General features: G+C 43.3%; 4 protein-coding genes across 6 annotated transcripts; 1 reads left to right on the forward strand and 3 right to left on the reverse strand.

The window, feature by feature from the left end:
* Window positions 1-12,682: 12,682 nt before the first annotated feature.
* On the reverse strand, window positions 12,683-38,422 carry mthfr (methylenetetrahydrofolate reductase (NAD(P)H)). Of its 3 annotated transcripts, none has more exons than XM_041206609.1 (13): window positions 38,387-38,422; window positions 37,485-37,566; window positions 28,317-28,537; window positions 26,731-26,969; window positions 24,859-24,969; window positions 24,579-24,772; window positions 24,123-24,373; window positions 23,657-23,791; window positions 22,142-22,322; window positions 16,953-17,135; window positions 16,668-16,769; window positions 13,592-13,711; window positions 12,683-13,144 (listed from the first exon to the last, which is right to left on the reverse strand). In XM_041206609.1, exons 3-13 carry the CDS (start codon window positions 28,535-28,537, stop codon window positions 12,914-12,916), a joined length of 1,968 nt encoding a protein of 655 aa, XP_041062543.1. In that variant the 5' UTR covers window positions 37,485-37,566; window positions 38,387-38,422; the 3' UTR covers window positions 12,683-12,913. The 3 variants fall into 3 exon arrangements, with proteins under 3 accessions (XP_041062543.1, XP_041062544.1, XP_041062545.1); XM_041206610.1 differs by lacking the exon at window positions 38,387-38,422 and adding an exon at window positions 38,316-38,382; XM_041206611.1 differs by lacking the exon at window positions 16,668-16,769.
* Window positions 38,423-38,533: 111 nt separating this feature from the next.
* On the forward strand, window positions 38,534-88,814 carry clcn6 (chloride channel 6). The gene is made up of 23 exons (XM_041206841.1): window positions 38,534-38,608; window positions 41,008-41,067; window positions 42,586-42,651; window positions 47,920-47,985; window positions 49,859-49,925; window positions 52,610-52,716; window positions 53,070-53,196; window positions 54,404-54,471; window positions 55,261-55,319; window positions 57,324-57,456; window positions 57,745-57,858; window positions 59,078-59,244; window positions 59,844-59,958; window positions 60,395-60,521; window positions 65,077-65,230; window positions 69,180-69,339; window positions 69,715-69,821; window positions 70,395-70,581; window positions 74,264-74,421; window positions 79,017-79,173; window positions 81,826-81,933; window positions 84,255-84,380; window positions 86,110-88,814. Exons 1-23 carry the CDS (start codon window positions 38,540-38,542, stop codon window positions 86,188-86,190), a joined length of 2,583 nt encoding a protein of 860 aa, XP_041062775.1. The 5' UTR covers window positions 38,534-38,539; the 3' UTR covers window positions 86,191-88,814.
* Window positions 88,815-92,230: 3,416 nt separating this feature from the next.
* Window positions 92,231-95,578, reverse strand: nppal (natriuretic peptide A-like). Its single transcript, XM_041206641.1, has 3 exons — window positions 95,369-95,578; window positions 94,477-94,811; window positions 92,231-92,619 (listed from the first exon to the last, which is right to left on the reverse strand). Exons 1-2 carry the CDS (start codon window positions 95,456-95,458, stop codon window positions 94,491-94,493), a joined length of 411 nt encoding a protein of 136 aa, XP_041062575.1. The 5' UTR covers window positions 95,459-95,578; the 3' UTR covers window positions 92,231-92,619; window positions 94,477-94,490.
* Window positions 95,579-101,193: 5,615 nt separating this feature from the next.
* On the reverse strand, window positions 101,194-104,484 carry LOC121288205 (C-type natriuretic peptide prohormone-like). The gene is made up of 3 exons (XM_041206640.1): window positions 104,256-104,484; window positions 102,641-102,975; window positions 101,194-101,943 (listed from the first exon to the last, which is right to left on the reverse strand). The coding sequence occupies exons 1-2, from the start codon at window positions 104,343-104,345 to the stop codon at window positions 102,655-102,657; spliced, it is 411 nt and encodes a 136-aa protein (XP_041062574.1). The 5' UTR covers window positions 104,346-104,484; the 3' UTR covers window positions 101,194-101,943; window positions 102,641-102,654.
* Between the last annotated feature and the right edge of the window lie 39,695 nt (window positions 104,485-144,179).

The following is a 144,179-nucleotide window of genomic DNA, read 5'->3' on the forward strand; positions in this document are numbered from 1 at the left end:
ATGCTGGGTTTCTTTCCTTATTAAGTCCAGAGTAATTACCAGCTACTTGTTACATTTTTGCTCCTTCAGTTTGGAATATAGATGATTTTGGTTAGTGACCATATCCCCCTGTGTTGGTGCCTCCTTTTCTGATGGAACAACTGGCGTGGCAGAAGGACTCTGGAGTTGCTGTTCATGTTCCCGGTTGTGGTGTGTATGCCTCTCCTGGATCACATGCTATCATCAGTGGTGACAATAAAGGAAAAGGCTGTTCCTTTGTCTCGGATGAGATACACCAAGACACCATTATCATCAAATGCAGAGTTAGTGTTTTGTTTTCCACTGTTATTCATTTGAAAGTTCTACACCATAAATAAGATTACCAATGTTGTAATAAAAATTGGCTCAGTTGTGATTTAAGCAGGGAACAATTTGGTCTCTGAAGTTGTTGAGTTTTATGTTTATACAATATAAAACTGATACTCTCATAATCACTCTAGCCACTTGCTGCACAATTGAACTGATGTGTCTGCTTTCCCCCCCAGGTTTTCACTGCCTGGTACAGCTTGATTGTTGTAAAACAGGACGATCTACGATTACCGAAAGGGGATGAGTGAGTATCGAGCTTCGCCAGTATGGGCATGAGGCTTCTGACTGTCTTTCCTTGTGGAGGTGAACAGAAGGCTGAAAATAAGAATTATTGAAACCCTGCAAGCTGTTCCAGGTGTGGACAAGAACCTTGTGTGTCCAGTGTCAAACTGTCCTTGTTCCTCTTCTGGTAGGTTTCTGATCCCAGATGGGCAGTTTGATGGCTAAGCCTTTCCTTACAGACAGGATAAAGGGAGCCTGACATCTGACTTTGTAATCTCCCAGTGCCTAGACTATAAGCAGCATTGCAAAGACCTGAGGTGGGGACACAGCTCTGTGGTCCTGCTCAGGAAGTGGCTCATGGCATTTGGGGCCCTAACAAAGAGAAAATATGTGGAATCAATTTTAAATCCTAAAATTAACTGCTTGTGTTTTCTCTCCAGTCACTCTTGTTGATGTTTCTATGTGGTCCTGATCTGTCAGAATCAATCTTTGAGTTTAATGTTTCTTTGAAACTAGTTGTAGTTTGTGTGTTTTTTTCAAGTTAATTTATTTTTTTGTGTATACTTATAAACTCTGTAATTTGGAATATTTTAGAATTTGTTTTCTTTATTTCCTGTATTTAATTCTGACTGTGGCTGAAGAATATTTTATTCAGAACTGTTTGGCCTTTTGAGATTTGTTTTCCAATATATTTGATCAGAGATAGCAATGAGTTTCTATAGTTGCCAATTTTTATTGGAATCACGAGACCCAATCCCTCATGCTACAGGCCTATGTGTGTGTGCTGTAGTAAAACCGTGGACAAATATAGTTGGATATTAAATAGACTGACTGTGTCTGTCATCTGTCTGGGTGCTAATTCAGGAATAAGTTTAAACCAATGCTTTATTTGGATTTGAAGTTTCCAGCTGGTGTCTCCAAATTTCTTTACACATGACTGTATTGCTTAGGGGAAAATGCAGCTGAATGAGGAGTAATTAAAGCTGCTTTCTAACTAAAGGGAAAGGAATCCCTCTTTTCTGGATCATCTGTGATTTGTGGATTTTAAGCTTCAATGGAAGGAAGTGCACTAACCATGGGCAATGCCCAATTTCCTTTTTTTGAGGAGGGAGGCTGGTTAAGGAAAATTTAAAATACATCCGCTTGTCTGAGTGCACATGTCTTTGCACGCATTTTTGTCTTATGAACAACAGTAAAGCATTGAGCCTGTCCAGCATCCATTTAGAACATGGACAATCTATACCTTCTTGATACCCTGGCCTAACAAAATTCTGTTGATGTAACACGATGGCCTTTAAAATGATGGTTGAAGTAAATCCAAACGTTGATTGCTGTCAAGGCGAGGACCTGATTTACAACATTTACAAGATGCTATGGGTTTTGGGTTTCAATGAAACCTTTTTCATTCTGAATGATTTTAAAGTGATAGAATTGAACAGACACCATCATTTCTGGAATTTGGTCCCACTAAAACCCTTTAACAGTCTTTTTTTTAAACATTTGATCATGGGGTGGGGATGTGGGATCATTGGCTAAGCTAGCATTTATTGCCCATTCCTAATTGCCCTTGAGAAGGTGGTGGTGAGCTGCCTTTTTGAACCACTGCAATTCATGTGATGTAGGTACACCCACAGTGCTGTTACGGAGGGAGTTCCAGGATTTTGACCCAATGACAGTGAAGGAATGACAATATATTTCCAAGTCTACAGTAAGTGGAAGAACAGGAGATAGGATCTTGTTCAACAAGAAACAGACCAGTAGGGATGGTCACGCCGAAGGTTCAGGGATAAATTGCTTGCTCAGAACAAACGTTAAACAAAATAAACCCAGCAAAGCTTATAACACTGGAAAACACAAACTGAGAGAAACAAAGGAAGAAAAAGAACAACGGGTAAGTCAACTTCTGAAAAAGAAACAGGTTAAAGTTTTGATGAAAACCTTAGTTTTGAAATGTCAGCTTTTCCTCTTTGGTACAGAATGATGTGTATTTTCTAACAATTTGTATTGAAATTTTTGAGCTTTTGTCAAACACAGGTTGTGCTGATAAAAGAGAGATTTCTGTTGAATTTAGAATAGGCTATAATGCTGAAGGACAGGTTTGGTTACAGCTGGTGTTGCTGGAATTCATTCCTGAGGCCAGAATGGCATAACAGCCATTCAAAACATCTATTCATTTCGTAAACTCTGTGAACCAGTGAGTGAGTGCACTGAGTTCAAAGTGCGATTCCTGTTCCTTACCCATCAATCAACGTCTATAAAAACAAATTGCTAGTGCAGCGATATCCCAAAGAGCTGAACACTAAGGAGAACAAAATAGGATGATGAAAAGGAGCAGGAAAGTGAAAGAAGCAGGGGTGATGGCTGTATCACAGAGGGAGACACCTCAAGTAACAGGTAATGCACATTTAGAATGTTGCAGCCATAGCTAAAACTAGTGAATAGTGTCTCACTGCTCTAAACAACAGAGGTAATCGTTCCAGCATAATGCTCAACCTATGCACTATCACACATCAGTGTCAGCTGTGGCTCAGTTGATAGCACTCTCACCTCTGAGTCACAAAGTTTTGGGTTCAAGTGCTACACCAGGCTTGAATATGAAAATCAAGGCTGGCACTCCAGTGCAGTACCGAGGGAACGCTGCACTGTTGGAGGTGCCACATTTCATATGAGATGTTGTAAACCGAGGCCCCATCTGCTTGCTCGGGTGGAAGTAAAGATCCCTTGGCTCCTGACTAGTATCTAGCCCTCAGTCAACATCACAAAAGCAGCTTATCTGGTATTATCACAAGGCTATTTGTGAGAACTTGCTGTGACATATTGGCTGCTGCACTTCCTACATTGATGGTTGTCCTTCAAGTTTGAAGGAGACGATGAATATGGAGATGGTTATGTAGTCCCAGTCTGGATGCACAGAGTCGGAAGTGGTTGGTGCATTGGAACTCATGTGTTGTGACATGGATAGATGGTGCTCCATGACATTGTTCATGGGCAGCAATAAGACCTTGATCTCAATCCTTTTCAGAAGTGACAGAAGCTCTGAGCATCAGGGCTCTCTAGCGAGTTCCATTTTGCGCTGATTCTTCCAGCTGGTTAGGCTTGATTCCGCAGCACTTCAGATTTCCCCAAAGCATGTAGCACTTGTGCGGCCAACTTTATTTCTTTTGCCAGGCACTAGCTCTCCGTACAGCAGTTGTCTGGGAATGCAATATCCCGCCATTCTAATTACATGCCTACCCAGCGCAGTTGGGCTCTCAGGAGCATTGCCTCAATACTTGTTGTCTGGGCTGGGTCTAAGATTTTGAGATTGTGATCTGTCCGGTCTTGCCAACACATGCTGACGATGGAGTGAAGAGTACGCATGTGAAATTGTTCCAACTGCCTTATGTGTTTGCGGTATAAAGTCCAGGACTCAGCCAGAGGAAGGAAGTAATGACAAGAGCGTTGTACATCTTGGGCCAGAATTTTTCTCTCATCGTGTGGGCTCAGCGGGAGCAGTCAGGAAGCCGCCTGCCGCAATTGGCTCCGCTCCGCGATTTCACGCAGGCAAGCCAATTAAGGCCCACTCTGTGTGGATTGTGAGCGGCAGCACTCAGCCCTACCTGTGTGGGTGGGGGGAGGAGGGAGAGTGGGCCTGGTGCGCAGTTCGCGCATGCACACGAAAGAGCACTTCAATCTCCCTGGGGCAGGGAGCTGCCTCAGGGAGATTGTCTTTTTTTTTTAAAAACGCTTCAATGAAAATTTAATAAAACGTCCCCTCATGTGACTGTGTCACATGAGATGGAACATATTTTTAATTTCAAAATAAAGTTTTTATTTAATGTATATTAACTTTAGAAAACCTCATCCCGCTCGTGGATGAGGTTTCCTAAAAAATGTAAAGGTCTCTTGGCCTTTTCATCTGCCCGCCAACCATTAGGTTGGATGGGCAGCGTAAATTTCAAGTTAATTACTTTGTTAATGGTCTTGATAGGCCTTTCGATTATTGGCAGGTGCACAGCCAACTCCGGCGCATGCCCACCGAATTAAATAACGTCAGGATGCACACCCGATGTAATTGCGTGTCATATTACGCTCGGGCATGTCGGGCACGTGCCCGCACGCCAAAAGTAAAATTCTGGCCTTGATCTTTGTGGACAGTCTAATGCTGTGATAGTTTACTTCTCTGGTGCGAAGCCTTCTGAGCACCTGGATCACCTTGCTGATCCTAGCTGAAATCTAATTATCAAGCGAACCATCATTGGAGATACTGGTTTCAAGATATTACGAAGATACAAACACATGAATTAGGAGGAGGAGTAGGTTACTCGGCCCCTTGAGCCTGCTCCACCATTCAATAAGATCAGAGCTGATCTGAATGTAACTCAGCCCCAGATTCCTGCCCTCCCCCGATATCCTTTCACCTCCCTATTAACCAAGAACCTATCTAGCTCTACCTTAAAAATATTTAAAGATTCTGCTTCCACTGCCTTTTGATGAAGAGAGTTCCAAAGACTCTCAACCCTCAGAGACAAAATTTCTCCTCACCTCTGTCTTAAATGAGCAACCCCTTATTTTTAAACAGTGAACCCTAGCTCTAGATTCTCCCACAAGAGGAAACATCCTCTCCACATCCGCCCTGTCAAGACCCTTCTCAGGAGGTTTCAATCAAGTTGCCTCTTACTCTTCTAAATTCCAGTGGATATAAGCCTAACCTGTCCAAGCCTTTTCTCATAAGACAACCTGCCCATTCCTGGTGTTAGTCTAGTAAACCTTCTCTGAACTTTTTCTTATGCATTCACTCTTTCTTTAAATAAGACGACCAGTACTGTACACAATACTCCAGATGTGGTCTCACCAATGCCCTGTACAACTGAAGCATAACCTCCCCACTTTTGTATTTAATTCCCCCCACAATAAATGATAACATTCTGTTAACTTCCCTGATTACCTGCTGTACCTGCATACCAACCTTTTGTGATTCACGCACTAGGACACCCAGATCCCTCTGAATCTCCAATTCTGCAATCTCTCACCATTTAGATAATAAGCTGCTTTTTTTATTCTTCCTGCCAAAATGAACAATTTCACATTGCCCACATTTTACTCCATTTTCCAGACCTTTGCCCACTCACTTAACCTATGTCATCTTGTAGCCTCCTTACATCCTCTTCACAATTTATTTTCCTTTCTATCTTTGTGTTGTCAGCAAATTTAGCAACCATATACCTTCAGTCCCTTCATCCAAGTCATTTATATAAATTGTAAAAAATTGAGGCCCCAGCACTGATCCATGTGGCACATCACTCGTCACATCCTGCCAACCAGAAAAAGACCCATTTATGCCAACTCTCTGCTTCCTGTTAGCTAGCCAATCTTCTATCCGTGCCAATATGTTACCCCCTACACCATGAGCTTTTATTTTCTGCAATAACGTTTGATTTGGCACGTTATCAAATGCCTCTGGAAATCTAAGTATAGTACATCCACCGGTTCCCCTTTATCCTCAGCACATGTGACTCCTTCAAAGAACTCCAATAAATTGGTTAAGCATGATTTCCCTTTTACAAAATCATGTTGACTCTGCCTGATTGCCTTGAATTATTCTAAGTGCTCTGCTACAACATCTTTAATAATAGCTTCTAACATTTTCCCTATGACAGATGTTAGGCTAACTGGCCTATAGTTTCCTGCTTTCTGTCTCTCTCCATTTTTGAATAAAGGAGCTATATTTGCTATTATCCAATCTAATGGAACCCTCCCCGAATCTAGGGAATTTTGGAAAATTAAAACCAGTGTATCAAACATCTCACTAGCCACTTCTTTCGAGCCCTTAGGGTGAAGTCCATCCAGACCTGGGGACTTGTCAGCCCACACCCCAAAAATTTTCTCAATACCACTTCCCTGATATTTGAAGTTATCAACATTTTTCAGCTTTGTATCATTGGTGGGGATGTCTGGTTGAACAATGCTGCAATTTGGCAAGAGCTGATATAGAACCTCAGTCTTTCCAGGATCTGCAAATCTCTCGTTTTGTGAGCCATTAAGGCACAATCATTGGTGAAAAGGACTTCCTGGATGAGTTTCTCAGGAGCTTTGATTTTTGCACTGAGATGTCAAAGATCAAAGAATGAACCATCAAGATGGTTTTGGAGATACGCTCCCTCTTTGAAATCCTTGACATAGCTAAGGACACAGGTAAAGAACAGATTAAAGAAGACTGTTGCTAGAATGCAGTCCTGCTTCACTCCATTTGAGATGTCAAAGGGAGCTGATGATTTGCCATTTAAAAGGACCTGGCCTACCATTCTGTCATGGAACGGCTTTGTGACCTTAATAAAGGTTTTTGGGAAACCATGCCATTCCAGGATTGTCCAGAGGGCCTCCCTGTTGACTGTGTCAAAGGCCTTTGGCAAGGTCAACAAAAATGAAAAAGGGCCACGTCTTGAACAAGGCAATTTGCTTGGATTTGTCTCACAGTGAACATCATATCCACTGTGCTGCGGCCTGGTCGAAAACCACACTGTGCCTCAGGTAGATTAGTTTCCGCCACGATGATAATTCTGTTCAGGATGATGCAAGCAAAGATCTTTCCTGCTATGGATAGAAGTGAGATACCTCTGTAGTTGCTACACACTGCTTTGCTGCCTTTGGTTTTGGAGAGCAACAATCGTGGCATCACAAAAGTCATTTGGCATCTTTTCTTCATTCCAAATGCATAAGAGGATATCCTAGAAGACCTCTATCATGTCAGGGCCTGCCACTTTGAAATTTCTGCTGGATTCCATCTTTTTCTGAATCCTTGCTTGAATTCATCTGCTTAATGGCTTTCTTGATCTCATCAACAGAACGAGGCAAGTCAAGCTCATCAAGGACTGGTCACTGAGGGATCTGCTGAGGACTGGGGTTGATGATTGATGGCCTGTTAGGCATGCTGCTGAAGTATTCTGCCCATCTGTCTCTTATTTCTGCCTGATGTTTGATCAAGGACAACCCATCGGCCTGGATCAATGATGTGGAGTCTGTCTTGGAAGGCCCATATACAGATTTGATAGAACTGAAGAACATTTTTGAGTTGTGGGAGTCTGCATATTGTTGTAGTTCTTCAGTTTTCCTTTCCCATCATCTGTCTTGCATCACATGTAGCTGTTTCTGAACTTTGCTCTCCAGGTGTTGAAACTTGTCTCTTTTGGAGGTAGAGGTTGGATCGTTCTGCCACTCCATATATGCTCTATTTTTGGCCTGCAGGATTTGAAAGATGTTTTTGTCATCTTCATCAAAGCAATCCTGATGCACTCCCTTCTTTGGGCTGAGAACAGTGTTCACAGTTTCAGGGACAGTGTCTTTAAATTTGCTCCACTTCTTGATGCAGTCTCCAACTAGGGATATGCTAGCTTTGAGTTTTTGATCAAGTGTGCTCTGAAACTGGTCACAGCAAGTGATGTTGCTCAGTTTAGCCACATCGAAAGGAGCTCTGATGACTTTTGGTCACTTGCACCGATTTGGAACAATTTGCAAGTTGAGAATTGCTCTTATTAGTCTGTGATCTGTTCCAACATTCTGCACCTTGCACTGTCCAGGTAATTCACATATCCTGGAGATCCTTCTGCCATACAATGATGCAGTCAATCGTGTGGCACTATTTTCACCTTGGATGCATCCAAGTAATCTTGTACTTAGCTTATCTGAATGTTGTGTTGGTATTGCAAAGATTGCACTCAGCACATTTGTTCAGGAATAACAGGCTATCGCTGTTAAGTTTTCCAACTCCATGATTACCCAGAGCTCCTTTCCAGTTATTGTTGACTTTCCCACATGGGCATTGAAGTCTCCCAGCACCATAAACTCATCATAGGCAATAAGGACTTAACAAGTTGATCCAGATCCTCATAGAACTGTTCTTTGATGTCCTAAGGGCTGTTGAGAGTTGGTGCGTAGGCACTGATGACGCTCACGTGGCATGTTCATTTGAGTGGCATACTGGCTGCTGCACCTCCTACATTGCAACATGGACAACACTCCAAAATTGGTTGTAAAGCGTTTTGAGACATTTGGTGCTCATGAAAAGCAATATACAAATGTAAGTCGGTCTTTTTCACTCAGTGCGAAATTAGATCGAATGCATGCAATGTATCAAGAACTGAGTATATTACACTTGGAGTAACAGCTTTACATTCAGGACACCAGATCTCAGAGCTGGTTGTGTGTTATACAGGACCTGGTTTCAGTGGTGGCCCATTTGTGGTTTTAGACATCCAGATTGGTGGGTTGGCGAAGGTATCTGGTCAACAGGGACCGCGATATCGTTGCATTTGTCATCAGCCAAACTGCGACAATATATCATGTCCAAAGACAAATTAGACCAAAGCAGAAACAATTTTATAGGTTTAAGGACACTGATCAGCATCAAACTCAGCTGAAGCTGTTGGCACCCAGTGTACATTTGAGAAGAGTATTGTGGCTAGGTGTGGCATGGCAGAAGTCACAGCCTTTAAGGATGAAGAGCCAATGAAAGATTTCTCTGAGCAGATTCAGGTATCACACAACAGGCTATCAACCAAGGAGAGTCCTGTGGGATTGGTGGCAGATTCTAAGAATGAAAAGGAACTGGCCGCATTACTTTAAAAAAAAATATTGGTGGTAGTGGTTCAGGGTGGGGGACCAGTCATTAGTCGTCACCCAGGGATTTGTACTGGGGCTTTTGATCTTCATCACCTTTCTCAAATATGTGTGAAGACATTGGAGAATTATCTACAAGATGTGACTGATGCACAATTGCAAGTGTAGTGAAATAAATAGATTGCAGGTAGACCTCAATGGGGTTGAGAGGGAGGAAGAGGGTGGAAATAGGTTTGTATCTTTGAGGTGTCTTTAGTAAGTGGAGGCTGAAGCATTTGGATTGAGGATCACTGAGCATGTGTACATTATGTTGGACCTTGAGGTTATTGTCTGTTGGTTATTGAAAAGCCATGAGCATTCTATCAGGACACCAGGATACATTGTCAGGACAATTAAGGATTAAAACAAGAAACAGTTTCCTGCCTTGGCCAGGGCACATCCATAATAGTGTGCCAATTTGGTGCTCTCTCATAATGAGTGACCTACAGGCCCTGGCAAAGGAGCTGAGGAGGCCACTAGATCGATACAAGGATAGATAGAGCTGACGGTGAAGTATTTTAAACAAACTTTGAGAAGATTTGATATGAACCTTTAAAATAACAAAAAAAAAATACTTAGTCCAAATGGATAGACTATTTGAACTCAATAGGCAGGGGACAACTAAGGGCCAAAAATACAAGTTATTTAAGCACAGAACTAGGTCAGATCTGAGATGGTCAATCTGTGGAGCAAGTTGCCTTCACATGACATGGTCTTTTGCAGCATGCATTCAGATGACAGACGGATGAGTTGAAAATGGCCTTTCTATATTTATGTGGACACTGTATCACCATCACTGATCTTCTGGAATTTGATCAGAGAAGCAGTGGAGCTTTTCCTAAATTTGCCATACTTTTTTTTTGTCTCTTCAAGGAGATTGTGAGAGTGACAGACATTGAACTAACCAGGATAGGACAGACTTGATAAATGAAGTTAATGTCTCCTTTTTTGTAGATTCATGATAACAGAATTGAGTGTTACTGTGAGCCAGTGCAAAATGAAAACACAGAAATGCCTTCAAGGCTGCCCTAGAATGAGTTGTACTGTGAAACTGAATGCTTGTAAAATGGCTGGTACCTTGTTTCAGCAGATAGGTAACAAAAGTCTAAATAAGGTGGCACAGGGAGGGTGGGGAATGTCTGCATAGTGTTGCGGTGTGTTATAAATCATCCAAAGTCCAAATTGTTGTGGCAACATGCACTTAAATGAATGTTGTAGAGTGGAACTTTTGAATAGTGATGGTAGAAATTCCAACTTTCTTTCCATTGCATGGCTGACCAGGAATCTTTCCCATTCTTACCATCTGCATTTGATGTGTGTTAGAAGGAATTGCAGGTTGATATTCAACCTGTTTGGCTGGAGTGGGACTGGAACTCGGAGCTTCTGGCTTTGAGGTGGGGATGTTACCCAATGCGCCACAAGACCCCATCTGGATGAAGCAGCTTAATAGATTGGTTGAATCAGTATGTCTTTTTCAGTTGACAATTTTTTTGTATGCTCAAACAGGAGCTTGACTCACTAAGACATGATGAGGTGAAGTATGAATATTGTACTAACTGTCTAACACATTGCAGGGAAGTTTTAGAAATATCAACTGAAAATAATTCTCAAATGCTCTGGATGCTGACCTTTCACACACTAATCCTCCCCATTCCAATATTTGCACCTCCTCCACTCCATGTCTGTTCAACAGCAGTGTGGATATTTAAAACTTGAGCTTGTCAACGATGCAAGAAAAATGTACAAGGTGCAGAAAACAATCCATGTGGCAGCATGACCCCTGCCCCTTCTTCTCTGTAAACCCTCCATCTAAAGTTAGTCACTAAATGTTATAAAACCAGTTAAGCCCATGTAGGATTGCCAGCTTTCTGCTTGAAATCAAACCCCTGCTTTTGCTTGAAACATGTAGAAACCTGCTCAGAAACAACCTGCTAATTCCTGGTGCTAAGGCTCCCTTCTAATAAAACCTCAGGATATTACTTAGTACAGTTCCGAGCATGATAAAGAACTTACATTTGTATAGATCTTTTACAACTTCAGGACTTCCCAAAGCACTTTACAGCCAATTATTTACTTTTGAAGTGTACTCACTGTTGCAAACATGACAGTAAATTTGTGCATAGCAGGATCCCACAAACAGCAGTGAGATGTGAGCAGCTAAATCTACAGGGGAACATTTTACAATTTTCTTTGTCTTGCAGTTCCTGCATGGATCATGTGTGTAATGTCTGCAGATTTGAATCTGCAAATTCATACTTCAGGAGGAGAGAGCCACCACTGAGCCAAGCTGACGTGTTGCAGGTGCCTTGAAAGTTCAATCACTCTACAGCCAGAAAACAAGCTGGTTTCACATCCAGCCACTTGTAGCACAGCTTCTTCTGATCCACAGCATAGGATCCAAGCAGCCAGGCTCTAATTTCCCAAGCCTGCCCTGGAGCTTCTCACATTGTTCCTTTTGTCATAGCACATTGGGGAAGAAAAAAATCCACATAGGGGAACATTTTACACCATTCCACTACTTTACAGTCATATTTATGCAGACCCTGGACAGATCTCATACTGTCACTATAAATCTTTAGAATTTCTCAGCTCCCAGCTATATGTGTATTTGCAGCAATACTAATCAATAACTAAGTTTGGGCAGATCAATCTTAGCAGCAGTTAGCACTAAGGCCAATTCCTAAACTTAACCCTAAAAGTGCTATTTAAACAAAAGGATGCATAAAAATTGAACATCATCATTGCAAAAAAAACCAAAATATATTATTAGTTCTACCATATGTCAAGGTGAGAAATTTGAAAACGGGAACAAATGAGAATTATTCAAGTGAATTACAACTGGAGCCAGCTGTTCTCCTGCATTATTAGCAAATCGTAAACTGTATAAAAATTTATTCCACTTAGACTTTGAAGTTCTTCTTCCTCTTCTCACCTTCTGCCCGTCCTCTGACCTCATCACTGAACTCCACAGTACCCAGAAGTAGTGAGACATCAGCATCAAATCATGTTCGTCTTGTGTCATGAATGTAGAGGACCCAGTATTGGCAAGTATCATCCTATTACCTATTGAGGTCCCTTGTCATTGTTCTTTCCCGATCCCTTTTGCTCTTGGAGTGACATTACTTCTTATGAAGAGAATTTCTGGCAACCACAAACAGTCTGCCTAGTGCAGTAGATCCCACTTAGGTACTGGGGGGGGAGGGGGAGGGGTGGGGGGTTGGGGTACATAAACACATACCATCCCTGCTCTGGATTAGTCCAGTGTCTACTGGATGGCTTATCTCTGCATATTGGGCAAAGACAAGTGAGTTTCAGATGTGCCTCCTTTTCTCTGCCTGGTCCTACCTTTGTCTCCACATGAGTAATGGCCAGTTGACATGTAATGAGATCCTGCACTCTGCCCCATAGAATCATGGGGATACACAGGAATATTAAACAGGTAATCTCCACATTAACAAACTCAACCTGAATCATGATCTTAGTCAGCATAGTGCTTGCACTCAGAGCTGTGAAAATATGCAAGTTCACTGTACATTAAAGTAAATACAGAGCCAAACTTTACAGTAAAAATCCATTCCACTCTTGTAAAAAAAGATTCTGGCTAGTACATGGGAGGTTGGGGTGAGGTGTTCCTCCTACACAAAGTCTGTCTTTAAACAAGCAGATTACGACCTTGTTGACATTGTATTATGCAGGACAACTAGCAATCTCACGGTTTCACAGGCAGGTCACATGCTGGAGACCCACAAGTCTTTTCAGATGCTTTTAACTTGAAGAGGTCATCCATAACTTGCCAGAGACAGTTTTCAAATGGAAAGTCATTGTCCACAAGATTGACCAGGTAATAGTGGTCGTGGATGTTCTGAATTATCTGCCACGAGGGAGATCCTGTTGGGTACAATTTGGCCCATTGCTCAGTCCACAGGGCAAAGGCTTCATCCTGAGAACAAAGTACAGCGTTACTGAGGCTACAGACTGCCATCTACCCCCATCACTCCACCCAAAACACACATTGTTTCCCTCCGACCTACACACATGCTTTCCCTCTCTTTACAGAAAGAAATGTATTTTTCCCTTTGACAAAGCAGTGTACACACTGGGGGATTAGCGCAAGTGTTGGTAAGAAATTATGTTGTTGATTTTTCAAATGGAAGGGGCCTAACACCATGTCTTTGAATGGTTAACCTTCAAAATAGCAACAGAAACCCCAAAGCAATACACTGGGGATTGGCACACATACAAGTCGGAGAACTGAAGATTGATGTGTTCAGACCCATGGAGGGGAAAGGATATGGAACAGTTACAAAATACATCCACTATCATTTCTTTACAAAGCAACCTAGAAGTTTATAATGTTTTATTCTACACAAGGTTTGATTGCATTTACCTTCCAGTACATAAAGCTGATGGGATCCACCACTGTGGGCTGAATTATCTCACGTCCAGGGAAGATCCCCCATGTAACTGCAATTGGCTGCAGGTCAAATGCATTATTTATATTCTCACCCTGCAACATTAATATAGGTTCAAAGTTATCTTATGAATCAGTGCTGAAAATAGCTGCAATTTCTCACTTAAGCCATATTAGCATGGATACAAGGGCAATACAAGACCTGACAACAAAATAAAAACAAAGTGCTGGAAAAACTCAGCAGGTCTGGCAGCATCTGTGGAGAAAGAAACAGAGTTAATGTCGAGTCCAATATGACTCTTTCAAAACCGAAGAGAGGTAGAAATGTGATGGGTTTTCTGATGTTGAAAAAGGAGGGTCAGGTGCAATGAAAGGAAAGGTTTTAAGAGGGCAGGGGAAATGAAATACCAAATATGTCATGAAACAAAAGGCAAAGGGAATGGTAATATTGAAGTAAACAAACAAAATAGATCTAGAATACGTGATAATAGTCGAATAAAGGTCTGCTCAGTCTGAAAGCAAAAACAAGACACTGACTGGCAAACAAAATTCAAAATGGAGAGCAGAGTTCGTGGTTTGAAGTTGTTGAACTCAATGTTGAGTCCAGAGGGGCTGGATGGCTGATTTGTGATACAAAGTGACGCCAACAGTGGGGTTTAATTCCTGTACTGGTTGAGGTCATCCTTCTGAAACTCATCCCTCACCTGAGGTGTGGTGACCCTCAAGTTAAACTTACCACCAGTCATCTCTCTCTGATGAGAGAGCAGCCTATGGTCCTCTGGAAACCTTCATTTCATTTTCACAAAGTGCCTAATTGGAAGAGGAGCTTGTGTTGGGTTCCACTGGAACATTATAGCAGGCCGAGGACAGAAATGTGAGCATGAGAGCAAGAAGGTGGATTGAAATGGCAAGCGACAGGAAGGTCAGGATTGTACTTGATGACTGAGTGGAGGTGTTCTGCAAAGCAGTCACTCAGTCTGCTTTTGGTCTCCCCAGTGTAGAGGAGATTACATTGTGAGTAGCGAATACAGTAGACTAAATTGAAAGTGGTACAAATAAATTGCTGCTTCACCTGGAAGGAGTGTTTGGAGCATTGGACAGTGAGGAGAGAGAAGGTAAAGGGGAAGGTGTCACACCTGTAGTTGCATGGGAAGGATTGAGGTGTTGGGGGTGATAGAGAAGTGGACCAGGGTGCCATGGAGTGAACATTCCCTATGGAATGCTGACAGGATGGGGTAAGGGGAAGATGTGTTTGGTGTGGCATCATACTGGAGGTGGCAGAAATGGAAGAGGATAAACCTTTGAATATAGGGGCTGGTGGGGTGGAAAGTGAGGATGAGGGGAACACTATCATGGTTCTGGGAGGGAGGGGAAGGGGTGAGGGCAAAAGTGTGGAAATGGATTGGACACAGGTGAGGGCCTTATCAAGCACAATGGGGGGGGAGTGGGATTCCTCAGTTGAGGAAAAAGGAAGACATGTCAGAAGCCCTGATGTGAAGGTAGCATCATGAGAACAGATGCGAAGGAGACGGAGAAACTTGGAGAATGGAATGGAGTCTTATAAGAAGCACGGTGTAAGGAAGTACAGTTGAGGTAGCTGTGGGAGTCTGGGCTTGTAATGAATTATTAGTAGACAATCTATCCCCAGTATTTGAGACAGAAATGTCAAGGAAAGGAAGGGAAATGTCAGAGATGGACCAAGTGAAGGCGAGAGAAGGGTGGAAATTGGAAGCAAAACTGATAATTTTTTCCAGTTCCAGATGAGAGCAGGAAACAGCACTGATAGTCATCAAGGCACTGGTAAAAAAAGAGTTGTGGGAGTGGACCCTGAGTAGTATTGGGACAAGGAATATTCCATATATCCTTCAAAAAGGCAGGCATAACTAGGTCCCATGTGGGTGCCCATTGCCACACTTTTTATTTGCAGGAAGTGGGACAAGTTAAAGGAGAAATTGTTCAATGAGAGATGGTGGTGGTGGTGAATGGGGACTGTTCAGGGCTCGATTCAATAAAGAAACAAGGAGCCTTCAGATTGTCCTGGTGGGGGATGAAGGTGTAGAGGGTTGGATGTCCATTGTGAAGAGGAGGCAGTTAGAGCCAGGGAATGGAAATTGTTGAAATGACAATGTCAGAAGAATTGTGAATGTAGGTGGGAAGAGATTGGACAAGGGGAGAAAAAAATAGAGTCGAGATAGGAAGAAATACGTTCAGTGGGCAGGAACAGGCTGAAATAACGGGTCTACCAGGATAGTCCTGTTTATGGATTTTTGGAAGGAGGTAGAAGTGGGTTGTTCGGGTTAGGAGACTATAAGGCGGGAAGATGTGGGGGGGGAAGATCTCTAGAGGAGATGAGGTCAGTGACAGGGCTGTAAACAATGACTTGATATTCGGTGGTGGGGTTATGATCCAGAGGGCGGTAGGAAGAAGCATCTTTTTGCTTTCCAATTGTAGGAAGGCAGTGCATCACAAGGATGGATGGATGTGTTGGCCAACGAATGACTGGAGTTTGGGGCAAGGCATGTGATGAAACCTCCAGGAATACATTTAATCACAGTTGGCAACCTTATGATCAGACCCTGTGACACAGCCATCATTTAGGCTCCACTGCTGATCAACACAGAGGAAATCATTTCAAATAAGCAGTTATGCATGACTAAGGAAATGGGCTATTGGAGTGAAAAAGTCCAATCAGCAAACATTGCAGATGCTCCATAGTGTAATGAGGATAGTAAATGTTAGCACACAGATCTTAAATCCAGACCTGAGGTTAGGATGGATATGTGTTGGCTTCGAAGCTCTTATAAATATTTAATTGAGTATGACCAGCCTCTCCCAGGCACAGAGCTAGAAAATTCCTGCTTATTCTCCTGACGAAGGTATTAGTGAATCCCTAGCCACCTGCAAATAAATGAGAAATGAAAGAACAGACAATAGACAGACCAAGAGGAATTCTTGAGCTTACTCCTAGCACTTTTGTTCAAGTGCCAGTGAAACTCAGTTACCTCCTTTATTGCAGGACTTGCGGCTCCACCCATGACTGATTGGTCCTTACCTTCACATTTACGATCTGGTAGTTCACTCGTGTTTTGTATTTCTTCAGAACTTTAAGTAGAGTAGATATATTTTCAGAGGAGGTAAAAAACTCAAGGTAGGCCTGTAAAAGGAAGGGGAGGATTCAGGCACAGTTCAGACTTCAACTGGTCAGAACTGTTTTTTTCCTTCAGGGAAGACATATATTCTCTCAGGGCCTATCCTCATTTGCTCTGGATTCAGAACTGGAGATTTCTAAACCCCTAATAGCATCTCTTTAATCTCCCTGTATCCTGGTTACTCTTACCTTCTGAAACACAAAGCCTCCCTCTGGCCCCCAGCCCACAATGGGGTCAGTTGATGGCCTAGCATTGATGTTGGGCTGGGAGTTTATAGTGAGAATTCCCATCCGATTCACCTTCTCCAGTTCCTCTTTCATCAGGGACGTTTCTGGTGCCAGAGGTTCATCATTCCAAGGCAGACAGGACACCTAAGAATACACAAACCAGAAGTTACTGATGAGAATCCCTTACCCATTTAAAAATGTGGCTGTTGTTCTTCAAACACTTGAGCTCTGGACACCAAGCCAGAAGGCTGCCAGGCCCAAAGTGATTTACTTCAGTTGAGAAAATTGTGCCAGCTCACAATTCACTAGCTGCCACCAGGATGCCTGCTCAATCTCCAGGGAGAGAGAGCAACATTGACTCATGAGCAAGCCTTTACTTTGAAATTCTTCAGGACACAGGTGAAAAACTGTCATTTATCCAGATGTTTGAAAGAAGTCTCAATTAAATATTTTTGGATGCTCAGGTCCTATAAGACCCGATCATCTAACATGTTGTTACAATTCAAAAGGATTATTGTCACTGTTGTGGATGCTGCTGGAGCCCTCGCTGGGAAAACATGCAATTGTTAATACCAAGTTGACAGGTTGTGCTAGTTAAATTGTGCAGCTGTCTGAAATACTGATCAACTTACAATGAGATGAAAGTGGCATAGAAACCCCAAGGCTTGGACTTACTGACTTTGACAATTCCATGGGCAGAGTTTTTTGCTGAACAGGTGGGCGCACACCCAACCCATTCAAATGTAAGATAGCACATGATGAGGTCGGGCGACCGTCCTGACATCATCGCGCTCTCACACAATATTTTGGTCAGTGGGCGTGCGCGGGAGTCAGAGCTGTGCCCGCCATCAATTATGAGGCCAGTTAAGGCCATTAAAAAGGCAATTAAGGTAGATTTTACATTGCCCATGCAATTTCACGCTCATCACACAGGCAAAATGGGCAGGCAGCCAACAGTTTGCTAAACCTCATCCAAGGGCAGGATACAAAGGGTCAGCAGCATTAACAGTATGAGTCATGAGGAGCTTTGGAGATAGTTTGCTTCTGGTTGCTTATTAGTACTTGGCAGCTTCATCTCTGTTTGAAGCTTCATTGTTAGCATTTCCAGGCTTCATTTCAGGACTTGGTGTCCCCAAAGCCCCTGGAGGATTCAGACCTTGTGGACCCTTCCAGGTATCAGACAGCCTTCCGTTACCCTGGTAATGGGGATTGTGGTCTCTGCTGGTGGCACCTCCTCTGAGGAGGAAGAGAGGGACAGAAGGGAGATGGTCCCAGGTGTCCCAGTGCAGCTTCCTGGGGAGGGACCTGTGGGAGGAGAGGTGCAGGTACAAGGGGCACAAGGCCAGTAGGTTGTCCAAGGTGGAAGGGGCACAAAAGGCGCCACTATCCTGCTGCCATGGTTTACAGGCGGCGATGCAGCTACCTCAATATGTCTGAGGTGCAATGTTGAAGGAGGCTCTGCCTCTTAAGGGAGACCGTGACCTCCGTTTGTGAGATGATTAGGCCTGAGATTAACTCCGACTGTAGACACCCCCTGGCAGGTCACAGTGGCTTTCAGCTTCTATGCCTCCGGCTCTTTCCAGGGATCAGTGGGGGATCTGTGTGGAATCTCCCAAATAGCTGTCCACAGTTGCGTGAAGCTAGTGACAGAAGCTCTGTTCAGGCTGGTACTGACCTTAATTCTTTACTGTATGGATGAGGCCAGCCAGGCTGAGCGAGCCAGAGGCTTTGCAATGATTGCTGGGTTCCCCCGCATCCAGGGTGCCATTGACTGCACATACGTGGCCATCAAGGTGCCAGCGGGTCAGCTGGGTGCCTTTGTCAACAGGAAGGGATTCCACTCCATGAATGTGCAGATAGTGAGTAATCATTGGATGCATATTTTGCAAGTCTGTGCAAAGTACCCTGGCAGCTCCCTTGACGCTTACACCCTGACACACTCCCAGGTGATGAGGCTCTTCAGTGCTCCAGCCCAGCTGGATGAATGGCTGGCTGACAAGGGCTATCCGTTGAAAAAGTGGCTTATGATGCCTCTCTGCCACCCAACAGAGGCAAAGCAGCATTACAATAGGAGTCATGCCTCCACAAGGGCAGTGTAGAGAGGACCATAGGTCTTCTCAAGGTGCGCTTCCGATGCCTGGACTGTTCAGGGGGTGCAGTACAATACCCCCAGAATGGGTATCACTGATAGTGGTTGCATGCTGTGCTCTCCACTGGAAGAAGAGGATCTTGACGCAGCTGTACAGGCCAAAGATGGTGAATCCAGTAGTGAGTCAGAAGAGGAGCAGGGTGAGGAGAATGCTGAGGACATGGAGGCAGACCTTGGTAACCTCCCTGGAGGCAGACCTTGGTAACCTCCCTGGAGGCAGGGATGCCTTGATCCAATGTTCCTTCAGCTAGGCTACAAAGACCTGCTTCCACCTTATGCCAGGGCTGCCACCTTCATCCTGGATGTCTGAAATGACCCTTTCATTTGCATCCAAAGTCCATTCACTGCCTGTGCAATAAAGTATCCAGCCACTCACCTCCAGCATTACATACAGGCATGCCCTGCACCAGAAAGAAAAAAGGTGAAACATACTCAGGCTATCAGAACCCAAGCAAATTTAATGCTTGTGTCATATTGAATGCATAATGACATTATCATTGAGGTCCACGCCAGCAGACATATAAGCCAAACATAAATAAATAGAAAATCACCCATGAACTGTCTCTCTTGTGCTCATGGTGTCTTTAACTTATGCTTCCGAATGCTACATCTCGGTGCCCCCCTCACTGGCACCTACACTGGAGACAGACTACTGACTCTGCAGTCTTGTTGGCCTTGATGACCTAGGCGGTTGTCCTCTGGCCATTGGAACCTATACTGGCCCAGCCTGGGAGGGAGCGGCCAGGACCACAGCATCTCCCCAGTCATTGCAGCCTCATCAGATGCGACGGTCACTGATGGAGGGGTGGAGGAGCTGCTGCCATCATCCGGAGCGCCCTGAGGGGAGTTCACAGAGAAGACATGAAGCTCGTGCGCCAACATGAGGTTGCTCTGGAACTCCCTGCTCACCACTGATGGACAGGCACCTAGCTGGGATACCGGGTTGCCTCATCCATCTCCCACACTGGCACTGACCACCTGAGGTCATTACCTGTGTGAGGGCTTGCCGATCCGAGTGCAACCCTGGGTACCCCTGATTCTGTTCCTGGAGCTGCCTCTCCATGAGAGTCACCAGTCTCCTAATGGAAGCAGTGTAGTGCTCATGCTCTGCATGGACTCCTCCACAACTGAGACCATGGCACACAGATTCTCATGGATCTCTGCCAGATCCTCCCGCACATCCCACTGGACATCCAGCATCAGCCACCAAAGGCTCATCATCTGCCTTCGACCCTGCGTTGTCCTGGTCCCCAGCAGTCCTCTGACTGTCAGTGCCCTGGGAACTTTCTGCCTCCATCTGCACCTGAAGCGAGTGTGACGTGTTCTCACCAATGTGCACTGACTTTCTTGCTGCTGATCTAATGCCCACAGAGCTGGTGGTATCTGTGCTGATGCTTGGTTCAGAAAGCAGGTGTGACGCAGGTCCAAATGAAGTCTGGCGGTCCTCCCGCATCAGGGGTGGCCCTTCAGGGTCCAGAGAGTGTGTGTGTGCTGGCAAATCTAAGGCAGAACAAGGACACGTCATTAGTTATCATCACACTCACTGTGCATGCAAGCACCCTGGTAAGACAATGGAGATCTGCTTCATGGTGCCATCGTCTTTCAATGATCAATGGGGACTCCAGGTTTGAGGCCCCCATCAATGAAGAGACTATACATTGTGTAACCAATCTGAAACTCACCTCTGTGCACTGTGGTCTTTCCTTTGTCTGGCATCCCAGCCTCTCCACGCTTGGGGTTGCACGTGAAGCATGCTGGCTCTCCAGCTCAGGGACGTCCTGCTCGAACCCGGGGAGGTTGGGCAGGCCTCCACCTGTGTGTGACCTCTCTGATTGGTTATGGCCAGCTTTCTCCTGAAAAGACAGAGGAGCATTGATTAGTCCACTCTTTGGCTGCAGCGCCGTTACAGCCTGGCCAACCCCAGCTGAGGAACACCTCACAGGCCACATCAGAGCCATGGCCCTCGAGCCACAAGGCACTCAGTCCAAGCAGCCAGAGTTCACCCCCTTGGCCAGCTCCGGTGTCATTGACAGTTGGCACTCAGACTCTAACACCCCTGAGCTCCATGGGGGCACAGCCACACCTTAACACTCCTGCATACTGACCCATGCCAACATGGTACTCTCCCCTCCTGAGCGCAGCAGGTCACTGAACCTCTTCTGGCATTGCACCAATGTGCGCCACACCACATCTTGGCTGCTAACCATGCTGCAACCTCCTCCCATGCCCTTTTTGTGAGGTGTGGTGGCCTCCTCCTCCCATCTCTGGGGACAAGGGTATCCTCCTGGCAGCCATATCCTCCAGGAGGACCACAAAGCACTCATCCAAAAAGTAGAGGGCCAAATGCCCACCCAACCTGCCCTCCTGCCTGGTGTCTCCAGCCGCATTCGACTCCATCACTCGAGTTTACTAACGCAGAACAGATGTTCTTCCCTGGCAGCCTTCCAGAGGCTGCCTGCACCATTTTTAAACCGGCCACCAGGTCGCCATTGGACCCGGCAGCTAACAGGACCCTGCTCCCGTTCGGCCTTTCCCAACCAGTGGGGAGCTGTGTTCAGTGTTGGGCGGGCCTTAATTGGCCCGCCAGCGTGAAATCACTGTTGGGGGATGATTGCAGGTGGTGGCCCATTGCTTGGCAAGACCTGGGCCCACCGAACTCAAAATTCTGCCCCATATATACATACACACATGCACAAATGCTTATCGGACATCAATGTCAAGAGTGCATAAATATTGAAATATCCTGACAATAATAGCAATGTCACTCGTTTAAACGTTTGAAGATTTGAAGCCTCGTTCTCCTGTACTGTGTAACTTAATCTGATAGCAGTTTATGTAAACAATTGGGAAAGTCAAAATTGAGCAAATTACATTTTTAATTTGGAACAGTTTAAGTTTCGATTAGCTGTTACATGATTGGAAACTTAACTCTTATGAATTAATTACAATAAATATTACAGTATCCTCTTAGGGTTTTACTTGATCACTACAGTTCTATTACCCTTTTCCCATTGCTGTTGGATTGCCCAGTGATATACGCTGTGAAGACATCAAAGATGCTTTTCTCATCTACCAGCTCCTCCCCCCACATCTTCAGTAGCTCCTCCTTAGGATAGTTATTCTTCAGATAGAAGAGGTAGTAATCATTCAGCTCACCAAATGCAGGAGATGATGAGTTCCCCCTAAAACAACAAAATATAAAATCATACTGAATCTAGACACTGATCAACTAGGGCAAAGCCACCAATGAAGTTCAACTTAGCATCATCTGCAGATATCCAGTGTACAATTCATAAACAAAAATACCTGGAAAAATTCAGCAGGTCTGGCAGTATCTGCGGATAGGAGCACAGTTAACGTTTCGAGTCCGAATGACCCTTCAAAAGAACTAAGTAAAAATTTAGTTTAAGGGGGGAGTGGGACAAGAAGAGCTGGATAGAGGGCCAGTGATAGGTGGAGATAACCAAAAGATGTCACAGACAGAAGGACAAAGAGGTGTTGAAGGTGGTGATATTATCTAAAGGAATGTGCTAATTAAGGGTAGAAAGCAGGACAAGCAAGTTACAGATAGCCCTAGTGGGGGTGAGATGGGGGGAAGGGATCGAAATAGGCTAAAAGGTAGAGATAAAACAATGGATGGAAATACACTTAAAATAATGGAAGTAGGTGGGAAAAGAAAAATCTATATAAATTGGAAAAAAACAAAAAGGAGGGGGAAAATCGGAAAGTGGGTGGGGATGGAGGAGAGAGTTCATGATCTAAAAATTGTTGAACTCAATATTCAGTCTGGAAGGCTGTTAAGTGTCTAGTCGGAAGATGAGGTGCTGTTCCTCCAGTTTGCGTTGAGCTTCACTGGAACAATGCAGCAAGCCAAGGACGGACATGTGGGCATGAGAGCAGGGTGGAGTGTTGAAATGGTAAGCGACAGGGTGGTCTGGGTAATACTTGCAGACAGACCGAAGGTGTTCTGCAAAGCGGTCACCCAGTCTGCATTTGGTCTCTCCATTGTAGAGGAAACCGCATTGGGAGCAACGCATGCAGTCCACTATACAACTGTTTGCAAGCTTTAGGGGTGCAGAAAGCTAAATGAACTCTCTCATGTTACTTTTGAGTCTATTTCGTGAAATGTTACCAATGTACAAGAGAGAAAGTAAATCCACAGTTTAGCCAGTTGAAAGTTGGAATATTCCATGTTCATCCATCAAAATTATGCTGAACAGTTTGTAACCATCAGCATTTCAACCTGATGTCACACAACTCAAACATTTGCCCCAGACATAACCTAAGCTTGGAAGGACTGACTTGAGAATTGTACTTCTGGATATTTTCCGACAATGGAGGTGGATAGAGTTTGAAAATTTCACATACATTACACTAACGAAACTCAGCTGAAGTCACTAATATCAGGACAAACATTTACAATTGTAAACTTAGTTGTGTGATGAACTGCTCTTGTACTGCATTGTTACACAATTATTCATTGTCTAAACACCAGTGATGATGTAAAAAATTGTACCATCTTCCATTGGGAAATTCATCCCAACCCTGGGTTCTGTAGATGTAACTCTTCTGTCTCGAAGCCCAGAATATTGGACGGACATCCTCAACCTTTCGTTTTGGATTGGCGCTGATGGTCCATGGCAAGGCACGTCTGGGGGAGGGTAGTGAAAGAGAAGGTTAAGTGGGTTAAGTACACCTGATGTCGTGACAGCTTCCTAAAAGAATAGTACAAAGCTAGGATATATTCAAACAGTTGATGCCTAGACTCTAAATCACAGTTAAAGTATCCTCACTGTACCATCTTTTCTGAGATTAAGTAATATCATATCCTACACCAATATAGTGATGCAAGCTAATCAATAAACAAGTGAAAGGACAGGTACATCAATAACGAAACGAGCCAAATTTAGGTTTATGTTAATCCTGGTTTAGTGAATTGTAGTGATCATATCTACATGCTTATATTATCTGTTCAAACCTACCTAGGATCCTCGGTCCACAATCGTAGTCGTTTCAGAATCTCCACAGTTGCTACCTCTCGGTTCAATGTGTAGAAGTGAAGCCCTGGCACCAACCCAGATTCCAACAAAACCTTGCACATGTCAGTGGCCAAGTCAATACCATAATTTCTAATGGCAGCATCATCATCTTTGATTGGCTCAATTATGTCTTTGATTTCCTGTGGCACTTGTAGCTTGGAGAGTTTGACCAGCTGTCGCAATGAGTGATACCCCTGCCACAGGATAAAGGAAGTTGAGAATTAGATTAATAACCTGAACTGTATCTGTTTACACAGTGAGGACAAAAATACTCTTCTCCTATAGGAAACTAAGTGAAATTATTGCTCTGATAAATGACCTACACCACAAGTTGTGTCACCAGAGTGTAAGATTCTCACCTGGAATCAGGGATGCCTGCAGGCCTCTATTCACACGTACCTGAATGGGGAAGATTCCTGGCAGAATGGGACAAGTAATTCCGATTGCACGACAGTCCTTGAAAAATTTAAGGAAGGTTTCAGGTTTGAAGAAGAGTTGGGTGATGATAAAGTCTGCACCAGCATCTACCTTAGCCTTCAGGCGTCTGAGGTCCTCTTCATAACTGTTGCACTCTGGGTGCCCTGTTGGGTAACCTGCAAGGAAGTAAAATTTAAATCAGCCTGATTTACAGTGAAGCGAACAGAACACTAAGAAACTGGATTTGCAGAACTGAGCTTACCAGCAACACAGATGTCAAAGTAATCATTAAACTCCGAGCGAATATGTTTAACCAAATCACTGGCATAATTGAATCCACCTTCTTCAGTCTTCCACTCATCACCCATGGGATCTGCAGAATAACAGCCTCTGTTAAAGGTTCATATATCCATCCAAATCATTGGACAGTACCTTCCATCATCTCATTCCTGTGTCCCTGTCCTCAACCTATCTGGTGGAAAAGTTTAGAATAGATTTTGGTGGCACATATGTGGGCTGATGGGTTGAGAATGGTTTATACAATATATACTAATGTAAAAAGTTGAGTTTCTAAGACTAAATTTTTAGCCCAAAGTAGGGGGTCTACTTTTACACAAGTAATAGTTTTCAGGGGTTGTCATCCAACTTCTCCCATTGTCTTACTGTCGCAGAGTTGCCAGATGGGAGACTGTTTCCAGCGATCCTGCCCCAAGAAGTAGCGCAAAAGGAGCTAATGAGTATTTTTACTATTTAATTTTTTCTCTGTTTGCACATTTATTCTTAGACATCTGCCAAAGCTGTGCAGAGAGCTGCCTCCAATCTTGGCGTTCTTCTCCAATATCTTGAATTCCCTGGCTGCTGCACAATTATTTGTCTGCTCTGTAATCTCAATGACTAAATTTGAACAGGGCTGTGTACCTGCCGCTCCTTCTTGATTCCATGCTGCCATGTTAGAGGGTGGGATCGGCGAGAATGCAGCATGCACTAGTGAGGTAGTAATCTTGACATCATTTGTATTGACATGAGGAGCTGAACAGCTGCCTTCGATGGTGTGCTATTCTATGATTCTATCAAGGAATAGGTTTGCACTAGGGCAAGTTTGACTTCAGTGGCATATGGGTGGTAAGTACAAAAAGTTTGAAATTTTTGGCTAAAAGTCAGGGGTCAACTTATATACGATAAATATGAAAAATTAATTTTTTGGCCAAACAGAGGTCACCTTTTACCCAAAGTCGACCATTACTCAAGAATATACAGTAGTTTTTTCCTTATCTCTGCACCCAGTCTTTTACTGTAATGTTATTACGTACAGAAAGGTTTCAATACTTCAGTTCAGTGAAGAGCGGATGGAGGAAAAGCTATGCATTTGACCCCTCCTCTCCCATCTTATTTTAAATAGCTAATTAGACATACCAGGACCTTCTTGAAAATCTGATAGACCAGCGATGAACCACTCTAGCCCAGAAACCTGTTATATTTGTGTTTATATTCCTTACTTATTGATTTGTCCTGTTTGAATGTTGTAGTCAGGGAGCTTTGAAAAGGATCGTTCTTGGTATTGTGGGATCATTGGTGCATATGTCCTGAATCAGAACACAGAGCAGTAGAACACTATCTGTGATATATAGATTAATTGGTTAATTGAATAATTTTCACGTTGGCCTGAGTTGGGTGCTTGGGTGCTGGTTTTGATGGGCGGTTTTGATCCCAGTTGCAATCGGAGTAAGTTTACCAGAGTCATTAACATGCTGAGCATAAAACGTGGGGTAACTGGTGATTGCCCACGTGTTGGGAGCCCATGGCCATTGAACCCCAGTAAACCCAATAGAAAAACAACTATAGGTTTAAACTTTGTGTCTCTTGTAGCTCCAGGGGTGTCACTGATAAAAATAAAACATTTGGCTAAGCCTGGATAGAACAAGAGGACTTGCTGGATGGCCCTTTATATTCAGATGTACCCAAGTTCCATTTCTTCTTCATCTTCCCAGGGTAAACAGATGTTACAGCTGAGATAGGTAGAAGTGGAGTAAATTCTGTCTCTCACACACGCACATGCACCCACCAACCATGGAGTACAGGAAGAGAAAAATGTAAAGAGAAGAGGTTAGAAGAAGGACACTGATTAACATCTCACCACCACGGAGGGCAAGTAGGTTCTTTAGCCCGAGATTCCGAGCCTTGTGCAGGTGCTGTGTGATCTGCTCCTTGGTCTGGTTACAACAGGTTATATGCAGCAACGTCTCCAGGCCACAGTAATTTACTGCTATGCTGGCTACGGTCATGGAGGAAGTCTCTTTATCGGAGCCTGGGTCCCCAGCAGGATGCCAGGTCACATCAATGAACAGCGGCCCACCAACAGCCATATGGTCAAACCTAATTAAACAAATGTCACAGTCAGCAACTTGCAACAAAACATATCTTACTGTACAAACAATCCCAAGTGTGGTTTCTCCAATGGTTCAGCATGTTTAACCAGTGAGCCATACAAATCATAAAACGTGGTTATTACTGATCTGCATTGGAGCTAGGGCAGAAGTGTGGCAGTTGGCTTCAGTACCCAGGATAGGGAGGAAGAAAAATCACACCTAACCCTACTCCAGCAGCTCAAAACGAGCATCAGTTTCAGCTGTGATGTTCCCACAATTTGTGTCTGAAGTTTGTAGTTTGATAAAAGACAGAAGAATATGTAACCGAACACGAGCCATCATTTTCAGGAAAGGCCATGTCCTGTTGAATTGGATCCAGCTTGGGTCAGGACCTTAAGTGGAGGGACTCTTGGAGAAAAAGAAACTCAACAAGTGACTTTAAGTATTAAATCAGCCACAATGACACAGCATGAGACAGGGTTGAATATTCAGCAAGAACCATGTGGCCATCTTGTGTTTGGTGCATTTATGGGAAGAAGCAGAAATCAATATCAAACTAGCCTGGTGCCCTGAAATTTTGGTTGATTCTGTCCACATTTATTCTAGGACACTGGCTTTCTCACCAAAACATTCCACTGTACATTTCCAACCTTACAGTGTTCCCTTGTGTTGTGCATCTCTCATTGCCTGAGGAGCTTATCCCTCAGTTTCCACTATTCCACTCCAGCTAGTTTCTTGTGGACAGATTTGTCCCTCAGATTTCCCCAAGAAGATGGAATTTGCATTGGGAGGAGTCACAGTAACCAACTGGTGATGGACTAACACCAGCCGCTCAGTTATGGCAGCCGCCCTACCACCTGCCCCCTACTCCCCCACCCCACCCCAGTACACCTGTTCCAGCATCACTACCCTGTACCGACTCCAGCACACAGCACTGGTCCCAACACTAACAGTCCCATCATTTCACGAGTGATGCAATCATCTCAATGCTTTGACAATATGTTGATAAAATAGTCCAATAAGATATGTAGTTCTGTAAATCTCACACGCCTGTTACAACAAACAAAAGCAGGCAGATCTGAATTGCAAAGTAGGGGGTCATGTTTACTTCCTAGGCTAGGATTATACTGATCAACCAACACCTAATGACACCACAATGTTAGATCCAGTTTCGTGGAATATTTAATTCATAAATGTTTCTCCTCATTCCCTCGCCCACTTTAAGATGCTTGTCAGTTCCTCTCCACTTCACAGCAATCCTACTGACCCAGTCAATAGAACCCAACAACTTCATCCTTCTGCTTGGCTTCAGTGCATCTGGCCATTCACTGTTGCTCAGTATTACCAACCTTACCTGGAGATCAGATTAACAGCACCGCTAGCAGTTCGTGGAGGGAAGAACTCCAAGGAGAACCATTTGTCTCCCGATTCAATACGTCGGCGCATCTTTTCCTGGAGTCGGTCGGCGTCGGGGCCGGGAGTTGAACTGCGTGAACTCCCCCGGGAACCATCACTAGAACTATCGTCGGATTTGGACACCCGCCCCTTGCCACTTTGCTCTTCGTTCACCATCATCTGAAAGCAGAAAGTCCAACCTTTGAATGAATTGGAACTAGCTAGTGATTCCACCCAACATACTACATTAGGACTGGCGCCTAAGCCCAAAGCAAGTTTTATAATGCAGAGGTGACCATATTTTCAAATGAGAAAAGTTTGGAAGATCTCTCCTTTCGCTTCCAACCCTCTCCATAGTTTTATTTTGGCTGTGAGTCTGTAATGAATTAGTTCAGGAGCAGGGCGAATTTACATCTGCCATCTCCCCATTTACATAATTCGCAAATCGGACTGACGCCAAGATTCAGCAAGGCAGAATTTAAAAGCCAGAAGCTCCCAATGCCTGTGTGAAGTGGCTTTGGTTATGCTGATCAGTTGAGAGGATAGACTACCTTCAACAATTTGCCTGGTTTCAAGATCTGTAGCCTAGGGAATGAACCTTCTGGTCACTTGCCATTCCATCATCTTGTTATCATGCTCATATTTTTGTCCTTAGCTTGCTTACAATATTCTAGTGAAGCCCAAGGCAAGCCGGAGGAACAGCATTTCATCTTTACAGCTTCTGGACTCCACATTGTGTTCAACAACTTCAGACCACGAACTCGGTCCTCCATTTTGGTTTTTTTGCCAAGTGCCCGTCTATTATCTTGTTTTTGCTTCAAGATTGAGCTAATCTTCATTCTACTATTAACACCTCCTCTGGAACTATGTCTTGTCTCTTTACTACAACCATTACCACTTCCTTTGCCTTTCATTTCAATTAAATTTTTGGTATTTAAACTCCTCATCTGTAACCCATCCCTGACCTTCCCTTTGGTTGCACCTGACCTACCCAGCACCCCCTCCCTTTTCAAATAGCATAAAACCTATCACATTTCTAGCTTTCTTCAGTTTTGAAGTCATAATGGTCATGAAATATTCACCATCTTTCACTTTCCACAGATGCTGCCAGACCTGCTGAGTTTTTTTTTTCCAGCACATTGTTTCTATTTCAGATCTCCAGCATCTGCAGTGTTTTGCTTTTACCTTCCTAATGGATTCTTGCTAGTCCTCTTACTGCTGAATGCTGGACATGTACCACTGCTAAAGTGCGTCAGGGACATTCAGATCATCAATCAGCTCTCTCTCATAAATAGAACTTATTTTTACACATAGGCCTCACTGGGTCCTCAGAGTACTTGACAACCAGTCTATTTGAAAGGCTATTTGGGTAGCATGTCGCACAAAAAAAAAATCAACCAGCCCAATTTTTCTGGTGGTGTGCGTTGAGGGAAGAACATTGGACGTATCCTGAATGCACAATCCAGAGGTGGTGGGGTTGCTACCCAGGGCAAGATGTAAAACTAAATTCAATAAATTTGGTAATGTGTGTTTGACAATAAGATTAATAAAGAAACAGTTGGTTCAGCATCAACCCTGAGTAGCTGTTCATCCTCAGTGATCTTGATTCTCCATCTCAACTCCTTTATTTTCTCCCCACTGAATTTACTGTTGTCCATAAATCTCTTCCTCAGTTTAAATTAACTGACCCTTGCTCAAGACCATGTCAGACCTTGTTATCTCACGTGGCTAACTTTGTTCCCATCCCTGTAACCTCCTCCAGCTCTACAAGCCAAACTCTTGGTTCTGCTGAAACTAGCTTCTTGTGCACCCATTGTCCCATCACCACATCATTGGGAGGCTATATCTTCAGCTGCCAAGGCAGCTGTTCAACAATAACATCCCAAAAACCATCCACATCCCTTACTATTAAAACTCAGATAGTCTACCATGTACACTGAAGTTAAGACTTCACTGATGAGCTTTTGTTTGTAGAGATACACAATCATACTGTGAACCACCCACAGGCCAGCCTTCTTTCAGCCCGCTGTATTTCATATATAAAACACAGGTGAGTCTCCAATTATTACGCTCCACACGAATACAATTAACACCCAATTAAACACTCTCTTCCTTTAAGACCTCCTGAAAAGCACTCCTCTTTGAACAGGCTTTTAGTCACCCCACCTGTTATCTTTCTTTGACCTGTGTTTTTCAATGACACGTATGTATCATTTCTTTACTAGAACAACTTGCATTTCTATAGCACCTTTAATGCAATGTGCTTTAGGGAAAAGAACCAGCCAACCTGGCCTACATGTTACTTCAAACCCACACTACAAAGCTGGCTCTTAAACCAGTATGTTGGAAGGACGATAAATGTGATGCAGCATCTACCAGAGAGATCAAATATCACCGTAAAAGAGACCATCGAGGATACACAAACATTCTGCTTCAGATCATTAAGGTCCAGCTGAACCACTGCAGGAGGTTTTGGTTTAAGGTCTCGCACAAAAATACTCCACTAGGGCGCCGGCCTAAATTTTGTGCTTTATTTCGGAGAGGCTTTACTGTATTTCCCAAGAGGCAGAAGTATTAGAAATTAAGCTAAAATGACAGAAGTTAGTCTTGATTTAAAGAGGATCGAAGTGTTCCGCAACAATGTTTCTGCTACCAGTACTGGTCCAGAAATATGCTCTCAAATGGATTGATACTTCTGCCCCTGTTGAATTGCTACTCATACAAATGGCTGGTGAATAGGAGCTTCTGGGAGAACTCAAACATTAACTATTATACACCTGAATCCCGGATAGGGACAGACTCCGCACATTTGGTTAAAGGGCGTTTACACAAATCTTCTAGTCTGATACAGAATCAGAATCCTTTCAAAATATAAGACCAACTACTGAAAACAAGATGTTTCTCCCTCGGCTCCATTCTTGTGCCATCAGGGATTCAGTACCGCGGATACGGTCCTTTACATGGGACTGTCCTGGTAACAAAGTCTGGCAGCTATGTCCTTTTTGACTCATAGCCAAACATTTAAACCACCCATCGTAACATGAACCATCTGGGCCAGCAGCCAAGGATGAAGCTTTCATTTTACACTGAGTAATTCATTCCACGGAACACTTCATCTGTTGGTTGTTTGGGAAAAAGAGAAAGTTACAGTTCAAATAGTATCTGGAATGTGCTCAATTACTGGTACATTTGACACAAGGATATCGGAGAGTGACGCGTTTATTCAACTAAAAGTTGCAAAAAAAAAACTGGCGAAAGTAACTTTTGTTACTAGTAGTATTACCAGAGAAGCGAAAATCCTGGAGGTGCGGATTAGCGCGGATAAACTGACATATCTTCGCCAGCTGTGATATTACAATGTAGATATTTACACATTATTATACGAGTTTAAACCTAACTCCGTCCTGAAAGTGTTTGTGATATGGGCGTGGCTTACGGAAAGCATGTTTGAAATGTTTGGGTTTTTAATTATTGCAATTTCCGGGTTCCGATCGCCATTGCTGCATCCATAGAATATCAATATTATCTGTCACGTTTAACACCCCGATCTGAGTTTGTGGCTGAACAACGCGACCCACGGTCAAACGGCGCATTTAAACCTCTAATATTGCAGACACAAAATTCAGCGACATCACCAAGTAGTTCTACTATTTATGACAACACACCGCCCAACCCCTGTTCGACTCCGGACTGTGACCCCCATCTGAAACTTTATGTGGCTAAGAAACACAACTCCACGGCAGAGTCATAGCGTAGAACAAGGACAAGCCGATTTAAAGGATCCAGTCCCATCATTCATTAAATCTTCAATATTCTTAGCTGTAGAAACGAATGTTCATAAGTTTGACCAGCTGTCGGGGCAGAGCGCCAAAAGCACAACTGATTTACAGAGTTTGGATACTTTACCTGGAATGAAGGAGCTTGAGGTTCAATTCACTTCGGAGCAGCAACCTCATACATAAAATAAACCGGTATCCAATCACACTCAGACCCACCAGTAAGGATCATGCGAGAAATGACCCAGAATCGTTCAGCGCAGGAGGAGGTCATTCGGTTTATCCTGCCTGTGTCAGCTCTTTAAAAAAGCTATCCAATTAGTTCCACTTCCTTGCCCTTTCCCCATTCCCCTTTTGGAAGTTATTATTGAATCATATTTCACTATTCTTTCAAGCAGTGCATTCTTTTTCATAATTGCCTGTGCATATTTCATGTCACCTCTAGTTCTTTTTTCAATTACTGTAGATCTGTATCCTTTGATGAGCGACTATTCTGTTGGAAACAGTTTCTCCTTACTCCATCACGACTCTTAATGAATTTGAAGATTGTCACCTCCTATGCTCTAAGGAAAACAAACCTAATTTCTCTCGTTTTTTTTCCATGGAACTGAAGTTCTGCTTCCCTGGTAACATTGTAGTACCTCCTCTGCACCCTCTCCAAGCCCTTTCTGAAATGTGGTTCCCAGGATTGGTCACAAATGCTCCAACTGGGGCCCAAGCAGTGTTTTATTCAGGTTGAACATAACTTCTTTGCTTTTGTACACCAGGCCTTTATTTATATGGCCATATACATTTTTAAAAACAGCTTTTTCAACTTGTCCTGGCACCTTCAAAGACTTGTAAGTGTACACCCATGTCACACCCAGTGTCACTGTTCCTACACCTCCTTTAAAATTATACTGTTTAAGTTTCTATAGTCTCCCTTCATTCCTCCTAAAATATATTACTTCACACTTCTCTACTTTATTTCACCAGCCTATGTCCTCCTGAAGTCTGTTATTATCCTCTTTACATACTTTGCGATTTCCTGTTTGCTGATGACTGGGCACTAGCTCCCAGTTCAGAGCTGTACATGCATTGTTCTCCAATGCACAAGACTGCTTTGGCCTTATGATCAGCACAAATAAAACTGAAGTAATGTACCAGCCTGCTCCAGGAAAGCCCTATCTCAAGCCCAAGGTTTCAGTCCATGATCAAAACCTGTCAGCAATGGACAATTTTTTTAAAAATTCATTCATGGGATGTGGGCTTCACTGGCTGGGCCAGCATTTATTGCCCTCCCTAGCTGCCCTTGAGAAAATAGTGGTGAGCTGCCTTTTTGAACTGCTGCAGTCCATGTGGTGTAGGTACACGCACAGTGCGGTTAGAAAGGGAGTTCCAGGATTCTGACCCAGCGACAGTAAAGGAACAGCAATATATTTCCAAGTCCGGATGGTGAGTGACTTGGAGGGTCTTCCAGGTGGTGGCGTTCCCATCTATCTGCTGCCTTTGTCCTTCTAGATGGTAGTGGTCGTGGGTTTGGAAGGCACTGTCTAAGGAGGCTTGATGAATTTCTGCAGTGCATCTTGTAGATGATACACACTGCTGCTACTGTGAGTCAGTGGTGGAGGGAGTGAATGTTTGTGGATGTGGTGCCAATCAAGTGGGCTGCTTTGTCCTGGATGGTGTCAAGCTTCTGGAGTGTTGCAGGAGGCACACTCATCCGGGCGAGTGGGGAGTATTCCATCACACTCCTGACTTGTGCCTTGTAGATGGTGGACAGGCTTTGGGGAGTCAGGAGGCGAGTTACTCATCACAGGATTCCTAGCCTCTGACCTGCTCTCATAGCCACAGTACTTTTATGGCTAGTTCAGTTCAGTTTCTGGTCAATGGTAACCACCAGGATGTTGACAGTGGGAGATTCAGTGATGGTAATGCCATTGAACGTCAAGGGGTAATGGCTAGGTTGTCTCTTATTGGAGATCATCATTGCCTGACACTTGTGTGGCGCAAATGATACTTGACACTTGGATATTGTCAGGTCTTGCTGCATTTGGACATGGACTGCTTCAGAATCTGAGGAGTAGCGAATGGTGCAACCATTAGCGAACATTCCCACTTCTGACCTTATGACGTAAGGACGGTTATTGATGAAGTAGCTGAAGATGGTTGGGCCGAGGACACTACCCTGAGGAGCTCCTACAGTGATGTTCAAGAGCTGAGTTGACTGACCTCCAACAACCACAACCATCTTCCTTTGTGCTAGATATGACTCCAACCAGTGGAGAGTTTTTCCCTTGATTCCCATTGACTCCAGTTTTGCTAGGGCTCCTTAATGCCACACTTGGTCAAATGTGGCCTTGATGTCAAGGGCAGTCACTCTCACCTGACCTCGGGAGTTTAGCTCTTTTGTCCATGTTTGAACCAAGGCTGTAATGAGGTCAGGAGCGGAGTAGCCCTGGCGGAACCCAAACTGGGTGTCAGTGAGCAGGTTATTACTAAACAAGTGCCGCTTGATAATCCTGTTGATGACCCTTTCCATTATTTTATTGATGATCAAGAGTAGACTGATGGGGAGGTAGTTGGCTGGGTTGGATTTGTCTTGCCTTTTGTGTACAAGACACACCTGGCCAAATTTCCACATAACTGGATAGATGCCAGTGTTGTAGCTGTACTGGAACAGCTTGGCTAGGGGAGTGGCAAGTTCTGGAGCACAAGTCTTCAGTACTATTGCTGGAATATTGTCTGGGCCCATAAGTATCCAGTGCCTTCTGCCATTTCTTGATATCAGGTGGAGTGAATTGAATTGGCTGAAGACTGGCATCTGTGATGCTGGGGACCTCCAGAGGAAGCCGAGATGGATCATCCACTCAGCACTTCTGGCTGAAGATTGTAGCAAATGCTTCAGCCTTATCATTTGCACTGGTGTGCTGGGCTCCTCCATCATTGAGGATGGGGATATTTGTGGAGCGTCCTCCTCCAGTGAGTTGTTTATTTGTCCACCACCATTCATGACTGGATGTGGCAATACTGCAAAGCTTAGATCTGATCCGTTGGTTGTGGGATTGCTTAGCTCTGTCTATCACTTGCTGCTTATGCTGTTTGGCACACAAGTAGTCCTGTGTTATAGCTTCACCTCATGACACCTCATTTTAAGGTATGCCTGGTGCTGCTCCTGGCATGCCCTCCTGCACTTCATTGAACCAAGATTGATCCACTGGCTTGATGGTAATGGTAGAGTGGGGATATGCCAGGCCATGGGGTTACATATTATGTTTGAGCACAATTCTGCTGCTGCTGATGGCCTACAGCGCCTCATGCATGCCCAGTCTTGAGTTGCTAGATCTGTTCGAAATCCATCCCATCTAGCACAGTGGTAGTGCCACACAACATGATGGAAGGTGTCCTCAATGTGAAGGAGGGACTTCATCTCTACAACGACTGAGTGGAGGTCACTCCTACCAATACCGTCGTCATGGACAGATGCATCTGTGGCAGACATTGGAGAGGATGAGGTCAAGCATGCTTTTCCCTCTTGTTGGTTCCTTCACAATCTGCTACAGACCCAGTCTAGCAGCTGTGTCTTTTAGGACTTGACCAGCTTGGTCAGTCCCCCCGCCCAGAGTACATTCTGTGCCGTTGCCACCCTCAGTGCTTGCTCCAAGTGGTGTTCAACGTGGAGGAGCACTGATTCATCAGTTGAGGGAGGGCAGTACGTGGTAATCAGCAGGAGCTTTCCTTGTCCATGTTTGATCTGATGCCATGAGACTTCATGGGGTCCAGATTCAATGTTGAGGACTCCCAGGGCAACTCCCTCCCAACTGTATACCACTGTGCTGCAATCTCTGCTGGGTCTGTCTTGCCAGTGGGACAGGACATACCCAGGGATGGTGATGGTGGCGTCTGGCACATTATCTGTAAGATATGATTCTGTGAGGATGTCTATGTCAGGCTGTTGCTTGACCAGTCTGTGAGACGGCTCTCCCAATTTTGGCATTAGCCCCCAGATATTAGTAAAGACGACTTTGCAGGGTTGACAGGACTGTAATTGCTGCTGTCATTTCCAGTGCCTAGGTCGATGCCAGGTGGTCCATCCGGTTTCATTCCTTTCATTCCTGAGAGAAGTTCACTTATGATAAAAGCAAAATACTGCAGATGCTGGAAATCTGAAACAAAAACAAAGTGCTGGAAAAACTCAGCAGGTCTAACAACATCTGTGGAGAGAAGAAAAAACAGAATTAACGTTTTGAGCCCTTATGACTCTTCTTCAGAGTTAAAGAGAAGTAAAAATGCAATGAAATTTATCACTGGCCTTCGCCTGCTCCACCCCCCTTAAATAGTAAAAAATTCATTACATTTTTATTTCTCTTTAGCTCTGAACAATAGTCATAAGGACTCAAAATGTTAACTCTTTATTCTCTCCACAGATGATGTTAGAACTGCTGAGTTTTTCCAGCATTTTCTTTTTTTGTTTCATAAGTTCACTTACCTTACCCATGCAACACTTGGACGGTGTATCAGCATCATGCATCGTGCTCAACCACTTTTGCTTGAGCTGCCTTTGGAATCTTCTGAAGATTCTGGCAGTAAAAAATACCAGACACTAAGGTGCTTACCTGAGTTGGCATGCCAAGTATTCACAACATATGGAGGCAGTTGTAATTGAGTTGGGCTGGTCATGTAGCCAGAATGCCTGACACACTCTTACTAAAGTAGATCTTCTATGGAGAGTTTGAATGTCCGGGGGTGCACTCTCACGATGGTCAAAGGAAGCACTACAAGGATACTCTAAAGGCTTCACTTCGGAGTTTTGATATCAAATTCGAGTCCTGGGAGAAGCTCACTCAGGATCACTGCAACTGGCATGACTAAATAAAAAACTCCATCAAAAGCAAGCGTATATCAGAACCAGAGAAGAGATTGAAAGGAGAGGAAACCCCGAACCAGCAACGCGCCCAAAACGCAATCGTCTGCGATATCTTGTCCTATTTGCAGCAGAACTTTTGCCGACACAGATGGGCCTCAGAAGTCACCTACATACCCACCGGACCCTGCCAAACACCCCAGATGATAAAACAAAAACAGAATTACCTGGAAAAACTCAGCAGGTCTGGCAGCATCGGCGGAGAAGAAAAGAGTTGACGTTTCGAGTCCTCATGACCCTTCGACAGAACAGAACAGTTAAAAATAAAAAAACTGCGGATGCTGGAAATCCAAAACAAAAACAGAATTACCTGGAAAAACTCAGCAGGTCTGGCTGCATCGGCGGAGAAGAACAAAGTTGACGTTTCGAGTCCTCATGACCCTTCAACAGAACTGAGTAAAAATAGGAGAGGGATGAAATGTGGAGAGAAAGCTTTACTTGAACCTACCTGTGGAATAGATAACTTGGAAACACTTGAAGCCCACGGCGAGTACTGTCCGAACTCCGATGTCCGCGACTGACACTGCTGTCTGAAATAGAATCACCGCCTCCTTTAAAACAGGAATAAGAGAGTCCCACCCTTACCTTCACCCAAATTATTTAATAGGCGAGCACCAGGCGCATCACTTTCCCCGCACAGACCCAACTTCGCAAAATATTAACGAAGCAGATACCCTCCAGGACTCAATGAATGACAGCTGCCAGCAGACCCCGGTCCCCCAATCCCCTATGGGGCGGACCCTCAATCCCCCAGTCCCCCAGCGGGCGGACCGCGGACCCTCAATCCCCCAGCGCGCGGACCCCGGTCCCCCAATCCCCCAGCGCGCGGACCCCGGTCCTCCAATCCCCCAGCGGGCGGACCCCGGTCCCCCAATCCCCCAGCGGGCGGACCGCGGACCCTCAATCCCCCAATCCTTCAGCGGGCGGACCCCGGACCCCAGTCCCCCCAGCGGGCGGACCCTGATCCCCCATCCCCCAGCGGGCGGACCCCGGACCCCAGTCCCCCAGCGGGCGGACCCCGGACCCCAGTCCCCCAGCGGGCGGACCCCGGACCCCAGTCCCCCCAGCGGGCGGACCCTGATCCCCCATCCCCCAGCGGGCGGACCCCGGACCCCAGTCCCCCAGCGGGCGGACCCCGGACCCCAATCCCCCAGCGGGCGGACCGCGAACCCCGGTCCCCCAGTCCCCCAGCGGGCGGACCCCGGAACCCGATCCCCCAGCGGGCGCACCGCGGACCCCCAATCCCCCAGCGGGCGGACCCCGATCCCAGTCACTTTACATCAAAACTTCCAGAAGCCGCCCGAACAACAGAAGAGGAGTCTCTAGGAACTGCGCGGCCCCGCGACGTACCCGCTCTCTTTAATTCACCGGCGCGCTCTCAGCAACAGGCGGGTGCTCGTGCGTCGGGTTCGAGCCCGCGGCACTGAGCCCCGCCCCTTCTGGTGATTGGCAGCCCCGGAGCACGTGACGCAGCCGTGGGGCTGCGGGTCACGTGCGGTGGCGATGGCGAGCGGGCGGCTGCGGTGCTGCTGCTGCTGCGGGGAGAGAGAGGGCCGGAGCCCGGAGGAGCTGGTGAGCGGGGGAAGGGGTGCAGACAGGGCAATCTCACTGCTAGCTTTACTGGGTTCACCACAGACTTCGGGCTCAGTTCAGCCTCTCTTCCCCGCTCAGTGAACGGCTCCCGGAACATTTCCTGGTTGCCTCAGCCCACTCACCCCGCCCCGGGACACCCATGCCTGCTCCCCCTCCGTGTCTCTCACCTTTGCTGCCTCCAACTCTCAATTGATCTTCCAACTCTCGTCCCATTATTTATTTATTTATTTCCCTTGCACCTGTTTCTTCTCCACCCAGCACCTACCATTGTCTTGATTGTGGCTCTTCGTCTGTGGGGAGCATCATTGGCATTGTCCTTACTGCAACACTCAACCCCCCAACAACCCCCATAAATAGACACATGCTTTTTTCAGTAGGGGTAACTAAGACTGAAACTTGGCTGATTTTTTTCCCCGCTGAAGTTCAGGGTACTGACCTACTATACTTTTGCCCCTCTTTATACCTATGCAGGGTAAGGTTAGTTAATTGAGTGGAGACTTTGAATTGTCCTGCTTGGTATGGCTTTGTGCCATCCTAAACCATACATTTATTTACTGAATCCTCTACATAGGTCGGTCATCTTTTCGGAAGGCATTCAGTAAGATGCCACACAAGATTAGAGCTTCTGAGCTGAAATGTTAGCATGGAATTGAGGATTAATCCCAATCAGGAAATGAAGAGTAAGACTGAATCTCTTTTTCAGGGTGGCAGGATGTAACCAATGAAGTATTGTAAAGGCCAGTGCCTGGATCTCAGCTATTTACAGCCTGTATCAGTGACTTGGTTGAGGAGACCAAATGTAATTACCCATGTTTGCTAATGATGCAAAACTAGGTAGAAAAGTAAGCTGCGAGGAAGGCCGTAAAGGAATATAGTCTGTTAAGTGATCAGGCAAGACGGTGACAGGTGGAGTATGATGTAAAGTGTGAAGTTGTTCACTTTGGTAGGAAGAATGGAAAAGCAGGACAGTTTTTTAAAAGGCAGAGGCTTTCATTGTGCAATGAAGGCTCACTAGATTGATTCCTGGAAGGAGAAAACTGACCTATAAGGAGAGATTTGAGTAGGATGGGCCTATATTCTCTGATGTTTAGAAGAACGAGAGGTGATCACATTGAAACATATACCTAATATTTTGAGTTTGACAGGGTACAATACTGGGAGGCTGTTTCCCCTGGCTGGAGAGTCTAGAACTAGGTCCATCATCTCCAGATAAGGGATTAGAAATTTTAGACTGAGATGAAGAGAAATTCCTTCACTCAGAGGATTGTGAATCTTTTGAATTCTCTATCCTAGAGAGCTTGAATGCTCAATTGATGAGTATATTCCAAACTGATCAAAGGATTTTTAGCCACTAAAGGATTCAAAGGATATGGGGATAGGGTAGGTAAGTGGAGTTGATGTAGAAGTTCAAATCTGATCTTACTGAATAGTGAAGCAAGCTCAAGGGGTTCTTATTTCTTATGTTCTCATTTGTGTTTCTTCCCATGCTTTTTCCTAAGGCACAAATGAAACTCTGAGTGAGACCACATCCAATGTGATGCCCATCATTAACTGTGGTAACTCCTCGGGAGCCTGAGGGAAGAGATCAATGGGGAATGCACCCAACTTTCCTGAGTTCGATAACAAGGAATGTTCATGGGCTCAGTGATGGGATGGTGATTGTTGCAGGAAGTTGACAGATCAGTATTGTAATATTTCTAAATGTTAGGGCGGAAGGGGAAGGTTTTGAAAGTTACGACTGATCAGAAAGATGGGGTTGTATCAGAAGGTTACAGCCCTTGGCCAGGAGGTGGTTTAAGGGTTACGGCAGATTGATCATGAGATTGCAGTTTGTGCCCTGATTGATGACATATAGTGAAAATTTCCTGTGTGTTTATATTCTTGACTGACTATAATTTGGCCACTGACCATGATGCTGTAATGATTCTGAATGAAGTGCAGAGAAAAAGGCCAGTTAGTATTAGAGTGTCATTTCGAGGGGTGAGTTGTGAACCATTCAGCTCCTTGTGCCTGTTCAGTTAGATTGTGGCTGATCTGCACTTTAACTCCATTTTATCCACCTTTTCCCCATATCCTTTGATACCCTTAACTAAAATCTTTCAAACTCCAGCTAGAAAATTCCAGTTGACTCCCAGCATTATATGGATGATGGGTTTCATGGGGTTAGTGCAATGGTGGGGAGGGGAAGTGCATTCTATTATGAGTCAGTTGCTCAACTTCTCTAAAAGCCCTTATTCCTGTAATTGCTGTCATCAGTATTTATCAATTTATGTCAGGCCTTTTGAGAAGAGAAAGCAAAGCTAATACTTGTGGTTATTAGGCTTTTGATTGGTATCTAACTGAGCTGGAATTAATGCAAAATTCTGTGTTTGTTACAGACTATTCTGGGAGAGACACATGAGGAAGAGGATGAAATTTTGCCACGGAAAGATTATGAGGTACGTAAGTGAACAGGGGAAGTGTGCACATTCAACCTTTATTTGTCCCTGTACGCTGCACACTGACATTTAATAATCTGGGAGGGAGGGAACTGGGCTGCAGGGAGATCACTTATTTTCTTCTGTTCCTCATTTTTGAGTTTCCCAGCCCACACCCTCACCAACTGGAAGCTCGGGCAGTCTGATGGCTTCCACGTTTTGTGCAATGCAATTCTGCTCGAGAGATTTTTGAGTTACCATTAGGCCACACTAGTATTTGTTCAAAGACTAAGTGATTTAATGGTTTAATAAAGCTCAAATCAGCTAGCAACTTCCTCTTTGTTCAACAGCTGTTCTTTCAAACTCTCGCTGGCCCTATCTTATACCCAAGGGATATGCTCTGGAACACGCTGCCTCGAATAGATTAGTTGCTCTTTGTTAAATCTGCTGGTGTACAATATATCAAGCTTAATTTGGAAAAACTCCTTAAACCTGTGCGTTTACGTTTATAATAATTTTATTTGTTCATGGGATGTGAACATCTCTGGCAAGGCCAGCATTTGTTGCAAACTCCTAATTGCCCTGGATATTGATGAAAGTGCTGTGTGTGACTAATATTACTGCAGATTTTGAAGACAGGCTTTCTTGTGGCTGGAAGTTGCTTTAAGGGCCACACAGGTACCACATTACAGCAATAGTAAATCAAAATAAATTGTATTTTTATAACGTGCAGCAATGTAACTCAGAAATAGAGAATTCTGAACTCGGAGAATTTGAGAGAGAGAGTTATAGTCTGGAATCTATAAAGGGGTTTGGGTGTTTATATATTGAATGGTGGATACACAGGCTGGAACCTAATCAAGGGATTTTGGTGGTTTATGTAGGTGATGCATAATTTGGGGGTACGGTAGCTATGGGTCATGTTACTGGACTAGTAATCCAGAGGCTTGGACTAATAACCCAGAGACATGAATTCAAATCTCACCATGACAGCTGGAAAATTTAAATTGAATTAAATAAACCTGGAATAAAAATTGAGCATCAATAATGGTGACCATAAAACTACTGGATTGTCATAAAATCCACCTGGTTCACTGATCTCCTTAAGGGAAGGAAATCTGTCGTCCTTTCCTGGTCTGGCCTAAATGTGACTTCAGACCTATAGCAATGTGAGCAACTGCTCCTAATGAATACATTCAACAGTTTTGTGGTTCACCCAACAAGCAATTTATAAATAATCTTGAATCCCAAGATTAAATCAAAATTTTTAAGTGAATTGTTGCTTTTTATATTATGTGTAATTTTGGTAATATTGTATTCCGGTATTTTGATTCAGATTTGTGTCAGTCCTGGTGCTAGCAGTGGTTTGCTATCTGTTTTTTAATTACTCCAGATGGAATCCTCACTGCAAGTTTCATGATTGTAGTTAAATGACAGCACAGTTACAGTGGATTCCGGGTTTGTTCTGCATCTGTTAGAATCCCTCTTTGAGTAATGTTCCCTTTGTGGTGTGCCTGATGGCTTCTCTCTTCCTGGCAGAGTTTGGATTATGATAAGTGCATCAATGAGCCTTACTTGGAGGTGTTGGAAACGCTGGATAACAAGGTACATTGAGAAAAACTGCTGTTACACTTTTCCTGCTTTCTCCCCTCAACCTCTTTTGCTCCAAGAAGAATAACCTCAGGTTCTTGTAGCCAAATTTCCTCATCATTTAGGAATGATCCATTCAGTTAAATCTCCTCTGCACCTCTCAAGAACATTCATATCCTTCCTAAAATGTGGTGACTGGAACTGGAAGCAATTCTAGTTGTGACCTAACCAGAGCTTAAAAAAGATTCAGCATAATTTTTCTGCTTTATTTTACCTCTATTTATGAAGCCCAAGATCCCATATGCTTTGCTAACTACTCTCTGAATATGTCCTGCCACCTTCAAAGATGTACACACATGAACCCTAAGATCTCTGCCCCAAAAATTCTTTAGAACTGTGCCATAATTCTCAGTATTAAATTCTAACTACCATCTTTCAGCTCATTTTACTAACCTATCTGTGTCCCAGTATCATAGGCAAATTTTGAAATTTTACTCTACATTCCAATATCCCAGTCATTTACATCAAAAAAAGCAGTGGTCCGAGCATTGACCCTTGGGGAACACCATTGTCTACAATCCTCCACTCTGAAAATCAACCATTTACTATTATACTCAGTTTTTTTTCCTTAAGTCAATTTTTTTGTCCAATTGGACATTGACCCTTCTATTCCATCAGCATCAGTTTTGGTAACTAGCCTTTTATGTGGTCCTTTGTCAAATTCTTTCTTAGAATTCAAATAGGCAACATCCAATGCACTGCTTTCAACTTTCTTTGCCACCTCGTAAAAAAGCTGAGTCAGATTAATGTTATGATCCCAGCTGAGGTTACACCTGGACAAGCTTGATCCCAGCGTGGACCCAGCTTGATAGATCCAAACTCATAATTTGTTTGTTTAGAGATGTGGAGAGTAGCTACTGAAGAGTCATAGGAGTCAGCTGATGAACTTTTAACAAAAGAATAAAACATTCATTCAACAAGAAAATATGAACTATATTACAACACTCTTTCACCCACAACTATACCTTTACAGATTTGTAAGGATAACACAAGTTATAAAAGCTATCTTATACTTTAATTTTTACAGTAAATACACAGTCCATGTAAACCTAAGGCACCCTGTAGTCAGACACACCACATTCTAAAACCAAGTGATAGATGCTACCTCAAGCAGATGTTATGGATCTCTCCTCAGCTCCCCCTAGGCACTTATCAAACCATGAGCCAACTGATCTCACTGCACACCGTCTTTCACACGAGGGTTTCCAATCTCCACTCCAAGGCGTCACCTTGGAATTGTCTCCCAAACCGATGCTTTCTCTCAGATGCCTTCTGCAAGGGTTCACCTCCAGGGTTTTGAAATCTCTTTCCGATGTTCATCTTTCCTGGGTCACCACATGCACTCAAGTTGTCTTCTGCACGCACACTCTCATCAACTCAGCCATCAACAGTATACCTTTGCTTCACATGCCCATAGCAAAGAGTTACAGACCTTCAGTCGTCTCTTGGGACCTTCTCACCTCTTGCAAGCTGTCCTCGCTTTAAATCTGTTTTCTGCAGCTTTTGTCTCTTTAAATCTGAAGTATTAGAACCTTTCTCTCTGCCCCTAACTCTTAACTTCACTTAGGACCTTTTCCAGGTCCCTGTCCTCCCTTTGACTAGAAGGTCTTCTTTGGACTTTCCCCTCTTCCACTCCCCTGGATTTTTTGGGTTTTTCTTTAGCTTGGGACTGGCTACCTGTCCCCTTTGCTCCAATCTCTCCTGGCAGCAACTTCAAAACCAGCTGAACTCCACAGTTTCCAAATCAAAACTGCTGTTTCTCTTGTGTGTATGTCTGTGGGAGGGACCTGCCTCTCGGGGCACCCCTGTTGCTTGGCAACAGCCCAATTCTTCTACTGTTGTGTTTGCTTAACTCCTTAAATCATAAACTCTCATTAGACATGCAAGGACCTTTTAAATTGAAATTAAAACTCTATTTGACCTTTCTTAATACACACATACTGAAATACAAATCAAACATAAACTTTAAAGCTAAAACTCATACCTAAAACCCAAAAAAATACAAATAGAACTTCTTTCCTAGTGCCTGTTGATCTTTTTGGTTGATTATCGTTTCTAAAACCTTATCCAGCTCTGATGTTAAACTGACGGTCGTATAGTTACTAGGAATGCTGTTGTATACTTTCTTGAACAAGCGTGTTACATTTGGCACTTTCTAATCCTACAGCACCTGCCCGCCCCACATTTAGGGAAGATTAGGGCAAGCCCTTCTGTACTCCACTTCCCTTTGCAGCCTGGGGTGCAAGCCATCAGGACCAGGTGACTTGCTACTCTTAAGCATAGACAGCCTTTCTTGTGCATTCTGCATGTCAATATTCACCTATCGATTACCTCTACCATCTTTGCTTCTGCCAATATTTTTTCATCATCCTCTTCCTTAGTGAATATCAATACAAAGTACTTATTAAGTATTCTAGCCTTGCCTCCACCTCTGAGCGTATATCACATCCTTTATCCCTAAGGGGCCAATACTGCCTCTTACTACCCACTTACTATTTACATTCTGGTAGAAAATTTTTGTCAGTCGTCATTCAGTTCTCATTTTCTCTTTGCCAGTCTTATTTTCCTCTTCACTTCCCCTCTCAGCTTACAGCATTTGGCCTGGTTCTTGCAGAAGAATCCACTTGATATGCACCATACATTCTTTTCTTTTGTTTCATCATATTCTCCATCTTCCTCATCATTCAAGGAGCCCTAGCTTTGGTTCCCTTCCTCTTGATGGAATGCACCTGCCTGTGTCTGAAGCACCACTTCCATAAAAATCACCCAATGTTCTACTACAGTTTTTCTTATCAAAACTTTGGCTCCTTATTATCCTGGCTAATGCATTGAAGTTAGCCCTCTTCCTGTTTAGAAGTTCTACCTTAGATTTTTCCTTGCTCTTTCCCATTACTCATCTAAAACTTATGATGCAAAGATCACTTTTAGCTAAATGTTCTCCCACAAACACTCACTTCACTTGGCCCAACTCATTCCCTATCACTAGATCCAGCCATGCCTTCTTCCTACTTGGATGCAGAACATACTGTTTAAGGAGGTTGCTTCCACTCCTTTCCCTTTTCTCTCACATTATCCCAATCAATATTTTGGTAATTAAAGTTCCCTGCTATCAGCACTCTATAGTTCTTGCACATCTTTGTTATTTGCCTGCAGATTTGAACCTTGCTCTTTCATGTTTTTCTTCTCAACTCTAATCAGAGGGATTCTGTCCTTGCCCTATTTTTATTTTCTGAATACTTTATTATATATTTATTTTGTTGAATGTTAAGTGCCCAATCCTCACCATTTTTAGCAACGTTTTCATGATTGCCACTATTCTGGAAAAAATAATTTTAAAAAATTCTAGAAATTTTTCTTAATTCTTAAAGTTTCTAAAAAAAATTTTAGAACAAAAATTAACTTAAATTTACTAATTAACCATTGACAGCACACCACAAATGTAAAATTATATTTTTAGGGCCAGTTCTATTAATACTTTTATTAATCATATCGCTGTTTAAAAACCTAGTAACACCTGACTGAACAAGGTATAAGCTCCTTTGGAGTTTCTAACAGTGATGTTGGAGTGGGAAAGTTGCAGTTCTCAGTAATCTCCTGATAGCTGACTCTGGGTGGACGACAGTGCAGCCTGTGTGGGTCCTGAGTGACGGCCCACAATTTCAGGAATTCCATACAAATTTGTACATGCTCAATATCCTGAAGTTGCATTCAGTTTCAGAGGATTAATAACAGAGAATGTTGACAGTTCAACATTAGCCCCGCACCTCCACCCCACCCCCTGCCACAAAATCCAGACCAGGTTTGCTGTCATTATTTTCCTATTTTAAATTCCTGTGCTCCAAATTAGAATGGAAACCACCTCTAAATAGTGCTGGTCTTGACTCTGAGGGAGCACTCTTGCAACTGATTCAGAAAGTCATGCTTTCAAGCCCCACTCTCGAGAGACAAGTACAAAATTTAGGCTGACACTCTGGTACCAAGGAAATGTGTTATTTAAATGTGAAGTCATACCAAGGCCCTTTTGCCATTTGAGGTGGACAGCTAATCCCATCTTGCTAGATAAGAGCACGGGAACTCTCCTTTATCCTAGTCAACCTTTACCCCTAAATGAATGCCACAAAATAATGATTATTTGGTCTCATTACTGTTTGTGGGATCTTGCAGATTTAAAATTTGCATGTTTTTTCCCTGCAATAGTGACTGAAAGTTCTTCACTGACCATGAAGTGCTTTAGGACCTCCTGAGGTTGTGAAGATTGTTATATAAATGGTGGTTGTTTTTCTGCATCCTGTAATTGTGTGAACTGGATGCTAATGGTGGTGTACTATTTTTCTTCAACTCAATGAGAAGAAGATTTACCATCTTTTCTTCATAGCTGAAAGTATATAATCTGCATTTAGAATGTAGTCTGATTAGACATGTAAGGCATCTAATTTCCCAAGGAGCATCCAGTCAGTTGTGTTAAAGGAATATTTAGACTAGGAACAGGAGGAGCCTATCTGCCCCTCAAGCCTCTTCTGCCATTCAGTTAGATCATGGGTGATCTGTATGTTAACTGTTATTTACCCACATTGGTTCTTTAACCCTTAATACTCTTGTGTAACAAAAATCTATCAATTTGAGTTTTGAAATTGAAATCCATTGACTCGCACCCAGGACTTAACAGCTCTTTGGTGGAGACAGTTCAAGATTTCCACTACCCTTTATGTGAACATGTGCTTTTTGACATCACCCTTTTAGTATTGTGATTGAATTAAATATTACCAAATTAACCAAAGCAAAACTAAGCAGTAATTCTTCAAGAAGAATTCTGAAGAAGAGTCATAAGGACTCGAAATGTTAACTTTTTTTTCTCCACAGATGCTGTTAGACCTGCTGAGTGTTCCCAGCATTTTCTGTTTTTGTTTCAAAACTAAGCAGTGTTGGGAACACTCAGCAGGTTAGTCAGTATCCATGGAGAGAAGAGACAGATTAACAACTCAGGTACAAAGCCCTTGATGCACACTTGGAACATTAACTGTTTCTCCTTCCACAGATGTCACTGACTTGCTGAGTATTTTAAGCAGTTTTTGTTATTGCTTTCAGACTAAAATTAGACAAAAATGCTTCATTTTTGTCATAACCAAATCCACACTAATCCAACCCCTGTGGTTAACTCTGCTTTCAGTTTGTTTTGCTTGCTATGTGTGACTGCTGTGATTAACTTTTGTTTCATTTAAACAGAGAGTTGGGAGATACGAGTTGGTGAAATGGATCCTAGTATTTTGTATCGGTGCCTGCACTGGTTTGGTGAGTGTGTTCTTGGTCACACTGTGCAAATATTTCCTTTATATAAGATAAAAGCAAGCCAATCACAGGCAGTTTGTCACTCTTCCTGGGAAATCAGTGTCTCTGATGAATGGAGTGCCTTACTTTCTTAATGTTGGCCAACTGATTTTGATCTCCCGATATGAAAGGGCGAATGGCATTGCTGTGGCATGGGACAGAAATGAGTGGACTCTGAGCCACTAAGCCTAGGTAATGTTCACAGTCATTAGCCTCATCCTTCCATACTTCACAGCTGTGAATGTTCTGGACAGGAATAGCCCTTGTTGGTTGTGGGGTGATTCGTCCCCTGTCTGGGTACTTGTGCTATTATTGTTCCCCTCTGGGAGTGCCGAATTCCTGTGTAGTTTACATCATTATTCGTTATTTATTGTTTCTACAGATTATTGGTTGTTATGTTTGTTGTGGCTTTTAAGATTCTTGCCCTTATTTGCAGATCCCTCCATGGCGTCTCCCTTTCTATCTCTGGAACCACCTCAACAGCCCTTAGATTTCTGCACTCCTCCAACTCTGCTCTCTTGCGCATCCCCTATTTTAATGGTTCCACCATTGGTGACCATGCCTTCAGTTGCCGAGACCCTAATCTCTGGAATCTCCTTCCTAATACTTTCTGCCTTTCCTCCTTGAAATGCTCCTTACAATCCATCTCTTGACCAAGTTTTTGGTGATCTGTCCTAATGCCGCTTGGTTTCAAGTTTTGTTCGTTAATGCTGCAGTGCTTTCAGACTTTACATTGCAATAAAGGTGCTGTATAAATGCAGATTGTTCTATATTAATGTAAATGAAGCAGGTAAATTGAGATCAGCTGCTAATTCAGTTGCTAACATTCCCATTTGGACAGTGATCATCGAAGTATATGTCACACCAGGTCTTGTTCCTCAGCCCCAAGCAGATGTAAATGTGTGTTACATTTGAATATTAGACTTGCTTTGCTGTTCATTCATGGATCCAGTTGGATCATTTTATTATAAAAGCAAAAAACTGCAGATGCTGGAAATCCGAAACAAAAATACCTGGAAAAGCTCAGCAGGTCTAAAAACCTAAAGACCTGCTGAGTTTTTGCAGGTATTTTCCGATAATTTTATTGACTGGTCAAGATAGAGATTTGACACAACCTGAGTCCTACTATTTGAATGGATTCCCACTGAAAAGTTGTGTTTATGTTTGGATTTAAACTGAATCTCTCCACAGCTGAGGGTGGCTTTGAGGCCTCTCCCCAGTGTCACAGTGAGATAGTGCGACTGCCATGTTCAGCGCTTGTTGCCTGAACCCCTTTGGTGCACTCGGTAATGTGGCTGGCTTGTGGGTGCATCACATGATCCTGACAAATAATTTGCATTTATATAGCACCTTATCATGCCTATCAAATGTTGGGAAACCTCTCAAAATGCTTCGTGTACAGTGAATTACTTTGAAGTGCAGGTGAATATGGCAACACGTAGCAAGATTTCATAAACAATAATGAGTTGAATGACCAATTAATTGTTCTTGGTGATGTTGATTAAGGGAGAAATCTGAAGGACTGTCTGGAATTTTCAATATTTAGTTGAAGAGTTTGCTTCACCTGAAAGTGAGCACCTCTCACCATGCAACCTTCCCTTGTAACTGCAGCGGAGTGTCAGCCTAGATTTTGTGATCAAGTATTGTAGTGGGGCTTGAACCCATGGCCTTCTGACTCTTGCAGGAGCGCTACAAATTACACCATGCTGACACAGCGTTTCTTTAAAAGTACAAAGACTCTGGGATATTCAGAGACAGTTAATAAACTGCCAGCCACAGCTTGTGATTAGGTTACACTAACTTTTAATGAATGATTGTTTGACTCTGCTCTTTTCAGGTTGGGCTTTTCATCGATTACTTTGTTCATCTCTTCTCAGACCTCAAATACCAAATCATTGAGAAATGTATCCTTTTACTTGCAGTGGTGTCAGAAAACAACTCACGGGGAGTGCCTGTGTCTATGTCTGTGAATATAGATTGACAGATAGCCAGGAAGAAGTTACAGGCTAGCATCTAATCCAGTTGTGCCTTTATCCAAGCTGTTCCATTGGCATCTAACTGACAATGTAGAAAATTGCCTGATATGCCCTGTCCATAAAAAGCAGGATAAATTACTGCCCCGTCACCCTACCCTAAATCACCAAGCAGCAATGTGAAGGAAAGGGTTGCCAACAATGCTATCAAATGGCTCTTAGTTACGAGTAACCTGCTTGCTGATGCTCAGTTTGTGTTCCATCAGGACCACGCTCTCTAGACCTCATTTCAGTCTTGGTCCAAACATGGGCAAAAGAACTGGAGTTGAGAGTGACTGTTTTTGACACCAAGGTAGCATTTGACCAAGTGTCACTAAAGAGCTCTTGTAAAACTGAGGCTAATGGGTATCAGGGAAAACTCTTAAGCAGTCAGAGCTATATGAACACAAAAACTTGCATTTATATTATACCTTTAATATAAAGTGTCTCAAGGTACATCACAAGGGCATTATAAAACAAAACATGACACCAAGTTACATAAGGAAAATTAGGGCAGATGACCCAAAATTTGGTCAAAGAGCTAGATTAAAGGAATAAAGTGAGGTAGCGAAGCCGAAAGATGAATGGAGAGAATGCCAGATCTTAGAGCTCGGGCAGCTGTAGGCATAGACACCAGTGGCAGAGCAATTAAAATTGGGGATACACAGGTGACCAGAATTAGATGAGAACAGATATCTTGGAAAATTGTGGGGCTGGAGGAGATTAGAGGGGTTGGGGAGAGGGCAAGGTCATGGACAAGAATTGAAAACGAGAAGCACACGAATGATGGGTCAGTGGGATTTGGTGCGAGTTACAACAGAGGCAACAGGGTTTTGGATGACCTCAAGCGTGCGGAGGCCTGGAGTGTGTTAGAATAGGCTAGAGGTAACAAAGACATGGATGAAGGTTTCAGAAGCAGATGAGCTGAGATGGGACAAAATCAGATGATGTTACAAGAAATAGGTAGTCATAGTGATGGCTTGGATATGTGGTTGGAAGCTCATCTCTCTCAAATATGAGACTGAGGTTGTGAACAGTCTGTTTCAGACTCAGTTGCCAAGGAGAGGAATGGAGATGGTGGCTAGTGAGCGGAATTTGTGGTGGGGACTGAAGGCAGTGGGATTTGAGGAAATTTCTGCTTGTCCAGTACTGGATGTCAAGCAAGCAGACTGACAACTTAGAGACAGTGGTGGGGTTGAAAGAAATGCTGGTGAGGTAGAGTTGGGTGGTGTGTGTATTTTCGGATGATGTCTCCAAAGGGTAGGTGAGAAATAGGAGGAGGCCAAGAATAGATCCTTGGGGTACATCAGAGGTAACTGCAGGCGAAGAAAGAGAAATCATTGCATGTAAATCTCTTGTTGAATCAGGTGAGTGCAGTCCCGCTGTGCTGGACAACTGTAGTGAGATAATGGAGAGGATGGAGCAAAAGAAAGATGGTTGTGGTCATTGAAGGCCAATCATCTCAGCCCCAGGACCTTGCTGCAGGACTTCTTCAGGGTAGTATCCTCGGCCCAACAATTTTCAATGTTTCATCAATGACCTTCCCTCCATGATAAAGTCAGAGATAGGGATGTTTGCTGATGATTGCAGTGTTCAATTCCATTTGCAGTCCCTCATAAAATGTTATGAAATGAAGGTGAGTAGATGGAATTGAGATACAGATCAGCCATGACCTAACTGAGTGGCTGCAATGCAGACTCAATTGAATGGCCTACTTATGTTCCCTTCACATTGGTTGGTATTGCCATCACTGAGGCCTCAATCAACATCCTAGGCGTCATTGATCATAAGCTGGACGAACCACATAAATGGAGTGGCTACTACAGCAGTTCAGAGATTGGGTATTCTGTGACTTGTGGCTTATTTCCTGACTCCCCAAAGCCTCTTCCATCTACCAAAAAGGCACAAATCAAGAGTGTGATCCAATGCTTTTCACTTGTCTGCATGAGTGCAGCAACAACACTCCAAGTTTGATGCCATCCAGGACAAAGCAGTCCATTTGGTTGGCACTCTCTTACCAGCTTCATTATCCACTGCCTCCACTAATGCTATGTGGCTACAATGTGTACGATCTATAGGATGCACTGGAACAGCTTGCCAAGATTTCTTCCACAGCACCTTCCAAATCAACTGATCCTACAATGCAGAGGGATTAGGGCAACATGGGAACACCACTGTCTCAAAATGCCCAGCCAAGTTGCACATCATGCTGACCATGCCAGCAATGCCCATGTCCTAAGGATCAATGAATTAAAAAGTGTGAATTGTGAAACAGAGGGTGGGATTATTTCCCCTCCCCACGATGAAAGTGCTGGGAATTGCCCTTGAAGATCCATTCCTCCTGGCCGTTTTCCTCACTTGTCCCATATTTCCTGCTAATTCTGCTTAGTTATTTTTCTAAAGTTTTTGAATTCTTGTAATGTAGCAGCCCTGATTGCTATCCCCCTGCAGCCCCCATGCTCTGGTTTTAGTGGTGGGTTTATTTGCATTACAGTGTTCATAGAGGAAATCTGTGACTCTGAATGCATTTTGACAGTATCTGTGTTGTGTATTTTCCCTGATTTCATGCCTTACAGCGGTGGAGGATTGCAGTGAGAGGGGCTGTCTCGCACTTTCCCTCCTCGAACTCCTTGCATTCAACATGGGTTTCGTCTTCCTGGCCAGCCTATTTGTCCTGATTGAGGTAAGAATTACAAGTGCATTTCCACCACATTTGGCTTGCCTTAAGTTTTACATCAAAAATAACAACTACTAAGGCAAGCAGCTGTGATGCTCAGTGCCTTGTGCCCACTGGTGTGTCTCTGGATTATGGGGCAGCACATAACGCTATTTGCTGCTCAGCCCACGGACTGCTGACAGCAATTGCACATCGTCATCTCCCTGCATAAAAGCTTAAAAGGAATTTTATGTGGTCTCTGCAGGGCCCAGGCTGGTTGTTACTATGTTAACGGTCGATGTTCTGTTCTTGCTGTCATCATTCAGCAAGGGCTGGGGAGGGCATCATTTTGTTTTGAAAAATGTTTTTCTGTTTCACAGCCTATTGCAGCTGGATCTGGAATTCCTGAAATCAAATGTTACCTAAATGGGGTAAAGATCCCTGGGATCGTGAGGCTGCGGACCCTGGTCTGTAAAGCAGTGGGCGTGCTATTCTGTGTGGCTGGAGGTAAAGAATGGCTTGGGTTTGTTTCTGTGTTTGATGCAAGCTCAGGTATATGTGGTAAACCTCATCATGATCACAAGCAACCCCATAAAATGATATGATACATAAAAGATGCATCAGGTTGATCAGAATCTGGGATAAAGACAGCTTGATGTTTTGGGTGGAACCATTTCACAGAAATAAAAGCTCTTTTATTCCCACTGTGTTGGTTGGGGAACAGACATACTGCTGTTTTGCCAGAGTGACATCCACAAGCCTTATAGTGTGTAGACCGCTGTGCTAATGGCTATCAACTCTTCCTTATTCTACTTAATTTGATGCTAATGGAGCTCAGACTCTTACCAAAGGACATTATTAAAAAGTTCTGGCAGTAAAACACTATTTGTACGGGAACTACCCAGTTACTCAGTAAAGTGTAATAAACATGCTCCTGGTTGTTCTGTTGCCCTGCTCAGTGCCACAGTCTGTGCTGCCTTGCCCTGTTCAGTTATGCCCTCTGCCAGTGTTGGTGGCACAACTCTTTCTGGCTACTCGACTCTGCAGTGTTTTTTTTATATAGTGTGCCCAGTAAGGCATTGGTTTAATTTTAATGACACTAAATACAAATGGTGTGGTGGTTCAGCAAGCTGTGATGATTGGGTTTTACTTTCTCTGCTGTTGCTTTATTTGTTCTTGGGATGTGAGCGTGGGCCCATCTCTAATAGCCTTCCACCGTCTTCTTGAACCACTGGGTGATTCAATTACAGTCTCATAATAAAGACCGTCTAATTCCCTCCACTGAGACATGCATTCTTTGTGTTGTGTACAAACTGAACCAGATGCAAATTTCAAGCTGAAATGCATTTTAATGCTTGCCAATGTTTAAGAAGTATTATGCCAGTACACTGCTTAATTTCATCTTTGTAGGCAGCACTGACACATGATAAAATACAGCAGATGTTTTTATTATTCCTGGGAATTTGTGCAAATGAGAGAGTTTTAAATTGTTGTGGGCCCCTGGAGTTTAACAGAAACAGTATTTCCCAGGTTTCCTGACTCTGGGAGGGCACTTAGTCATCCCCTGTTCTTGTGTCGTTTGAGCTGATTCACTCCTCTTAGTGCGTGAGTGTTTTCTTACCATTGGATGTTAAATTTACCCATTCGCAGTGCTACGTGCTCTCAGCTGTGGCCCAAACAATGTATGATGCTCCATGTATGTTTTCTTTTCCAGGTTTATTTGTGGGGAAGGAAGGCCCAATGATTCACAGTGGAGCAGTGGTGGGAGCAGGGTTGCCCCAGGTGAGTGATTGGAGCCAGCGGTAATGGAATGCATCGGTGTTTAGATGTAATGCATTTGGGATACAGTGCTGTTCAATCATTTGTGCTTCCAAATTGTCTGGTTGGTTATTGCTGACATTCTTTTTGCTCCATTGTTGAAGTTTGAAATCGATTTATGGAGAGTTTAAAATAATTACATGAAGTCACACTACCTGATGTTACCACCCAAAAACCAGATCCCTGCCCAAACCAGATCAGCTGGCAAAACCAAATTTATTTTCTCCCCTCTTCCACCCCCATCCCAAACCAGAATCCCACCACTACTCCAGTCTCTCTCTGCTTGGTATTATAATACACTTACAGCATCTTTGGTAAGAAATTGCCATGCTTCTGGTTTGCTTGGGCAACTGGCCCAGTGTGTTGCCCAGGGTGGGATCTGTCAGGTGGGGTGGGGTGTGGGGCAGACAGGTAAGGTGGGTTGTGTTGGACGGGTTTGAGGGGGGGTATGTGTGGCAGAGCAGGTTTGAAGGGTGTGATATGGGACTGGGCTGTTTGGGCTGTTTTGTGTCAGGTGGAGGGCAAGGTGTGATATAGGTTATGGGGTGAAGGTGGGGTGAATAGGGCTGGTTGGATGTGTGGGTGAAATTGGGTCAGATGGGGTTGGGTGAAGTTTGTGGATATAGCGATGTGGACGAGGTAGAGTGGGGTGGAGCAGGGTGGAGCAATATGGGGTGGGGAGGGTTTCTGTGTGTTGCAGTGTTTTACTTCATGTCTGATGCTTGCTTTGCTTTCTTGCCTCCTCTGGAATAGTTTCAAAGCATCACTTTCCACAAGATCCAGTTCAACTTCCCGTATTTTCGCAGTGACAGGTAGGAACCATTCACTGACTCCAAATCCTGGATTTTACTGAAACGTAATCAGCTTCTGTTCTATCAGTTTAAACTTGCAGAGCCACAAAATTGCTATATATAATGATCCTTATTGGAGCCTCAATCATTTCACTTGCTCCATTCAGATGGTCATTAACCATTTGAGGGCCAAGGATGTTTGAAATTACTGAGCATGTTGCTAGTTTCTGTTACTACTGTTATATAAAGCTGAGTTTTGTTAAACATTTGAAGATGAGTTTTATCAAAATAAGACTGGAAGAGCTATCCAGAGAGCTACTAATGATTTATTAGTTGCTTCAGGGCAACGTGAAACAAGAATTGGATGTTTTAAATTTAGGGCTGAATGTTGCAATTTTGAAGCATTTTTGCCAGGGTCACTGACAATGGGAAAAGGGGACAGGGTTTGTGGTACCTGATTCTGAAAATACTAGTAAACATCCTGGTAATCCATATCGTAAAAGCAAGTCTGATTTAATCAATTGCTGAAAATTAGTAGCCCTGTTGATCTTAACTGGTATAGTTAGCGTACTGATTCATGTTGTTTTAAAAGCTTTTCAGGGAACTCTGGCAAATGCAGGGTGAGATGGGCCAATATGTTTGGAAACTGAGCAGTAAAGAGTGTACTTTACAGCATCATTTCATGTATATAGTGTCTTGGTAATGTTCTATGCAACAGGGGTTAGTTCTGCTGTGGAGCCTATGCACTCTGAGTGTACAGTGCAGGACACACAACCATGGGTGGCACAGGAGAGTTGGCACCCTGCTTAAAAAACATATTGAGAATTGTGTTTGTGGAAGTAGTTTTGTTTCATAAATCGCCATGTGACTGCATACTGAACTGCACTATCTCCATTGCAAAGACAGGATGAAGCCAGAACCTTCATTGGGTGGGAGGGGGGGGCTTGGTGTCTCTGATGCCTTATCAGCTGATCTCACTATCACTGGTGTGAACCTGGGAGATCATTTGCATGCCCACTTTTCCCCAAACCAGTAATGTATGGGCTGAGGAAGGCCAAAGGAAGCAGTCATTCAACAGCACCTTAAACATTGTTGCCCTTTTCTAATTCCAGTTTTGACTCTTGAGAAATAATTGGGATCACTGCCCCAACACCCCACCCCCCCACGCCACCTTCCGGAGAGAAGTATGCAATACTGCACACTCCATTTCTTTGAGCTTCCACCTTGATTATGATTGGTTATTAAGATTCAACTGGTTCAGGATCTAACTGTTTATTGGGGGAGGGGAAAATCTTTGGACGCAATGTTTGCAGGAAGGGTGGTGAAAAGAAGTGTAACAACCAGGAAACCTGGAAATGCTGGTTTTCCAGAGGTTCTGAAACTGGTGGGATCTCATTTAAATGTTTTGACTATTTCTCAGCCAGCAGCCAACATATTGAGAGGCTGGTTATCGGGCAGGAAACCCTGCAGTACAAGGTTGCAGCCTAGTGTCGGAGGGGAAGGGAAGAATGTACAGCCTGAGGATGAATGGAAGGCAAGTCCGTAGGTCCAAGGAGCACTGTGGAGACTAGAGTGGTTGTCTGATTTGCAGGATGATATTAGCAGGTTAGCTTGGGAGGTTAGAGTTTTTGGAAGTGCTCCTGCTCCTGCTAGCCCGCTAACAGCACTGGAAAGTTACTTGCCTATAGGATCCAGCAGCTCTTGCCTCCCTATGGCTGTCAGGTTTCCTGGGAGACAGCCTGCAAGTTGAAAACTGTCCTAAATGCTGAGATACGGAAGCCAATTTCGATAAAACCAGATGTGCGCGATTGGAGACTGATCAAAATTGGGTTTCCACTAGACACAAGGGGGTTACATTCCCTGCTTTATATCTGAATATTCAATCTGGGATCAGATTCTCACATTCTGCTGGGTATTAATTTTGGGGAAACCCAGGAAAATAAATCAATTTGTTTTATTTTGGATGCTGAGGCCTCAACTGGGATTTTATGACACACTAACTTAAAGGCTCTGTTGGGTTCACAGGGACAAGCGTGACTTTGTGTCAGCGGGGGCAGCAGCAGGCGTTGCAGCAGCTTTTGGGGCTCCAATTGGAGGGACGTTGTTCAGTCTGGAGGAGGGATCCTCGTTCTGGAATCAGGCACTAACGTGGAAAGTGGTGAGTGAGACTCATTAACCGCAAGTGTCAAGGGGAAGAGTGTTTGGCAGTGTCATAGCTTGTCTGGTGGAGGCTGTTTCTGCGTGCACTGGTGTGAGGCCACATATGGGGCAGTGCAGTTGTTTGGGTGGGTGGTGTTGGGTGAGGCGGGGGGAGTAGTGGTGCAGTAGCTGGCCTGGGTGGGTGATGGCTGTGTTTGTGGTACACTAATATTTTGGCTGGGTTGGGTGGTTCTGTGATGGGGTGTAGTTCTGTCCTTCAATTGTTTTCTGCTGTATTCTCTTCCAGCTCTTCTGCTCAATGTCTGCCACGTTCACACTGAATCTGTTCCGCTCAGGAATTCGCTATGGGAGCTGGGGTTCCTTCCAGCTTCCTGGACTACTCAACTTTGGCGAGTTCAAGGTATTCTGTGGGTTTGGTGATACTTTCTGTAACAGCTTTCACAGCCCCGTTTGAAAAACCCAAATACTAATAGTTTTGGAAGTATTTAGACTGGGGGAGATATCACCAAGATTTTATGTCCACAGGCTGAACTAAGCGTTGTTATTAAAACAAATATATGCATTTTTATAGCACTTTCACATTCTTGGGACATTCCAAAGCGCTTTATAGCCAGTGAAGTCCTTTTGACGTGTAGCCACTGTTGTAATGTAGAAAATGCAGCAGCCAGTTTGTGGACAGTAATGTCCCACAAATAGCAAGGTAATCATGACCAGATAATCTAATTTTTAATGATGTTGATTGAGGGATAAATATTGGCTAGGACACACAGGATAATTCCCCTTCTCTGAAATAATGTAATGGGATCTTTTACTTCCACTTCAGAAGGGTTTACAGAGCCTCAGTAAATATCTCATTGAAAGATTAGTACATCCTCAGTACTGCACTGGAGGAGTGTCAGCCTAGATTTTTGTGTTCAAACCTTTGTCGTGGGACTTGAACCTGCAACTACTTGACTCACGTAAGAGTGCTACCAACTGACAATTGTTTCCTTAGTCTGGCAAAATGAGTAAGGTTATTTGTTCTGATGTATTGCTGATTCAGTAATTATAGTTACAGTTCTATTGCACCACTATTAGAAGTAAATTTTATTATTGTTTGAAAAGTTAGATTTATTAAAACCAAGTAAGCTCAGTAGCTAGCGATCTTGTATCTGAGTCAGATGGTTGTGGGTTCAAGTCTCAATCCAGATACTTGAGCACATACCATAGACTGTTACTGCAGTGAAATATTGAGGGAGCGCTGCACAGCTGGAAGTGTCAAGACGCTAAACTGATGCACCCTCTGGCTTTCAGGTGGATGTAAAAACATCCTGGGGTATCTTTTTAAAAAGAGGGAAATTCTCTTTGTCGGTCTCTCTCTGTTAGGTTTCTGGGCAGCGTACCCTGTGCCCTTTGACCTGTGGCCAGAATATGCAGGTATTTCCCCTACACTGCCCCAAGTAAAGTTCTGAAGTACATGTCCTGCACTGACACTTGGCCGCTTGATAAGTCCCTTTGAGATGTGATGGTGGGATAGCTGCCCATTCCCCTCATGAACTGTGTCAGTTGGGTTCTGGGTGTTTTATTTGATCTTGGTTTAAGCTCGTTTCCAACTAGTTGCTGATGGCATTGTGTGTTAGTGTGCAGATGGAGACAAGAAGTGTCATTTGTGGACAGCAGTAGATCTGGCCTTCTTTATCATCATGGGTGTGATTGGTGGACTCTTGGGAGCACTGTTTAACTGTCTGAATAGAAGGCTCGCAAAGTACCGCATGCGCAATGTGCATCCGAAGGCCAAGTTTGTCCGGTAAGTGAGCAAGGCTGAGAGTGAGTTCCTCAAACTCTCAGCATCCACATATTAAACTCTGTTCATATTTCCAATTTCTTAAGCTTATTGACCTATTTTTCTGTCTCTAATGATTGTGTTGACTCTTGCTGGGGTACAGTTCCATAGGTGCTGATTAACAGCCCCCAACGAATGCCCCAAGCTGTAATGACAGTGAATGTCAGCGTGTTAGCAGGCTATGCTACATGGATATTTCAACCAAAGATATTTCAACCAAAATCTTCAGCCCATGTCCCTAGACCAGAACTGAAAACCCTGCCTGATTTTCACCCCATACCACGGTCTCCCCACTCCTACCCCCATCCACCCCATCTCAAGTTTGCAACAGCACCTATCAGAAACTATACCTGCCTGAGGTCAACAACTGTGCATCCCTCTTTGAGTGCTGGGTGTAAACTTGGTATTTCTTGCAAATCACCTCAACTTTGGCCCCAGTGATGCAAGTGCCTCAATGATTTGTGTAACCAGCCTGCCACAGTGGGTCTAATTGTGTCCATTTATCTTCCTTTTAAATTGGAATGTCATGTGAGAGTTTTGTGTCTCCATCTCTCTGGTCTCAGGATTCTGGAGAGCCTGCTGGTTGCTATGGTAACAACGATGGTAGTATTTATAGCCTCCATGACACTAGGAGAATGTCGTGAGATCCCTTCGCAAACGCACAACGCAACACTACAGGTGAGTGTGTGACTTACATTTTCAAAATCACAGTAGAGGCTTTGAAACTTTTACAGCATTGATGGTTTTATTGTGCAATCAAAAAAATTTAACCTTGGTCCAGTTGTAAGTTTTCAAAATTTGACATTTTTCAGTTTTGTAAAAATAATTCCTGTTTAACATTTATATTACTTTCTTCTATCTTGACACTTTCAAATGTGTCAAAAGTGACCTGAACTCAGTGATCTCTAAGTGCTTTGCCCTTTAAATGCTTTGTTGTGTGTCATTGTGGAGATGAGAGATCAGTTTGTTCCAGCCATCCCTGGTAGTTAGTGTCTTTGACTCATTTCACTATGTGAAAGAGGAAACGGTGTTTATAAGGAGGTGTCTGTGACCATTAGCTCGCATCTCATCACTGTGCAGTGTATTTTATTGTACTTTGCTTTTTTTCTCTCAGTTGTCCGAGCGGAATGTAAATTCCAGCATCAAAACCTTCTTCTGTCCCAACCAAACCTACAATGACATGGCCACACTCTTCTTCAACCCCCAAGAGACTGCCATTCTCCAACTCTTCCACCAGGACGGTGAGTCACAGTGGGCTTGGTTTATAGAATAGAATCATAGAATAGTTCCAGCACATAAGAAGGCCATTCGGTCTGTCATGCCTGTACAAGCTTTCTGAAGGAGCAGTTCATCTAGTGCTGCTCCCCTGCCTTCTCCTTGTGCCCTGCACATTCTCCCTTTTCAGATAATGATCCAATTCCCTCTTGAATACCTCAATTGAACCTGTCTCCATCACATTCTCAGGAGGTGCATTCCTAACCACTTGCTACGTGAAAAAGTTTTTTCTCATGTTATCATTGTTTCTTTTGCCAATTACCTTAAATCTGTGCCATCTGGTTCTCAATTCTTCTACCAATGGGAACAATTTCTCCCTACCTACTTTGTCCAGACCCTCATTGGTTTTGAATATCTCTATCAAATCTCCTCTCAACCTTCTCTTTAAGGAGAACAGTCTCCATTCTATTTAGGTAACTGAAGTTCCTCATCCCTGGAACCATTCTCAAGAATCTTTTCTGCACTCTCTCTAATGCCTTCACATCTTTCCTAAGGTGTGGTGCCCAGATCTAGATGTAGTACTCCAGTTGAGAGACCAAACCAGTGTTGTATACATGTTTGACATAATGTCTGTAATCTGGAGATTACTACTTTTGTGGTCCTGCTCGCTAAGTTCCTACCTAGCGCCCAAAATTGTGACTGCAGAACCACATCACTCTTTCTGCCTATGTCACTGGTATCAATGTGGACCATGATCGCTAGACTGCTCATCCTCCTCCCTCAGTTCCTTTTGCATTCATTCCCATTGCAAGCATGTTGGTCGGGGCAGTGGGGTAGTGGTAATGTTGCTGGACTTGGTAATTGAGAGACCCAGGATAATGCTCTGGGACCCAGGTTCGAATCGCTCCACGGCAGATGGTGAAATTTGAATTCAATAAAAGTCTGGAATTAAAAGTCTAATGATAACCATGAAACCATTGTCGATTGTCATAAAAACCATCTGGTCCACTAATATCCTTTAGAGAAGGAAATCTACCATCCTTACCTGGTCTGGCCTACACATGACTCCAGATCCACAGCAATGTGGTTAACTCTTAACTGCCCTCTGAAATGGCCTAGCAAGCCACTCCTTTGAATCAATCTGCTAAAAAGCCTAAAAGGAATGGAACTGGATGGACCACCCAGCACTGGAAATGACAACGGCAAACTCAGCCCTGTCAACCCTGCAAAGTCTAGGGGCTGGTGCCAAAATTGGGAGAGCTGTCTGACAGACTAGTCAAGCAACAGCCTGACATATTCATAATCACGGAAACATACCTTAAAGACAATGTCCCAGACACCACCATCATCATCCCTAAGTATGTCTTGTCCCACTGGCAGGACAGAGGCGGTGGCACAGTGTTATATGGTTGGGAGGGAGTTGCTCTAAGAGTCCTCAACATTGACTCCAGCCCCCATGAAGTCAAGGAAACCTCCTGCTGATTACCACGTACCGTGCCGGACCCCCACCCTCAGCTGATGAACCAGTGCCCCTCCATGCTGAGCACCATTTGGACGAAGCACTGAGGGTGGCAAGGGCGCAGAATGTACCCTGGGTAGGCGACTTCAATGTCCTTCACCAAGAGTGGCTTTGTAGCACCACAGCTGAATGAGCTGGCTGAGTTCTAAAGGACATAGCAGCTAGACTGGGTCTGCAGCAGGTGGTGAGGAACCAACAAGAGGGAAAAACATACTTGACCTGAACCTCACCAACCTGCTTGCCGCAGTTGCATCTGTCCATGACATAATCGTTAGGAGTGACCACCGTGCAGTCCTTGTGGAGATGAAGTCCTGTCATCACATTGAGGATACCCTCCATCGTGTTGTGTGGCACAACCACTGTGCTAAGTGGGATAGATTTCAAACAGATCTAGCGACTCAAGACTGGGCATCCATGGGGCACTGTGGGCCATCAACAGCAGCAGAATTGTACTCGACCACGATCTGTAACCTCATGGGCCAGCATATCCCCCACTCTACCATTACCACCAATCCAGGGGAATTGGTTGAATGAAGAGTGCAGAAGGGCATGTTCAGAGCAGCACCAGGCATGCCTAAAAATGAGGTGTCAACTTGGTGAAGCTATAACACAGGACTACTTGCATGCCAAACAGCACAAGCAGTAAATGATAAACAGAGCTAAGCAATTCCACAATCAACGGGTCAGACCTAAGCTCTGCAGTCTTGCCACATCCAGTTGTGAATGGTGGTGGACAATTAAACAACTCATTGGCAGAGCCGACTCCACAAATATTCTCATCCTCAATGATGGGGGAGCCCAGCATATCAGTGCAAAAGATAAGGTTGAAGCATTTGAGACAAGCTACAGCCAGAAGTGCCAAGTGGATGATCCATCTTGGCCTCCTCCTGAGGTCCCCAGCATCATAGATGTCAGCCTTCAGCCAATTCGATTCACTCCACATGATATCAAGAAATGGCTGAAGGCACTGGATACTGCAAAGGCTATGGGCCCTGACAATATTCCAGCAATAGTACTGAAGAATTGTGCACCAGAACTTGCTGCGCTCCTAACCAAGCTGTTCCAGTGCAGCTACAACACTGGCATTTACCCAGCAATGTGGAAAATTGCCCAGGTATGTCCTGTACGCAAAAGGCTGGACAAATCTAACCCGGCCAATTACCGCCCCATCATTATACTCTTGATCATCAGCAAAGTAATGGAAGGGTCATCAACAGTGCTATCAAGCGGCACCTGCTTAACAATAACCTGCTCACTGATGCTCAGTTTGTGTTCTGCCAGGGCCACTCAGCTCCTAACCTCATTACATCTTTGGTTCAAGCATGAACAAAAGAGCTGAACTCCAGAGTGAGAGTGAATGCTCTTGACAGCAAGGCAGTATTTGACCAAATGTGGCATCAAAGTGTACTAGCAAAACTGGAGTCAAAGGGAACCAGGGGAAAAGTTCTCCACTAGTTGGAGTCATACCTAGCCCAAAGGAAGATGGGCGTGGTTGTTGGAGGTCAACCATCTCAGTTCCATGAGTTCCTCAGGGTAGTGTTCCTGCATGAGTTCCTCAGGGTAGTGTTCTAGGCCCAACCATCTTCAGCTGCTTCATCAATGACCTTCCTTCCATCATTAGGTCAGAAGTGGGGATGTTCGCTGATGATTGCACAATGTTCAGCACCATTCATGGCTCCTCAGATAATGTAGTAAGACCTGGACAATATCCAGGCTTGGACTGGCAAGTGGTGGCAAGTAATGTTCGCACCGCACAAGTGCCAGGCAATGACCATCTCCAACAGGAGAGAATCTAACCATTGCCCCATGGTATTCGATGGCATTATCATTGCTGAATTCCCCACTATCAATATCTTGGGAGTTACCATTGACCAGAAGCTGAACTGGACTAGCCAAAAAAATACTGTGGCTACAAGAGCAGGTCAGAGGCTAGGAATCCTGCAGCGAGTAACTCACCTCCTGACTCCCCAAAGCCTGGCACAAGTCAGGATTGTGATGGAATAGCCTCGGCTTGCCTGGATGAGTACAGCTCCAACAACACAAGAAACTTTACACCATCTAGGACAAAGCAGTCCGCTTGATTGATACCCCATTCACACACATTCACTCCCTCCACCACCAACGAACTGTGGTAGCAGTGTGTATCATCTACAAGATGCACTGCAGGAACTCACCAAGGCTCCTTGGGCAGCATCTTCCAAACCCATGACCACTACCATCTAAAAGGACAAGGGCAGCAGACACATGATAACACCACTACCTGGAAGTTCCCCTCCAAGCCACTCACCATCCTGACTTGGAAATATATTGCTGTTCCTTCACTGTCACTGGGCCAAAATCCTGGAACTCCCTCTCTACAGCACTGTGGGTGTGCCTACATCACATGGACTGCAGCGATACATGAAGGCAGCTCACTACCACCTTCTCAAGGGCAATTAGGGATTGGCAATAAATGCTGGCCAGCCAGCGAAGCCCTCATCTCATGAACAAATAAAAAAAGTCTTATTCCCCTCCACCCAGCATCGCATTGCAATGTACTCGGGCGCTGCAGATAGTAACCGCTCTCCACAGTCTAGTTCCCTAGATGGTGTGCGGAAATCTAGAACTCGCTTCTTTTACCTTAACCACTCACTGCCACCATCCCCTCCCCAAAGTTCCTGAGGCTGAAAATTTGAGTTTGATTTTATAGGGCAAGGGTATTAAGGGTTATGGAACCAAGACTGATAGGTGGAGTTAAGATAATCAGCTAAATCTATCTGAATGACAAAACAGGCTTGAGGGGCTGTGTGGCCTCCCTCACTGGAGCCATGACTTTGGTCATTTGGTTGGTCACAAATTAGAAGAATATTCTCTGGAATTTGAGTAACGCAGGCAATTTAAATTGTTATAATTGTCCAACTGGCCAAGAATTATATTCCAGCAATGGCAAAGATTGATGTGGTCCAGTCAGCCTGTTCTACACAAGGCATAATATTCTTTTTGGCAAAATTGATTTTGGCAAAACTGTTGGATCTGCTGAAGGTTTTTATTGCTTGAGCTGTTTACTGTTCTTGTTTCTGCAGGAACCTTCAGTCCGGTCACTCTGAGCATTTTCTTTGTTCTTTATTTTATTCTGGCCTGTTGGACGTATGGTGTGTCGGTCCCTAGTGGGCTCTTCGTGCCCTCGATCCTCTGTGGAGCCGCCTACGGTCGACTTGTGGCAAACATTCTGAAAACGTGAGTGATGCAAGAATAACTTCACTGCGATAGGTTTCAAACCCCGTTGACCTGAGGTGATTGCTGTTAGTCTGTGAAATTTTATTACAATCTCTTGAGACGGTTAATGTTAAAAGAGAAATTCCAACGCCCACTGAAAGAATGAAGCCACAAGATTGGACTGTTTAAAAACAAATGAATTTTATTATACAAGAATCAAGTAAAGCAAACACTAAATAAACATCGAGAAACACTATAGAACACAAACACAGACGCTTTAGACTAAAATCCCCAACTCAACCTTCCCTTTCCCATTATGAATTCTCACCACCCATCTCCTCCCTCCCCAACCCAGGAAGTCTTTAACTACTTGCCAGCTTCTTGAAAGTTATCCACTTTCTTAGGACTAACTCCAAACTTTATTACAGTTCCCTTGTAAGATCTGGGACTTGTCAGCTGGAGGGCTGAGCTTCACTCGCAATTTCTGTGTGGTGACTTAAACAGAAAATTAGAAACACCCCTAGTTTCCAGTATAGTCAGTCCTCACTTACAGTTGTGATTCCTGAAAATCATGAATTGTAAGTGAAATGACTTTAAGTAAATTATGGGTTCCCATTGGAATCAGTGTTAAAGCCAGAGTTAGGAATGTTCGGACATTTCTTGCCCAGAAAAATCAATGTACGAGTTGAAATACTGTAACGTATGTGTGTAGCGTTGTGCAATCCTAACTGGAATAATTTGCAAAATAACATAAATTACTGAATATAACAGAAATACTATATCAATTCAAATTAGATAACACAATCACCGAAATAAGGCTTGAGTAGCACAGCTTCTGTGTGTCACCCACAGCACTTCTGAAACTCAACTCAACTTGCTTTCCTTTCCCCCGCTGAGTGTCTCTCTCACCTCTTCTTTCCCACTGTCTGTCTCTCCACTTTCATACTCTGTTTCTCTCTCTCTTCTGTCTGTGTCTGTCTCTTGTCCCCTTTCCCGCTCTGTTCCCTCCTTTCCTGCAGTCTTCCCCCGCACCCTTTCCTGCAGTCTTCCCCCGCACCCTTTCCTGCTGTCTTCCCCCCCACCCTTTCCTGCTGTCTTCCCCCCCACCCTTTCCTGCTGTCTTCCCCCCCACCCTTTCCTGCTGTCTTCCCCCCCACCCTTTCCTGCTGTCTTCCCCCCCACCCTTTCCTGCTGTCTTCCCCCCCACCCTTTCCTGCTGTCTTCCCCCCCACCCTTTCCTGCTGTCTTCCCCCCCACCCTTTCCTGCTGTCTTCCCCCCCACCCTTTCCTGCTGTCTTCCCCCCCACCCTTTCCTGCTGTCTTCCCCCCCACCCTTTCCTGCTGTCTTCCCCCCCACCCTTTCCTGCTGTCTTCCCCCCCACCCTTTCCTGCTGTCTTCCCCCCCACCCTTTCCTGCTGTCTTCCCCCCCACCCTTTCCTGCTGTCTTCCCCCCCACCCTTTCCTGCTGTCTGCCCCCCCACCCTTTCCTGCTGTCTTCCCCCCCACCCTTTCCTGCTGTCTTCCCCCCCACCCTTTCCTGCTGTCTTCCCCCCCACCCTTTCCTGCTGTCTTCCCCCCCACCCTTTCCTGCTGTCTTCCCCCCCACCCTTTCCTGCTGTCTTCCCCCCCACCCTTTCCTGCTGTCTTCCCCCCCACCCTTTCCTGCTGTCTTCCCCCCCACCCTTTCCTGCTGTCTTCCCCCCCACCCTTTCCTGCTGTCTTCCCCCCCCACCCTTTCCTGCTGTCTTCCCCCCCACCCTTTCCTGCTGTCTTCCCCCCCACCCTTTCCTGCTGTCTTCCCCCCCACCCTTTCCTGCTGTCTTCCCCCCCACCCTTTCCTGCTGTCTTCCCCCCCACCCTTTCCTGCTGTCTTCCCCCCCCCTTCCTGCTGTCTTCCCCCCTTTCCTGCTGTCTTCCCCCCTTTCCCGCTGTCTGTCTTCCCCCCTTTCCCGCTGTCTGTCTTCCCCCCTTTCCCGCTGTCTGTCTTCCCCCCTTTCCCGCTGTCTGTCTTCCCCCCTTTCCCGCTGTCTGCCTCCCCCCTTTCCCGCTGTCTGCCTCCCCCCTTTCCCGCTGTCTGCCTCCCCCCTTTCCCGCTGTCTGCCTCCCCCCTTTCCCGCTGTCTGCCTCCCCCCTTTCCCGCTGTCTGCCTCCCCCCTACTTGCTTCCACTCCACCCCCCCCCCCCCATTTTCTTCCACCTCTGTTCTCTTCCCCCCTTATCCACTTTCCAGCTCTGTTCCTCTCCTCCTCCCCATCCTTTCCTGCTCCCTGCCTCCCACCTTCCTTTCCTGCTCTCTTTCCTCTCCCTTCCTCCCCCCGTCCTGTTCTCTTCCTCCCCACACCCCCTTCCCGCTCTGCCCCCCCCCCGCTTTCTTCCTCCCCCTCCCCTTCTCTTCCACCTCCTCCCCTCTTTCCCGCTCTCTTCCCCCCCCCTCACCCTGCTTCTCTTGCTCTGCCTCCAGAGCCTTGATCCCTACCTGACAGTTTGCAGGGGCTGAGCCCCTGTCCCCGGGGGGTGATGCGGGAGAAGCCAGTGGTAAAAAGCCATGGGGATGAGAATGGAGCCCAAGGCTCCACTCTCCTGTCCACACACACACACATTCTCAAACCCCCCCCCACCACCACCACCACCACCACCACCCCCTGGCCTCAAGTTCCTCACACTTCACCCAAATGGCATCTGGCAGCTTCAACCCCCACCCCCTGCCTTGCACTCCTGCTCCTGAATCTTTGGCCTCGCACTCTCCGGGGAGACTCTGGTGACTGCAGTGGTGGCTCTGATATCGTAACATAGTGGCAGCAGGCCCAGAGTTCAGCACAGGGTGGGTGGAGCCAGAGTGCTGATGATGTAAAGCTGAAAATGGCAAAGCAAATCGAAAAGCCCTAAAGAATAAGCAACATTGAAGCACAACGACTTTAAGTAGGGTGACTTTAAGTGAGGACTTATTGTAGCTCTATTTTCCTGGTCCACAGCTGCTTTACAGCTCCTGGCAGATTGCTCTCTCTGCCCTCTTCAAGCTGACTGCTTATTTTCACTATGGGAATTACCATAGATTTCTTCCTCTAGCTCCAAGCTAGGCAACTCTTCCAGCCCCCCTTTCCCTAATGAATTCTGCCTCCAAACTGAGCATGAGGCTCCCACCCACATTCTGCATGGCGAGCGAGCAAGTTAGAATTTTCTCTCCATAAGGTGCAGACCTGGCTTTTCACTTTTCTCCCTCAACTCTGAGCTGCAAACTACACAAGACTAAAGCTGCAGCTGTCTCTGATATTCCTAGGTTTATAGGAAAGTTTGTAACTTGAACCCAAAAATGGTCTCCCCTATCCCCTTCTCCATGGCAACAGGAACTATCTTAGCCCTATCTCAAGTAGAAATGCTAATTAGCTATTTCTGAACACAACAACCTTTCATATTCGAAACAAAGTGGCTGGTTTCAGCACAGCTATTTACAATCTTGATACTGGTAACATCTTTGAGTTTCAGGACACTCAAGTCTCTTGTTTGAGGACATAGCGCAATCTGTGATTACCCTCAAATGTAAATATAGGTCAGCTCCTTTCTAATAACACATTTTGAGTCTTCCCTTTGTTCTTACAAATGATTGCCCAATTTTATTGCCCAATTTTATAGTTAGGTGTAGACTTTGGCATGTATCACATGATCCCTCTCATTTACCCTAAGTTTAATGATACAGACCCAAACTATAACCCTCTTAGAAATCAAAAGATAGAGTCCTGAAACATGAGTTATGAAGTAAGATATTTGCAAAATTGTGAACTGTTGAAGTGCAGTGTGTGGGGACAGGCCCTCGACATCCATATCCAATGGAGCAGTCGCCAAAATGTGATCATCTACATTTCACACCCTGTGGGATGGGGTGGGAGATTGGAGTCTGACGGAGGAACAAGATTGGATTGCAGCGGCATTGGAGATAGTAACAGCTTGTAACATTTTTTCTTATCTCCCTAGATTCATTGGGATGACGCACATTTATTCTGGGACTTTTGCTCTGGTTGGAGCGGCGGCGTTCCTTGGTGGGGTGGTCCGTATGACCATCAGTCTCACGGTTATTCTCATTGAATCAACCAATGAAATCACATACGGATTGCCCATCATGGTCACACTGATGGTATGTCTCCGCCTGCCTGCCTCTGTGCGGGTGTCCAAGTGGGAGTCAATGAAGTACTGATGAATGCATAGTTTTAACGTTAAATGCTGAGATTAAGCAGCAGTCCAGAGGACAAGTACAAATGTGACAATTTGGGGTTAGGTTAGAATTGCCTGTAAGTTTGTGCCTTCCTGATTGCAGCTGCCCTTTTTGTGAATTGCAAATGAGCGGAGTACCCAGAGCTGATGCTTGTGTCCAGTGAAGTGCCTCACAGCCCCAGGAAGAGCAGGATAAAGGTTACTTTCGATATGTGTATGGTGCTAAATGCTTCCGACTGTTGTTTTGGATGTAGTTTATCAGAGATTTCCATGCCTTTCCCCCCATCTCTCTCTCCAGGTGGCGAAGTGGACAGGTGATTTCTTCAATAAAGGGATTTATGACCTGCATGTGGAGCTCCGTGGTGTACCCTTACTCGAGTGGGAGACTGAGGCTGAAATGGATAAGTAGGTGTTTATCATTTCTGACTTGCACAACTATCTTATTTCTGTTAGATAATTGATCGGTGTTATTTATCAGTGAATCATTTGATCGGATTTAATTTGAAATTAGTGTTTCATGATGTATCTCACATACACATGAACAAAGCAGCAGTATCTGGCAATGCCCAGGGCTTCCTCCTCTCTGACAAAATCTTTCATCTTTTACTGAATCCCAGTGGTTTGCTCCTTAATGCAGTACATTACTCAGTATTTAAATTGTTTGATAGTTTGAATGTTGTAGTGTTCAGTAATTTAGATACACAGACCTTGCATCAGTTATTGAGACTCTTCTCCAGTGGCAGACGATACATAAATTGGTTGTTGAATGTCTGGGTTGTTATTGTACCAGGATGGGGGTTTCCCGCTTTGGGTCAGAAACTGTGTTCCATAACTCCACTCCAGGCAAAGAGTAACGGTTGAGACTTTGCATCGGCTCCAAGCTGGGCATTTGGTGAAGCCAAGGGGGAAACATTGTAAAATTCCATGTAAAGCATTTCTCAAAGACTGGAGTTTGATTATATTTATGTTCAATCCTAGACTGACAGCCAGTGATATCATGGAGCCAAATCTAACCTATGTCTATCCTCACACCCGGATCCAATCATTGGTTAGCATTTTGCGCACCACAGCACATCATGCATACCCTGTTGTCACAGAGAACAGAGGGAATGAGAAGGAGTTCATGAAGGGAAACATCCTCATCAGCAACAACATTAAGTTTAAGGTAAATCTACGCCAGTGTGTTATCAATACTGCAGAACTTGGCATGTGCAAGTGGTACAATCAGAAACTAAGACGCTATGAAGTACAATCCCTGTCAGCTAATCGGAGTGTGCCCCTGGGAATGTCTGTGAGGCAGTGACGAGGGCTCTTATTGACTGTGGGGTGGCAATGGAAAGCTGAAGATGACACTGGCATGGGGAGAGAGCCAGGTTTTCTGGTTAGATTTAGCTTGTTCTTGTGAACAGCAGACACAATGGGTCAAATCATCACTTTGTGTTGTGGAATAATGAAGAAATAACTTGCATTTATATAGCGCCTTTCACAACTTCAGGCATCCTAGAGCGCTTTACAGCCAGTGAAGTACTTCTGGAGTGTACTCACTGTTGTAATGTAAGAAATGCAGCAACCAATTTAAACACAGCAAACTCCCTCAAAGTGATGAAATAACTTAATAAATGATCTGTTTCCGGGCTGTTGGTTGTGGGATAAATATTTATTTCAAATGATTTACCATTAGCCACAAGGCATGAAGTAGCAGTGGCTGGACTTTTTCTTAACTCAGAAGTAACCACTCACTGGGCTGTTGTCGGATACTGACAGCACGTGCTAACTTACTGAAGCTGCCAGGATAAAACCTGTGGTTTCAGTGGTGTTTTTCATGAACCTGATTTAAATTCCCTGCAAAAGCGGCAGCAACCACCAGAGTGCGCCTATGATCCAATCAGACAAAGCTTTTCTAATCTTTCCCTGCAATGAAATTAACACTTAAGCAATTACTTAGAGTTTTGTGTCTTGATAGTGTGGTCATTTTTTCAGTGACATATTATTTTGCTTTCTGGTACTTTTGTTTAATGTTAATGAGTAGTTGAAATCAACAACTTGGAATTTTATAATGGCTGACATGTTGCTCAGTCTTCTAAACGCTTTATCATAGATACTTCCAGCTCTTGCATAATTCTCCCTGTGAGTCCCAACATCCCTTCCCTTCAAAAATGCCTCTCCTTGCCTTGAAGTTTAACTAAACCTTGAGTAATGTGCCCACCACAGTAAACCACATCTGATTGTTTTGCAGCTGGGCTTACTCTTTAGATCCATAAAGCTTTCACTCTGCTTATATCAAAAGGTGAATAAGCACATAAGGAGCATTATGAAATGTGGCTATGTATTTGTGTATTTACAGGTATATGTTTACCTATTAATGGCTGCATGTTTATACCCAAGCAAGTGGACAAAATAAAAAGATTGCAGTTCCATGAATGAAGCTAATCTTTTATAAATGAGTATTTTTTAATAGAATTTCTTCTAACTGTATTAGATTGTTCCATGAAAATTAAAAATATTTTTTCAGTAGTTTCAAACAAATTCATTTTTTGAGACTTTCAAAGAGACCATTTGACTTGAATATTCTTAGTGTTTCTGGGACCGGTAGGTTTTGAATATCCCAACTCTTTAAAAAAAAATTTAAGGAGGAACCTTGAGACCTGCACCTAACCAATCACAAGGCGCTATTTCAGTTTGTTTCTTGCTGTCTCGCCTGACGCTGACAAAACTTGCAACATTACTTCAAGATAAGCTTGATAAAGGAAAAAAAAAGACTTGTATTTTGGGAGAATCTTTCACTATCTCCAGATGTCCCAAAGCGTTTTACAGCCAATCGAGTGCTTTTGAAATGCATTCACTGTTGCAATGTAGGAAATATGGCAGCCAATCTGCACACAGCAAGATCCCACAAACATGCTGTGATCATGACAGTCAATTTTTTTTTTTTTAGTGGTGTTGGTTGAGAGATAAATATTATCCAGGGCACTTTGGAGAACTCCCTGCTCTACTTTGAATAGTGGCCATGGGAAGGGGCCTCAGTTTAACATTTTGCCTAAAAAACAAAAACAGGGCAGCATTCCATCAGAACTGCACTAACAAAGTAGGCCTGGGTTATGTGCTCAAGTTTCTGGAGTGGGATTTGAATCCATGGCCACCTTACTTAGGCATCCTTGCTGCCCATTGAGCCATGGCTGCAGTCAGTTTTTGAACTGGATTAGAAATGCAACCACTGAAGCTGAAACTAGACCAAAACATCTAATTTTTGTCCTAGCACCTTTTCGTGTAATAAAACATGCCAGGGAATTTCACACCTGTGGGAACAGACTTAACATTAGGGTGAAAATCAATTGAAAACATGATTTAAAAGATAGATTTGGAGGCAGTTTTTAAAGCTTGAAGAATTTTGGGAGAGGCAAGCAGGGAGCTGAGTGCCTGCAGTACATTTGAGGAACTTGGGGAGCAAAGTGAGGCTGGAAATGGGGCAGTAATTAAAAACAATGCCAGGGTATGGGTGGGATTTTTCAGGAGGATTTGTTACGGTGCCCAAGCAAAGAGCATGAGCAGAAAAACAAAATCAATAATCTGATCCTGTTCAGACATTTAAATTCCCTTTTAACTCACTTGCTGCCATGGTTCAGCCATCGCCCTGTGCTTACTGGCTTACACTGGTCAACAACAGCTCAACTTTAAATTCTTATCCTTGTGTTTAAATCCTTTCATGGCTTTTCCCCTTCCTAGATCTACTCGGAGTTTAACGGCATTACCTTCGATGAATCCCCATTCATCAACATTTTGGGAGTCACCATTGACTGTACCAGCTATATAAATACTGCAGCCACAAGAGCAGGGCACAATCTGGGAATTCTACGATGAGTAACTCACCTCCTGATTCACTAAAACCTGTCCACCATCTATCTACAAGGCACAAGTCAGGAGTATGATGGAATACTCCCCACTTGACTGGATGAGTGCAACTCCAACTACACCCAAGAAACTCAACACCATCCAAAACAAAGCAGCCAGCTTGATCGGCACCCCATCCACCACCTTAAACATTCACTCCCTCCACCACTGGCACATAGTGGCTGCAGTGTGTACCATTTACAAGATGCACTGCAACAACTTGCCAATCCACTTTCAACAGCTGCTTCAAAATTCATGATCTCTACCACCCAGAAGAACAAGGGCAGCAGACTCATGGGAACACCATCATCTGCGAATTCCCTTCTAGTCACACACAATCCTGACCTGGAAATATATCATCGTTCCTTTACTGTAGCTGGCTCAAAATCCTGGAACTCCCTGGCAGCACTGTTGGCGACTCAAGAAGGTGGCTCACCACCACCTTCTCAAGGGCAATGGGCAACAAATGCTACCCTTGCTAGCAATGCTCATATCCCATGGGCAAATTAAAAGAAAAACGGCTCCAGCCCTACAGCTCTCTGAGATCGCTGAACACTTCTAATTCTGGCCTCTTGCCCTCTCCTTTGTCCACCATTGGCTGTACCATCAGATTCTTTTAGGCCCTAAGCTCTGCAATTCCCTCTGTAAACCATCTGTCTGTCTCCCTCCTTTAAGAAACTTATTAATACCTGCCTCTTATCATGCTTTTGATCAACTGTCCTGATATCTCCTTATGTAACTTGGTGTCAAATTTTATTTGATAGCACTCCTGTGAAGTGCTTTGAGATGTTCTACTATGTCAAGGATGCTATATTACCGATAACTAAAGATAATTAAATATACACTGCAACTTGAAATGAAACTTAAATTTAAGGCTTGCGGCGTGGTTGAGATTTGAGGTTTCTGGTGACTTTGCTGTTTCTCTGTGTTTTGGAGCTTATTTTTTTCTTTTGCTGCAGAAATCGAGTATCCTGACTCGAGCCGGGGAACAGCACAAGCGGAGCCAGTCGATGAAATCCTATCCATCCAGTGAGCTGAGGAACATGTGTGATGAGCTGGTGACAACCGAGGTTGCTGAGAACGGAGAGGACATGTTGCAGCAGATGCTCGAGCGCAGGTTGGTGCACGGATCGTCAGTCCCTCGGCTTCACCCGGTCAGTGAATTCTTTTAGTGGCCACTTCCTCACTATATGACCTGCAGATTATTTTAACACTGACCAGTGGCCTCCAGTTAGTGCCCTGTTGATCAGTGCTATGACGTCTGTTATTGCATTTTAATGAATCAGCAGCTGCTGATACTGTAGCTCATTCTGGTTGTGTTACTGAACTAATAATCCAGTGACCTGAACTAATGATATGGGGACACAAGTTCAGATCCCACCACAGCATCTCGGGAATTTATATTGAATCAATTATATAAATCTGGAATAAAAAGCCAATATCAATAATGGCAGCCATGACACTATCAGATTGTTGTTAAAGCCCACCTGGTTCACTGATGTCCATCAGAAAAGGAAACCTGTTGTTACATGGTGTGGCCTGATTGTGACTCCGACCCATGACAATGAGGTTAATTCTTAGCTGCCCTCTGACATGTCCTAGCAACCCACTCCAGTTGTATTAAAGGGCAAATGGGGCAATAAATTTCGGTCTTGCTTGTAACACCCACATTCCATGAATGAATGACAAAAAAAAAACACTGGTGATATTCAGGGAATGAGCTTCACTGTTTTGTGCCTACATGTCAATAAGAGACTGAATAGAAGGGTTGAACAGGCTTGATCCTCTCCCTAACAAAAACAGAATTACCTGGAAAAACTCAGCAGGTCTGGCAGCATCGGCGGAGAAGAAAAGAGTTGACGTTTCGAGTCCTCATGACCCTTCGACAGAACTTGAGTTCGAGTCCAAGAAAGAGTTGAAATATAAGCTGGTTTAAGGTGTGTGTGTGTGGGGGGCGGAAAGAGAGAGAGAGGTGGAGTGGGGGTGTGGTTGTAGGGACAAAGAAGCAGTGATAGAAGCAGATCATCAAAAGATGTCAACAACAATAATACAAAAGAACACATAGGTGTTAAAGTTAAAGTTGGTGATATTATCTAAACGAATGTGCTAATTAAGAATGGATGGTAGGGCACTCAAGGTATAGCTCTAGTGGGGGTGGGGAGAGCATAAAAGATGTAAAAAAAAATAAAATAAATAAATTTTTTTTTTTCTTTTTCTCTTTTTATAATGGAAATAGGTGGGAAAAGGAAAATCTATATAATTTATTGGAGAAAAAAGAAAAGGAAGGGGGAAACAGAAAGGGGGTGGGGATGGGGGAGGGAGCTCACGACCTAAAGTTGTTGAATTCAATATTCAATCCGGATGGCTGTAAAGTGCCTAGTCGGAAGATGAGGTGTTGTTCCTCCAGTTTGCGTTGGGCTTCACTGGAACAATGCAGCAAGCCAAGGACAGACATGTGGGCAAGAGAGCAGGGTGGAGTGTTAAAATGGCAAGCGACAGGGAGGTTCGGGTCATTCTTGCGGACAGACCGCAGGTGTCCTGCAAAGCGGTCGCCCAGTTTACGTTTGGTCTCTCCAATGTAGGGGAGACCACATTGGGAGCAACGAATGCAGTAGACTAAGTTGGGGGAAATGCAAGTGAAATGCTGCTTCACTTGAAAGGAGTGTTTGGGTCCTTGGACAGTGAGGAGAGAGGAAGTGAAGGGGCAGGTATTGCATCTTTTGCGTGGGTATGGGGTGGTGCCATAGGAGGGGGTTGAGGAGTAGGGGGTGATGGAGGAGTGGACCAGGGTGTCCCGGAGGGAGCGATCCCTACGGAACGCCGATAGGAGGGTGAAGGGAAGATGTGTTTGGTGGTGGCATCATGCTGGAGTTGGCGGAAATGGCGGAGGATGATCCTTTGAATGCGGAGGCTGGTGGGGTGATAAGTGAGGACAAGGGGGACCCTATCATATTTCTGGGAGGGAGGAGAAGGCGTGAGGGCAGATGTGCGGGAGATGGGCCGGACACGGTTGAGGGCCCTGTCAACGACCGTGGGTGGAAAACCTCGGTTAAGAAAGAAGGAGGACATGTCAGAGGAACTGTTTTTGAAGGTAGCATCATCGGAACAGATGCGACGGAGGCGAAGGAACTGAGAGAATGGGATGGAGTCCTTACAGGAAGCGGGGTGTGAGGAGCTGTAGTCGAGGTAGCTGTGGGAGTCGGTAGGCTTGTAATGAATATTGGTGGACAGTCTATCACCAGAAATTGAGACAGAGAGGTCAAGGAAGGGAAGGGAAGTGTCAGAGATGGACCATGTGAAAATGATAGAGGGGTGCTGATTGGAAGCAAAATTAATAAATTTTTCCAGGTCCCGACGAGAGCAAGAAGCAGCACCAAAGTAATCATCAATGTACCGGAGAAAGAGTTGTGGGAGGGGGCTGGAGTAGGACTGGAACAAGGAATGTTCCACATACCCCATAAAGAGACAGGCATAGCTGGGGCCCATGCGGGTACCCATAGCCACACCTTTTATTTGGAGGAAGTGAGAGGAGTTAAAGGAGAAATTGTTCAGTGTGAGAACAAGTTCAGCCAGACGGAGGAGAGTAGTGGTGGATGGGATCCCATTCTCTCAGTTCCTTCGCCTCCGTCGCATCTGCTCCGATGATGCTACCTTCAAAAACAGTTCTTCTGACATGTCCTCCTTCTTCCTTAATCGAGGTTTTCCACCCACGGTCGTTGACAGGGCCCTCAACCGTGTCCGGCCCATCTCCCGCGCGTCCGCCCTCACGCCTTCTCCTCCCTCCCAGAAATATGATAGGGTCCCCCTTGTCCTCACATCACCCCACCAGCCTCCGCATTCAAAGGATCATCCTCCGCCATTTCCGCCAACTCCAGCATGATGCCACCACCAAACACATCTTCCCTTCACCCCCCCTATCGGCGTTCCGTAGGGATCGCTCCCTCCGGGACACCCTGGTCCACTCCTCCATCACCCCCTACTGCTCAACCCCCTCCTATGGCACCACCCCATGACCACGCAAAAGATGCAATACCTGCCCCTTCACTTCCTCTCTCCTCACCGTCCAAGGACCCAAACACTCCTTTCAAGTGAAGCAGCATTTCACTTGCATTTCCCCCAACTTAGTCTACTGCATTCGTTGCTCCCAATGTGGTCTCCTCTACATTGGAGAGACCAAACGTAAACTGGGCGACCGCTTTGCAGAACACCTGCGGTCTGTCTGCAAGAATGACCCGAACCTCCCTGTCGCTTGCCATTTTAACACTCCACCCTGCTCTCTGTCCTTGGCTTGCTGCATTGTTCCAGTGAAGCCCAACGCAAACTGGAGGAACAACACCTCATCTTCCAACTAGGCACTTTACAGCCATCCGGACTGAATATTGAATTCAACAACTTTAGGTCGTGAGCTCCCTCCCCCATCCCCACCCCCTTTCTGTTTCCCCCTTCCTTTTCTTTTTTTTTCCAATAAATTATATAGATTTTCCTTTTCCCACCTATTTCCATTATAAAAAGGAAAAAAAAAAATATTTATTTATTTATTTTATTTTTTTTTACATCTTTTATGCTCTCCCCACCCCCACTAGAGCTATACCTTGAGTGCCCTACCATCCATTCTTAATTAGCACATTCGTTTAGATAATATCACCAACTTTAACTTTAACACCTATGTGTTCTTTTGTATTATTGTTGTTGACATCTTTTGATGATCTGCTTCTATCACTGCTTCTTTGTCCCTACAACCACACCCCCACTCCACCTCTCTCTCTCTTTCTGCCCCCCACACACACACACCTTAAACCAGCTTATATTTCAACTCTTTCTTGGACTCGAACTCAAGTTCTGTCGAAGGGTCATGAGGACTCGAAACGTCAACTCTTCTTCTCCGCTGATGCTGCCAGACCTGCTGAGTTTTTCCAGGTAATTCTGTTTTTGTTTTTGTTTTGGATTTCCAGCATCCGCAGTTTTTTTGTTTTTATGTTTTGATCCTCTCCCTACCCTCTTCTCATTCCAGGGAATTGTGCAAGAGAATTATGTAACTTTAATCCACGTTATTGATGGTTGGGGGCTCTGTACCTCTCTGATGCTCAGACTTTTTATAGTAACTGGCAAAATCTAATTGGGCTCAAGCTTACAGTGTACAGGTCTCTTCCCTGAAAGTGCAGTAAATGAAGTAGCCCTCGATCTGGTGAAGTGGGCACTGCGTTGCTGGGCGATGCATATTGTGTTGCTGGAACATTGGGTGCAGAAACAGTGAGTGATGATGTGAGAAATGCCAGTGAGCCTTCATTCTGCATGATGTGAAACTGACCTCAATACCAAGTAGTTACCCAATGGGCTATCTGGTAGACCCAGGATGTTTAAGGCAGAACCTAGGTAAATTTTATTGTGGCTAAAATAATATTTGAAGAAATGTTATTTAATTTCTGAATCTGTAGTGGACTGAAGGAATTGTTTGCATCTTGGGCTACGTTGGGATTTGTGCAGGACCTGTGTGTGATGCAGGGAAGTGTTTTGGTATATTGGAACTCCAGCTGGTTTTTGAATTTTACCTGACTGAAAGCTTGTTTTAAATGTGCACATTGAGATACCTTTTATCCATCATTTTGTCCACATTCATATTCAAACACGCACATTTTAGGTAGTTTGCAACTGTCCTGTTCACTGTTGTGCACTCGTGTTCACTCAATTACTGCTGGCCTTCCTATTGTACAGACATGCCCCCTATCCAAATCTATACCCTGACCAGTCTCCAAGTGAAGAATGGACAATGGAGGAACGCTTTCGACCTTTAACCTTTCATGGCCTTATTCTGAGATCGCAGCTGGTTACATTGCTCGTGCGCGGGGTTTGCTACTCGGAAACCCATTCGGTAAGTGCCTGAAAGCACCTTTACCTTTCTCATTATTTCTTAAAATCCAGCATTTGCATATTATTATTCATGGTGGTGAATTTTTGTGCTGATCCAGGAGGTGAATATTTTGCAGAGTAACGGGATGACTCTTGGTGTCAAATGTCAAAACGTGCCCATGGCAGGTACAGCATGGGTTAGATACAGGGTGAACTCATTCATTTTGTCTGGCAGGGTCTGTGGGCAGTGAAACAAAGTTAAAGCTTCAGGTCTGTTAGCTGCTGAATATCCTATTTCATATTCATTTGGAAGTCTATGGAGACAGCCCTACTTATTTTGTGGGTCTTAATACATACTGAGTACCCACATAATTTCCCATTTGAAGCACAAACAGTTATCTTTCTAATTGACTTGAATAATGGGCCATTACTTCCAAGCTCCTGGCTGTCATATCTGGGAGGTACCCCAAAGATGCAGTGGGGAACCCCTTGTAAGTTCCCAGGTAAGGATTGCATGGCGATTGCCAGGGCAGTGCAAACTTTCCACGGGCAATTGCACTGCACTGGGAACCATCTGAAAATTGAAATTTAAATCGCAAACTTCAGATGGTCCTGACTGTCATACTGCAAGAGCTACCTGGAAAATGTTAGAAAAATTAAAACTACTTATAGCTTCTGGGCAACTATTTTACTAATCCACCTGACCCCTCACAGGACACACACACAACCCCCCAGTCCCCCCAGCTCCATGACTGACCAATACCCAACACTCTTCCCTATCCCTCCCACCTCGAGTGGCTGACATCCACCAACTCCCCACCCCCTTGGCAGATCCACCCCTGCCCCGACTGGGTGATGGGTACCCCCCTCCCCCAGCCCCCAAATTCTAACAACTTGCCTGACAAATCTACCTTCTCCCTGGCTTGAAAGTGGCTGGATCTTTAAACTCGCCTGTTTCATGGCAGCTAGTGCTGTAAAAAAGGGGGCGTAATCTCCTTGCCTCCGATTCAGCAGCGCTTAGCTGAAGGCCTCAAGAGCATGCTGCACTGCACAGTCCTTCCTTAGCCTGAGTTGGAAGGTTGGGCGAGACAGGATTGAAAAAATTTAAAGGTAAGTCAGAGTGGAGTGGCAATCCACTTAAGTTCAGGCCTAATATTTTCAGAAAACTGGGCTAAATTTCTTCTCCGCCGATGCTGCCAGACCTGCTGAGTTTTTCCAGGTAATTCTGTTTTTGTTTTTGGCCATAAAAAGATGGCAGATTTGCAGTAAGATATTTGGGTGGTAGAAGTGTTGACAGTTATTGCATTGTGAAGCTATGATGTAATGTATTAGAAATATGCCTGAATTCAAAGTATGTTAAATGTATTTAGTTGGAGCACGTAAAGGTAGTGGTGTAGCCTAATATATGAATTCCTGGGAGGTAAGTGAAGTTGATCTTGTGGAATGTTAAATGAAACCACACAATGAACTAATCTGTTTTACTGTTGCTTCTGTACGAAGCACAAAGCTTAGCCCTTAGTAACCAGGACCAAATGGAAAGGATTATTTGTCCTGAGAGGAGATGAGCTTTTAAGAGAAGAGGAGAGTTATTTTAATGGGAAACTTTAATTAACCACACATTTTTATAAAACCCAGATAGTTGAGAGTTGGTAAATGATAATGCATGACTGCTTCATGATCCATGTGTCTGGAAGCCAGGAGAGGCAGCTGATCTTGACTGGTATTTAAGAATGAGTCAAACAACAGACAGGAAATGGAGGTCGTGACATCTTTGAGAAACAACGACCACAGGATAGTCAAATTCAAGATTATCTGGGATTCAGAAACCAAAGACCAGGAGCCAGGTATATAAATTTAAACGGGTTAATTCCAAAAAAGCATGAGAAACAAACCAAAATATATTCATCGGGGAAGGTGGCTCATCAGAATAGTAGAAGACAAGTGTACATCTCTAAAGGAATAATGTTGAGCATGCAGCAAAATTACATATCTAATTTGTAAGCACACTTCATGAATGGTACTAAAATTACCAAAAATGAAGATAAAATACTTAGTCTTATTGGATTTAACATCTCCAGCTCGTGCAGAGCTGAAATCAGAAAAGCCAAGAGAATGCTGAACCGTATAGCCAACATTGACCGTTGGAGGGAATCCTGATCAAACTGTACAGGAGTCTGGTTACACTGCACCTCATCTAATTCTGGACACTGAGATCCAAGGGATATATTGAAGTACTGGGAAAAATGCAGACAAGAACTGAGAGGCTGATCACCAGGGTCCCAGTTCGGAGATGAGGATAAACTTGTATTTTGAGCCATGGAAGGAGGGTTTTGAAAGAGTTACAAGATAATAAACAGCATGGGAAAACTAAATATGGAATATCACTTTAATTAAAAAGAGAATAAGACAAGAAGATACAGTCTCAAACTGGGAATAGGTAAATTTAGGACCCACGCCGGGAAGATTTTCATAACCAAATTAACTCCTGCGCAGTGTTGAGGAGTGGGGAACCCTGGGTTCATTAGAGAAACAATTAGATGTAGCATTCGGGCTGAAATTGAATCATTTTGAGTGAATGACCTAAGATATTTACAGAATATCAAGAGTAATTACCTTGTGTTGATCGTTTCGCATTTACCACTTGCTCTTAAGCCATGCTCTCACTGTGTTTCAGAGTTCGATGCAACCGCGACTGGCCTATTCGGAGATGACTGAAGATTATCCACGATACCCTGACGTTCATGACCTCGACCTGACCCTCCTCAACCCACGTATGATTGTGGTAAGTGCTTGTTGGGGTCTCAGGTACAAGTGGATTGGGGGGCCAGCAGTTGCTTACGACCTGGTTGATTAGTTTTGTGTGGACAGTGCACAGAGAGCTTGGTCTAACTTTGCATCGTTTATGTAATGTTGTGGGGAGAGGTGTGGGTTTGTGCAGGGCAATAATTGTTGTTGAATGCTGCCCTTCCCATTGCTGGCCTTGAGTGGTTTTCATGAGTGTCTGTTAATGGCCACTGGGGGGCCCTAGAGTCTTCATTTAGCATCTCAGCATAAACCCAAAGTGGCTGCATTGTACTAGGGATTAATCATTTGGCATTCCTGCAGGTGTTTGTAGTTAACTAAATTCATTTTTATTTAAAATTTTATTTGCTCTTCCTTATTTGTTGAACGTTTATGCTGTCAAACTGGTTTAGTTGTACATTCACATATTCAGATCTGACTGGAACATATGTTGAGTTCTGTTTTCCTCTGCCTAAGCTGCTAACTACTCCACAATTATCCCTGACTGCAAAGATAAATCCTCACCACCTCCACTGTAAACTCCCTCCTTCAACTCCTCTTTCCTTCACCCCCACCTGCGTGGAACTCATCGACGACTTTGTCACTAAAATTCTGCCACTTCCCTTCCTTCCCCTAGCCCACAAAGCCAAACTTCCACTCCCTCCCGCCTCTCTCCCACCCTAGCCCTGAACCAGGGTCTTTCTCTTTCTCTCCCATCTTCCTTTATGCCTTGTTCATAAGACCCACATCCTGTTCTCTTGACGCTCTTCGCACGAAACTGCTGACTGTCCAACTTCCCTTCTTGGCACCCCTTGTTATCTGATACTGTTAATGGTTCCCTCTCCTCGGGTACTGTTCCCCTCACCTTCAAATTTGTCATCAGTAGTCCCCCTCAAAAAAAAATTCACCTTTGATTCTTATGTACTTGCAAACTATTGTACCATCACCAAGCTCCCTTTCCCCTCCAAAGTCCATGAATGTGTTCTGACAAAAAGGCCATCGACCGGAAACATTAATCTCCTCTCCAATGATGCTACCTGACCTGAGTATTTCCAGCATTTTCTGATTATTTAGTTCAAATTTTCAGCATCTGCAATATTTTGTTTGCCCTTGAATGCTTTTGTTGCTTCCCAATTCCATACTCATTTTCCTGCAACTCCTTGTCTGAACCTCTTCAGTTAGGTTTCAACCCCTGCCACAGCCCTCATCAAAGTCAATCTTCATGGCTGTGACTATGGTAAACTAACCCTCCTCATCCTTCTTGGCCTATCCACAACCTTCAATATGGTTGACAACACCATCCTCCCGCACTGCTTCTCCTTCATCGTCCGGCTGGGTGGAATTGCACTCATCTGGTTCCAATCCTATTTATTAATTTATAGCCAGAGAATCACCTGTAATGTCTTCTCTACATGCTCCCGCACCATTACCTCTGGAGTCCCTGGAGGATCCATACTTGACTCTCTTCACCTTCCCATCTACATGCTTCCCCTTGGTGATGTCATCTAAAAATACAACAGTATCTACATGCTGATGATACCTAGCTGTACCTCACCACCACCTCTATTGACCTTCCGATTTGTTCAGATTTGCTGGTCCAGTGTCAGTCATGTACAATGCACAGTGACAGGCCAGACCTGCTGACCCAGGAATAGGGTTTAACCTAAAGTTGTCTTCAGTTCTATGCTGTATCTTCTCAAACTAAGCATGTTAGTTCCCACATAGCCCTGAGTTTTGAATAAAATCCTTTGTGGCATGGGGAGTTGAGATCCCCTCGCTGTGCTACAAGTGGAACTGAAATGCGGTCACTATTGTAATGTAGGAAACATGGCAGCCAATTTGCACTCAAGATCGAACAAATAGCAATGACCAGATAATCTCTTTTAAATTACGTTAATTGGGGGATAAATATTGCCATTGGGAAGAACTCCCCTTCTCTTTGAATAGTGCCATTGGATCTTTATGTCCACCTGAGAAAGCAGACGTTTCATCCAAAAGACCTCTATTAGCACAATAGTCACTTAGTACTGCACTGGGAGTGTTAGCCTAGAATATGTGCTCAGATTTCTGGAGAGGGTCTTGAACTCTCAATCTTCTGACTCAAAGGCAAGAGTGTCAACCACTGAGATACTGCAGACATTAATGTTTGTTTAAAGGTAAGCACTTGTTTGCTTTAGTTTTGGAGCCTGGGAAGCAGGTTTGTGTTGTGCTCTACCAATTTACAGAAGAGGATAACTATGGTTTTCTTGGCAAGTTGCTGTCTCCTGATTAAAGTCTGGCATGTCACCATGTGTTGAAACGGTTGTCTTTTCTCTGCTGCAGGATATCACTCCATACATGAACCCCTGCCCTTACACAGTCTCACCAAACACACATGTTTCTCAGGTCTTTAACCTGTTCCGCACCATGGGACTGAGGCACCTGCCAGTGGTCAACGCCGTGGGAGAGGTGAGTGGGATTCGTTTGGAGGAGGGGGTGGGGGTCAGCTTCGGTGGGTTGGGCAGTGGGTCAAGGCAACAAGATCAGTACAGAGGGGTGGTGGGCAATAGGGGTCAGCTAATGGGTGTCAGGCAGGGTATTAGTGTACGCAGTCAAAGAGTTCAGTACATGTCCCTTCTGTTACTGACCTGTGCTCATTCCCCAATTTGGTGTTTGCCTAAAAATGTTTTCCACTGTTTCTAAAATCCCAGAATAGCAGCTGCTGCTATTCTGCTTGCTTAGAAATATTAGTAAAAATAGAAGGATGCAATGAGAACATATGAGATCCCAGAGATTGAAGAGTAACCTGTGTTTCTGATGTAAAAACAGAATTACCTGGAAAAACTCAGCAGGTCTGGCAGCATCGGCGGAGAAGAAAAGAGTTGACGTTTCGAGTCCTCATGACCCTTCAACAGAACAGTTCTGTCGAAGGGTCATGAGGACTCGAAACGTCAACTCTTCTCCGCCGATGCTGCCAGACCTGCTGAGTTTTTCCAGGTAATTCTGTTTTTGTTTTGGATTTCCAGCATCCACAGTTTTTTTGTTTTTATCTGTGTTTCTGATGTGTCTGCTTTGCACACTTGTTAACAAATATTTTGAGTTTGGATTGAGAGTTGGAACCTGATTAATGCTGAGCATGTTACCACAGTTGAAAGAAACTTATTTATTCCAGCTAGTCAGGCAGATATGTTTAATGGTTGCCTTGCACTATTAATGAAACCCTGGGGGCTCTGTCTCAGGGATCCTGTTTTCTGGGTTTTTTTTAATGTGGACCTGTTTGTACCAACACTCGTGAATTTCTTTGGTGGCTCAGGGAGAATTTGAAATGGGAAAACTGCAAGCTTTTAATTACCAGTTCAGCTCAACCTGATGTTGCAGCAGGATTCTGGAGTAAGATCAGAGCCAGATATTAAATAGTCTATGGATCACAATAGCTGCAGATGCTGGAATCCCATCTGTGAAATGGAAGTGACTGGACAGCAATCGATCAGTTTCATATGGGCTTCACCTGCTTACCTTCAGGGATTGAGGTAGAATTTCATCAGGTTCTCCTCTTGGAAGTTGATGGTAGTGATCAATAATCTCTCATTGGTAAACATTTTATTTTCTTCTTTTATGGGATGTGGGCATCACTGGCAAGGCCAGCATTTATTGCCTTTGAACTGAGTGGCTTATGAGGCCACTTTGGAGGGCAGTTTAGAGTCAACCACATTGCTGTGAGTCTGGAGTCACATTTGGTCCACACCAGGTAAGGATGGCAGATTTCCTTCCCAAAGGGCATTAGTGAACCAGATGGATTTTTACAACAATCAATAATGGTTTCATGGTCGCCATTACCAGGACTTGATTTACTAATTGAATTTAAATTCCACCAACTGCCATGATGGGATTTGAGCCTGTGTCCCCAGAGCCTGGGCTTCTGGATTACTAGTCCATTGACATTACCACTATGCCACCATCTTCCCCCAGTGAGTTCAGCACATGTTCCTTCTGTTTCTGACCTGCCTATTGGCAAAGCACTATCATACCTAATGAAAATCACTTCAGAGTGTGGAATGGATGTGATTTAGTGACAGGTTTGACAAAATAAAAATATGGAGGACGAGAAGAGGAAGGGCATTTTCAGGGACTGAAAGTGAATGTGGACTCTGATGAAATCCTATCACCTGAATCTATTTTTATTTTACTTTTGCATTAGATTGTTGGAATCATCACACGGCACAACTTAAGCCACGATTTTCTATTGATGAAACTGAGGCAGCACAACATGACGATGTGATCCTCTTCTTCACAGTGCAACATTCCAGAATCTTTTACTCTACACTGCAACGGCTTTGATTTTCAGGGGCCATCTGATAAGGCAGGACATTCCTTGGTGCCAGTGCCCTCCTCATTCACTTGCTAAACAGGCATCAAATTAACAAGCGACAGCCACTGAAGGACCTCAGCCCCCGACATTAGTCTATGATTCACAGCATTACACGCACCTGTTTAAAGTAGATGGTGCTGATTTTGTTAATTGTAGAATTAACTGCAGTGTTTGTATATCTGTGTTCATGTGAGACAGGGAAGCAGTGAAAGGGAAGGGTTTCTTTTATATTAGCTAAGCTTCTGAAGTTGGGCCTCCAGCAATGAGGATTTTGCAGTACATGAAGCCAGTTGAACATTTTATTCAGTTTTGCAGTTGGCTGACTTTGCACAGCGTTCACAGTCAATCAGATCAGTATCAAAATGGTCTTGAAAAGGCACAAAACATAAAAACACTTAACGAGGCAAAATCAGAGGTGTTCACTAACCAAATCAGAAATAGATAACAGACTAATACTAACTATTCTTTTGTTTCTATGGCATTTTGTTCAAACACTAAAACTGCAGACAGAATCACTGGATATTGCAATTCTGCAGATAAATTTGTTCATGGGCACAAATCTGAGGTTTGCTTTGAACAATACAGACATAAAATATTGGGAATATATTGTCCTCAACTGAAATGGTCAAAGTTAAGAACTTCACCTCAAACAATGACCTATCTGTTGAAGGACCTGCTGTGTATTTCCAGCATTCCCAGTTTGTTCCATTTCAGAATGGCACACACTCCTGGTGGGAGGAGTTTCTGTTGCCGTTAGTAACCACTACAGTTCAATCCAGCTTTGTAGTGATATCCTTGCTGTGATCTCCATGGTAACGTGGTTTGGGTTACAATTTGGGATGTACAGCTCCCCCAATCACTGCGAATAATGTATTGCATGACACTAACACAATAAAAAATATCACTGACCTGTGATCACATTTAAGAAAATAATCAGTGGCAGGTATGAAAGAAATTGAATTAGGTTCAGTATAATGATGTACCAAATTAATCCTTTGATTTCTTGGTAGCTGTAATTTTAGCAGAGTTATCAGTACAACAACCCAGGCTGAGGAGGAGGGATTAAGGTGATTGAAGACATGTATCTGTTGACAAAAGCTGCTGGAATCAGTGAGAAAAGGAGGCTGCTAGTTGAGGATTCTTGTGAAATAATTTAGAAACTGACAAGATGCCGTTCCCTGGTCTTTTCCACACTCTCAGCCATAGCGTTGTGGGACTCACCTGCTCACCTGGGCTTCTGAATTATAAGGCAAATGAAATTTGCATATCCAGTGAGGGCAGGATGAATCTGTCATCCTGTTTTCTGTAACTTTATAGTTCAGATACTTGAAGAAAAACAATTCATTGTTTTAAAATTAATTTTAAAGAAGCAAATTGTATGTGAAAGGTTACACTACACAAAGGGAACCCAGATTAGCAACTCGTAAGTGAAAGGGAAAGGCTCCAGTATGGAGCCTTCATTCATAGGGCTTTGCTGAATTCCTTTTTTTCATAATTCTGTATTTTATACAATTGAATGTTTACCTTTGAGTTTGTGTGCTTGGAACTTACCTTAAAGCGTATTTAAAAGAACAGTGATTTATTAGAAATCTTATTTTTGTTTTTCAGCATTTCATGCACCTGATTGGTCTAAGGAGACGGTAATGGCCAATGTGTAGTTTCCAAGTTTTGATCATTTTTACAATATTATATATTACAGAGCAACCCTTGTTGACCTGAACCCTGGCAATTTAACATATTGTACACACCAGCAGTATTTGTTCTTTATGTTTCAGAAATGCTCCTGGTGTGTGATGAGCTAAAGCCCCATACTCTGTAAGAGGTAAAAGCAAAATTTTCCCCAGTTTTGGCACAGTAGCTCTAAATGTTCTCAGATATTTATTGTAAAGTGCTTTTTTCAGTCCTGTTTTTACTTGTGGGATATTGCAGAACACTTGCCTGTTGCCTGTTGTGTGAATCTTGGCACAATTTCTAAGGCAAGGGGCAAGTTTAGTTTGAATTCGATTTTGAGACATTTGAGGCAGAGTTGGCCTGGACTCGGTACCATGGGGCCCCAGGACCGTGTACCAAGAACACTAGAATTCCAGGTTCCCGTTAATTCAGATATTTGGGGCCATTGATACAAATCACCCCTCTGATTAGGATTTATTCATCACAGGCAACAGTGCTAAAAGCAGCTCTTTCCTAACCTCCAGGCCTACAACTTTCAAGGAGGGGAAAACACAAGGAGTTCACCAGGTGTACAAACCTGACCTGGACTGCAGTCTTTGGTCCATGTTGCAATTGTCTGTAAAACTTGGAATATTTAGTATGGTGGATGATACCATAGTTGCTGTGATTTGAGTATTATCACATTGTCATATTTGCACTTATTATTTGTTATGAGCTAATTATTTTACATTGAGAAGCTTCTGAAGCCAAATATAATTCTCATTTTATTTTTTTATTCCATGTTTTTAAAATTTCTGTTTCTGTAATTTTTTTTAAAGATTAGGTTACATTATAATAAACATTCCCATTTGTGATCCTGCAAATGTTGATCCAGCACTCTTGTTCATATTTTTTCATGGGATGTAGGTGTTGCTGGCTATGCCAGCATTTGTTGCCCAAGCATATTTCCTCAGCATTATTTTAGGGATTGTGTGGCAGTTAAATTGATGATTTTAGAGTTGGTTTGTCTCTGTAGGCTGGTACCTCCTTCAACTTCTTGCACCCTCCAGATTAATAGCTGGGCTTAGAAGGTTACATTGAAGGCAGATTGCATAAACTAAGTTTATATTTCCCTCAAGTTCAGGTGACCTAATCAAGATGTTTTCAGCCAATGAAGTACTTTTGAAGTGTAGCTACTGTTGTAATGGTAGGAAATGCAGCAGCCAGTTTGTGCACAACAAACACCCACAAACAGCAATGTGATAATTTACTTTGTGATGTTGATTAAGGGATAATTATTGGCCTTGACACAATAACTCCCTTGCTCCTCTTCAAAATAGTGCTGTGGGATCTTTTACATCCATCCTAGCAGGCAGATGGAGCCTTAGTTTAACATCTCAGCCAAAAGACAGCACTTCTGATATTGCAACACTCCAGTGTCAGCCTAAATTTTTGTGTCCCAGCCCTCCAGTAGGCCTTGAACCCAGAAACCTGTTAATCAGAGACAAGAGTGTTATCAACTGAGTCAGGCCTCATATTGTTACCGGAGTTGTAAAAGTTTGTATCCCAACTCATTTAAGACAAAGGGCAACATTCAATTAGCTTTTTGATTACTGTTTGTACCTGACTAGTTTTCAATGATTTGTGAACTTGGCCTCTCATTTTTTTTGATCCTTTGCACTTCTTACCCACTATTTAGAGAATATTCAAATTTACCATTTCTGGATCTGAAATGAATGACCTCATGTTTTCCCACATTGAAATCTATTTGCCATAGTCTTGCTTAATCAATTTGTAACCTTTAACTTTCTTCTCCCACCGGCAGTACTTCCTGTTCCTGATTTTTGTTGTAATCTGCAAATGCGGATATACAACTCTGTTCCTTAATCCAAGCTAATAACAAACATGGTGAAAAGCTGAAGCCTCAGAATAGATCCATGGGGAGCACCCCTTACGTTCCGGCAATCAGAATACCTACCCTATATCTCCATTCCTTGTCTCCTATCTCCCAACCAATATACAGTCTCATATCACAACGTTCAATCTTTCCTGACGGCTGTAACACCTGCGCCTCATCCAATTGGAGCTGAGCGAATGCCAATGATTGGTGCGTCACGTGGCGCAGATAAGTGGCGCGAACCGGAAGTGGGTGATAGTATGCGGAGAGCGCGAGGCTGTTTAACGAATCTGGCGCGTGAAGGCGGCCTGACACTGAGCTGCGGGAAGATGTGGACCTGATAGACACGGGCAGCCGTTCGGGAGTGAGGGAAGACTGTGTTGCCTCCACGGCCGAGCTTCTTCGTTATTTATTGCGATACGGTCCGGGTGTCGAGGGACCGGGAGTGAGGAGATTGGGGGGTGCGGGATGATGTCCCAGGGGGTGGGGGTGAGGGGGAGGTGAGGGACAGTGTCCCAGGGGATGGGGGATGGTGCTCCAGGGGATCGGGGTAGGGGGCGATGGAGGATGGTGCTCCAGGGGATCGGGGGAGGGGGCGATGGAGGATGGTGCTCCAGGGGATCGGGGGAGGGGGCGATGGAGGATGGTGCTCCAGGGGATCAGGGGAGTGGGGGGGGGGGGGGAATGGAGGATGGTGTCCCGGGGGATGGGGGTCCCAGGGGGATTGGGGGGGTGGCGGGGAGATGGTGGATGGTGTCTCATGGGATTGGGAGGGATGGAGGTTGGTGTCCCAGGGGATGGGGGGGATGGTGGATGGTGTCCCAGGGAATTGGGGGGGATGGGGTCCCAGGGGATTGGGAGGGGGTGCTGAGGGATGGTGCTCTGGGGGAGGGGGGCGATGGAGGATGGTGCTCCGGGGGATGGGGGGGGGTGATGGAGGATGGTGTCCCAGGGGATTGGAGGGGGAATGGGGGTCCTTGGGGGGGGGGGGGTGCGGGGAGATGGTGGATGGTGTCTCATGGGATTGGGGGGGATGGAGGATGGTGTCCCAGGGGATGGTGGATGGTGTCCCAGGGAATTGGGGGGGATGGTGTCCCAGGGTATTGTAGGGGATGGTGTCCCGGGGGATTGGGAGGGGGTGCTGAGGGATGGTGTCCCAGGGGATGGGGGATGGTGCTCCGGGGGATCGGGGGAAGGGGGGGGCGATGGAGGATGGTGTCCCAGGGGATTGGAGGGGGATGGGGGTCCCAGGGGGATTGGGGAGGGGGTGTGGGATGGAGGATGGTGTCCCAGGGGATTGGAGGGGAATGGGGGTCTTTGGGGGGGGGGGGGGGGGGGGGGGGTGGGGGGAGAGATGGTGGATGGTGTCCCATGGGATTGGGGGGGATGGAGGATGGTGTTCCGGGGGATGGTGTCCTGGGGATTGGGGGGATGGTGGATGGTGTCCCAGGGAATTGGGGGGGATGGTGTCCCGGGGGATTGGGAGGGGGTGCTGCGGGATGGTGTCCCAGGGCATTGGGGCATGGTCCCGAGGAGGGGTGTGGGATAGGGGTGGTCCCGGGGAGGGGTATGCGGCTGTGGGTGTCCCAGAGACGGGTGTAGTGGAGGCGGGGTCCCGGGGAGGGGGTGGCCCCAGGGAGGGGTATGGGTGAGAGGGGTTCCCGGGGAGGGGTGATGGGGCATCCTGGGAACGGGAATGGATGAAGGGGCGGGCTGGGGACTGTGGTCCAGTACCTAATGGGATTTCTGTTTGAGTCAGTGAGGAACCCAACTCCCAAGTAATGCTTTGCTGCTGTGGAAATGATTTAAGGTTTGCTGCAAATGATGACACATTATTTCCATTTATGAGTGTGATGGGAGGTTAAGCAGCAGAGCTTTAACCTCACAGCCCACTCATTGCTCGGGTGTGTTCACATTGCATGGAGTTTGAGTTCCCAATGGGGAGACAGCGAATCTCCGTGTTAACTTGTTCCCCAAGCCCATCACTGGGTCCCCAGGACCTGCTTCCCTGGGTGAACACCACACACTTACTGGCATGGTGAATCACAGTAATAACCACCTCAGTTTTCTGCAGTGAAGTTAATAAGTGCCAAATTGCGTTGTGAAATTTCATTTTCTATGCTTTTGAGGTGAGATTAAGGTATTGGATCATTCATTTTTAGAAAATAATGGGCCAAAATATTTGGGTTCAGTTGGAATGTAACAATGACTGGCACGGCTTTTAAGTTGTGAAGAAGGAACTAGAGGATTCCCCGTGTCTCAGCCTGTGGTCCAAGTGCTGAACTTTAAAATGGACAAAATGAGTGCTGGTCCCCCAGGAGTTAATTGAAGAAACTGAAACTGGAAAGTGAACTCGGTTCAAACACCTGAAACCATAGTTCTGAAATGATTCTCGGACATTTATTTACTTTAAATTTTATTCTGCAGTGGGTTCCATACACAGTGTCTACATGTACTGAAGGTAAAATACCAACTCCACTGATGGCTTTGTTTAATCTGCACCAGAGCTCACAGCAAGTGACTGACTGTCAGTGTCACAGCAACAAAAAACAAATACAATACAAATAAATAGTTTCATAATTAATATAAATAGAATTAAATATTGTTTAAATAGCAGCTGGCACTGTATGTACATTAAAGATTTAATCCAAGAGTTGAGCTTGTAAACAGTCTACAGGTGGGACACTACTTGTCATCAGTCAGAGTTTGTGGAGCAAAAATCAGAGGAGTGAATTAAATGTGGGAAGGTTGATGAAAAGGCAGTGCCGGCAGTGTTGCTCCCGGAGTCAGACCTTAGGAAAAAGAGAGAAGACAATGAGCTGAGCAACACCCACCCATAGTGCAAGACCCAACTTTTGAACTAAGCCTCAAGATCTAACCCTTGGTTGAAAAGTTTGAGATTAAAAGTGATCAATTGAGTTGAGGCCCTTCACTGTAAAGCGAGGCCGTGGCCTTCCCTTCTTATTAGTCTATCTCTAAAAGACTACATACACAGTAAATCTCAGCTGAAAAGGGTCCTTGTTAACCATATATGGACAACGTCTTAGAAACATTTCTTCCATGACTGAGCAAAGAGGCCCATTAAAAAAGAATCTTTACAATAAATATTTAATTGGGCTGGCAGTGCATGGTAAACTGAGCATAGACGTGAGCTCAGAACTGGTGTTAGAGTGAAAGGGTTTGGGATGGCAGTGTGGAGAGAGCGTGTGGGGAAAGGAAGCTGGTATTAGGGTTAGGCACAGGGCTGGGAGTTAATGATGTAGTTATGGATAATTTGGCTTCTGTTTCCTCAAGGATAGCAAATTAAGGGATGATATAATTGTGGCCCTTAAAATGATTGAAGGAGTTGGTAGGGCATATAGAGAAGAATTATTTCCTCTGGCAAGGGAGTGCAGAATGATGGGGCATAATCTTAGACTTACAGCTAGGCTGTTTATGGCTGAGAAACTAGGAACTGTGGAAGAGCTGAGAGATTTAGGGGTCAAAATACAGAAATCATTAAAAGGTAGTGGACAGAAACAAAAAAATCGTTAAAACGGCTATTGGAATATTGGCGTTTATCTTACTGGGACTGGAGTACAAAGTGGAAGTAATGCTAAAACTTTTTGGAACTCTGGTTAGACCTCATCTGGAGTACTGTTTTGGTTCTGCGTACTGCACCTCCAGAAAGATATATTGTCTTTTGAGGGAGTGCAGTGCAGATTCACCAGAATGATATCTGACCTAAAAGGTTTAAATTCGGAAGACAGGATGCTTAGACTAAGCACTCATTCCCTCGAATATGGAAGATTAAGGGGTGATCTGGTGAGGTGCTTAAAACGGTTAAAGGATTTGATAGGGTAGAGAGAAACACTATTCTTTGGCGGGAGCGTCCAGAACAAGACGGCATAGCCTTAAAATTAGAACTAAGATGGTGTAAATCTGTAACTTTCTTAAAAAGCGTCAGAAGCTGGGGGTGTCAATTGAAATTTTCAAAACTAAAATCAACAGGTTTTCCTAGGCAATGAAATGAAGGGGTATGGAACCTAAGCGGGTAAATGAAGTCGCAATACAGGGTTGAGGAGAGGAAGGCGAAGAATGGATAGTAGGGTTGAGGACAGGAGAAAGAGCTGGTTGGATGTGTCCAAGGTGCTGAAATTGAAAACTTGAGGTAGAATTGCTTGTTTGGTCTTTCTTGATCCTTGGAAAGTCTGAGAAATAAATACCATAGAGATCATGCACTGAAAACAATCGGTTTTAAACCTTTTTATAAGAGTCGAAGAAACCAGCACTCACCGGGGCATAATTAGTCAGGAGCTAAATTGGAAACTGAAGAATCATTAAGGGTGCTTTGAATGTGCAGGCATTAGCTTCGCTATAGAATTGCACAATCCTTACCAAACACACCGTCACTGACCTTTTAGCCGCAGCTATTTGGTAGTGAAAAGGGCATGTGTCGGCAGGACAGTTCAGATCCCAGCCTATGGGTTATCTACTTCCCAGCGCAGTGGGTTATTTTAGAAACAATCCCTGTCCATAGTAATCTTATTCCAGGTCGGTTTAGTGGTTTTAAACCATTCCGTCGCTGTGTGTGGCGGAATGTGCCTTTCTCACCCACTGCACTGTTTATGTGAACCATTCCACCTGTAAAACACATCTGCCGCTCTTACCTTTAAACAAGCCGCTAACAGCCCAGGCCGCTCATGGCACCGATTCGGTCCAGTTTCACGCCGAAGCAGCCCCGTGATGGCCCCTTTTTGCTCCTGCCTTTAAACCGCAGAGGATTGTTGCTAAGGTCTTTCAGGAGACGGGCCAGGACTGCTTCCTGACGGAAAGGTCGGCCACCAATCTCTCGGGATTCGCGCTCCCAGGGAAGCTCCAAATCGGACTGGTCAGCGTTGAGTTCGGGAATGGAATCGACTGGCGACATTTCTTGTGCCTCATTGTTCAGCTCGTCCGAGGGGAAGTGGTGCCCATATTCATCTTCCAAAAGCCTGGATAAGATCTGAAAGTGAGAGAATTGGTAGGATTTAGACACCAGATCTAATTGTTTGTGGGCATAGCTCAGAAAAGTGCTGGAACTTACATCAAACATAATCCATATGTACGGCGATCTGATTGGAACTTACAGCTATGAAACTCTCTGAAACATCAACCAAGTCTATGCAGAAAGGAAGCAAACATGCCGTTTAGTGGTTAGTTAGTGACAGCTAAAAACCTACTCCTTCGCTGTCTATGGTTGGTTAGCTCGACCCCAAACAGGGGGTAGTTCTCCGGTGTTTCAATTCAATGGACGGGGGATTTCTGATAATCCCCTTGCTAGTTGTCAAATAAATAGTTGAAGCGTAGCGTTACCTAATTATCAACAGCAGACAATGGAGGATGAACTATACGACTCGCCTCGACCGTGTCCATTCCTAGCGGATCAGCAATAGCCGGAGTGGTCTGAGACCACTGAAGCCATTGGTGTGATTTGCCGGCCAGCGCTGACTATTTCAGCTGTAGCCTGGACACCACAAACACGGATCGTCCTTCCAGTAACCTGGCGTTTGGATCTCTTACCTGCAGGCTGTCATCTGATCTTGGTCTAGCTTGGGCATGGACCAGAAGTACAAGCAAGAGTCCGCAGTAGAAACTCATTTGTCCGCTCATCTTCTCTCCTTGAGTTTCTGATTTGGGTTGGATTGTTCACGGCGAATTAGTTTCTTCACTTGCTCCCTCTTTCCCTGCTGCTTCTGTGCTCAGACTCTGGGTCTTTTATTTCCATGCTGGCTGACGTCATCCCACCGTGAACAAATATTCCAAATATTAATTTATTAATCTCATTCCGTCACTTCCCTGCGATAAAGATAATAGAAAATACGGGAAATGTCACTAGGTGATATGTGTTTGTGGATGGAGTAGTTTAACTTATATGGTAAAGTCAGTTACAGACATGATGCCACTGTGGCAGCAAGTTGTGCCGTTTTAAACAGTTGCGCATCAATTCAGTCAGCATACCCTAGGTCTTTGGGTTGCAGTGCCGAAGGGGAATCAAAATGAATGTAACATCGAGTTGTCCAATTTTGTCTTGACCCAACAGTTGTCGTTTCAGAAAGGATTTTTAAGAGTAAATTACAATTTAACATTAAAATAAACTACTCAGTGTAGAATTAACGGGGAAAAACTGAGAACGGAGGTGCGTAAAGAGTGCGAAGATTTTCCCCTTTTGCTTTAGTAATATATTCATAAAACAAACAACACTTCCAGTCACTCACTGTTCCATTAGCTTTTCATTATGTTGTAATATAGTATAAGAAGCTTCCAAGACTCAACTGATTTCAGGTGATGTCTATGTTCCGATAATAGGCAATGCACTTTCTGCGCGATATATCAAAACAACACGTAGTATACCCAATAAACACCTTCCACTGCCTGATGAAGTAATGTGAATGGCACGGATAGAAGCGACAGAGATTCAATCTGTGAGAAGTATTTTCTCCTTCAGGCGGATACAAAGAAAGTAATATTTTACCATCTACCAGGAATGCTTGTTCAGAAAGAATCAAATCCCAACACTGGCCTGTGACATTCTTCAGTACGGGGACTTACATGGGTCATTGATACTTTAAGCATTTTTAGCGTGAGCTTTATATATGTATATATTTACAAATGCCACCAATACATTACAACAGCGACTGCAAAAATACTCCTTTAGTGGCTGTGAAGCGCTTTTGTGCATCCTGAGGTCATGAAAGGCAAGGTCTTTCACTCTTTAATACATTGCATGTACAAATATTAAACCTGTTAACTGTTCGTGGCGCACTTGCTTATTGGCTAACGGAAGAATCACTTAAACTCGGTGCCCATTAATGAAATGGTAACCTGTTGGAACCTGCGAGGAGACAAAAAATTGGGTAACATGCCAGATTTTATTCAGTTTGCACAGACAATGTATTTTGAGAGGTTAATAAAGTGGCATGACTTTGAGATGTGACAGTGAACATCCTTACAAAAACTGTAACCTTTTAAAGAAATGACACAGCAAGCCACAGCCCATGGCTGCATGGAATGCTTTAGGAGTTGTGTCATAACATAGCAGATTGCACTCTGCAATGCAGAAAGTTCTAGGGATCTGTCAGCTATCTGACAGGAGATAATTGGATGGTCGGACCAGACAACGCTTGTCTCCATTATCTCAAGATATTGTTAACCACTATCAGATACGGCGGTCAAATAAACTTCGAGTTATTTAGAATTGTACTTGTTTGCTCCATAGATTTTACTTATTTAACATTAGTGAAATGGAACGATGCAATAGACAGTTATGCCGAGCTTTTTAATAATGGCTAATGTTTGTGCACTTTAAGTGAATGTATGGAAAAACATGACATTCTCGCACTATTTCACTGGAAGGTTGGAGGCGCGTTACCCTGCACTAATAGGAGAAAGCAATTTATGATTCATTAATACAGAAGCAAAATGCTGCGGATGCTGGAAATCTGAAATAAAAACAGAAAATCAGAACTGGTAAAGGTTATCGATCTGAAACGTTAACCCTGTTTCTCTCTTCACAGATGCTGCCACACCTGCTGAGTACTCCCAGCATTTTTTGTTCTTATGATTCTTAAGATTCTTCCTGGTAATTTAGTTTCGCAACGCACAATATTCCTACTCTAATACACATTTGTCAGCCTCTTTTCTCACTGATTTAAATAATTATCAGCTAACATACTTGTCAATGTTTTTAATAGTTTTCCAGAATGAAAGACTTTGTAATGCTGCTGCATCTCGGACCCGTTAGTTTCAGGCTGGGCGTCCAAAGGGTGAAAGCTTTGTTGGACAATGGGTTTTTATCAGACAACATGTAGGGCATCCGGGACAAAACTCATGACCACGTTTGCTTCCATTTGTATGAAAACAGGATGGGGAATGTGGCCTTTCTGTAGCTTGTACTTTTTAAAACCATGTACAGAACATTCCCCTCTTCCCTCACTTGGCCCAGAAACACGTTAGCTGAAGGGTGGAGTGGAAGAATAGTAGGGTGAAGGTTGAAACTGCAAATCGGGTGCGAATGGCTGCCACCTGACGTTTCGGATCTCACACAAGTTCCAGCTCTTGTCTTATGGATGAAAAATTTATTTGGCGGCGTCCTAGGGGGAATCCATAAGACCGACTGGAAATGTTTTAATGGTTTACAGTTGAATAACTGAACGTTACTATTTTACTGTTCAGCATTTTCGCTGCTTGGTTTCCTTGAGCGCCCCACATGGTGTAAGCACTGAAATCTATGGGCAATTTTCCGAAGAGTTTCTCCCGATCATTCGCCCAGGGAAAGATTAGTGGAAACCCCGGGAAAATGTGTAGATACAGTTTTTATGTTTGTGCCCCCGGAGTTCCCTTGGGCCTTCCGCCGAAGTTATGGTGGTTGATCGGAAGAACTCACGGATATTACTCCCTGGGTCTGCAATACATTCCTTGCGAAAAATTCATAACTGACTTTAGTAATAAATGAACCACCTCCCTCCCCCTCCCGGCAACTTTTGTTTCCAATCAAGTTCCTTTAGATTTGAAGCTGTCGGGCCTATCTAGTTATTGAACTCTGGGATATAGCTTTCTTTTGTGTTGGACATGTCAGTGCGTACACTTGTAGACGACCTTGTCTTTTGGATCATTTTTGTGAGTCATTCAGTTGCGGTCCTTCGACATAGACCGGAATCCGTCAACCTGCATTGTATTAGGTTTGGTCAGTAAATAAACCCTCTAAAGGAAGGGAATTTTAATGTTGAGCGACGGTGTAAAATGGACGCTATTGGAATGAGTCTCCCATTGTACACCTCGCTCCATTCCCCTTTCAGATGAAGGCAAAATCGGGCGGCAAATTTGATGTTGCCCGTTTGATAACATGGCCCAAATTTAAAATTACCCGCCTTAAAACGAGTGCGTCCCTTATTTAAAACTAATTAAAGTGGTTTAAAGCAGTTGCATTCTTCTGATTATGGGTTCTCGGATCTGGATTGAAGGTATTACCAACTGGACGCGGGTAATATGCATCAGCCTCTTATGCGCCTTTAAAAACTGCCTTAGTGCCATCAGTGTCATGCGCTATCCTTGTTATGGTCCTGAAACGTTAACTCATGTATTTTTCTCCACATATGCTGCCAGACCTGCTGAGTATTTCGAGCATGTTCTCTTTTTATTTCAGATTTCCAGCAAACGCTGTATTTTGCTTGTTGAGGTCTTGGCTTCCACCTCGACCAAGCATTTGATGGGATCTGTCCGCCCTGGCACACTTAGTGGGGAACAATTGAAAAAAGAGCTAATGCTTGAGGGCAGGACGTTCGCAGCTGAACTCGCCAACCTCCCTGCCCTAAGTCGAGACTGTCCCACTCTGCCCTCAGCCCAGTTTCTATTTTAGATTATATATAGATTCTTCATATAATTATTAAAGGAATTGAATTAATCTATTTGGGCGAGAAAAATGCCAAACTTTCTGAATCATCTATTTCATTTTACTTCGTGTAACAATCGTTGAACTAGCCGTAATGCTCTGTTCCCTCTTAAAACCTGTGTCAATAAACGTCCTTTGTCCAACCCTGTAAGTATTTGCTTAGCTTGGGGGTCTAACGCGCACTGTGACCCATCACCATGCTTATGAGTATCCTAACTAGATTACTGAGAAACCCACACTCTCTCCTTTCTACTCCCACACTACTCATATAGCATTATCTTGCAGGATTAACTGAGTGCAGATTCCAGTGACAAGTCTCCCTCCTATTACGAGTGATGAACAGGATCAGCTGATCACTCCACGTCTCTCGGCAGGATTCGGCCTTGCCTAGGAAACGGATCAGATAACCAATTCGGTCATGACTTAGTTCCAATATTCCAACAACGAACATGCAATCTTGATACAAACTGGATCCCGATACCAGAGACTCTTCGTGTAGTTCCTGGCGAGCACGCAGCTTGAATGTGGTGTTACCATCTTCTTGACCACAAGCATGTACATTTGCCACGTGGAATCCAACAATGGCTTAACCAGTGGGAAGTATAGGAGCCTCAGTACAATCCACTGCTGCTCTGCAACCTAATTATAGTAGATACCCGGCCTTGGATGCGTGTGTATGGCCTAATAACCAGCCTTCCTGCGCCTGTTGTGCCAAGCTACACAGTTCTATGACATCAGCATGGTGGAAGGACCCCTTAATATTCCAGATGTGTCAGCCAAATGTTATGCGCCAGGTTTGCCCACCAACATTGGCTTAATCCAGGTTTTACTGTGAGAGGCTTTGGTAACGAACCAAATTTGTACTCCCTGTCATGGATTATTTTTGCATTAAAAGGCAGAGTTACTGACTTGGCGAGAAAGTGGGTATTTTGATTGACATAAAAGCCTTTCCATTAAAGTTCTGCATCATTGGTGTCCAACTTTACATATGCCTTGGTGTGTAATATGATGGCCCTTAACGACTCTCCGCTGGGCTCAGTTGGTAGCGCTCTAGCTTCTGAATCATAAGATCCGGGTCCCACTACAAAGTCCCACTTGACTACAAAACTCCAGGCTGACCCTCCAGTGCAGTACTCCCTTAGTACTTTTACATTCTGCATGCAGTGGCACGCCAATCACCCCTAATTTAGGTTTAGGCTGATAGTTAGCACCCCCCCCCCCCCCCAAAAGGTACTCCAATTGTAATTTCAGAAGAGCGCCATAGATCTGACTTTTCAAATACATGGTGTTGTAGGCGTTATTTCATCGCTTTTTCAAAGGCCTGTCAGGAACAGATGAAGCTGAAGTAAGGTATAGAGGCTTCATGGTGTTTGAGGATCTGACTAGACACAAAAAGCTAGATTAATGTTATAAGCCCTTGTACGTTCTTGGAGTTTTAACAGTGTGGAACATTTCTTTCCAACTGGTGGGTCCAAGATCATTGATTGCAACAGTGAATATGCTCCTGAATATGATTCTATATCTTTATTGGTCTCAATTTTTGGTTCATAAAATCTTTGTATTCGTTTTCTTTCTCGGCATATGAAACAAATGGACTACCTAGTGCCTGCGAAAAATCGGTTACCAGCTTTAAGTAACATTTCTAATATTGCAAGAAAGTAAGCATGGGTCTGGAAGTGACAGAGAATAACTGGGCGAATGCCTTGGGGATGTGCTGCGTATCTCCAGTTTTTGCTAATGTCCCATGTAAACACGGTTCCCAAACAAATTTCGCGATTTGGCGCCCACAACAGAAGAGCATTGTGCCCTAATGTTGCCGGAAGAGGCTGTTTGAGTTCTCCGGTAACTCCGTCTATGGGCCTGAAACATTCAACTTCTCTTCTCCACAGTTACCGTAGACAAAAAAAAAAAATCGCTGGTAGTGGAGGCAATGTTGGATTAAAGAACCATTCATATCTAATGCTGCATTTTCGTTTTATTTGACTGTAATAACGAGGAATGTTAAAGCAATAAAAAAACACACATCAATTACTCTGGAATGAGTACATTATCACTTTTAACATGAACATTGGTGCTAACGATGGGTTGTCTAATTCTGTGACTTATATTGCTTTGTGCTTCTATTACACACACTCAGCAATGGGTAACGTGGAGGCGAACCATTGCTCTTTAACTACCCTTACCCGGCGACAAAGCTTTTCATTTTCTTAAACAGTCTGCTAATTAAAGCATTATTAAGGGAAAATATAAGATTTTGCTTATTTTACAACTCTGAAGACGTCCTGAAACAAAATTCACCAGCGGTAGAAGAGTATGAAATAAAATAATATATTCTTAATAGAGTATCCGTATTAATTTTATAACAAAGAACCCATTTTAAATTCCACATCAGTTGCACCAGATTGGCATTACAGTAATAACTTGAACATGGAACATAGACGTAAGTTTACAAGTAAATACATTTCTCTTAAATTAATATAAATAGCCCCCCATTCAAGAATTATGAAATTCAATAACATTCACACGATCCCATTAAGCACGGTTACAATTAAATGAAGCTTGTAAACATTCTACAGTGAGTCACTAGAATTTAACACTTGGACTTTGTGGAAACACAAGTCGAAAGGGCTTTAGTTGAAGCAAACTTTGAAACGTGGATAGGGCCATTGGCGGGTTGACCTTGATGTCCTGCACTTTCAGTGATGCCCTGGTAAGAAAAAACGAAAGTGAGTTTGATCTGTGTAAAGGCAGACTTTCAGAGATATCCAAGGGATCGTTTGAACATTCAATCTTGAATAGCGATTTTAGTAACACGGGAAGGATTTGATTCTTATACACAATATATAAATCTTCCTCGAAACGCCCTTTTAAATCAATATGTTTACATTGTATTGTTGATATTCCATAATCGGATCATGCAATTACTGGACAGTAAAAAATAATCTTTTAAATTAATTTGGTTAAAGATCCTTTGGTTTAATCATTTTTATCTGACAAATAAGAACATGTCTTTTGACAATAGTAGAATTCACTCAACAAACGTCTGCAATTTAATAAATATTTCTGTTGAATTACTAGTGTATCTGTTGGGAGATTCTCCAAGATTTTCTGACTTCTTTGATTTGTAGATTAATGAAAATCTGGAAACAAACTCAATCACTGGAATCCAAACAGCTACTGTCGTCCTATGTTATTCCTGCCCTGGCTCCATACTGTCCAATAGTTGGCGCAGAACTATCCAGCTAGTCTTATTGCTAAGCCTATCATGAGGTCGACCCAAATAGCATTTTGTAGCTGCTATTTTCATTCTCAACTAAAGTGAAAACAGTTGGAGAAGATGGGATTCCAAAATGCCACAGTGGTAGGCAATGATCGGTGTTACTGTTTAGTTGGAAATCTCTTACCTTAAGTTAAATGGTCAGCATCCCAGGTCGCTCATTGCACCAATTCTGTCCAATTTCACTCCAAAGCATCCTCCTGTTGACACCTTCTTGCTTCTAGTCTTAAATCTCAAGGGGCCGTTGGTGATGTCACTGAGGAGTCGTATCAATGAACCATCAGGAAGCCTGTTTCTGCTTTCGAGGTCCTGTAAGTTTTCGTCCCAACTACGTTCCAACTCGGATTGGCCATTTTGCACGTCGGGAGAGATGCCAACTTGAGATGCCTCGTCTGCTCCGTTGTCCAAACCTTCATGGGACAGATAGCGCTCAAGCTCTCCCTCTAATAGTTTTGACAAAGTCTGCAAATAAAGGGGGCGGGGAGAGTTAAACTTACAAATCTTCTTTAAGTAGCGCAAGTATAGTGGAGGAAAATATGACGTTGTTGGGTGGAACATAGAACTACAATGACATGTAACAATGTCAAAAAAGGAACTGGGTTTGTTGAAGCATTTCTTGTCCTACATTCAATGTAGTGTACTCAGTAACTTGTCATTGTTTAATGTGCATCTCTAATGACCTACTGGGGGAATTTGTTAGTCATGACCTTTTGATCGATTCAGAGAAATGTATTCTTCACTCGGAAATGTTGCATTTCGAAATTGTCACAAACCAATTCTGCTTTTCAAATTCGGTTAAGTGGATATTGTTCTTATTTGATGGTCAAACTACATGCTCATTGTGTGGTCGGTCACTGGGCATGTCCCACAGTTAATATATAAGCGCATGGGGTTTCATGGCACGGTGCTCAAAGATGACTTTCGCCTCAAACAGACCTTCAATCCTACTCTAATGAGCGATAAAGACGACCTCTAGCAAAAGGACACGCGGTCTTGGTGCATTCAGTGAATGTATCACCCCCGGTGTGGGAACCTAATTCATGTTTAGAGACTGAAGGTGCAAGTCTTGTTGCAGGGAAGGGAGCCTGGAGTTGGTGAAGTTAGTCATGGGTTCGCACTGAGGCTGAGATAATTCATCCCTTGTAGCCTTTAGTATTCGCTAATATATGACGAGGACTGGACACAGATTGTAGGCAAAATTCTGGAAATGGCATTTTTTTAACTGAAAACTCTAAATCGGTGTCCGTGACCAGTGTTTTGGAAATTGGATGGTTTATGCGTCGGGAGATCCACAGTTCTATTATGAGCAGTTTTCATTCTGTTGTCTCAAAGGACACAACTAAAAACAGGGTAAGCGTGTTCTCGTACACATAGGTTATACGGACAGATTCGTGCCGAATACTGACAACACTGATCAGTAACTGGCAGCCTTCTCACAGTAGGTTGGGCACTACGTTGCTACGTGTTTTGGTCAGCTTTTGAGCCGGTCACCGTCAGTTCGTGTAAATGTAAACTCCTTCAAGTTCTAAGCTGATCGATCACTATGGTGCTGACCAATGAGACACAGTTGAAGATACTCCTGTAGCTAACATTAAAAATACTTCATTGAAATGAGCAGATCTGCTGGTTAGTGGGATTGCCAATGAATAATTGTTGCACCATCCATTTACTTTAGCTCAAGGTTAAACGCCTAGGAAAGCGATGATTATAGCCCATGGTAAAGCAGGAGTGCTTCCTCTTACCTGGAGGCTGTTCTGTGGTCTGGGTCTGGCTTGAGACTGGATAAGGAAGAGTAGCAGGAGTCCCCAGTAGTAAATTGTGTTTGCGGTCATCTTTGTGCAGTCTGCTTTCTCGTAGATCTTTCGCGTTTTCTCTTTCCTTCTTTTCGCCTTTGCTTGATCTTTGGGATCGTCTTCTCTGTCTCAGATTCGGATTCGGAGACTTTTATCCTTCTCAGGCTGACGTCATGTCGACAAGGATATTAATTAAATTAGGCATCTTCCGTCATTGAGATAAGGGACCGAGGCAGGATTGAGAGAAATTCCCTTTTAAGTTTTCTTTATTCAAAAGGTTAACAGTCAGGAGTGGTCCTGTTTTATTCACATTCATAGTAACATAATATTCGAAGATTGCAGGGAAATGCAATGATTTTAAGATGGGCATTTTATGTGGACCTGGGAGAAAACATTGACTAGCTTTTAAACAATTTCAGTCTTGGCTCAGTTGGTAGCACACTTGTCCCTGATTCAGGAAGTTGTTGGTTCATGCCCTATTCCAGAACTTGAGCAGGAAAATCTAGACTGACAGTGCAGTACTGAGTAAGTGCTGCACTGTTGGAGGTGCCTACTTTTGAATGGGACCTTTAACCAAGGGATAGTCAGCTCTCTGAAGGCATTGTAAAAGATCCACATAGCATTATTTCAAAGAAGGCCAGGGGAGATATCCCCATTGTCCTGGACAGTATTCCTCTCTAAATCTACATCACAAAAGCAGATTATCTGGCCTTTATCACATTGCTGTTTGTTGGAACTTGCTGTGTGCAAATTGGCTGCTGTGACTCCTGTAAAGCATTTTGGGATGTACTGAGCAAAATCTTCTAAATCATTTCCTTTGTGCGTGGCCTGTTCATTTGGATGGGCAATGCTTTTAATTTTTTATGCCGCCATGCACATAAGCATATTAAAGGAAACAACTTGTGAGTGGCCTGCACGTACCTTTCAGGTTGTTGTGCAGCCACATCTTACAGGGAACGTTGGTCCTGAGGTCATATAAGGTGCAATAGAAATGCAAGCCTTTTTCAAAAACATGTTGAGCAACAGACCCTATTACAATAAAACAAATCCAGGATTTATTTCTGCATTATCTCTGGATACATAATGACTTTGATACAAGGGCATCCATTGAAATGTTCTGTTGGAATGTGGTATTGTTAGGAATACAAGTAATTATTATTGATATTGAATTGAGTGCACTCACTAATGTAAAAGCAAAATACTGCAGATACTGGAAACCTGAAATAAAAACAGAAAATACTGGAAAAACTCAGCAGGTCTGACAGCATCTGTGGAGGGAAAAACAGTTGATGTTTTGAGTCTTCCTTTAGAGCTGAAGAGAGGAAGCATTGTGATGGATTTTATACTGTGGAAGAGAGGGATGGAGCAGGGATAGGTGGAAGCTCAGGGGAGACCTTGACAAAGATGTCATGGACACAAGACAAATGGAGTGTTAATGGTAGCATTAAAGACTAAAGAAGGTACTAATGGTGGCATAAAGGTCAGATAGCAGAATATATTAATAGCAGAACAAGGGTCAGTGCCCTCTGAAAGCAAAACATAAGAACAAATTACAGGTAAACCTGTGCGGGAAGAGGGCTGGGAAAGAAAACAAAGGATCAAAATGGATGACAGTTCATGATCTGAAGTTGTTGAACTCAATGTTAAGTCTGGAAGGCTGTAAAATGCCTAATTGGAAGATGAGGTGTTGTTCCTCCAGTTACCGTTGTGGTTCAGTGAAACAATGAGCAGGCAAGGACAGAAATGTGGGCATGAGAGCAAAGTGGTGAATTGAAATGGGAAGCGACAGGAAGGTCGGGGTCATGCTTGTGGACTGAGCAAAGGTGTTCTGCAAAGTGGTCACTCAGTCTGCGGTTTAGTGGGTTTCCTCCCCACTGTGGTTGACAGGACCCTCAACCATGTCCCACCCACGTCCGACACTTCTCCCACCCCTTCCCCTCCCTTTCAGAACCATGATAGGGTTCTCCTTGCTCTCACTTTTCACCCCACCAGCCTCTGTGTTCAAAGGATCATCCTCCGCCATTTCCACCAATTCCAACATGATGCCACCACCAAACACATCTTTCCCTCACCTACCCTGTCAGCATTTCATAGGGACCATTCCCCCTGTGACACCCTGGTCCCTCCTCCATCACCACAACACCTCATCCCCTTCCCAGGACACCTTACCATGCAATTACAGAAGGCGTAACACCTGCTGCTTTACCTCCTCCCTCCTCACCATCCAAGGCCCCAAACACTCCTTTCAGGTGAAGCAACGATTCACTTGTACTTCTTTCAATTTAGTTTACTGTATTCGCTGCTCACAATGCGGTTTCCTCTACACTGGGGAGACTAAACGTAGACTGGGTGACTGCTTTCCGGAACACCTTTGCTCAGTCAGCAAGCATGACCCTGTCTTTCCTGTCGCTTGCCATTTCAATTCACCATTTTGCTCTCACGCCCACATTTCTGACCTTGGCCTGCTGCAATGTTCCAGTGAAGCCCAACCCAAAATGGAGGAACAGCACCTCATCTTCCAATTAGGCACTTTACAGCTTTCCGAACTTAACATCGAGCTTAACAACTTCAGATCATGAATTCTACCCTCCATTTTGATCATTTCTTTTTAATTTTTTTCCCAACCCCTTCTCCCACAGGGTCACCTGTAACTTGTGCTTATGTTTTGCTTTCAGAGAGCACTGACCCTTGTCCTGCTATTAACATTTTTTGCTGCCCGACCTTTATATCACTATTAGCACCTTCTTTCGTCTTTAACACTACCATTAACACTTCCTTTGACTTGTTTCCATGACATCTTTGTCAAATCTCTCCTGAGCTCCCAACTATCCCTGACCTATTTTTCTTCACCTGCTCCATCCCCTCTCTTCCACAGTATAACATCCGTCACATTTCTGCCTCTCTTCAGCTCTGAAGAAGAGACATATGGACTTGAAACATTAACTGTTTCTCTCTCCACAGATGTTGCCAGACCTGCTGAGTTTTTCCAGCATTTTTGTTTTTATTACATTCACTGATGAACTGGTTTGCTTAAAATTTTGTGGGTTTGGCCCATTACATTTAAATGGAACCTGATTTGTGAGAGGGGAGTGAGAGAGAGAGAGATAGGATTAGATAGACATTGAGATTAACAAAGAGGGAGAGAAAGGAGAAAGGGCGGAGAGAGAAATGGACAAGGAGGGAAAAAAGGAAAGAGAAAATGAAAGCATAGTAATAGAAAGGAGATAAGATGAAAGATAAAATGGAATCTGGAAATCAGTGATAATATATTTGGTTAAAGTTTTCCAAATTTCTTCAGGGACTGCTTTGTGATATTTGTCAGGAAATGTGAATATAACCTAAGCTCCATTTAAATATTGATGTGTAACTGAGAAATGTGACATTGCTCATTGTTTAAACAGTACTCATTTGAAATGAATCTCAAATAATTTGGATATCTAGAACATACTTTATTTCCCTTTTATTAACTCATTTGTAAATACATAAAAGAGAGGTATAGTGTTAGATAGCTCAGATTATGCACAACAACTAAAAGTTGGAAAGTGACTTTGAACTATTCAGTGGTATTGCACAGCCAGGTCCAGCCCGCTCTGCTGAAATCAGCAAATGGCAAGCAAGAACATAAAGAAGAATCATCCACCAGTATAGACTCAATATATATTTGTGGATTCTATTACTTATTAATTGTACTGGTTTTCATATAATAGCGTATATCTCCTGATAGGTCTGTTCGTAACCTTGGTGTCATATTTGACCCGAGATGAACTTCCAAGCACATATTTGCACTATTAGTAAGACTGCCTACTTCCACCTGCGAAACATCGTCTGACTCTGTCTCTGCCTCAGATCATCTACTGCTGAAACCTTCCATTCCTTTATTACTTCTAGGCTTGACTATTTCAATTCACTCCTTATCGGTCTCCCATTTTCCACCCTCCATAAATGTAAGCTCATCCAAAACTCTGCTACCCATATTCTGACTCACACCAGGTCCCATTCACCCATCACCCTGTGGATTCTATTATTTATCAATTGTACTGGTTTGCATATAATAATAAATATCTTCTCATATTGCTGATATGTCTATTTGTAACCTAGGTGTCATATTTGACCCCGAGATGAACTTCCAACCGCATATATGTACTATTGCTAAGACTGTCTTCTGGTGGTGGCATCAGTGAGCCCTGTGCTCATTGACCTATATTGGCTCCTTGTTGAGCAATTGTCATCCTTGTTTTCAAATCCCTCCTTGGCCTTATGCTCCCTATCTGTCTCTGTAACCTCTTCCAGGTTACAACTATCCAAGATTCTGCACTCCTCCAATTCTGGTTTCTTGCACATCCTCAATTTAGTCAGTCCACTGTTAGCAGCCTTCAGCTGCCAATGCCCTAAAATCTGGAATTTCCTCCTGAAACCTCTCCACTTCTGTATCCTCCCTTTAGATGCTCCTTAAAACCCACCTCTTTGATGAAGCTTTTGGTTATTTGTCCTACTATCTCTTTATGTGGGCTAGTGTCAAATTTTGTTTGGGAATGTTCTTGTGAAGCATTTTGGGATATTTTGTTATGTTAAAAGTGCTATATAAATGCAAATTGTTGGATAGAGGGTGTTTATTTTGGTGTAAGGGTGAAAACAGCCACTAAGTGAGTGGGTGCTGTGCTAGTAAGAAATTCCTATTTAAAAGTCTGATTTTAGCATACAAGTTTGGGGCTAATTGCTGATTACCATGATTTGTACTTGTCTGAAGGTGCTAAAACAGACACCTGCAGGTTTAGCCCTCAAGCACTGATTAGAAGCATTTTCATGAAACAGTATATATAGTTTCATGCACCCACCTCCACTGAAGATGAGGAGTGCGTTGGCTGACTTACAATAGTATGTTTCAGGATGGCGCAGGGACCAAGGGAGAGGGTGCACAGATTATTCCTTATGACACTGGAGGTCCTGGTAGAAGAGATCCAGGGGAGGAGGAATGTTCTACACCCGCAGGGAGCAAGAAGTCCACCTTGCTCCCTGTCCCTCTATCAACTTTTTGCTGCTCTCTTCGCCCCAAGTACTCCTCTCATTCATACTCTAGATCTAGGAAGGATCCCAAGCAAGATTCCCATGAACAAACACTCCCTTTCTCCTTCTGACTCCTATTAGGTGTCCAATAAAGTAGAATAGAACAGTACTCACTGACCAGGAAATTCAGCTCCATGATGCTGTTGGTGCCCTGGTGATTTATCCACCTTCAAGATGTCAGTCCCTCCAGTACTTCCTCTCTCATTATGCTTATTGTTTCTAATATTTCACACTCCTCCTCATTAACTAGGATGTATGCATCATCCCTTTCCTTAGTGAAGACAGAGTCAAGGTACTCATTGAGAACCCTGCCCACATCTTCAGCATCAACCCGTAAATTGCCACACACATCTCTGGTAGGCCCTACCCTTTCCTTCGTTATTTTCTTGCTCTGTACTGGTAAAACATCTTTGGGTTTCCTTTGATTTTACCTGTCAATATTTTTTCATTTCCTCTTTCTGCTTTCCTAATTTCCTTTTTTACTTCACCCATGTACTTTCTATACTAGACTTTCTACAGTATTAAAGTTTTTTGTGACCACCATAAGCTTCCTTTTTCTGCTTTATCTTACCCTGTATGGCTTCTGGATAACCAGGGGCCTCCAGATTTGGCACTACCACCCCTTTTCTTTGTGGGAATATGTCTACACTGTGCACATACAATCTTGCTTTTGAATGCCTCCCACCAATTTGACACTATTTTCCCCTTCTAATATCCATTTCCTGTCCATTTGCGACAGTTCACCTCCCAGCTTTGTAACACTTGTCTTTGTCTATAGCAGTGCTAAATCTAACTAATCTAATTATGGTCACTATCTCCAAAATGGTCCCCTACTTGCCCAGCTTCATTTCCTAAGACTAAATCTAGAATTGCACCCCTTCTCGCTGGACTTGTTATGTGCTAGCTAAAAATGTTCTCTTTAATGCAGTTCAAAAGTTTGTGCTCTCTGTGCACTTCACACTTTTTGTATCCCAATTGATATTAGAGTAGCTGAAGTCTCCAACTATTATTGCCCTATTGTTTTTGCACTCAGAAATTTGCCTACATATATGCTGTTCTAAATCCCTTCCTCTATTTGGGGGGTCTATAGTACACTCCTTGTAGAGTGGCTGCCCCCTTTTCATTTCTGAGCTCAACACATATGGCCTTATTTGATGCTTCATTTAATATATCAGCCCTTCTCATAGCTGTAATCGTTTCTTTAGCCAATACTGCTACACCCCAACCTTTTTTATCCCCAATCTCTATACTGCCTAAAAACCCTATATTCAGGGTTGTTGAGCTGCCATTTTTGCACCTCTTTAAACCAAGTTTCCGTTATCACGTTGATATCATGCTTCCATGTGTATATTTGTGCCCTCAGCTCATTGGCTTTATTTGCCATACTCCTTGCATTTACATATATACCTTTTAACACTGCCAAATCCCTGTGCTATACAATTTTTAATCTGTGTCTTTCAGAGTCATTCATTAATTTTAAATCTCATGGTCCCTGCTCTGAATTTGCTCTCAGGTTCCCATCCCCCTTTCAATCAAGTTTAAAGCCCCTGCAACAGCATTGGCAAATCTTCCTGCGAGGATATTCGTCCCAGTCCTATTCAGGTGTAGGCCGCCTGGCTTGTCCAGATCCCATCTTCCCGAGAATTAGTCCCAATGCCTCAGAAATCTGATGCCTTCCCTCCTATACCAGGTTTCCAGCCACGTGTTTAATTGCTCAATTCTCTTATTTCTGTACTCATTTGTACATGGGACTGGGAGTAATCCTGAGATTACTGCTTTAGAGGCTCTGCTTCTCAATCTCCTTCCTAGCTCCCTGAAATCTACTTCACGACCTCATCCCCTTTCCTACCTAAGTCATTGGTACCAACGTGGACCACGCCTTCTAGCTGATCACCTTCCCCCAAAGAATCTCCTGCAGCTGCTCCATGACATCCTTGACCCTGACACCAGGGAGACAACAACCAACCTGGAGTCACGTCTATGACCACAGAAACATCTGTCTGTTCACCTAATGAACTCCCTATTATTCTTCCTTTCTTCTTCCTCCCCTCCTGCATAGCAGACTGCCTGTAGTGCCACAAATATAGCACTGACTGCACTCCTCCAAGGAATTAATGCCATCACCAGTATCCAAAACAGAAAACCGATTGACAAGCTGGACCCCAGGGGACTCCTGAACTGCCTGTCAGTTCTCTTGGACTGCCTTACAGTCACCCATTCCCTATCTGCCTCCAGTCTCCTAAGCTGCGGTGTGACCCCTCTCAGAATGCTCTCAGTAGCTCTCAGCCTCATGGATAAGTCATAGTGACTCAAGCCGCCACTCAAGCTCCGAAAACTGGAGCTAAAATTTGTGCAGCTGGTGACGCTGCACATGGTAATCTAGGACAATGTTAGCATCCAGAACTTCCCACAAATTTCAGGATCCACATTCCACATGACCGAGCTGTCCTGTCATGGCCTCAATTTACTTCCCTTCTGTTAACTTTATTTTTCTTTGGTTGACTTGTACTACTTTATTTTACCTGGCCTTGACTTAACTTTATTTCCCTATTGCTTATATTCCTTACTTAAATCTGAGTAGTTATGTCTTTTAAAAATAATGCATTTTTCTAATTTTTAGCATTTAAAGACCTTCCCTAACAGCAATTTCTCACCAACCAATGACTTTATGTTTCTCCTGTGATGTCACTCTTGGAATTTTTCAAACACAACCCTCTTGTGCAGCTTTTCAACTCCTGGACCGGAATTCTACAGCCCCGTAGGGTTGGGGATGGGGCAGTAAAATGCGGCAAACCACTCTAAACTCCATTGACTTTGGTGGGAACGTTAAATCCCATTGCTGTAAAATTCCACCCCTGGTCTCCTGGAGGCTGAGAAAGATAGAGAAAGAAAGAGCAAGAAAAGAGCACCTCCCTTCCCTCCTCACCAAATTCTCTTACTCACCAACCTGCAGTAATTACACTCAGAACCAGCTGCACTCCACGCCAGTGCACTCAACCTCTCTTATATAGACTACTGAGATTCAGATGACTATTATGTGGCAGTTGCAGAACCAAATTAGTCCTGTTAATTAATTTCCTTACCTCACCTATTCTCCAACAGAGAGCTTGATTTGCTTGATGAGAACTGCCCAAGCCTAAACTTAGAACAGTAAATTTAAGTTAAATGCTAAATTTCAAGCAAGCAGTACTAGGTTTTATAAGAGTGATTAACTCTTAACATTTAAAATCTCACTACCTTACTCACTCTAAATATCTTTCTTATTCGAAATATCTTAAACCCAGGTTTGGGCTAATACGTAGCAAGCATTGGGCAATAACCATCTCTAATGGGAGAGTACCAAATCACCTCCGCTTGATAGTCAGTGGAATTACCATTGCTGAATCCCCATCATCAGCACCATTGATCAGAAACTCAACTGGACCAGACACATAATTGACATGACTGCTATAGCAAGCCAGAAGATGGGTATTCTGTAGAAAGTGGCTCATCCCCTGACCCTCGAAAGCCTCTCCACCAACAAAGCTTAAGACAGTAATATGACTCTACTTGCCTGGATAGGTGCAGCTGCAAAAAACACTCAAGAAATTCAACACCATCTAGGACAAAGCAATTCACTTAATTGGCTTAAAAGCAAAATATTGTGGCTGCTGGAAATCCGAAATAAAAACAGAAAATGCTGGAAAACCTCAGCAGGTCTAACAGCATCTGTGGAAAAAAAAATCAGAGTTAACATTTCGAGTCCTTATGACTCTTCTTCAGAGATGTTAGACCTGCTGAGTTTTTCCAGCATTTTCTGTTTTTGTTCCACTTAATTGGCAGTCCATCCAACAGCTCAAACATCCGCTCCCTCCATCATTGGCATACCATGGGTACAATGATTACTATCTACAGGATGAATTGCCCAGAACTAGGGGTGTATAATCTGATTATTAAAGCTAGTCAATTTAGGAGCAAAATAAAAAAGTATTTTGTCCCAAGAAGGGTAGTGGAAATGTGAAACTCTCCCCCTCACAAGAACACAAGGATTAGGAGCAGGAGTAGGCCATTCAGTCTCTCGAGCCTGCTCCACCATTCAATAAGATCATAGAATTACAGATTTGTTGCAGCAGAGAAGGAGGCTATTCAGCCCACATTAACTGCACCAGCTCTCCAAGTGAGCAATTCACTTAGGGAAAAATTTTCCCCCTGTTGGGGGGGGGTGGAAGTGTGGGCACGGGCAGGCAGGCCTCTGATTGGCACCCCCAATTGGGGACGCACCACCATTTTACATGAGCGGGCCAATTAAGGCTTGCCCAGCGTGACACCTGCTCGGAAGCGCTATGTGCTCCCTGTACGGGCGGGGAGGGGTGGGGGGATTCCCTCAGCTGGGAGCGCGTGAAAGAGTGCACAGATCTCCCTGAGGCTAAGTGCTGCCTCAGGGAGATCGGCTCGGAATTAAAATTTTTAATACAAATGATAAAAAAATTTCCCTGACATGTCCCCTCATGTGACACTGTCCTGCCCTGTCCCTGCTCGCCGACTGGAAGATCCTGCCCTTAGTGTCATTCTCCCATCTTCTCCTGTAATCCTGAATGTTAATGTTAATCAGGGATTGATCTGATTGTGGTCTCAACTCCACTTTCCTGTCTGTCCCCCATAACCCTTGTCTCCCTTGTCAATCAAAAATCTATCCAACTCAGCCTTGAATATATTCAATGTCTCAACCTCTACTATCCTCTGGACAAGAGAATTCACAGACTAATTACCCTCTTAGAGAAAAAAAATTCTCCTCATCTCATTTTTAAATGGGAGACCCCTAATTTTTAAATTGTGTCCCCTAGTTCTAGACTCCCCCACAAGGTGAAACATCCTCTCAGCTTCCACCTGTCAAGTCGCTTCAGGATCTTATATGTTTCAATAAGATCACCTTTCATTTTTCTAAAATCCAATGGGTGTAGGCTCAACCTTGCCTCATAAGATAAACCATTCATCCCCAGAACCAGTCAAGTGAACATTCTCTGAACTGCTTCTAATGTAAATATAACCTTTCTTAAATAAGGAGACCAAAACTTGTACACAGTACTCTAGATGCAGTCTAATGAAAGTCCTGCACAATTGTAGCAACACTTCCCTACTTTTATACTTGATTCCCTTTGCAATAAATGCCAACATTCCATTTGCCTTCCTAATCACTTGATGTACCTGCATACTATCACTCATGTACCAGGACACTCAGAACCCTCTGTATCATAGAGCTTTGCAGACTCTCCATACAAATAGTATCCTGCTTTTCTGTTCTTCCTGCCTCAATGGACAAGTTCACAATTTCTCACATCACATTCCATTTGCCAAATTTTTGCCCACTCACTTCACCTATCTAAATCTCTTTGTTGACTCTTTATATCCACTTGACAACTTACTTTCCTAACTATTTTCGTGTCATCAGCAAATTTAGCTATCATACATTCGGTACCTTCATCCAAATCATTGGTGTAGATTGTTAATAGTTGAGGCTCCAGTCCTGATCCTTGTAACACTCCACCAGTAACAGCGTATCAACTCAAAAATGACCCATTTATTCCTATTCTCTGCTTCCTGTTCACTAAACAATCCTCTATCCATGCTAATGTTACCCCTACACTAAAAGCTCTTACTTTGTGTGATGTGGCACTTTATTGAATACCTTTTGGAAATCCACTTTATCCTACAGGTTCCCCTTTATCCACTTGCTTGTTACTTCCTCAATGAACTCTAATAAATTAGTGAAATATGATTTCCCCTTCACAAAACCATGTTGACTCTGCCTGATTGTATTATGATATTCTAAATGTCCTGCTAATACCTTCTCAATAATGGATTCAAGCATTTTCCCTATGACAGATATTAGGCTAACTGGCCTATAGTTTCCTGCTTTCTGTCTCCCTCCTTTCTTGAATAGACATTAGGGATTTTCCAATCTGTTGGCACCTTTCCAGAATCTAGGGACTTTTGGAAGATCATAACTCTTGCATCTACTTTCATTGCAGCCACTTGCTTTAAGACCTTAGGATGCAGTTAATCAGGTCCAGGGGGTTTAACAGCCTTTATTTCTAATAGTTTTCCCGGTACCTTTCCCCTGGCGACTATAATTGTTTTAATTTCCTCCCTCCCTTTTACCTCTTGATTGTCAAGTATTCAAAGGGTCAGTTGAAACTTTATATTCAGATTGATGCATCTTGTTGAGCAAGGATGTCAAGGGATCTGGAGCAAAGGCAGGTACAGATCAGCAATGAACTAATTGAATGAAGGGCTGAATGGTTGATTCGTGCGCCCTTGTTCTTAGGAATAGTTTAAAAAAAAATTTTATCCTTATTCTATGAGAACAGTTTAAGTTAAAGGTATGGATCATTGTCCTTTAAATCCGTGACAAAACATTCAAGTCCATCATCTACTTCTCAAAAAAATTTTAATTCCAAGATTATGTATCATGACCTTTCTTCAAACCATCCCATTACAGTACTGTTTGAAGGTAGGGTGCAACAAAATATTCTCTAATTAGAACTTGAATTTTAACAACATTTAACAACAGTTCAAATATAAATGTGAATCTCAAATTCGATTACATACTTTTCAGTAGAAGCTAGGATGTATTTAGAGTAATATATTAACCATGTCTCTGGACAATCTGCTCCGCTAGCTTTTTATACTCAGTTGAAGGTATCCTTGATACAATGCCACTGTGCCTTACACTTTGCTATTTCCAATCTTGGGTAAAAACAGCTCCTGTTTTAAAGATCTTTATTGGGATTTGGTAAATGCAATCAAATAGTAATGTACAATAAAAAACAGCGTAAACACATCGTTGAATGTATTTCACTATATAAGAAAAACCAATTAAAACCACTACTTTCCAAGCACACCTAAAATTGCATCCCATCGACCCAGCAATGGTGTTATAAAGGCAGCCAAAGAATAATACAATTTCTTCTATATTGCAGCAAGTAATAGAAGATAAATTTTGACCTTCATTCAGCTGTTTTTCCTCAATTCCCAAGTTAAAGGCACACACTGATACATGACTGCTGGATTTTGCACTAAACCATTGAATACAAAACACCATTTGTCAGAAGACATTTGCAGATTACACTTTGTCTTCCCTTAGGATAGCCATAAGTTAACAGAGCAAACGCAAAATTGCAGTAGACCACAAGAGTTTAGCACCTTCGATCATTGTCATTAATGTATATGAAAGGATTCGTTTATTTCCAATTGTTTTTACTTATTGAATTATCAGGAGTTCAATGCTCTGCCTGTTCTAAGTTTACTGTTCATGTTTCGAGAACAATAAATCTGGCACACTTTTAATTTAATCATATTTGTCTACACTAGTGAGGTTTACAGGACTACCAGTATTACTTTCATTGTTCATAACCAGATATGGAAGATTACATTATTGAAAGATTATTCATCAATAATTCACAAGCTCATGCATTATTTTTATTTTCACTGCTTCAAGCTATTAGCATCAAGGGCTGATAACTGGAATGCTGCTAGATCAGAATGAAACAGCACAGAAGGAGGCCATTAGGCCCATCATGCCTGTGCTGGTTCTTTGAAAGATCTACCGAATTAGTCCCACTACCCTGCTATTTTCCATAGCTCTGCAAATATTTGCTTTTCAAATGTTTATCCAATCTCTTTTAAACCTTTCCTTTGAACCTACTATTTCCTGTTTATGATAACCTTTTTGAATCCTGCTGCACAGTGCACCTAAATATAGGTAGGCATCTTTCTGATCAATTACTAATCTTTGGCAGTAAGACTGAGTAACTCAGGGTGACCTGCCTTAAGATTTTCTTTCCCTTCTCATGTGGATCCAGTTAGCCACAGCCTGATTCCTGCTTCCTTTCAGCCAATGCACCTGCCAACCTGGACAGATGGAATAATCTTTCATGTGACTTCGACTTCTGCACTGAGGAAAATAAACTTTCTTGTAAATCATGGTTTTTAAACCTTCGGTACAACACGTCTAATCACCTCTCTCTATTTCCCCGTGTCAACCTTTCTTGCTAAAATAACAAATACACACATGGTAGTTTTATTGTGAAATCTCTCCTCAAAAAACTTTTTAAAATTCACTCATCAGATTTTTTTTCAGATCCTTTGGAAAAACAATCAAATCCACAAGATCTACTGTGTTTCAAGCTGCATTAAAAGAGTTATACTGATGGATAATAGGGAATGCTTCACATAAGGCATATGCAGACTGTAACTGCATTGGCATTCTGCAACAGGCCATAGAATGTCACAGGGAATGATATTAAGATCAAACTGAATACCTTTACTAAGAATTAATGAATCTACTCAAAGGCAAATAAGGCAATTTTACAGGTAAGTTTAATCATGCAACTTTGAAATATATATTTTAATGTCATTATTATGTTCTAAAATATATTTTCAACATCAAAAATAGCTGCTTCATTGTTGGAGGAATTGTGAATGGAGATCAATATTGTAAAATCATTAGCAAACATGTCCACTCCTGACCTCATAAATTAGGAAAAGTCTTTGCTGAAGCAGTTGAAAATGATTGGGAGGATCTATTGCGATGCTTCACCTCAGAACCATAATCAGCTTCTATGTCAGATATGAACACAACCAATGGAGAACCTTCTTTTTGACCCCAAGAAACCAAGATTTTGCTAGAGCTCCCTGGGGACTTCTTGGTTAATTGCTATCTTGATATTGAGGACAGCTACTATCATTTTGTCTTTGCCTCTTGAGTTGTAGAAGAATTTGTTATTGTGGCTATGGTGCTAGACTAGCAATTCAGAGTTCACACCTCACCATGATATATTGTAAAGTTGAATTTAATAACTGAGGTAGGTATATTTGTAGGTTGACACCTGCAAAAATGACCTTGAGACCCAATTGTTTTACAGCAACTTGCAAACCCTCATTACACAGAAGGATGAGAACAGTGCATGGGAACATCATCACATCATCCTGACTTAGGCATTTATCACCATCATTCTTTCATCATCGCTGGACCAAAATCCTAGAACTCCTAACCTAACAGCATTGTGGAGCCTTCACAACATGGACAACAGTGATTCAAGAAGGCACACCATCATCTTTTCTTAGGTAACTAGAGATGGGTAATAAATGCTAGCCTTGCCAGTGACATCAAGATTCTGAGAGCTAATATATTTTTAAACAGTAAGTTTAATCATATTGCTATATTTTTTAATGCTTTTATTTTGTTATGAGCCTTAAGTTAGTCCATACTGTTCACGCTGGAGCAGAAGAAATGGCAGCAAAAATGTAAGTGTCGGAGCCATCTGATTGGTTCATCTTCTCTGGCAAACAATTTGTATCTGATTGAATGATAACTAATAAATTCAAAGCACTATAAAAATAAACCTGGGTATCAGTCAAACAGGTAGATGAAATTTGAATTGAATTTGAAAGCAATTAATCTATTTGCATATGATCCAATCAGTTGGAAAAAATTGAATCCAGTCTAATAATAGAAAGTTGATTTTTTAACAATAAGAATTAAAATATCTAGAAGCTAGAATTAAGTAATTTCATTAAAATGATGCAGAGGGCCGAATTACCTAGCAATCCAAATTAAACAACTTTGGGCGGGATTTTCTGGCCCCGACTGAGGTGGGCATCATGGTGGGCAGGAGCAGAAAATATCACGAGATCGGAAAAATTGGTTTACCGCCGTCATAAAAGCAGTCCAGGATTGTCCAGTCCAGCTGTCAATGGCGGGCCACGTTTCCCGCCTTGGCACATTGGGAACGTTATTTTAATACATTTGCATCTCATTATCAGGGCTGCTCAACGGAATGCTGGATCAGGAGAGCACGTCAGTGTCCAATTAGACCGTTGTGTTTCACAGTGGTTTATAAGCCAAGTGCACCTGGTGACCTGCACTTTGCTTGTGAATTCGAGGTTCATTCATCTACCTTGCACTGCGCAGCCCTCACGGCAACTCAGATTCAGCGCAAGGCTTCGCAGGCAGCACCACATTGCTTTCAAGGGGGTTGTCAGAGGCAAGTCTACTTACCAGACCACCGGTAGGGTGGGAGTGGCTTTTAATGTACTGCAGGGTAAGGCCTCCACCGGGGAAGGGGGGAAACTGGCCTGAGACATGGGAATATGCTGCAGGGCAAGGGCTCCACTGGGGGATAACATTGGGGAAGGTTGCACTCAGGCATGACTGGGTGGGAGGGGGAACACGCAGTTGGGAAGCATCATCAGCGTTAGGATGGGGAGGGAGTCAGTTACAGAATGACATGAGTGACTTTGGGCCAGAATGGAAGGATTGCTGAGTGAAGAAGTGCTTCAATGTTGAGCTTGCAAAGACTGTCCTTGTCTCAGTCCAGGCAGGGGGAGGGCATGTCAGTTCAGTCTCAGTCATACGCAGGATGCTGTGCACAGAGCATTGTCGTAACATCATGTGCATTGGTCTGGGGGGGTTTCTGGCATCATACTAGGCCGCAGATGGCACACTCAGTTGGGGGGCATCTGCAGCTTTTAGATGGGCAAAAGGTATTGTGCAGGTATTTGAGGGTGTCAGAAGGGGTTGGGGTTTTTAATCAGTCTGTGTAAGTGTCCTCAAGATGGGGAGGGGTAAGGTCCACACGAGGCAATGCACATCTACCTCACCATGATCCAGGGGTAACAAAGGGATATCCCCCACAATCACGATGGGATCAAGGAATACAGGGGAGGATTGGGAGGGGAGGAAACCTGAATGTTAAGCTCCTACAGGATTCTGGGAGGGATTTCCACCCTCACACAGGGAGGGTTCAAGCTGGTCTGGTAGTGAGACCTCAGCACCACCATCTTCCAACCTGCAGCGACGGCATTGTACAACATTAAAATGAGAATGGAGTGCTTGCTGCCAAGGAGATTTTATAGTGACATGGGTGCAGTTGATGGCACCCTGCCCTTGTGGGAATCTGGAAATCGCTGCAAAGCCTACTGCTCTGGTGTCCTGGCTTACTTGTTCTCTGTTGCAGTCAACGTAATTGTGGGCCTTGGCAAAAAGGGCATCTGTCACCTCTTTTATGCCTTTGTGAATGGGCACTTGAGAGATCCCGCAGATCGACATTGGAGCCACATTCACTGATGAGTCATTGATAGAAATAGGACCTTTGCAGGCTAATGTTGACTCAAAAACAAAAATACCTGGAAAAACTCAGCAGGTCTGGCATGTCTGTTTCTCATTAATGCCGCAGAGAGGAGACCATCAGGAAGATGGAGCCTGGGTTTATTGCTGCTTGCATAATTGCATACAGGCAGGAGAGAATGAGAAGATTGTAACAGACGTGCCAAGATCACCAAAGGGAGGAGCTAAACCCCAAGAACATGGGGCAGCAGGGAACTTTCCAGGGCTCTACTATGGTCCTCTGTGGGATCTCTCAAGCGTCCATTCACAAGTGCATACATGAAGTGACAGGTACTATTTTTTGCCAAGGCCCACAATTACGTTGACTTCGGCAGAACAAGCAAGCCAGGACGCCAGAGCAGCGGCTTTGCAGCGATTCCTGGATTCCCACAGGTGCAGGGTGCCATCGACTGCACTCATGTGGCTTTAAAAGCTCCTTGGCAGCAAGCACTCCAACAAATAAATAGGAAAGGCTTCCACTCGTCCAATGTACAGCTGGTCTGCGACCATAAGAAACTTATCATGGAGGTTTGCGCCAGGAAGCATCCCAGACTCATACATCTTGAGTAGATTGCAGATCTCAGATATCTTTGAGGGACCAGACAGGATCCAGGGTTGGCTCCTTGGTGACAAGGTTAAGCCATAAAAGACGTGGCCAATGATGTCCAGACAGCAGCCACAGAATCCTGTAAAGAGAGTGTACAACGATGCCGCCAACTGAGCATTAATGGAACAGACCATAGGCATCTTAAAGATGCATTTACGATGCCAGGGCAGATCTGGCAGAGCACCCCAGTACAGTCCCCAGAGAATCTCACGGATCATCGTGACTTGTTGAGCACTGCATAACCTGGTGCTGAAAAGGGGGGAGGACTTGCCAGATGCTATGATGGAATAGTTGCATGTCTTCTCCAATGAGGAGGACATTGAAGGGGGTGAGGGCGTTGAGTTTGAGGGAGCCAAGGCTGCAGGGAAAAGGCTTCATCATGGGCCAGATGAGGTAGGCATGCACGTGAAGCCTTCATAGTCACCAGATTCCACAAGGAGGATGACGAGTTGCAGTGAGTACCCTCTTGGACAAGTGCCCTCCATCTTGGACCAGCAGTAATATCAGCATTGCTGTTCCTCTCATTTCAACCATGCACTTCAGTATAAGAGTGAATAATTACACATCCAGCCCACATTGTCGTGATCCTTTGAAGGATGATGAAGCCTCGGGAACATATGTCCTTGCTGAGATGAGATGCTAACCGGAGGAGGGAGTCCCAATATCAGATGTCAGAAGGTGCTGCCTTTTCAAGTGTCTCTCCAGCATCCCAGTTGCAACAGCAGCCTACAAGAGCCAGAACTGTTCCATTATCCTCAGTAGGCTTGTAGCTGATGCCTTCAATCTGACAAAGCTCCTCAAGGAGATCCATCTCCAGCAACAGGACAACGCCTATGTAATCTCGATGGTGAAACTAATAGGTGGCGCTTGGGCCAAGCAGCTGAGGACATTCTGCAGATGTGCATCTAATCAGAGAATCCTCTGTGTCACCTTCCTCTCTATCACATTCACATCAGCACTCTCAGTTAAGAATGCTGGCCTGCTTTTATCCTCACCTTACCATGCACGTGGACCACCTGAAGATGACGACATTCAACTACATGTGCCCGACGTTAAAATATATGTCCTCTTTAAGACACATATTGTGTCTTCATGGCCAGTCTGGCCCTTGTGAATTCCAAAATGCGCAGATGCCATGAGGCCTTCGTAAAGAGCAGACTTCAACTTCAGTACATCCTGCTCTTTTTCCATTGTTCTCCTCAACATTGTCTAAAGCTATGATGTGCGCTCTCAAAGCATGCTCAAAGGCTCTGTTAACTACCAAAAATCACCATTTGCAATTAGCATCACATGTCTCAGTGAGTGCTTAGGTGATGGGATGCACAGTGCTGCATACTAACATTGTGATGAGAGCCTTGTGACTGTAATACAGATAATTACCGGTTGAGAAATGGTCAAGGTTGTAGATTCGAGCACCAGGACAATAATGTGGTTGAGAGGAGCAGAGATTCGGCATCTTGAGGTGGCAAGGTGCTCACACTTACTTGCCAGCTTAGCAGATGCATGCTTTGAAAGTTGGAAACGCAGTTGGCAGACAGGAGCGCACACGAGCTCTGAGTATGGTATCATAGCATGAAAGCCCTGCCAGATGACAGACAGCACATGGAATTGCATGATATATGACCCTTCTTCATGCGTAGGCACATCTCTTTTTGTACGCTACCTGTTCACCTTTCAAGAATGCAGACGAGATGGGGAACACCTTTGCACAGCCAAGAACAAAGGTGACATGACCCTGCAAAGCAAGTGAACGAGGTTCCTTCCACAAGCACACAACATTAAGGTCAAAGTACTACAAGAATGACCTGACAAAGGGGCACATATTGTGGTGATATGGAGGGATACAACATAGATGAGAGGCCCATTGTAATGACATTTGCGATAAGTGGGGGGAGGCACCTGATTGACAGCAACACAACTCATCATAAAAAGGAGGCACACAGAAGAGGAGATCTGAAATGGATGTGATTCTATTTACATTTCTGAATGTTACATACATATTGTGAACATCTCTGTTACAGTTGTGCTCCTAAATTTTCCTAACTTTTCTCACCCTATTGCTACATCTGGGTGCATCCACCACACCCACAGCGGAGGTAGAGGCTGGCTGCTGACTACTAAGCCCTGTTGTCTGCGATGACTTTGGCGGGCATCCTCTGGAGGGCCAAGACCTGAAGGGCCCTGGCCTGCTTTGAGTGTCCTGCTGGGAGGCAGGTAGACCCTCCTCAGCCTGTGGAGCTGGAGGTGATGGGGGTCACAGAAAGAGAGGATTGGAATGAGCTGGACACTCCTGGAGTCACCTGGGCAGATGGCCCCAGGGTATCCACGTGCTGGTCCTCCTCTCTATGGATGCTTGAGGGCCCCTGGCTGACTCCTTGAGGAGAAGGGGCAGCTGGAGTGGGATCGAGGTGCCCTACCCCTCTTCTTACATGGTCATTGATGGATGCCACCAACGGCTACAACGATGGAGTGCAGCTTCTGCACTAATGCAGGACTGATGTCCTGGACCAACGTCTCGATTGCAGCTGCCATCCTACCAGTCTTGACCTCAATGCCAGTGCTATTACCTTGGACTGAACGCAGGCGGATTCCTCCATCATCTGTTGCAATCTCAGGAATGCAGCTGACATCCCTTCTTGATGTTCCTGTGATTTTAGTTGCAGCTCCACCAACTGATTTAGGACCAAGTCCAGAGGCTCGTCACCTGACTTGGACTCAACAGAATCCTGGCCCCCAAGTGCCGGCAACCTCAGATGTCCCTTTCTTTGCCTGCTATGGATCACATTGTGTGCTGTGCTCACCAGATTGTGAACCTAAGCTTGCTCTAGAGCTAAGTCCCACCGAGGTGTGTGCTTCTGTCTTGGTGGAGGGTGTAGATGAACGCTGTGACGTGTCTTCTGCTGTGGTGTCTTCAGGATTCTCATCCGAGGTGTCATCATAAGGGCCGGAGATAAGGGCCTGGCTGGTTGAGGCTGTTGGGCGCTTGGCTGAGGTTCTTATGAAAGGAAGTAGAGATAATTAATGCATGGCAGGCAACTCTAAATAAGACAATGCACTGACAGTATTGTTATCTGAGGGATGAGCTGATGCAGGATCCTCATGTGGGTATTTGCCGCTGACCTCACCATCGTCGCTGGTCCACGTCCTCTCTGGCCAGCTCAGTGGCTCGGTTTTTGAACTGAGAGAGGACCTTGAGTTCCAGCATGCTACCCCTGGTCTGGGACCTCTCCCTGTGATTGTGTGTGATCTTGTCAAACATAAAGACAGCTGGAGAGAGTGTGAGCAAGATGCATGCCAGGGCAGATGATAAGGATGCCTGGCATGTCTGGGTGGTGGGGCGAGTCATGGATGGGATGAGGATGCGACCTCCAAAGGAGATGAGCCCAGATGGAGATGTGAGGGTGTGTGTGAGAATGAATGGTAATGTCCCTTGAGCTGGCAGTAAATGAGATGCCAGTGAATGTGTGATGGGCTTGTGAGTGTGTGAGTTGAAAGTGATGAGATGGTCGACTTGCTCTGGCAGCACGGATGAGACCATTCATCCTCTTTCTGCACTGGGTGCTTGACCTCTTCTGTGCAGCTTTTGGCACTGACCACCACTGCCACCACCTTCCAAGCCAGATTGGTGAGCTTGCTGGACCTCCTACAGCCAGAGGATGGGTAAAGGACATTATAGCAGGTCTGGACTGTGTCCTAAAGGCATTCCAGTGAGGCGTCACTGAATTTGGGTGCCACTGTCTTCTTGGTTTTCGGGGCCATGTCTTCAGTGGAGCAGTCCTGGGCTGCAGACTTTGAGAATACTGTGCGCGGCTGCACTTTAAATATGGCGCCTGGAGGAAGCAGTGAGCTCACAACGGGGTGGGCAAATCAGAGGCCGCCTGCCAATGATCCAGTGTGTTTCCTGTGCATGCATATTTAATGAGATGGAAGAGGGCAAGATAACAAGCTGTTTTGCATATAAGTATGTGATGTTGAGCGGTCTGACCTCAATATGTGACACAGGAAGAATGAAGGATATATGTTAGATATACAATGTTTATAAAAGATATTAGATATTGTTATGATTCCTGTAAAGAATGAACTTTTAGAAAAAGATATTCAAATTTCAGTGGCTGACTGGAAGGATCACATGACAAGATTTAAAGTTTTAAGTCTTTTACTGTAATAGGCAAACTAAGAGCAAATATATAAACACTATTCTGAAGGCAATTTATACTCTAAATTACAGAAAAGATCCTCCATTTAACTTCTAAAATGACAGAAAATCCCCCTCCATGGTTATACTTTACCCTGTCCCTTAAGTGGACACTTCATTCTCCAGGAACCAGTCCAAAGCTATTCTCAACTTCCAATTGCTTGCTTCCTCTTTCCTTTTCCAGCTGGGCAACTCCTAATCCCAGATCAGACTTTCATAGTGAGGGACAAATTGGAGATTATTCTCTCTAGCTAAGCTAGGCAAATCTTCCAGTCTAATTTAAATCCTCACTAACTTGGTCTCTTCAATCAGAGCATGAGCTTTCATCCGTGTTTCACGTAGTGACTGACAGGGCCAGCATTTTCTCAGCTTAAAGTGCAAGATTAACTGCCCCTATCTTTCTGTTCTGTCTCTCTCTCTCTCTTTCAGATTCTTACAGATTGATTGTACCTGTGAGGCTCAGGGATAGCTTACCAAAACCCTGTAAGCCAATGCTACAGTGGCTTTCTATGGCCTGTTCTCCACTCAGAGTCCTTTTTTAATGGCAACATGAATTACATGGGCCGTGTATCCAGGCAAAAATGCTGATTAACTATCTTCTAGACCCTCAACTCCATTCAATCTTGGAATTAAATTGATAGTTTAAAGTTAATTGTTTACAAAACCTGACATTCCTAACATCTCCCTGTGACTTGGAGACTAACTTCCCTGGTCATTGTTTCCTGGTGAGAATATCTTGCACCTTTTTTTCAGTAAGATGACCTGGGCCCCCCTTTAACTTTTAACAACCAAGCCATCTAAGCTTGTTGTCGGGCAGAATTCAGAACAAGTCACATGACCCCTTCATTCCTCCATTTTACCCTAGATTAGAAAGACAATCCCAAAACCAAAACATAACAATCTTACAAACTCTGTATTTGTAACAATATTTTTTCTTTACACTATGAAATAACAATAGTATCTATTTAATTACAAGACTGTAGAAAGTATTCGGTATTGAAAGGATCTTATTACTTATCCCATTATTGTGCCTAACCTAAAAAGCTCCTTGGTCTCATAATGCTGGCAAGCTTTTACTGATCCTTAAATAAGGTGAAGAAACGTCCATTAAAATAGAAACAGATGTTGATATCCCTGTAAATAGTGGAACAATTCAATAGAAGTGAAGATTCCCCTAGTATATTTCAGGAGAGCTTCTTGAATTTTGATAGAGTGTAGGTTGATGCTGTTATCTGTGTCCTTAGGATTTCACTAAGTGGAATGTTCAGGGGTTAGGCATCGAATGTGCATCACTACTCAATTGTTCTGTTAGTGATATAATTACAGTACATTTGCTCAGAAACACTAGAAAAGTGTAGTGCCTATTTTATTTCAAAGGTCAGAGTGAACACAAATATCATAAAGCCCAGATCATATTCAGTCAGCATTCTTGCAAAATGTAATTTTGGCTCTGCTGTATGTGGTTGAATGTCACAAAAAATGCAGTTTACTAACAATCAATTTAATGGATAATTTTATTCAATCTTTAAAGGCTGTTTCAAATAGACTATTATCTATTTTTGAAATGACATATTGCAATTACACAGTTGCTTTCAACAAATGTACAAACTTCAGTTTCAAGCCACAGTGTGTAGGTGTGTCATGGAATGGTGCAATGTACAGTCCACAATGTTCCTGATCTAATTCAGCCTGTCCAGGAAATTTAAAAAGAATACCTTTTATTTACAAAGATATTGGAATAATATTAGATACTGTTATTTGTCTTGAAGTTTTATTTAATTTTTAAGACTCTGCACTCATAAAGATGGTTAATAATCCAAATTCTTCTGCTTTTCCATCTTTCTTAAAGGACCTTTTTCCAAATTTCTACATTTCACAACTTTCACTCCAATGTTGCATTTACATTAAAATTCTCCTATGTTTTGATCAATCAACTAAGTTGGTTTAGAGAGATAAATTGGCCAAGATACATTAGGGATAGAAGGATATGCTAATAGAATTAGATGAACGGGATGAGAGGAGGCTCATGTGAAGCATAAACACCAACAAAGGCCAGTTGGGCCATATGACTTGTTTCTGTGGTGAAAATTCTATGTAATGCTATGTGCTCGTCTTTCAAATCAATTATACATGTACTTATTACCTTGCCCACAATATCAACAACAGAATATCAAATGTTCTAATATTACATAAAATGTCCTCCATATCCTTTATGAATAATGTGAACAACAGGGAACCTGGGGCAGATTTCATGACAACTGTATCAGCCACTCCTCCTAGATCAAGCTTTCTATGTTTATCATCAGTTTCTGTTTTATCTTTCTAAGCCAGTTTTAAATCCATTTCTTTAATTTGCCATCAATCACTGGGCTTTAACGATCTTTAGGAGCCTCCTGTGTGGAATTGTTATTGCTTTTTGAAAATCTTAGATTGGATTTGTGGACTTTCCCATCAATTAATAGAGTTCCCGCCTCAAAAATCCCAATAAATTTGTGAGCTTTCCATTTGTATTATTCCTTATGATCTCTGCTCTATTTAGATACATATTGCTAAAACCACATAAGAATGATGTTGAGCTAAAGCTAGCCCGCCTATAATTCTTGTGATCATGCCACACTTCCTCATTGAACATTGAGGTAGCACTCATGATTCACATGTCCTCAGGTGTACTGTGTTTATTGAGCTCCTAAAAATATTAGACAGTTTTGTGTGCTTTCTAACATTGTCTTAAGGATTCTAGGACATACGCCATCTAATCCAGGTACCAGATATATTTAATTCCTTGGGTTCCTACAGAGTACTTGCTTTACTTATGATTATTGGACTAAAATGACTGGACCTAGTGTTTGTTAACAATCTTCATTTGAAAAAAAATATGCTAAGAGTAAGCTGGGTGCAGGCAAAGAATTCTGTTGATTTCAAAATCATACAAACAAGGAGCAGGAGTAGGCCATTCAGCCCCTCGAGCCTGCTCCGCTATTTAGTAAGATAATGGCTGATCTGATAGTAACCTCAAATCTGCATCGTGTCTACCCCCAATAACCTATCACCCCCTTGCTTACCAAGAATCTATTCACCTCTGCCTTAAATATTTTCAAAGACTCTGCTTCCACTGCCTTAATTGATTTAATGAAGATGCAGATGATTATTTCTGTCCGATGGCAGTTAGAAAAAGCTGCAGTTAACTACTGCAGTTTGCTATAGTCTGTCTGAAAATCATTAACAATGTAATTAAACTTAAATCAACTTGTTTGTTTTAAAATTGTTTATTAGATGAAACCTTTACTATTTATGATGAAAATAGACAAAATAATTATCCGACTCCATAATATTGCTGAAACAAGGGCTGAATAAATCATTTTATTTAAATCATGTTTGAAAAGTCTCCAAGGGTTAAGGAGGTGACGATCTATGCATCTTAAGCAGGTAAAGGATAAAGGCACTGTCATTTTTTCATTAATCTTCAATTACTACAATGCTGAAATATATTATTGTATTGCCTTTTGAAAACCTTAAGATTGTATTTGTGGACTTTCCCATCAATCAATAGAGTTCCCTCCTCAAAAATCCCAATAAATTTGTGAGCTTTATTATTATATTGGATATTATTTCCACAAAAAAACTGAGCATGCCTTCATTTTTTAACTTATCAAGTCATATTGCAGTGATGCCTTGTGCACTTTGACAGAAGCTGACTGTTATATTGTGTTGTGTAAAGTGTTGTGGTTTTGTTGAGCTCCTGCCTCAGATTTAATAAAATAATATATCAGCAAAAAGAAGAGATGCAAAGGGGAGAAAAGTGACACTGACTGCGGAGGTATAAAAACAAAAGTGATGGAATCATTCAATACATCTAGGAGTAAGTTACAGGCTTTAATTTGATTGAGGGGTTCAGATGGTTTATATAGAGGACACCTCATGCATTATCCTGGGTGATCAAAGCCATAACACATGAGCATACATTCCAGGATCTGCAAAATATTCATTTTATAGAATGGCAAATTAATGTTAGTTTTAAAATGCAAAAAGACTTTGATCTAAATGCTGGATTTGTCTTATTGGTGTGATATATCAGGCAGGAATATTGTAACTACATTTGATGATTTGGTTGGTTGTACTGGTGGTTGGATCAGGGACATTTGGATATTATTTTTGAGGTTTTGGATATGCTTTGTTATTTATTTATGAAGTGTTTCGTGTTTGGATGATTGTATTTATAGTTCAATCGATACTGTTCTCCTATTTTGTCAACCATTGATTATGAAGAACATAGCGGAATAGCCTTCCGATAAATTTTGAAGATAATACATAATGAAGGGTTACCATTCTTCAGCCATTATTACAGAGATTGGTTTTCCACTGATTAACTAGGCAGCTTCCCTGGAATGCTAGGCTGAGATCAGCAATAGCTAGACTCTCAGCACATAGTAGGTAACAACTGAAGAAGAACAACAGTTGTGATTTTTATTTGTAGCCAAACAGAGTGAATTTTGAAGAGTACAGTGTTAACCAGTAGAATAAAGATTGTAATTTGTCTATTAAGTACTCTAGCCAATACTGCCTCAACCAGGAGCATACAGGCTCCCTGAGCCCTTTCTTTGGTACCCTACAGAAAACAGGAGAGCTGCATTCCATGAGACAGAAGGGGCCTGACTAAGCCTGCGGTACCTGATGTGAATAGCTTCACTGGGGAAGACATCAGCTCTCTTGAGGACCTTTCTCAGAAGACTAAGAGCAATAGAAGAGGCTGTTCTTCAGAAGAATAAAGAGATTTCTGGGAGACCACAGGCAGTTGACTCAGAGCAGTTTCCATTTAGCTCAGGAAAGGTTGAGGAAAGCATAAACACCAGCACATGCCAATTTGGTCTTTTGGTCTTTTACTGTATTGTAAATTCTATGTACCCATTTCCTAAGTTTCTTTCACAGAAGGTTAAGAACAATTTATTAAAGCTTGGAGAAGTGAACATAAAGGTTTGAATAGTGCTTGTTTTGAGAAGTCACTGTGGTAATTATACCTATTCCATACTGCACCAAATCTAGTTGCCTCAGCCTCTTGCATATTTACTTGTGATCCGTAGATCTCACAAGAGGAGACATACAGTGGGAGCAATTTTAACTTGAACTATCAGTCAGGAAATTGACGGGAATGGATGCAATTCTGGCTTAATGTCCCATCTGATATTGTTGTGTGCTGACTTCAATGAAGAGTAAAGATAAAACCAGTGTTGCATCCAATCATGTTGATCTGCTGCCAGCAAGTTAGATTAAAATTGCCCCCACGTGTCTGCAATTGCCTGCATTTAGCTACCCCCCTGTTCTGAGAGTTTAGAATTAAGCTGGGGAATGCTGGCACTTAGGGACATTAACTTTTGCTGAGAGTCCATTGAGGATCCAATCGAAATGCTTCAACAAACATTTCAATAGTTTGTGCCTCTCAGTGACCTATGTATGAGCACCTGCACACGTGAAAGGGCCATATCATGGTTAATTGGCTCTTACACAGTTCTGTTTCTAATTGTCAAAGATGCTTTTGAATAAATCACCAACTATGACAAAGTGGACTAACCACTTCACAACACTCTGTGCAGCTCATTTATGTGGATGGTGCTCCTCTGCTGCATCTCCTCCGTCAGCATCTTGTCAGATGCATCAGTTAACTGTATGACTATGATGGGCTTTTGCTTCATTTTTCCATTCACATTGAAATTTCTTCCTCTAAATACACCCTTCCTGTAGGACGTTTTTGTAAGGCTCTAAATGTCTGCAGTAGCAATGGCTGGTCCACCTCCCAAAGAGTGAATTTCCAATGATGCACATTAATCTTCCAAGGAGTTTGTTATAAAAATGCGAATTGTCCTGATCTTGAAGTTTTGTCAGAGTCAGGCATCCTCTACTCTGGTCCACTCCAAAGAATTACTTTTACCATCTCTATAACATACACATTTGTACAATATATTTTAAAGACTACTGTACAGAGAGGGTACTGAGACTCCAAAAAAACAATCAAAAAAAGGACCACCAGCCTACAACTGGCACTAAACCCTGGTTTTAAACATAAGCAGCCTTCCTTGGGCATGCTGCTCATCCATTTATAGGCACATCTGAAAATTGCAATATGATTATTCATGGTAACAGCATGAATAATCCCATCAGCTATAGGTAGATGTGTGAATCAAGAAACATGCATTCTTTACTTCTGTCACGTTGTTCATGTTCTTCCCACTGCCTAACTGGGATCGCTACCATCTATAAGGACAAGGGCAGCAGTTGCGTGGGAACACCACCACCTGGAAGTTCCCCTCCATGCCATTCACCGTCCTGACTTGGAAATTTATTGCCATTCCTTCACTGTCGCTGGGTCAAAATCCTGGAACTCCCTCCCTAATAGCACTGTGGGTATACCTACACTATAGGGACTGCAGCGGTTCAAAAAGTCAGCTCACCACCACCTTCTCAAGGGCAGTTAGGGATGGGCATTAAATGGTGACCTAGCCAGCGATGCCCACATCCCATGAATGAATAAAAAAAAAGTTTACATGGTAAAGGCTTCCCAAAGGACTGGGGTTATGGATTGTGCACATCTGTCCCTTGGTGCTCTCTTGCATATTGCCATGATCCATATGAAGAGTAATGGATTTCACTATTTGTTTTTTCATCTTGTTTGTAACCATCTGCACTTCATTTTGCAAGTTCATGCCCATTTCCCAGGTAGCTGTCATAATGGCACTGTTTTAAGACAGCCACTATGCCACCAATATTTGAATCTGTAAAAGAAGTCTCAGGATGGCCTCTGGGCAATCAAGGCATTTCACTGCCCCTGTGGCTCCTGACATCACTATAGTGTCCTAGGACATGAACTGAATTCTGGTATAATGAGCCTGAGTCTCTAATGTATCCATTGCAGCACACCATTGGCATATTGAAGTAGTGCTTCTTGTCTAGATTGATCAATCAAGATAGTCTTACTAAGATATTAAGCTGTATGTTTCAGAACTTCACCCGGCAAAGAGGGATCATTCTGGAGATCCTGGGAATGGAAGGCATCGAGTCCAGCAAAAGGACCAGGAGCAGTCTAGAGATGCTGAGGAAGAGAAGCTATTGACAGCTATGTGAGAGATTTATGAAGCTCCCAATCAGGAGACTTCTTAATCTGGAAATGTTTCCACAATATCATCATCTCTACCTATATCTTCTCATGTCCTCTGTCCAATGCAACTGACAGTTATCATTAATGCCACCTGCTGAAATAGATTCCAAGCCTTGGCTTGCACAAATAACTGTATGGTGACTATATTTTAATATCAAGTATTTTTTGTGTGTACATACTGTTTGCTACCATGGTGCCTTCTCTTGGTGACCATGGATGATTTAAGTTCTAGTTTCTGCTAGGTACTACCAAAGTGGCTGGACTGTTTGTCAACATTAGTTTCTCAGGATTACTTCCTAAGCATTGAATCCTGAGATGGACCAGCTCCTGGCTTTATCAATTCCAATAGCGGAGCGGCTGCCCAGCCCTACGTGTTTTCATAGACGTCTAATAGAAAATTTAAGGTGGAAATTGAACTCTTGGGCAGGAAGTCATCGGGACTGGGAATAAATATTTAACTAGACTCTAAGCTTTAATTGCCTACTGAATGTCTTAAACTGTAGAAGAAGGCAAACATTATCAGTGGCACATTGTGAAGTTTACTGTACTTATTAATGTTAACTATCTTCACAATTTTGTACAAAATAGAAAATATGATTTCTGCATCAAACTATAATATAGATAATCTTCTACTGCAGAGGAGGCGGGGGTGTTGTGGTATTGGCATCGGGCTAATAATCCAGAGACCCATAGTAATGCTCTGGGGACCCAGGTTTGAATCCTAACATGATAGATGATGAAATTTCAATTCAATAAAAAAATTGTAAAAACCCATCTGGTTCGTTAATGTCCTTTAGGGAAGGAAACGTGGTCTGGCCTACATGTGACTCCAGACCCATAGCAATGTGGTTGACTCTGAAATGGCCAAGCAAGCCACTCAGTTCTCAAAGGCAATTAGAGATGGGCAATAAATGCCGGCCTAGCCAACGACACCCCCATCCCATTAATGAATAATAAAAAATATTATCACCATCCATGGAACTCTTGAATGCTTCAGATGGTTTCTTCAATTTGAACAAGACAGGTTGAGAAATACTTCCAAAAAATTTTAACAATTTGTCCTATTGAGTAGACAAAGAATCTTTCAATCAAATATATGTGTATAAGTAAAAGAAATGCTTGTTGCTGTTGTTGGAGAATCAATCCCACGTTTGTATTTCAATTAAATGATTTATTCCTTCCCTGGACACTGCTCCACGTAAAAGAACTTATTTATATAAAACTAAACTATGATACCTTTTCAAGTGTGTTAATTATGACAGCAAAAAAGAGACAAATATATTGAATAAAAATGCATCATTCTGATTGGGCTAATCTTCTTGTGAATCTCAGATCCTCACTACCAAGGAATTTACTTCACTGTCTCACTTGTTTGTAATCTTGATGGCCCCATCTTCCCACAACTAATGTTTTCAGGCATATTTAATTTTGGATAAAGGATGGCTTCTGTCCCCGGTTTTAAGTTACAGAATTCTTTGAGCTGTTGTAGGCCTTTCAATCCTGCAGAAGGGTACGATTTCCCATTGCTGGGTGAGCTCCAAGTTGCAGACATTCCCAACACCTGGAGTTTAAACCTATTATTTTACTGTTGATGAGACTAGAATTTGCACAGGGGTCAGAGTTATGATGCTACATTTGTGCAATTTATGAACTGTTGAGCTCTGCTCTGCACCCAAGTTGCAAAATCTACACGATTGGTATATTTTCTGAAATAGCTCAACAGAATAGAATTTTATTTGAAATTTGGAATAAGGTGCTGTTAAAGTAAGATAATCCTTGATGTCACTTTCAGGAGGAATCCTTCACATTATAGGATATTCTAAACTTTGATTTGAAAAATAGGGACATAGGATTAGGAGTAGGCCATTCAGCCCTGGAGCTATTCCACTATTCAATTAGATCATGCCTAATCTGTACCCAAACTCTATTTACCTGGTTTGGTTCCAAAAATCTATCAATCTCATTTTTGAAATTTCAATTATCTCCAACCTCAGCAAATTTTTGGAGGGAGAGTTCCAGATGTCCAATACACACTGTGTGGAAAAAATGCTTAATTATATAACCCTTGAACTGCCTAGCTCTTATTTTAAGATTTGCTCTGGGCTCGCCCACCAGAGACATTAGGTTCTCTCTATCTATCCAATCAACTCATTTAATCATCTTAACCACGTCAATTAGATCACCCCTTAATCTTCTGTGCTCAGATGGCATTGCCCCTGTGAATTAATCGCATGGTAATTTGAAAGAATTTGCAGAAATGAAATTTCATTACATGCTAATTAATGCACAGCCTCTGAACTCCTTATGACGTTACCCTGTCCCTTTTAAAGATACAATCACAGCTTGATGAAAGGTAGTGCCATGTATTAGCGACGCTCATCCATTCTACACTCTCTGTATCATGCCAAACTGGTACAGTTTCAAGAATGGGGTATGCCTGAAATATGCGAGGAGAGGACATTAACATTTTCAGTGGGATCTAAATCTTGATTGTTCTTTCTCTGCAGTTCACTGAGCAGCATTATGGTAATTTAGTCTTTTCACTGAAGATCATTACAGGAATTGGAACGATACTTACGGGGTCTTCTGTACACAACGCCGCACAATCTGTCATCGAAATATGACAGCTGTGCTCTGATTAATTATGCATACCATTACAGGACTCTCACTGGAATAACGGCCTTTCTATACTTTGTGTGTCTCTAAAGTGCACCACCAATCCAAATCCACAGAAACCTAACTCCATAAAATTCCCCCAAGGATTTTCAGTTGGGTTGAGGATTGGGAAGAAATGGATTTTCTAGTTCCTCCGCCGGCGGGATCGGAAAAACGGATTTTAATGGCTCGCCGTATCCGCCGCGGCGGGACTGGAAAATCCTGGCCTCAATTTAGCTTGTGTGTCCTGGTTTGTTCCCTCTGAAATAATTCTAAGGTAACGAGGTGAGTGTTCTCAAGCAGAATTAGTATATTAGAGTAAACAGCTTTGTTTGCTTTATTTCTCATTCGGGGTGAGGGGAATGGAAGAGATCGATGGATGTAAAGTGCTTTGCAGGAAAATAAGCATTACTCTGATTCTACTGTAAATTCATAGTTAATGAATGGTTATGAATGATATGATCAGAATACATTGTCCATTTGATTTACTGAACATACACACGTTTCTATATTCTGATGGATTAAGTTCATTCGGCAATTAAGAGTCAACCACATTGCTGTGGGTCTGGAGTCACATGTAGGTCAGACCAGGTAAGGACGGCAGATTTCCTTCCCTAAAGGACATTAGTGAACCAGATGAGGTTCTTACAAGAATCTGGGAGTTTCATGCTCACCATTACTGAGACTGTTTTTTATGCCAGATTTATAAATGTTAAACTCTATCAGCTGCCTTGGTGCAGTTTGTATTCCTGACTCCAGAGTATTAAACCAGGCCTCTGATTAGGAATCCAGTTATCATTACCACTACAGTACACTACTGTTCCCCTTGACTGAGGATGGAGAGGATGGCGCTGTTGCTTTTGTAATCTGAACCCTGCTCAGAAATGTTAGCTGGAGATTGAGGGGCATGCAATCTCCATAATTCACTGATGTAATTTCCTCATTCAGAAAAGATGCTAAAGCAGTAGATGTGGTGATTCACCAGCAACCACCAACCCCAGATGGCAGCTGGATCTTTCAAATCAAAAGTCTATTCCTTTTAACAATCATTACAATTTATATTCAATTCGTAAATCTACAACATAGAGAACTAGGGTCTCCAATGTAAATAGATGCTGTTCCTCGAGCAGCAGAATCCGCGCAATTCTCACATTCATATATCTACTGTCACCCACGCTCCTATCTCCTTTGTTTTGCTTGTGAATGCAAAGCGAAGTTCATCACTGAATGATTTGAGACTTTGTGTTGTTTCATGTGACATTGCTTCCGCAGCAAAGTGCAGAACAGTAAAATGACAAAACTTAACAGTCCCTCCGATCTGAGAAGAGAAACTCGGTTAGAGCGTGTATACGGGGACGAAGGGTCGTTGATGGCCACTACTCATCCCTGTCCCCACCCTCCCGTTTGCCACCTCGACTCCCCGCCCAATTCCCACCGCCCCCTCCCCTCCTGGTTGTTCCTCTCTCGATTGTCTTCCCTTCATCTTTAAGCACAACGATAAGCAGTCGCTGGCGATGCAGCAACCTAGAATGCAAACCTCTTCATCGGCGAACTGCGTGGGGAAGCCCAGCAAGATTCCGCAGCTCACCTGCCTCATTTAAATGAAGTCCGACCCAATATCGAATGCAAATCGGGCCCACCTGCACAAGTGCATGGATCATTGCAATGCAGGCACGCCGGGGCAAACGAATTCAGTTTCCAGAATCTATCTCATTTTAAAAATATATATCGTAGCCATCCAAGATCAATACAGTGCTTCTGAGCATTAAATTTGAGACTTACCAATAATGGCACCAGTAGGGTTAGAGAACACCACTGCATAATAAGGGAGAATTCAGCACTGCTAATCATAGCAAAACATCAAGGAGCTTAGCTGAGCTTACCCAGTTCCGTAAAACAATGCCATTACAAACTGAAAGTAACAATATTAAAATAAAGCATATTTTCTCTGTGGAAATTACCTTGCTATCCAGGGGGCTCTAGATTTGGCTGTCCCGCTATTTTTTTGTGGGAACATGTTTATCCTGAACCCTTTGAATCTCCTTGAATGTCCCCCATTGTTCTGACACCAATTTACCTTCAAGCAGCTGTTTCTAGTCCACTTTTGAGAATTCGCGTCTCAGTCTAGTAAAATTGGCCTTCTCCCAATTTAGAACCTTTACTCCTATTTTATCTTTGTCCTTTTCCATAACCATGTTAAATCTAACTGAATTGTGATCACTACCACAAAACTGCTCTCCCACTGATACTCCTTCCATCTGCCCAGCTTCATTTCCTAAAACTAAATCCAGAATTACGTCCACTCCCCACCCCTTTGTTGCGCTTGACTCATACCGACTAAAATGGTTTTCCTGAATGTAATTTATCTGTACATTTTACACTGACTGTATCCCAATTAATATTAGGGTAATTGAAAGCCTAAATATTAATACCTTATTGTTTTTGCATTTGTCAGAAATTTGCCTACAGATTTATTCTTCTTTGTCCCTTAGATTGTTTGGATGTCTATAGTACACTCCCAGCAGCCCGATTGCTCCTTTTCTTTCCTTAGTTTAACCCATATAACCTCATTTGATAATCCCTCCACCATATTCCTTCGCATTGCTGTAATTGTTTCTTTAATCAATATTGCAGCCCACTTTCTTTTTTTATAACCCTCTCCATCTCATCTGAAACCACTGTAATCGGGAACATTAAGCTGCCATTCCTGCCCCTTTCCAAGCCATGCTTCAGTAATTGCTAAAAAAAAAATCATACTTCCACGTGTCAATTTGTGCCTTCAGTGCATCTGCTTTATTTGCTATACTCCTTGCATTTGTTAAACTTCTGATAGACAGATGGTGAAGTAGGAAACCAGATGCCAATCTTATACTTAATACTAGATTTATTTACAGAATGCAGCATTACAAATGACTGCCTCCCCCCTAACCAAAACAGTGTCTAGAAGTCTCTCTTTATACTCCTTTGAATAAACTAAAAATAAATTAACTAATAAACTAATTAGCAGCCCCGTAAAGAGGCACTGTAACAAAAATCAAAAACTTCAACAGAATCTTATTGAATTAAATTAAAATAATGTACCCGGGCTTATGATGCATTTCAGCCCCTGCAACACCCTCCAGCCGTAGAAGGCCACACTCTTTACCAGCGGTCACTGTGTTCTCCCTCTCCAGGGACACCTAGACGTGGATGTAACCATTAAAGAGAGGCAGACAGTCAAACTGAATGACCGCCCCCGCCCCTAAACAGGGGAATTTTATATTTGAATTGTAGCCACTGCTTTACTGAAGAGTCAACCCGTATTTAGTGTTCAAATGGGGCTTGACCGCACAATCGTCTGACCCAGAGATGGAAATGTTACCCACTGATTAAAGCTGACACCTCAGTGTATCTTTATATGTACTCGAGATATTTAAACAATACCCTCCACTTGTATATCCTTAATCTTAATTTCATTTTCAGCTCTGCTTTTTTCTCCCTTTTGAATATATCCTCGGATTCCTATTTTCCTAGTAGCTAGTTTAAACCTTCCCCAGCATCACTAGCAAACCTGTCGGTGAGGATATTGTTCCCAGCCCTGTTGAGGTATAACTCATCTAGCCTGTACAGGTCTCACCTTCCTCACAACTCGTCCCAATGCCCTAAGAGTCTAATGGCCTCTCTGCTGCACTACCTCTTCAGTAGTGCTATGACCTTAGCTCTGGCTGCACTCTTCAGAGGAACCCTCTCCCCACCAGTATTCAGAACAGAATGCTGATTAGACAGCAAGGTGCTCTCAGGGGTTTCCAGAACTATCTGCTTGCTCTTGATTTGTAGTCACCCACTCACTCTCTGTACTCTTTTAAACCGCGGAATGACCTCCTGAAACGTGCTGTTCATGAAGCACACCCTCGCGGAGGTACCTTGTCTGTTTAGCTACTTGAAAACTGAGAAATAAGTATTTGTATAGGCATCATTATTGCCTCCTTGTATTGTCCGACTGAAAAATGGGATACACAAAATGGATGTGTGTAACAATCATCTTGCTATCTGCTATTTCGCTATATATTTTTGTTGAGTTTTTCTTGTCCTGGTAGCGTACCTAGACTGGCAGAACAGGCTGACGAATAACAGGCATTTGCTAATATTGGTCTGTAATTAGCCACTGGGAGTTTTCGGGAAGTAACCTGGTCTGGCTGCCCCTTGAGTATTTCCTTTCCTTTATCTACAATAAGCACTTCACATTCATACTGGACTTTCCTGGTGACGGAGCTAACATCAAAAATCAGTATGTGGGCAGTCCTGGTTTTAAATTGCCTGCAGGTCCCGGCACATTTTATGGATGTAGTAGAGCACTTGAAAAGGCTTATTTCATTTTTATACGTGAAGACATTGATCAATGTCACTAAATTAAAGGGATAAATGGATGCTGCTGTCACTTTTTATATGTGTTGTTTTTTTCATATTACTAGTTTGATGGGCAATCGTCCTCTATGACACTTTCTCTTAATTACTTTTATTAAAACTGAAATTATTGATATTATTACACATTAGTGGTTGGATCGTGACGTCAGGAGGTAGTGATGTGATTTCATTTTGGTATGGGTGAGTGGCGGTAAGGGTCAGGAGTCTTGCATGTGCCTCCTAATAGCGACCATTATTTCTGGGAAGAGACAAGCCGTGTCAGAGGTTGTTCAGGTACAGTGCCCAGTGACGCCAGCACTTTTGTCCCAACGTGTCGGCATCAATTGTTAAGTATGGATACAATTACTGACAATAATTCAGCTACTGGGGAATGGATTTGATACACTATCAAACTCATTTTTAAGTAAATATGGATTTTAGTTTGCGATTTTTCTTTGAAAAAAAGACTGATTCCAAGCACCAATTTAATTATACTTTGATCTTTCCAGAAATCCCTTATGTGCATATATTTCCTCATTGAAAATCTCTGTGTATTTTTAAAAAGAACCAGAAATCTAATTATTATGTACCTTATGTTGTTAGGTATTCGCTCCTTTTGTTTCAGTAGAAGTGGCGAGCGATTGACTGAAAAGTATGTGTTATACAGATGTGTAAGTTATTGGATATGAGCACAATGTTTCTCTGTAAAGTCATCTGCGTTTCTCTGGATTTAACCAAATCTAGTTTCTTGTTTCAAACAAAGATAGTAAAGATCTGAAGAGAAGCCAAACCATTTACTGGTCAGAATTTTATTGTATTTTACAGAGCTAAGTATAAGTATTACATGGGAATACAAAACACTGCTGGTGAATTTCCTCCGTACTTTTCTGCTCCACCGCTGTAACTCTAGTCGAGCTTATGACAGGAGAAGTCCCGAGGTGAAAACAGAAAATGCTGGAAATAGTTCTGATGAAAGGTCACAGACCTAAAAGGTCAACTTTGTTTATCTCTCCATAAATGTTGCCACAAATGCTGAGTATTTTCAGCATTTTCTGTCCTTATTTGAGATTTCCAGCATCCCCAGTATATTGCTTAGTCTCGAGGGTATTCGTCCCCAATGTACACATTCAACTAGAAGGCAACACATAGTGATCAAGAGGATTCTTTTCCAATTTCCTCTCCTTATCTCAGAGGTGTTAATACCATTTGCACCACTGTCTGAGATCAATTAGCTCATAATTGAAGATTATGGGGTAGAAATCTGCTTCGGGCAGTGGCATGAAACCGGCGGTAACGGGTTGACCTCCATTAACAGTAATGGGAGTGAATAACAGGCGCCGCGTAATACGGTCGGCCGACTGGATACTGACCGTTTTATGCCACTGCCCGAGGCAAATTTCTACCCTAACTCATTTATGATTGTCCCAAGATGTATCACTAGCTGGGATAAGCTGACTTGAATAATTGGGGTAATAAGCCAAACATTTTTAGTCATTCAAATGTGAATTTTGGAAGCTCAAAAGAAACTCAGAGCTTCAAATGTTAAATGGATTTAGAAGTCTTGTCACAGTGTTTAAACATGGTACCATACTTTTAAGTTGGTGACAGAAGTTGTCATAGAACTGCATTAGCTGCTATTAACATGTCCAAGAAAAACTGCCTTCCACCATTTAAAATGAAATTCATCCAAAATTACTTGCAGCATTTTAAAAGACGAAGGGTCTGATTATAGCCATGACATTCTAGTTCTGATTTTCTTGTGACAGTTTTCACCCACATGCTAGGTATGCCAAAAAGAAAAGGAGTCTGATTATCAAATTCTCTTCAGAGCACATTGAATAAAATGAAAGGGCAGAAAAACACACTGTTCGGACATAATGACATTTGAAATCACAGCTTCACGCTCAATTTTTCAAGTAAAGATACTTGCATCAGGTATCTGTTCAGCCACTTATGAATGCTGAGATTTTCTGAATCAAACATAAAATATATATTTTTTAATTTGTTGATCACTCCCCTTATTCAACACAGACTATCAAGCTTCTGGAAAGTTCTAATTGAATCACCCTGGGTGGGGGACCTCCCCTTGGAATAGATATATCCAGACAACACAGCTCTGTGGAATTCATGCCTGCCATTGTTCAAAGCTTACTCAAAACAGAGTCAATGGACTCCCAGACTCTATGGGCAGAATTTTCTGCCTACCGGGCGGGCGGGCCCGACCCAATCTCCAGGGGTGGGTAGCTGATCCTCGCTGGAGAAGCGGGCCCTACTGCCATTTTACATGGGCGGGCCAATTAAGGCCCCGACCCCTGTTCGCCAATGGCAAAATTCAGCCCCACATCTCTAGGTTTGCAACTTAACAAAAGAAAGCTGACAAAACCAGTTATCCACAAGTTAAGTTTGAAAGACCACCATCTATCTCCTATTGGACTTCCAAACCATTCTGGTTGGACAATGGCAATATTAGTCATGTGATCAAAACCGGTTTAAAACCGGATAACGAGTTTTATCTAAAGACTCAGAGAGACCAGATAGTCTGCAGAAAAAGCACTGAAGAGACAGCAACTGCAGAAAAAGGTAGTGTCATCTTTGCCATTTAAGAACCATCAGTCCTCAGCCAACCAGACTCTGAAACTAGCTGCAAGTCCTCAAGTAGCCAAAGTATTTAACCTGTTCCAGTTTCAAAGTTAACCCAAGAACAAACCTCCTAAATATTCGACTACAAGAAACCTCATAACCTAGTGTGAACCCTTTGCATTACAAGACTCTCATTTCAACTTCAAAATATTCAATGCATTCCAGAAACTACAGTCCTGCCACATGGGGGACCAGAAATCATAACTCAGAGACTGAATTAACTGTCTTTATCTGTATCCAAACTTTGTGTGTGTGTGTGTGTTGCGTTAATTCAGGATGAGTGTGTGAAAATAAATAACCCTCTTTATTTCAAACTCACAAACACCTGCTGCTGAATTATTTAATTGGAGTACACACTCCAAGGGTAAGAAAACACACACCACTTTCCTTAAAAATACATACTGGTTGGGGCAGTATGAAAGGACATACATTCTGTCCATGACCACTGTAAGACACCAAATACTGTAATATATTGACCATATGTAATCAACTGAATACTGCAATATACTGACTATAATATAATGTTCTGATTACTGTGAGACGCTTATTGCATTTGCTAAATAAATACAAGCAGCTATGAAATTGAAGCAGCAGGTAATGTGTATGTAACCAACTATGGGTAGGCTTTATTGCCACATCCAGCAACCATCTTGTGTGGTGCAGATCCTAATGAAATCTGAGTGGCAAGCTGACTTCAGAATTAGGATATTTAATAAAATAGTGCAATGTAAAGTAATTCTGTGGGAATTACTATTTTAATGAAGATGTAGTAATGGTTTGAGTCATTTCTGTTTGAATTGTTGTTTGATTTAGTTTAATTTGTTATTGGACAGCTCAGGCAGGACGACTGCATACCAGCCTTTGAGTTAATTGAACATTCGTGAGAATATTAAAGGACTGAAACTTACTTTTTATCAGAGGGTTGATGCTTTTAATTTTCATTTACTTTCTTTGTGTGAGTCATTCTTAATCCCTAAAATATCTGACCTTCACACAGGGTTTTTACTTGGAGCAGTGCAAGTGAACCAGAGACTCATCTCTGCGGGCATTTAATCAGTGAGAGAAACAGTATATGAACTATTTTATGATTCCTTTCAAATAGCAAGACGCTGCACTGTCATGAGAAACAGAGAATACTAGGTTCAGAGAATACCAGGTGGGTGGGAGTGGATTATAAGGCAAACATCCAACTGAGGGGGTTCAGATATTGTCACAATCAGTGAGAACAAACCTCGAGCAATTTCTTACTCATCTGAAACCTGAGACAGGATTACTGCCAGTAATCTTCTTCCACCTCCAGTATCATTTTTATATCATAAGCATGCGTATCATTTTTCTTAACCACCTCCTCCTCTAGGCTATAATTTAAGATCTCACGTAATATTGACTTGGTAACAAAAGGTGATGGAGGAATTCAAAGCTATTAGGGAATGGCAAGGAATTCATTATCTTAGTACATTAGAATATGTTACTTCCCCAATTATTAGAATGTTTATTACAATAAGAACTCCTTTTCCTATGATCTTCATTTCGTTAGTTAGTATTCTCTCTCTTTCCCTCAGCCTATGTACTTTGGATTGACTGGAAGGGCATCTCCACATCATCCATCATCGCCAATATATTGCCAGTACGGAGTGCTGAAATGGTTGCTCCAACCAATTTTCTGTCCCTTCTTTTGGTCAGTTTCACCAGCTGTTTGGAGAAAACCTGAGTATGAATGCCAGCTGATGCTGAACTTAGAACTCTGCTCTTCCAATCCATGGCACAGGATCTGCTCTTTCAATCTCAAGGGCAACTAGGGATGGGTAATAAATGCTGGCCCAGACAGCAAAGCCCATATCCCATGAATTAATTTTTAAAAAGAGCACCCAAATCCATTGTTCCATTCGGCTACCTACAGTATTCCATTGAGTTCTTGCATTAAGAACATAAGTAATAAGAGCAGGAATAGACATACAGCCCCTCGTGCCTGCTCCAATATTCAATACAATCATGGTTGAGCTTCTGCCTTAACTCCACTTTACCGCCTGGCCCTA

The sequence above is a fragment of the Carcharodon carcharias genome, chromosome 15 (assembly GCF_017639515.1).
Source record: "Carcharodon carcharias isolate sCarCar2 chromosome 15, sCarCar2.pri, whole genome shotgun sequence".
NCBI classification, from domain to species: Eukaryota; Metazoa; Chordata; class Chondrichthyes; order Lamniformes; family Lamnidae; genus Carcharodon; species Carcharodon carcharias.

Coding starts and splice junctions, on each gene's coding strand:
- mthfr (XM_041206609.1), bottom strand. CDS start 28,537: ATGATGGTGAACGAAGAGCAAAGTGGCAAGGGGCGGGTGTCCAAATCC. Junction 23,792..24,122: donor TTGTGGACCGAGGATCCTAG/GTAGGTTTGAAC, acceptor ACCCTCCCCCAG/ACGTGCCTTGCCATGGACCA. Junction 13,712..16,667: donor ACCAGATCGTAAATGTGAAG/GTAAGGACCAAT, acceptor TTAATGTTGCAG/GGTGAGAATATAAATAATGC.
- clcn6 (XM_041206841.1), top strand. CDS start 38,540: ATGGCGAGCGGGCGGCTGCGGTGCTGCTGCTGCTGCGGGGAGAGAGAG. Junction 52,717..53,069: donor GCCTATTTGTCCTGATTGAG/GTAAGAATTACA, acceptor TCTGTTTCACAG/CCTATTGCAGCTGGATCTGG. Junction 59,959..60,394: donor CGCACAACGCAACACTACAG/GTGAGTGTGTGA, acceptor TTTTTCTCTCAG/TTGTCCGAGCGGAATGTAAA.
- nppal (XM_041206641.1), bottom strand. CDS start 95,458: ATGAGCGGACAAATGAGTTTCTACTGCGGACTCTTGCTTGTACTTCTG. Junction 94,812..95,368: donor GATCAGATGACAGCCTGCAG/GTAAGAGATCCA, acceptor TCTCACTTTCAG/ATCTTATCCAGGCTTTTGGA.
- LOC121288205 (XM_041206640.1), bottom strand. CDS start 104,345: ATGACCGCAAACACAATTTACTACTGGGGACTCCTGCTACTCTTCCTT. Junction 102,976..104,255: donor GACCACAGAACAGCCTCCAG/GTAAGAGGAAGC, acceptor CTTTATTTGCAG/ACTTTGTCAAAACTATTAGA.